This window comes from Talpa europaea (assembly GCF_964194135.1).
Source record: "Talpa europaea genome assembly, chromosome: 1".
NCBI lineage: Eukaryota > Metazoa > Chordata > Mammalia > Eulipotyphla > Talpidae > Talpa > Talpa europaea.
The window spans coordinates 6,412,911-6,551,525 of NC_140073.1; the positions used below are offsets into that span (position 1 = coordinate 6,412,911).

Here is a 138,615-nt window from a genome sequence, read left to right on the forward strand (position 1 = left end):
AGAGGGACCAGCAGTGGGGCTGTGGGGAATGCTGTGGAGGTGGCCCAGTGGAGCAGGCCGGTGGGCAGACCTCGGGCTATACAGATGGTCCAAATTTACCCCCAGGATAGCAGAACACCCTTGAGGCACTCAGAGCTGAAGAGCAAAGTGCTACCTTTGCTTTCCGCAGAGCCGGGAGCGGCACAACAGAGGCAGTGGGGGGCTGCTGGTACTGGTGAGGTGCAAGCAGGTCCTAAAGAACCTGCAGTAAAAACAGCAGCCACAGGCTGTGGGCCTCTTCCATCATGGGGAGGTCCCACAGGACACTCAGGACTTCCCTCGGCTGCCCACAGGGTCCCATCTGCTAGTCGTGTCAAACCAACTACCCAGAACTGGCCGAGGCACTGACACTGGTGGCAGGAATGTCACTTGGCGGGTCATGTCCACTGCCTTATTCTGCTGCCCCCAGCTTGGTCAGCCAGCCAAGGTCGCCCTTGACTTGTGCCTCCCCTCTGCCTGGGGCACCAGACTCTCAGGTTCCTGACAAGATTTGTGTCTCGTCCCTGCCCTCCCAGACCCCACAGAGGAGGCTGGGATGCCACCCCCAGACTCCATGCAGCCTGAAGTTCAATCTTGACCAGCCTCCCCATGTGTATAGGTAAAGTGGATATCTACACCACGCAAGGCCCAGGCTCACACCGTCTCTGCATGGGGAGGTGTTCCCAGTCTCCACTGCCCAGCCCCTGCCAGAACTTCTGGTTCCCCCAGCCCAGGCTGCTGCCCATTACTTCCCACCTTTGCTGAGCCAGAGCTCCCAATTTGGCTCATGACCGAGTCTGGACTGGGCCACATGGGCACGCCACGTGGCTGGGGACCAGCTCATGGTGTGCAACACCAATTGTGTGGGGGGAGGAGAGGAGACCACATTATCGTGGGGGAGAGGTACTATAAATAAATACAGAAATCAAAGTTCAGAAACACCAGGTGACTTTTTCAAAGCTTCTAGAATGTGGACAGACACACAGGGGGGTCATTAGGGAGGTCACAGTAGGCTAGGTCCTTGACCTCCAGGCGCCTACAGTCCTAGGTGGAGACTAGACATTCCACTGGGCATGAGGATTCCAGAGGAAAGCCCTGGAGCACCAAACTGAGCACTGGAAAGGCCGCAGGCTGTGCCGGGTCAGGGACAGAGGTGCAGAGGAGCTCAAAGTCCAGTGGGACGGCCGACAAGCAAAACACAGCCAGGACCCAAGGGATCAGGTCTCCAGGAGCACAGTGTGCATTTGCTCACCCAACAGGAATCCCACGAGGCGGTAAAGCCTGAGTTGCCTGTAAGAAGCGGGCCTTCCATTCCCCACCGAGCACCCAGATTCCAGGTCAGAACGCCTGGCCTCGACCTCCTGGTTAAGTACCCAGACTTTGAGTCTACATTGCCTCACAGACTTTCAGGAAATCATTAGAGAACAAGCTCTGCGAATCATAGTTGCATCATCCAGAAATGTACCTGAATCGGATTCAGTGTCTTTTCCCCCCTGAATTTCTAAATTTCCGAACTCTAACTTCCTGCATTCTTCACTTCACTCAACTTCAGGGGGAACCCCACCATGTTAAAACATCAGCTTCCTGCACAAACATCACTCAACCCCTTCCTCCTAACCCTCATCGAGGGGTGCAGGTCTGTGACCTCTCCTCCTGGTATTCAGCTTTGCAGGAACTGTTCCAGGGCCCACTTTTCCTCACCCCATCTCTTCATATACACCCTCCGGTAACCGGCTTGTTTTTCACCACCATCTCGTGCCTTGTCTTATGTTTTCAGCTTGCGTTTCTGCCGGTGACCATGGCCCGGCCTTGGGTGGGCAAGCCCTTGCCTTTTTCTGGCCTTACAGCTATCTGAAACAACACACGGAGATCTGGAAACTCCTCAGCAAGGTTTGCCCTTGCAGTGCAGAAGAGGCCCACTTGAAAGGTGACCCAACCGCAACAGTCTCTGGAAATAAAGAAGCAACATCTGCTGAGTTCCCTGGAGATAGAAGGCACTGAACAAGGAATCGGTAGGGCACGTTTTGCCTTTCCAGCAAAAACTCCTCTGCAGCCTGGCTGGACCATCCAGGCCCCTTTATTCCTGGTCCAGCCTGGGCAGCCAGCCATGCTAGGAAATGGGGCACTCTCCCTCCCTCCAAGCCACAGCACTGGCGCCTTCAGCTTCCCTTGCCCTGGATGACAAAGCAATTTTCAAGCCCCAGCCCACTCCTGGGCCCAGCAGAGTGCTGAGTCACAGTGGGACAGCAGTTCTGCACAACCGCTCTTCTTCCAGATCAGCCAGATCCCGCCATCAGTCTCTCCTCTGGCCTGCGGCCCCTCCCGCCGCTCCTGACCCTGGGAGGCAGCCTTCTGGGAGGACAGCCAAACTCCCGCCTCCTGGAAGTCACGAGGCAGAGCCAGGGCTGGAGGCGAGGGAGGCCCAGTGCGAGTCAACAAAGGTCCAAAGAGCAGCCCAAGACTTCAGAAGAATCTAGAAGCATGCAGATCGCAGTTCTGATACCCCAAGATCCAGAAGGTGAGGAACTGTTCTAAGAAAACACACATACAAGATTTTCCCTTTCATTCCTCCCAGCTGGCCTCCCCGTGACCGGCTATAGCGCACACTGCCCCGCAGTTTGGCCCTGATGGTCACCGTGGCTGCTTGTGTTTAACAAGCGCAGAGCCAATATTGATTCATGAAACTTGACTTTCAGCAACAGACCAACTTCCTTCTGGTGGGTCCAACTTCATGCTGGCTCTGCCCATCTGGGTGTCCTAGAGACCCTGAAACTCAGCCCATCCAGTCCAAAGCCAGCTGGCCTTCTCCCCGGGGTCTCCCCAAACTGCACGTCCCCCTCTGAGCCTGTTCTCAGGGAGTGGCAGCAGCCCCCCAGCTGTCCAGGCCAGGAAGCCAGGACCACAGCCCATCCCTGCCCTGCACACATAATGGGCCACCTCATCCAGTCTGTTCTGTCTTCTCTCTCTTCTCTGCCCAGGGAGGAGGGCCGTTGCCTCATCTGACAGGCAGCCATCCTCCACATGCAAGCAAGCACCCACTTGTTCGTTCGACAAACACCCAGTCACCAGCACCCTGCAAAATGCTGGGAGCACAAAATGCCTGCTATCTAGAAGCTTATGGGATACAGTAGAGGGGCCGGCAAAAAGGCCCTCCAAGCCCAGTGTGATTTACAGCCACATAATTGTGAACAAGATCACGTGGCGCGGTGGCTGATCGGCACCACTGAACGTGTCCTTCCTGTTTTAAGTATGTTCGGCTCAGTTTTTCTTTTTTAAGTCAGCTTTTTTGGCTTTTGAGAGCCTCAGAAGACGCCCCCCACACTGATCCTAAAAGAGATCCTTACGTTCCTTAGTAACCCCGCAGGCCTCCCCCAGCCCTGCTCTGGGGCTGAGGTTCCTCTGCTCTTCCCTTCAGGGCCAGCTGACCTGGGAGGAGGAGCTGGTGTCACCTTGACCTGAGAGGGGACGCTGGAGGGAGCCGCTCTGCTCACCCCTAGTCTCCACTTCTCCACCTTCCCAGGGCCAGCACCCCCCACTCTGGTGTGCTGGCTCCCTCCTCAGCATGGGCTTGCTCCACTGGCTCTGGCCACCTCCCGGCTGAAGCGCTACAAAAAGCAGCTGCCACCATCTTGAACTGGCAGTGAACCTCACTTTCTAAATATATACAGAAAGAGACAGCAATCACACCCCAATCGGCTTCGGGCATCAGGGCAGCTCCCCTGCGACTCCACCATTGCAATTAGGCGGTTTTCACTCTGCCTACATTATAACCAGCCAAGAGCACAGCCACTGGCTCACGCTCGCTCTCTCCCTCCCATCTTTCTCTGCCTCCCTCCTACCCTCCTCAGTCTCTGTCCTCCAACCCCCTTGCTCCCTCCTTTTCTGGCTCTCTCTGCAGTGCCTTCGGGGGTCTGTGTCTACCTCTAGCTCTGCATGTCTGAGCGTCTCTCTCCTCCAGCTGCTCCCTACCCTTATTAAGGCTCACATTTTCAGTCCTCCTGGAACCCTTCACTAGGGACAGCCATTTTCATCCACAAGAGTAGCCGTTGTATTGATGTCATTTGTTGAGCACATTCTTTCTCCCTAATTTGAAATGCCACGTTTAGCGTCTACTGAGCTCCCCTTTGCAGGTAGGTAGGACTGTTCTGTTGCACGGGCAGTGACTACTGCTTTTGGTATTTTATAGTAACTTTTTTTATACCAAGGAGGACAAATCTACTCTTATAATCCTTAATTCCCCCCAAATGCTTATAAGCTGCTCTACATGCTTATGCTTCCAAATGAACATTAAAATCATGGTCAAATTGCCCCCTGAAATGTTAAGTGCTACAGAAATCGCGCTGAATTTATATTTATTTGGGGAACATTGAGATCTTGAGAAAACTGAGGCTGGCCACCTAGAAATGGTGTTTCTTCCTTTATGCGCGCTTTCTTCCCTGCCCTGCAGTAAACGTGTAACAATTTCTACACTTTCTTCACGTTTTTCTAGTTAACTTTACTCCTGAGGACTTGAAGCTTTTGTTGTCAACTTGAATAAAAACCACCTTTTTCTTTCATTCCATTTTCTAACAAATTACTATTTTTAAGGAAAGCTTTGCATCCGGTGACTCCTGGTAATGTTCTAATAGTTTTTCTGTTGATTCAGTGTAAGGTTTCTAAAAGCAAAACTAAAGTGGTATCTCCCTGGCTAGAGATTCCATAGCATTTCCATGGCACTCTAAGTCCATGGACAGCTAACGTTAACGTTTTAGTAGAGTTCCTTTCATTTTTAAGCATCTTGGATAGGTGTCACCTATGTGTCACTCTGTTTCACTCGGACCTGGCTGAGGACAGTGAACCTGGAAGCCAGCAGGCAGGGGTACAGGGGCGCTGGCTTAGCCCTAGTTCTGCCCTCCACAAATTCTCCCCCACTCAGTGCCTGGGACACTACCGGCCACACACAGTGACCCTGCCCTTCCAGGGCCCTAAAGCCTGCCCTGCATTCAGCCCACCAGCTTCTGCCCAGGGCCCACCCCGGAAGGCGGCTCCCCACACGGAACTTCTACGCTGACGAGGGTCCTCGCAGATGAGCGAGGCCATTTCAAAATGGCTTCGCATCCCCATGTCCAGATCCAAGTTGCTTCTCCTTTCTTTCCTGACCATCCCCGCTCCCTCTGGGCTTCACGTGCCACCTGCTACCTGCCACAGGGATTTTCTCAGGAGCCACCCCACCACTCCCGGAGGGGAAGGCGGTCTCCGCGTCTACAGGAATCCCTGCCGCCCAGTCTCCGTCGTGGCAACTGCACCCGGCGCCATATTTGCTCCCAGCAGCGAGCTGGGGGCGGACTCCCGGGGCCACCCGCCTCCATGCTGCTCCCCCCGAGGAAGGGAGGGCAGCCCAGGCGCCCTCTGACTCATGCGGCCTCCTGGGCCCACGTTTCCACCTAATTGCCAACTTGCAGCACCTGGGGTGTGGTCATCCCCTCGGGGTGCAGTAACTGTTGCTCTAAGCTCTGATTTTTAGGGTGCCCTGGGCCAGGAGCCTCGGGGTGTCCGCTGGGGTTCTCGAGAGCACGTCCACGCCCCCGCAGGGCGCCACAGGAATGGGGGCTCCGAAAGGGGCGTCCCACGCGCCCCAGGTCCTCCTACCAACCCCACCAAAGGCGACAGGGAGCAGAGACGCCCCCATCTGCTACGGGGACGCTCGGCCCGGCCCCCCAGACCACGCTGGCCCCACGAGCCCCAGCGCTCCCAGGGGGGCCCTGCTCCTCCCCCCGCCACTCCCCACCGCCCCCGCCGCCCCGCCCCACGCGGGGGGCGGGGCCGAGCGCGCACCGGAAGGGGCGGGGCCGAGCGCCGGGCCGGCGGCGCGATTGGCCGGGGCGGGCCTGACGCCGGCCGCCGCTATAAGAGCGGGCGCGCGCCGCCTGCGCCACAGCCTTCGCGGAGAGTCGCCGCGGTTTCCTGCTTCAACAGTGCTTGGACGGAACCCGGCGCTCGTCCCCCCCGCCGCCCGGCCGCCGCCGCCCGCTGCTCCCGCCCACAGCGCCGTCCGATCGCCCCCAGCTCGCCGCCGCCATGACGACCGCGTCCACCTCGCAGGTGCGCCAGAACTACCACCAGGACTCGGAGGCCGCCATCAACCGCCAGATCAACCTGGAGCTCTACGCCTCCTACGTCTACCTGTCCATGGTGAGCGCCGTTGGGCCCGCCGGGGCCGGGGCGGGGGCCGGGGCGGGGGGCGGGGCGGGGGCCGGGGCGGGGGGCGGGGCGGGCGCGGGGCGGGCCGGGGCGGGGGTGTAGCCACCCGCCGCGCGCCCGCCTCCGTGCGCCCTTCTGGAAAATGGAGGCGCTTCGAGGTCTCCCAGGACTTTGCTTGCGCAGACATTCTGGGCAGCTCGCCCTTCCCGATCGCCCCCTAGAAAGGCCGCCTCCTGGGCGAGGGCCGCCCCTCCGCTCCCCTTTCTGTTGAGCGAGGTCCTGACCCCCCGAAACCCCGGGTGGCAGCGCTTGGAACCTGGACAGCCCTGCATTTGGGAAGGTGGATCTGAGCGTCTCCATCTCTGCGCCCGACCACGTGACCCGAGGCCCTCCGTTTGCCGGGGAACGGGAGTCCCGCCGTCCAACTCCCAGCCCTCTGAAAGTGGCGGAGCCTGCTGGGTAGTGGTGTCGAATAGCGACCTTGGGGGATGGTGCCGAGTGGCTTATCTGCTGTGGGCCGACCACCCCGGGATGGCTGACTCCACCCTCGGCTCTGCTTATCTCTTTGAAGGCCCACTTGAATTGAAGCCTATCTAGAAATCTCCCCTTCTGCTGTCCCAGAGTTGTCTTAATCGCCTGTCTTTGCCCCTGAGTATTTATCTTGTGTCTACTCCTAAGGGCTGTGGCCCTCTAGTTGAACCCTTAGTTCTTGGATAAAGTCCACTAACTGTTATGGGACAAAGAATTTTCCCATGCAGTATCAGTAGAATCAGGTTAAAAGGTGCAGTGGGAGTATTAGTCTCGTGATTGAATAGATTATCCAAGAATAGATTAATTTGAACAGTCCTGAATTTCCATGGCTGCCATTCCATCTTGGAAACACTTGCAGGCATCTAGTGTCTAACAACGTGGTCAGATGTTTGTTTCTACTGTTTACATCAGTCAGCATTGCCCACAGTTGTCCCCTTGCCTAATGGGTCAATTTTAGAAATCCAGCAGTCTGCTGGAAACTGGCAAGCCCATTTGCTCTTTAGAGCTCGTGTTTTAATGCAGGTTCATCTGGGAAGAAGAGCAGAAATACGCCAGCAACCTCTCTTTAGAGTATCAGATTTGGCACTGGCCATACGTACTCTCCCTCTGCGCCAGTACAGATCCTTAAGACATTCTGTGCAGGAGGCAATTCTCATGGAATTTTTTTTGGTTTCTTATAAAGTTCAAAGGTCCAAGTTTTATTTTTGTAGTTTAGCGTAGCGACTAATTACTGTTGGTTCATTCCAGAAATAATGTGCCCCCAGTCTCCTTAGACACCTGTCGTGTCTTGCCTGCCTTTGGTTCTCCCTAACATAATAACATGTTCGTGTTCCACTTTCAGTCTTACTACTTTGACCGTGATGATGTGGCTTTGAAGAATTTTGCCAAATATTTTCTTCACCAATCTCATGAGGAGAGGGAACATGCTGAGAAACTGATGAAGCTGCAGAACCAACGAGGTGGCCGCATCTTCCTTCAGGACATCAAGGTGAACAAAAGATGCTAGAGCTGTCATGCTGTGTGAGCTAGCCGCCAGTTCTCAGGAACCCGAAATCATACAGACTAGCGGATGCCCTTATAAAATGAGGATATGTCCAGGTTTTGCCTTTTGTGCTTTTTTAGGCCAACCATCTAAGCTAAAGTAGGCAGACAGTAATGGGCAAGGATGCTCCATCAGAAACTTGTCGGGAAAACTGGGCGTCCCCGCTGCAGAAGCACAGTGGTTACTTGTTAGTGCTGGCTGGTTGCCGTGGGTTAGGGCAGAGACTGCAGGTGCATTGCTCAAACCTCTCTCGTTCAGAAACCCGACCGCGATGACTGGGAGAATGGGCTGAATGCAATGGAGTGCGCCTTACACTTGGAAAAGAGCGTGAATCAGTCACTACTGGAGCTGCACAAACTGGCTACTGACAAAAACGACCCCCATGTGAGTATGGACAGCAGGGAGGGGGGTGGAGATAGAGCTATGCCTTCGGGATCGGGATCGCATATCTATAACTTTCTTCCCCTTTCTGTTTTCTAGTTGTGTGACTTCCTGGAGACTCATTACCTGGATGAGCAGGTGAAATCCATCAAAGAACTGGGTGACCATGTAACCAACTTGCGCAAGATGGGGGCCCCCGAATCTGGCATGGCCGAGTATCTCTTTGACAAGCATACCCTGGGAGACAGTGACAAGAGCTAAGCTAAGCCTTAGGCTGGCTACTCATAGCCAGGGGGTGACTTTCCTGGTCACCAAGGCTGTGCATGCATGTTGGGGTTACCTTTACCTTTTCTATAAGTTGTACCAAAACATCTACGTATAGCTTTCATTTGTACCATTCCTTCAAATAAAGCAATTTGGTACCCGTTGTTTTTTTTGCAGTCTTGGTAGAAATACATCTCTGCCATCTTTTTGCTACATTTTTAGGTTCCACAGTTAAACTTGTCAAAATGGGAAACTCCTAGGACGATCTGTATTTATTAATAAACTAGTTTGGGGAAAATACCAAGGTTCTCGGCTATCACAGTCACACAGGACTAACGGACTGCTGGGTCTGTGTAGGTGTTCTGGATACATGCTTCAGTGCTTCCTTGCTAGCTTGCACAGTTTTTATGTATGACAGGCATTTTACAGGCTTCAGTAGTCCTGAAAGTACTGACGTTCATTACCCGTTCAGCTAACCATTTCATTCATGCTGTCAGTCTTCAGCACACAGCTTCAGGGTCGTGACTCACGGCACCCCACGTGGTGCAGGAAGGGCCCGGCCGGTGAAGCGTCCCCCTTGACTAGAGGCTAGGACTCGGCATCATCCCTATGGAGAGTTTGGTAAAGTGTATGACATGAGAGTAGGAACTGCATTTCAGTACTAAAATACTGGCAGCAGGAAGGCAGCGCACTTGAAATAAAAACCAGTGAGGCGGTGAACAGAGACTGCGGGACCGCCCGTGTCCTCCCTGGCTGTGCTAAGGTGTTTTCTTAGACAAGCTTGGAGGTGGTTGGTTCTTGTCAAGACGGGTTGGAACCCTTTTAGTAGTGAATCACAGGGCCGTGGCTTCTGAGAATCTAGAAATAGGAAGTTGACACTCCGGCTCCCTGCACGTGACGAGGGGTGGGGTAGGGTAAACAACTGGGTGGGTGTCCAGAACTGAAAGAAAGGGAAACTTAAGGTTTGCTACAGCTTTGGGGAGGCCCCTAAATAAGCACAAAAAAACAGTTTTCAGAAATCTTGGAGGGGGCTCCCAAAGTAATAATAAGATCCCCCCCAAGCCCTGGCTGGCCTCAGCATCAGTCGATTCCCAGGGTCCAGGCAGCCTCCCACAGTTCAGGCCTGCTGTGCTGGGTGATGATGAGGAAGTGCACAGATGCACTAAATTGCAGCCTAGAGGCCCCACTTCTGTGTCAGGATTTTCTGCCCCTGCTCAAAGTGAGCTGCACCCAGTGCTGACACCCCAGTTAGGTCTGGCCTTAGCCGCCCTTCCAGTGTCATCCCTGTTTGTGCAACCTCAGCTTCCTTCACTGGGTCCCTGGGAACTCTTCCTGGTGATGATGGCAGGTTGTCAGTGGAATGAACCTGGCACCCAGTTTGTCTCCAGGGCCCTGCCCAAGTGGCCAGGTGTGTTCCCCGAGCCAGTGTGGAATACACACACAGGCTGCTCTGGCAGTGACAGCCACCAGAGATGGAAGCACAGCAGGCTCAGGTCTAGGGGGGCTGGGAAGGCCTCCCTCAGGGAGGTGCAGTGATCCCTGTGTGGGTAGAGGACAGACGTGGTTTCCAAGGTCCAAGGGCGATCTCCAGGCCCTTCGAGTACAGTGTGTGTGTTGCTTGTAGATTGTTCCAAATGTGATTCTATGAGATGAAGTTTCGGCGCCTCTGACGTGTTGGTCAGGTTAAACTCCACAGTTTTCCTTTCATGAGAATACAATTCTGGGTGCTCCATGGAGGCCCCAACACTCTCTGGGAGCAACTCAAAACTGTTCTTGTTCCCAGTAGCCACAGGCTGTCCTCTCTGGACTGGGACAGCGCCCTCTATGCCTGGCACCCCATGAAGCCTTGAGGGTGCTGGCTCTTCAGGTGGGAACAGAGGGCTGGGGCTGAGGGGTGTCTGCCGGGTGCTGGGGTACCTTGACTTCCCAGAGTGCGGCAGTCTGGAAGCCATCCTGCCCCTTCATTTTCCAGGCCTGGCTGTCTCCCTGGCCCCAAGCCTTCTGTCCAGCCCTCAGAGGGTGGGCATGCTGGCCCTCACCAAGGATGTCTTTCTTGGGCCCAAGGAGTTTGTCCTGTGGGGTTGGTAGTTGTGGGAGTGCAGCTCTAGAAAGCGGCCGACGACGCTGGTGTGAGGGTGCTCCTGTTCCGGCTGAAACTCCGTATCTCTCTCGTGCATACTAGAAAGAAGTGGGGGACTCAAGAGTTGCGGGGTGGAAAAGGCCCAACTTGACTTCACCCTTACTCCCCTCCTCTTCTCCCTCCCTCTGGTCCAAGGCCAAGAACACACTGTCTTCCTCACAGGGCCCCAGCTCACCTCTTTCCTGACCCATCCTGAACCTCCCCATGACCCCCTCTTGGGTGGGGCCCAGCTCACCTCACTGTTCTGTGGCTCCTCCTTGCCCATATGAACATGCAAACTTCCTAGCCTGGCATTTTAAGACTCCCTCTCCAGCACCCACATCTTTAACACGCCCACTCCTGGCAATCTGAACTCCCCAGGAGTGATCAGGGCAAGTCGGGTGTATGGTTCCCACTGGAAAGCAGCATCCACAAGAAGAGAAAGCCAGGGCCTCCCTGGTGGTGCAAGAGGCTAAGACGCAGCTCTATGAAGCCTTCCACAGCCGCTGCAGCACGAGTTCCATCCCCACGTGGCGGGGCAGACCTCTCCTGACGTCTCGCTGCTCCCCTCAGCAGTGTATTTCAGTCAATCTGCCTGCTCTGCTCCCCACTCTGTCTCTGGTGAATCCTCTCACCCCCACACATCTGGCCTACACCCCAGTTCTTGTATGCATAAATAAATAAATCTTTAAAAAAAGAAAGCCCACCTGCCCCAGAAGGTGGTCATCCCTTGCCCGTGTGCAGACTGTCCCCAAGCTTAGAGGCCCAGCTGGAGGCCACCTCCAGAACGCTGTGGGGACCTCTGCCCTGACAGCGGCCCGTTCCCGGGCATCCGGTACTCTGGACCAGAGTTTAGGCCTCGGCGCGGGCTCCCTCACTAAACTGTGTTCCTCAGAAGCCAGGGCATGCATTACTCTTCTCTGTCCACATGCCCCACCCGCCCTTGCGCCGCACGGGGGCCGTGCAGACCAGCTCCACACACTCTATGGGCCAGGCAGAACCAAAGGCACCTCCAGAAAAGCTTCTGGCCTGAGCAAGCTTCCATCCTTCATTTGCTCACTTTTCCAAAGCCTCGCACGCCAGCAGGAAGTCCAGCTGATGCTAACTATAGCTAATTGACTAATTTTTCGCAGAGGTGAGAGAAAACCATGCTTAATGCTATAGAAGAAAACCTGGATGGCATGACCTGGCTCACACCAAACCTTCTCCAAAGTCCTCTCCATCCAGCATCCTGGGGAGAGAGGGTGTCTGGACAGCCCTGTAGCCCACGCTAGTCGAATCAGGGGAGCCGGATCCACGAAAGTTTGGAGGGTTTGGCTGCTGTGGGTGACCAGAAACTCTCTCTGTAGCACAAAGTCCACTCAGAAGGCACCTGAGATGACCAGCCTCCTGGTGGGCATGCTTGCTGCGCTCCGCCATCGCAGGGATCCCCACTTCTACTACTCATCCAAACACTCTGGCTCATCAGAAAACAGTTCTGGACCAGAATCAGGAGCCAGCTCGACACCCGGTCAAGGACGGCCACTAACTAGATCCCTTCTCTTCTGGGGCTCAGTTTCCAGCCCTGAAAACATGGTGGTTCCTGGAAGCATGAGAGGTTTAGGTGAAGAGCCCTGGTGGCTGCAGGAGTCCTTAAGCAGTACAAGGCCAGGGTCAAGGGCCTTGCCAAGGTGTGGAGGTCAAGGGGTGGAGGTTCATACCTTGCTAGCTCTGTGACCTTGGACTAGGGGACTTACTTCACTTTCCCAGACCTGCAATTAGTCATCTGGAAACTGGACATCACAAAATAGGGCTACTGAGAGAGTAGAAACAGTTATTTATTTTATAAAGTTCTTAGTATACTGCCCGGCACATAGTAAGCCCGCAGTATTAACTAGTGCTACCTGGAGTCCTTTGGCAGCTCCTTGCACGTGGGGTTTTCTTTTTTTTTTTTTTTTTTTTTTTTTTAGAGGCATGTTTTATTTATTTATTTATTTGTTTGTTCTGTTTATACATGCACTGGGTACAGTCAGAAGCGCGGGAGGGTGAGAGAATTCACCAGAGCCAGAGCGGGGAGCAGAGCAGGCAGAAGGACCGAAGTACACTGCTGAGGGGAGCAGCGGGCTGCAGGAGAGGTCTGCGCGCCATGTGGGACCCTCCTCCGGTGGCCGGGGAGCAGCCGGGGATCGAACCGGTGCCGCAGAGGCCGCGGGCAGCTTCACAACCCAGCGCTCAACCGCTGCGCCACTGGGGAGGCCCGCACGTGGGGTTTTCTACCCACCAAAGGAGTTCCCTGGCACTGCCCACCTGATGTTGAAAGTGGAGCCAAAAAAGAAGGATCTTCGAGACTGGGCGGAAGCAGCTGTGTAGCGGGGGTGTGATTCTAGCTCATTCCAGTACATATCCCGCTCCATGGGGAGCAGGTCCTGGTGCATCTCATCCACAGCTGAGAGACACACCTGGTCACTAGGTGACCAGGCAGGACCATGAACTTGCCTGAGGATTCGGAAAGGTCAGTTCCCTCCCTCTGAAGTGGAGAAACTGATGCCTACTTGCAGCCTCAAAAACTGGGTGAGGGCCTCCCCTGGTGGCGCAGCAGTTGAGTGCTGGGTTGTGAGGCTGCCCGCAGCCTCTGCAGCGCCAGTTCGATCCCGGGCCACTGGCGAGGGTCCCACAAAAATAAATAAATAAATAAAAATAAATAAATTAATTAAAAACTCTTAAAAAAAAAACAACTGGGTGAGTTGGGGGGGAGATAATACACTGTGTGGGGTCCCCCTCTCTGGGTCCAGCTTGGGGAGGGTCCACAGGACAGGTTCCCCTCCCCCCATACCTGCAAACTCCTGTCAACAATCCAGTTGGTCTCAAAGTCATCATCATCCTCTCCAAAGGGGCTGATGAGCTGCTCTGCCACCTGGGGACAGGTGAGGCCCTGGAAATCCTCAGGACACCCTTGCAGCTTGCTTCCCACCCCTCAACCTGGACATCTGCCATGTCCACCTCCTCCCGATGCCCTTCCTGCCTGCGCCACAGTGCCAGGCACGTGGGCAGCCACACACATCTGCCTTCCCTTCTGGATGCCCAGGCCGACCCCTCCGACTCTCCAGAGCCAGCCTCTCCCCCAGTTGCCCAGAGCTGTTCTTGGGGTGTCACTCAGCCAAATCCTTCCTTTACCTCACCTCACCGTGCTCCCCTGGAACCGTGTAATTCTATGCACACATTCATCTTTTTACTCATTCACGTCTTCAAACATTCACTTATGCATTATTTCCCCAAGCAACCGAGATAGATGCTGAGGCTATGCTGAGTGCAAGGGTGGACCAAGTGGAGAGACTCCTGGACACTGTCCTCTGAGCTCCCCTGACAAAGCCTGCAGTGATGACGAGCTTTTTTAAGGGTTCAGGAGACATTATGCAAGTCACTGGGGCACCACTGCACAATTGCAAAGCAAAAAGATGGGGGTGACGGGGTCTGGTTTGATCTGGGATGGGAGGTGACTCTGTGTGTGTGTGTGTGTGTCTGTGTGTGTAATATGGACAGGATTCAGGCCCAAGTTCCTGCTGGGCTCACAGAAACCTCTGAGCTCAACAATTAGTTCCTGAGTACCTACTATGTGCTGTTTGGTTGAGCACATGAGAGGGGTCTATCTTGGTAACCAAGACCAAGTTAGACAAGGCCCACAGAAGGTCTTATGGGCTGGAAATCGGAAACGGCAGAGGGGGGCGGGTTTGGAGAGGGGGTTAAACCCTTGTTCCTCACTAGGTCCCAAGGCTCCACCCATGTTGCCCCCACTCCCACACGACCTCATTCCACTCCCCCCCTCTCCTCACCCCTCCAGGGTTCTTAGCCGCCCTCAACTCCTGGCCTCCAGAGTCGGCTCCTATCTTCCCCCCGCCCCCATTTCTGGCACCAGACTCTGCTCCATTCAAGTGGGCCCCCAGGTCTTCATCCAAATCCCACCCAAACCTCAGCACTGAGCTTCTGGCTCCACCCCCTCGGCGCCGGCCCCGCCCACCTGCCTTCACCGGGGCTGGGTGCCTGGGTGCCCGGGAGCGCATGAGGGGCCGCTGCAGCCCGCCCCACCGGTCCTTGCCTTCCACGATGGTCGACATCAGGTTCACGAGGCGATCGGGCCACCGCATGTTCTCATACTGGCTCCACCAGCGGGTCACGTAGAAACCTGGACGAGAGGACGCAGGGTGCTGCGGGCCAGGGCCCAGGCGGAGGCCACAGCCTTGGACTGCGACGTCCAGTCTCTCCACCTGGCTGCCGGGCTGGGGGGTGGGGGTTGCTGTCTAGCCCAGAAGTCCACCGGACCCTTGGGCACGAGGCGCCAGGGCTGTAACGTGATGCCTTGACCACGAGGGTCTTGAGGGTCAAGAGCGGGATGTCCTCCCTGGCGTCTAACTGAAGTCTTTCTGGCTGCAGTCTCCCCAGTTCCCTCGACTACCAAGAAGCATGTGCCTTGCCCCCCTCACTCCTGGTGGTTCGCCCGCCTGGAGCCTGGAGCAGCTGCCCGGACCCCAGCAGGAAGGGGCAGCTCATCCAGAATGAAGGAGATGGGGATGAGCAGGATGTAGCTGTCGCAGTACAGACTTAGCTTCTCAAACATCGCCTGCTGGTCCTCCTTTACCTCAGAGGATGTTTCTGCGGAGGGCGGTTGGGGGTGTGTAGATGGGGGACAGGGCTCACCCTGGCCTGGGCTCAGCCAGGACGGGGCAGGAGTGCGGTGCCTCTGTGCCACCCCACATCTTCCCTGTCCATCTCATGGCCCTGCTTGCACCCCTGCTTGGTGCTGAGCCAGGCCCCACCCTCTGGCAACTCAGAACCCCAACGGGACCTCTTTCCCTGGCTGGAGGAGGCCCCCTCAGGGGTTTTCTTGAGGTGAAGCAAGGTTCCCCCTAGAGGAGTCAGTTTGAGGCTCCAGTGGCCCTTTTCAAGGATCTGAAGGACAGTTGTTTCAAAGTAGATTAAACAAGGGGTGTTTGGGCTTACACCCTAGTTGTTGTATGCATAAGCAAATACAAATAAATCTTTAAAAATAAGTAAACAAGAAGCCATTGTAGAGAGGGGTGACATGGCAGCACACAGAAGGTTTTGGGGGGGCAGTGAAAGTTCTAGACAAACTGTAATGGCAGGCGCATGTCATTGCCCATTTGTCCAAACCCATATAAAGCATAATGTCAAGAGTGAACCCCAATGTCAGCTAACCCTAATGTCACTTAGGGTGATAAAGGTATGTCATGTGGGTTCCACCATTATGACCCCTCTGCTGCGGGATGATGATGGGGGGCGTGTGTATGAGTGGGGGTGGCGGACAGGAGAACTCTCTCTTCCTTCTGCTCAATTTTGCTCTGAACCTAAAACTGCTCTAAAACCTAATTTTCTTTAGAAAGTATACTGGTGCCCCAGAAAATCCATTGTGCCTTGGTATTGAGTGTTATGGCGAACTCCAGAACTGTAGGTGTTTGCTATTTCTCAATCCATTGTAGTCAGTAATGCTTCTTCCACTTAAAATGCTCTATGATTACATCTGTCTTACAGTTTATGTTTAGATAAACATTCTCTATGGGGTGCAGTGGGGGAGTACAGTGTGGGCCGGGGAACATGTGTGGGATTCAGGAAAACAGGCTGGCTGAGTGGGATCAAGGAAGGTTGGGTACCAGGTCCCCTCCCGGGTTGGAGGAAGGAGTGGGTGTCTGAGAACCCCCCCATGACTGTCCTCCCATTCTGCCTCCTTTTCCCTTCTCCCCCACCCCCTGGGCATGGCCATAAGCTAAGCTCAGCCTTACAGGTCTCTGGGACACTGACCCTCTAGTTGCTGGGAGGCCCCCCAAGAGCTCCATGCCCCTCCCAGACTCCAGCCCCATCCATCCACCTATACCTGTAAATGAAAAGGCTGGTGTAGTAACTGGTCAGGAAGATGAGGATCTCTCCATAGAGCAGCTTGTAGATGCTGCCTCGCCAGCACAGCAGCAGGTGGGAGGAGGAGCCCAAGCAGGCATTAGCCACTGTGGTGGAGTAGGTGACGGTCACGGCCAGGCGCTGGGCTGCAGCAGGTGGGCTTGGGGCCTGGTGGACGGACAGGCAGAAAGAAAGACTGATAGGGGTCCGGAGAGAGCAGGGTCCCAGCCTATCTGGGGCTCAGGGGTGACCTTAGCCAGGACAATTTCCACTCTGGGCCTCAGCGCTCCCGTCTGGAACCCCACTGCCTGTGGGAGGTAGGTGGCAGGGACGCGAGGACAGAGACTGCTCACTCAAGCAGGTTGTGCACTCACATCTTTTCGTTTTATTTGACAATTTTTTTCCTCCCCCCACCTACCCTCTTGACCCTTACTCTGGTCCTCCCCCCTCTTAACCTCAGGAACCTCACTTGAGTTATCCCTGCCCCAGTTTATAACTAGTTTGCTTTATCAATTCAGTTGATTCCTTACGTTACTCATGCATGAGAAAATGCCCACGACTTGACTTGATCTTTGTCATTTGCTTTGCTGCTCATCATTCCCTCAAGCGCCTTCCATTTTGCATTAGGTGGCAACAGCTCCTTATGGTGGAACAGCATCCATGGTGGACAGACACCTCTTCTCCATCCAAATCTCTGTTGGTGGGCTCTTAGGTTGTTTCCAAATCCTGCCTATTGTAAATAAAGCCAATAAACACTGTGGAACATGTACTTTTTTGAGTTGATGGCTTCAAATTCATTGGGTAGATGCCCAACAGCGGGATGGCTGGATCATGTGGTATATCCATTTTTAGTTTTTGAAGGTAGGTCCCGACTGCTATGCCCCCCAATTTTAGGACACTGTGCTTGGTCTTCTGGGCTGAGCCCATCTGATTCATAAGCTCCCGAGCTTCTTCAACTACCCTGGAGCAAGAACTGGAAAGGAAGGGCCCTGGTCAGCCTGGTCCACCCTCCTAGCGGCAGGGCCCAGACCCCTCAGCAGAGATAACCAAATAAGGGTGGCCCAGAGTCTTCCCACCTGCAGATCACCCTGCCCGGAGGGTGTTCTTCCTCATCTAACTGTGGGCTCATGCCTACTTCAGGTTACCTTCAGAAGGGGTGTCCCCAACCATGCTACCAGGATGAGTGCCACTCATCCTGGCCTACTGTCCCCTCACCTAGCTTGTATCATGTTCTACTTGAACTTACATTTTGCAGGGTGTCTGCTTGCTTACTGCCTAGTCCTTCCAACGATGGACACTTGTGTTCCTCCACCCCCCCCACACACACACACGCACTTAGGGGTCCACACTGCCCACATGTGAGCTGAGCGGTCACTTGATTCTCCTGCACCGCGGTCCACAAAGGAGCGCTGGTGTTGGTCCCTCCTCCTAATCTGCTCTTAAGCAGCAGCCAGCACAGTCCAGCCAGGGCCCCTCTAATTCCTTCCTCCGGGGCTGAGCCAGGGCTGGGATTTGGGGCAACTCCCTGCCCCCATAGGTCCTGCCAATCTGCCATTTTTCTAGGCTCTAGAATCCGGGGGTGGAGGGACCTGTGCCGCCCGCCAGAGCTCCTGCAGGAGCGCTGTGGGAGCGGCCCACCTGCTCCTGGAGTCTCGGGCCTGGCCGGGCGGGGCTTTGGCCGCGGAAAGAACAGCAGCCACAGCCCAGGTCCTGGCTCCTAGGACTCTGCGCCCCGAGTGTCCCGGGAGACGGCTCCGCTCCTCCCGTCCCTTATCTGAGGAGGGCGGCGTTGACTTTGCGCACCCGGCGCCAGAACGCCACAGCCCCGCTTTCCTCGCGAGCCGCGGAGCAGACCTGATTAGCTCTGATTGGCTGCTGGTGAGCGCATAGGTTATGCGGGCTGTGATTGGCTGGCAGGACCCCGTCAGTAGTTGCTACGGCGCCTTGGGGGCGGGGCCTCGGGCGGCATGACTCAGCATCCCTGGCTGCTGCCTCAGGCTCGCTGCCCCAGGTGCGAAAAGCGGGTGTGGCCGGTCCCCAAGGGCAGATGGCCGGTGTCTCAGCGCAGGGGATGCATCCTGGCCCACCAGTCTACCCGAGGGCTGATCGCGGTGGCGGGTGTCCGCACCTGCTGCCTCCCGGTGGCTCTCGGCCTGCAGTGGCCACGCGGATGGCCCCGGGTGTTGTGCCCAGCCTCGACCAGTGCAGCCGCGGAGGACACACAGACAGCCGCTGCAAGAACATAAAGGAGTTTATTACCGGCTCGAGTCCGGGCCCACGACACGCACCGATGTAATGGTGGAGGTCGGGAGCCCTGAACAGAGGGAACAGGGATCTTATATAGGGTTACAAGCAGATCTCTAAAAATTAAATCATGTTGGCAAACATTCATTGGTTGCACAGGTGCATTTCCTAACAGTGGTGGGTGCACAGTTTCAGTTTTTGAGCTGATTGGTCACATCAAGATGCAGCTCTATTTTATGGCTAGTTTGACCCTATTAGTGGCCTGAATTGCTGGGCTCTGCTGTGGCTAGCCGACTGAGATAAGACCAGAGTGGGGTGGGGGTCGAACTCTGGAATGCAGTCTTTTCCTGGGACAGCAAGACCTGAAATTCTAAAATGGCAGTTACACACAAAATGACAAAGCAATGGCTAAGAATACTTATGCTTGGTTCCACACCGGGCACTTGCTGGCAAATGCAGGCCACTGTCCCGCAGCCACGTTGGGATTGTGGGTGATGTGTGCGCAACATCTTGGCTTTATAATGCTCCACTGGGAAGTGTTCTTTCACCGTGACCTTGGGTCCTTCTCCAAGCACAGTGAACAATTGCGTCTCTTGCTCTAACGAGGGAGTCTCCTGGGTGTTCAGGGACACCTTGAAGGGCGAAGGGCGATTTGCTGCATCCCTGCCACCCTGCTGTGGCAAACAGCCTTCTCGTGGCTGTTCGCCACTGTTTCCTCATCTGTGAAATGGGATCATAAAATGCCACCTCAGGGTGAGAATGATGGCTGGGTAATGTTTCTGCCAACTGGGAACCAGCTGCCCACAGGCCTGCCCCATCATTTTTCCTGGGGATCATCTACAAATCTCTGTGCCCTCCCTCCAGATGCAGTTGTTCTAGATGGAGCCCAGGCCCTGGTATATTTTCAAGTTCCCCAGGCGCGTCCAGTGTACAGTCTAGGGTTGAGAATCACTGCTGTATATTTTCCTCTCTTGAGTTCCCTCTTCTCCACCAATACATAACACTCAAGAGAGCTTTCTGTTCAGCAGATGATTAATAAACATTTTAAAATTAAAATTTAAATATGGGGCCTCCCTGGTGGCACAGGGTTTAAAGTCTCAGAGCTGTGAAGCCATGGCCAGCCACTGCAGCACAGTTCGACCCACAGATCAGGGAGCTGACCCATGGTGCAGCAGACCGCTCCTGTCTTGCCCACTGCTCCCCTCAGCAGTGTATTTCAGTAAATGCACCTATTCTTCTCCTCACGCTGTCTCTGGTGAATCCTCTCACCGCCCGCCCCCACCCCCTCCCCTGCACCTCTGGCCTGCACCCCAGCTTTTGTATGCATAAATAAATAAAATACATCTTTAAAAAATTTTTAAATATGTGCCTGGCACCATGGCAGGGGGCTGGGGGCGGGGGTGGTGGGAAGCTCACTCTTTTCCTTGAAAGAAAATAGGAGGGCCTCCCCTGGTGGCGCAGCAGTTGAGCGCCGCGCTGTGAAGCTGCCCACAGCCTCTGCAGCGCCGGTTCGATTCCGGCCGGCTGGGGAGGGTCCCACATGGCGCGCAGACCTCTCCTGCTGCCCGCTGCTCCCCTCAGCAGTGTGTTTCGTCGGTCTGCCTGTTCTGTTCCTCGCTCTGTCTCTGGTGGAACCTCTCACCCTCCCACACATCTGGCCTGTACCTTGGTTCTTGAATAAATAAATAAATAAATCTTTTAAAAAAAGAAAGAAAGAAAGAAAATAGGAAACACCTGCCTTTGTGAGTCAGGTTACTACTCCCTGTGGTGGCCACTAGAGGGCGACCTTAACCAGCTGCCTCTGGCAGGGAGTGGGGTTGGGGGAACTTGGTCTGCTAGTCAGAGGTGGGGGACTGTGGAGCTAACCCTGGAAGACACCTTCATCTCCTAGACCCTGACCAGCAGCTATAGAGGCAAGACAGGGAGCTGGCAGAAACTGGAGTCCTCCTTCCTTGGCCTGCCCCCCCAGAACTATAGATTCCTTGGCAATATCCCAAAGTCCTATCAAGACCAGCTGTGGGTGATGCCCCACCCCTTCCTCCCATCCCAGATGCCCCAGGATGTCCCCTGAGACACCCGTGGTGAAGCCACTGTGCTAAGACAGACACCCCAGGCACAGGCCCCAACGGTTATGACAATGTCCCCAGCCCCGGCCCCAGACAGGCTTGGTTCCCGCAAATGGAAAGACCCCAACAAGCCCCACTGATCCAAGGGCCCCTGGACTGACTGCCACCAAAGATGGCACCAAGCCAGTCAGAGTTGGCCTTTTCTGTTTTCCATTCCACCAGGCAGTCATTCAACAAACCATTTCCGATGCCAGATACAAGACTCTTCTGATTCCTGCCTCTAGGAATTCAGACTCAAATAAAAACCAGGAAACATTTAAACAACCAACATGAACGGCAAGGCCTAATATCCATGCCAAGTGCACAGAGGCTGGGGAAACTTTTACAGGGAAGGGAGCATTTGAGTTGGGTCTTGAAGCATTAGTGGGAGTCCGTCAGAGCCCACAGGCTAGAAGAGCATTCTGTATCAGAGCATCAGTACGTGAAAAGTCACAGAGACGTGGTTCAGTATGGCATTATTTCTGCATTTTACAGAGGATGGCAAAGCTCAAGGCCTGCCTTGCCCAAGGTCACAGTTATAAGAGGTCAGATCAAAAGCAGAACCTGGGTCTTCTGGATTTAAGAATCCTTTGCCCTTTCTACTACCCACCATCACCTCTCCATGGAGGTCAGCTTCAGATGGGTAGAGGTTTACCAGTTAGGGTAGTGGTCTCTGTCGGGGTTGGAGGGAGGTCCAGGTGTTGGGGGGCACATAAGAATGTGACTGCAACAGAGCCTGTGCTCTCAAGCCCCCCAGCAGAAAGCCATCTCTGAGGGCGGACAGAGCAGAGCTGGGCAGACGGGTGAAGGTTCCAGAGGCAGAATTTTGTGGCCTCTTCATCTCGCATCGCCACAGCAACAGCAGCATCACAGAGGGCCTGCCTCAGCCGGGCAGGAGGGCTTGGCCAGCGACAACGGGCAGGGGCCCTGGGGTGGGCCAGCCAGGCCTGGATGCTGCTTCCAGGCTCTACATAGGGCACCTGCCAGCCCATACCCCTCTCCTGGGCCAGTCACAGAAGAAACAGGGCAGCAGTCAAGAAAGAAAAGGAGGGGACTTGGCCCAGCTGGACCAGGAAGGGAGGGGAACCTTGAGCCTGGAGCCTGAACACAAGACACACCCCAACACCCCCACCCTGGAGGGCAGTACAGACGCAACACACAAAGAGATGAACACATACCTTCTGGCTCCTGCAGAAGGATACGACTGGGAAGACCAGGAGAGGCAGAGGAGGCTGGGATGCCCAGGGCTCCAGCTTCACCCAGCCCAGTCCTGCCAGTGACAACAGAATAGCATGCACCGGGCCAGAACCAGCCCAGCTGGAGACAGAGGATTCACGACCATCTGGGGTAGAGCACGGGGCTCCCCACGCTCCCTGTCCCCATGGACGCTGCCCGTCTGAGGCCAGCCAGGTGAGGCACAAATGCCCCCCACCCCCGCCCCACCCCAGCAGCTCAGAACTGGGGCTGATGGGCAGGTGAGGGCAGGTGAGGAGGACGAGCACTGAGGCCAGGCTCCTCCTTGGCACCAGGCGTGACGCTGCCTGGTGCTGACGCCTTCACCACACGTCAGAGCCTCGGTCCCTCATCTGTCAGGCGGGCGTGGTGTCAGGCAGGCATCCCGGGTGTGCCCGCGTCAGCACACGGCATGCGCAAAACACAGGCGTGCTCAGTGCTATGTTGGGCTCTGTAAGAGGGACAGAAAGGAGAAAGTGGTTTCCCCGGTGCCTTGAGCTCTCCCGGGGTACACTGCGGGCAGTGCTCCGAGCGCTTTTTTTTTTTTTTTAAAGATTTATTTATTTATGCATACAAGAGCCGGGGTACAGGCCTGACATACGGGGGTGGGGAGAGGATTCATCAGAGACAGAGTGGGAGCAAAACAGGCAGACTGACTGAAATACACTGCTGAGGGGAGCAGCGGGCAAGACAGGAGAGGTCTGCTGCGCCATGTGGGTTGCTCCCTGGCCGGCTGGGGATCAAACTCATGCTGCAGCGGCTGCGTGCGAATTGCTTCATAGTGCGGTGCTTAACCCCTTGCGCCACCAGGGAGGCCCTCTGAGCACTTTTTAGAAAGTCTCACCAGCAGAACATCTGGGGAACAGGAAGTACCCCCTGTTACAGGTGGGGCCAAGGCCCAGCACGAAGGTAAGTAACTTGCTCAGGGCTTTGCTTGAACCCAAGGTGGGCTGCTCCAGGGCCCTGGCAGCAAGTACGTGCAGGTGGCCTCCTGGCGCCTACTTAATGAGCAAGAGGCTGCGGTAAGGATGCTGAGGAGCAAAGCGGGTGCTTTGGCGGGGATCCAGTAGCGGGTGGGCAGAGGACCAGGGAGGCTGCTCCAAGAGGCTGTGCATCAGTTTCCAGGGCAGCCTGCCTGCTGCAGGAAGTGGTGGGGGTGGAACACACCCAAGGGCCAGAGAGGACGGCACAAGGCAGCCCAGGTGACCCGTAGCTCTCTTGGGTCTGTTACGTCATGTGGATCACCAAGCGAGGTGCCTTAGGCTGCCTGCAGCTGCGTGGGCAGCCACAGCTCCAGCCCTGCTCCACCCTGGCCTGGCCGCCTGAGGCAGCAAATACAAACACGGGACAGTCAGTTCATTGTGAATCACAGATGGAGCGGGAGTGATCCCCTCTACCAGGTTCCTGGGGAGGGGCAGCCCGTGCTTCTGTATGAGCACCTGGGCTTCGGGAATGGCTCCGTCAGTCCATCCTCCTGCTACCATCTGGGGGCAGTGTCATCGTCATCTGGAAGCTTCTCAGGCACAACCTAGACCCACTCGGTGACAATCCACTGTTTAACCAGGTCCCCGGAAGATCTGAGTGTACAGGAAATTTGGGAGGCTTGCTTCTGATGACCGTTGTGCTGTGTGTTATTGGCATTCTTTTTTTTTTAAGATTTATTTGTTTGTGCGTAGAAGAACTGAGGTGTAGGCCAGAGGTGGGGTGAAGGGTGAGAGGATTCAGCAGAGACAAAGTGGGGAGCCGAGCAGGTGGATCTACTGAAATACACTGCTGAGGGGAGCAGCAGGGAGACAGGAGAGGTCTGCTGCACCCTATGGATCAGCTCCCTGGTTGGGATCAAACCCAGGCCACAGTGGTGATAGCACTGAGACTTAACCCCTAGGCCAGCAGGGAGGCCTCTGGTCTTGACATTCTTACTGAAACCCAGTGGACAGTAGATGTACAGGGTTTACTTCTGGACCCTTATTTCCATCCCTCAGCTATACCTGTCTGTCCTAAGGCAGTAACACATGCTTGGGCTGTGTTGCTTTGTAGAAGTTTCAAATTCTGGAAGTATAATTCTCCAACATTATTCTTTCTTTTTAAGATTCTTTTGGTTTTACCTGGCAAATCCATGTGAGTTCCAGGATCAACTTGCCTGTTTCTGCAAAAAAGGCGGTTGGTATTTTGATGGCGATTGCATTGACTCTGCAGGTCCTGTCACTATCTTATAAGAGCAGTATCCCATTGGCAACATCATAGCAAAATCACAATATTACAGTATCAGTGGACAAAGAAGGGGACCTCCAGAAGTAATGTAGGCCTCCCACATCTTGATTTGACCCAGTGATACTAAATTTGGATTTTTGGCTTCCAGGACAGTGAGAAATTTCTGTTGCTAGAAGTCACCTAGTTTGTGATTTTTTTTTTTTTTACAGTTGCCATATAAAAACAGTACAGAGTTTGGAACTTAGAGTGAGGTGCTGTAACAGATACCTAAAAATGTGGGTATGGCTTTGAAATTGGGTAGTAGGTAGAGACTGTAAAATTTTTAAGACGCATGGATGAAAAAGTCTTGAATAGGCTTTTGATAAAAGAATGACTGTTCAAGGCCCTCAGTGAGGCCTCAGAACAAAATGAGGAAAATGTTACTGGAAACTGAGGAAGAAGAGATCTCTTTTATATAGCAGGCAGAAAATCTAGCTGAATTGTATCCTACAATGTGTAGAAAGCAGAAGTCGTAAGTGTAAGCAGAAGTGTAAATGGCAGATTTTCAGCTGTGGCAATTTCCAAGCAAAATGTTAGAGATGTGTCCCTGTTTCTTCTTGCTGATTATAATAAAATAGGAGAGGAAAAAAAGATATATTGAGAACTGTTACACAAACAGGAACCAGCCCTTGATGGTCTGAGAAATTTGCAGCCTACCAGATAGCAAATAATGCTAATATTAGGTGATTTACTGTCAAAAAGTATACTCTAGAAGGAAGTCCATGACTGTGACTGGACAGCCCTTTGCTAGCATTGAGGACAGTGGGTGGGTGAGTCCTGGAACCATCTCAGCAGAAGCCAGGAGTAGAGATGGAATTATCCAGGAACTATCTGTGGAGGACTCTCTTATTTAGTGACGTGAATCTCTGTAACATAACAGGAAACACAAAGGCTTTCTAGAATGTGATACCAGCCAAAACACTGCCAGCTTGAACTGACCGGGAGAGAGACAAATTGAAAGGAAGGAAAAGAACAATGAACAGAGCTGGATGAATGTTGGAGGCTATTGAACTTCCAATATTCTGCAGGCAGGAAATTGGCTTATAAAACTACTCGGCTTGAAAGACCTACTTACCTTCAAGAAGAATGACTCAAAGGGAAGAGCTTTGGGCCCAGAGGTCAAGTCTCCAACCTAGAAACCAGAGTCACAGTGTCAAAGACTGAAACAGTAAATGGGGTGAGGGTGGGGGTGTTATTCCCAGACCTTGAAAACTAATGGAATGTTCCCTGCTGGATTTTGAGTTGCTAGTGTTTAAATTGTAGTGATCCCTCTCTTTGCCATTTATAACTGTCTCACTATTGTATTTTGGGAGCAGATAGCTTGCTTCTAATTTAAAAGTTCTAGATATGGAGAGAAATTTCCCTCTCATAATGGATCATATATCAAATTTGTCTTCCAACCTTCCTTCAGTTTTTCAATTCTGCTCTTTTTTTTTTTTTATAGAGGCATGCTTTATTTATTTGTTTGCTGGTTTGTTTTTTGTTTTGTTTATACATGCACTGGGTACAGTCAGAAGCGCGGGAGGGCGAGAGAATTCACCAGAGCCAGAGCGGGGAGCAGAGCAGGCAGAAGGACCGAAGTACACTGCTGAGGGGAGCAGCGGGCGGCAGGAGAGGTCTGCGCACCATGTGGGACCCTCCTCTGGTGGCCGGGGAGCAGCCGGGGATCGAACCGGTGCCACAGAGGCCGCGGGCAGCTTCGCAACCCAGCGCTCAACCGCTGCGCCACCGGGGAGGCCCCCTGCTCTTTTTTTTTTTTAAGATTTATTTATTTATGCATACAAGAGCTGGGGTACAGGCCAGAGATGCAGGGGGTGAGAGGATCCACCAGAGACAGAGTGGGGAACAGAACAGGTAGACTGACTGAAATATACTGCTGAAGGGAGCAGCAGGCGAGACAGGAGAGGTCTGCTGCACTACGTGGGTAGCTCCCTGGCTGGCTGGGAATTGATCTCATGCTGCAGAGGCTGCAGATTGCTTCATAGTGCAGTGTTTAACCCCTTGTATCACCAAGGAGTCCCTGCTCATGTTTTCTTAAAAAAAAAAAAAAAGTATAGACAAATATATATCTGACCCTAAAAGACCAATAAATATGTATTATTTCCCAAGAGTCCTCTTTTGTTCTTTGAATATTTGCTTCTATAAAATCATGTTTATTTTATTAATGCAATGCCTTATTTTCTCTCTCTCTGGGGATATTAATGACAGTTTTTTCCCCTTACTTCAAGTTGTTCTTCCCTCTGCTTGCTAAGTTTGATTGCCTTCTTATTAGGGGCTCTCCTTTGCTCTCTAATAGTGCTTGGTTTTCTGGTCATTACTAAGAATGGGAGTTTAAAAATTGATGAGACTTATGTGATCAAATTGTGTTATCAAAGCATATTGCCTTTGATTTCACAAAATGATGTCTCAATTCGGCATTTTTGGAGTAATGCTAGAACGGGAGTCTCTTTTTGGGGGCTGACCAGATGAAGTCTTATAACCTGCTGCCTGGAGCCTCACTAGCTATCTGGCAACCAAGTGAGAGGAGAGGGTTAGTCTTGTATGCAAGCACTTAAATCTCTTAGTCATCTACTCTCCCATTGATCCTCTTTCACTGTCTCCATGGAATACATTTCCAGTTTTATGCTAGAAAGGGGAGGTTTTATGCTAGAAAGGGAAAGGGGCAGTTGCTTAGTGGTGTGAAGTAGGGTATGGGATATAAGGATCTAATCAATTCTTTGCTAGCTTTGATCTAGAACTCCTGTTTTCATCTTTACACTACCAAAGCTAGAGGTCGCTGTTGCTGCTGGCTCCTGATATTTTCCTTTTGTGATCTACTCTTTATAATTGAGAGAGATTTGCTAATAATTCATACCATGCTGACAGATTTGTCTAATTTCCCCCTGTAGCTCTACTGAATTTTTGCTTTAATTAGGTTCTCATATTAAGTATATATAAATTTTACATTGTTATAGCTTTCTAGTGAAGTTAACTTTTATTTTGCCATTTTATTGTTATAGCACAGTGACCCTAATAATACTTTTTTTAAGTTTTTATTTTTTTTATTTTTTATTTTTCTAAAGATCTATCTATTTATACAAGCATTGGGGTATAGGCCAGAGGTGCGGGAGGGTAAGGGAATCCACCAGAGACAGAGCAGGGAGCAGAACAGGCAGAATGACCAAAATACACTGCTGAGGGGAGCAGTGGGCGAGACAGGAGAGGTCTGTCAAGCCATGTGGGAATCTCCCCGGCCGGTGGGAATCGAACCAACACCACGAGGCTGTGGATGGCCTCACAGCGTTGCACTCAACCAACTGTGCCACCGGGGAGGCCCCAAGTTTTTAAAGTTCAGTTATTAATATAGGTATGCCACCTTTCTTTTGTTCTGTGTATTCTTGGTTTAAAATTTCCAGTCTTGGGCCTCCCTGGTGGTGCAGTGGTTGAGCGCTGGGTTGCGAAGCTGCCCGCAGCTTCTGCAGTGCCGGTTCGATCCCAGTTAAATCCCCGGCTGCTCCCCGGCCACCAGAGGAGGGTCCCACATGGTGCGCAGACCTCTCCTGCCGCCCACTGCTCCCCTCAGCAGTGTACTTCGGTCCCTCTGCCTGCTCTGCTCCCCGCTCTGGCTCTGGTGAATTCTCTCACCCTCCCGCGCTTCTGACTGTACCCAGTGCTTGTATAAATAAAAATAAATAAATAAATAAATCTTTAAGAAATAAATAAAAAATAAAAAATAAAATTTCCAGTCTTAATTTTTCCATATCCTTAGGATTGGTTTGTCAGGTGTATACAGTTCAGTGCGGTAAATACATTCACATTATTATGTGACCATCCTCATCATCCGTCTCATCATCTTTCTCTCCAGAACTCTTTTGATCTTCCCAAACTGAAACTCTGTACTATGCAAGTATTGCCTCCCATCTATTCTTTGTTTTATAGTTTTTGAATTGTTCCCTTTTTATTAATTTTTCTTTTTTGCTCTTTTTCTTTTTACTTGTCATTTATTTTTCTTTCTCATCTTCTTTGCTCTTTTGCCTTCTTTTTCATGTTGTCCTTTTCTATTTGTGCCTCTGTGCTTCTTTCTGATGAATTCCTTAGATGTGTTTTCCAAGATGCTAATTCTCTCTTTAGCTGTGTCAAATCTATTTAACCCATTGTTAGGTTTCACTGGTCATTTAAAAACCTGCTTGGTTTTCCTTAATCTCTTATTGCGTATTCATTATAAGTTCATGCATAATCTTTCTATATTGTATACAGGAACTGAATACCTAGAGAACTAGCACATCAAATCTGTTGTGTATCATTCCTGCTGGTGCTCTCTCATAGGCACAAGCCTCCTCTGTGCTAGTGATCTTAAACTGTGAGCTCATTATTTGGTGTCAAGGGGAATCCTTCATACCTAAATTTCTCCCAAAGGGGATTTGCAGCTGCTTCTTCCTGAAACTGGAATGGGCGGGGGAAGGGCATCCACATGGAACTCTTCAGCCTCCTTGGGGATCTTGGCTCAATGTAGTTACCCAACATTCAGCTCTTCCATCTCTTCCTGGCCAAGCTCCAAGCTTCATTCTTACATTCTTTTGTGGGTCAGGAAACAGTTTTTATAGATCTTAGTAGACAACAGCGCCTCCAAGAATCATGAGATTCTGAGCTACGCTTTTTCTGTAGCAAGAAAGTGCTTCATTGCTCAAGTCTACCACATGCACAGGAAAAGAAATTCTCCAGTCCATTTCACACAAATCCATAGGTGCCATCCTTTTGGCATTTAAGTATGATCACATCACACCCCTTTCTTTGTCCCTAACTATAAAGTTTGCATTCCTGACCTGTCATTCCAGGCCCCATGTGATCTGGTCCCTGACTCTCTTGCCAGATTCATCTCTTCTGATAGTCACCCCCTACTCCCAAACCCCTCCCTCAGTACATTTTCCGGACCCCAAGTCTAGGTTAGCTATATACTTTCCCCTCCACAGTGTTGTAATTCAATGTCTGAATGCCCCTCCAACCCCCTCCGCTGAAGGGTGTACTTCATGAGTGCAGAAATGTTCTCTTATCCACCAATGTCTCATTAGCATCTGTACTAGGCACAAGTGCTTATGAAATGTTTGTTGAACGAATGAATGAACACACTTCCTGGGCTTCCAGTGCTTTTCTTATTGATTTTTGTGAATTCTTTATCTATTAAACAGTTTGGACAATTCACCATTTCCTAGGACTATTTCCCCTAGGTTACTTGCCTTTTAATTTTGGTTATTTTTTGCTGCAGGGAGGAACATAGAGGTTTTAAATTTTAATGTAAACAGATCTATTGATTTCTTCTTTTGAGGTCTCTTCAGACACTTCTAAGTTTAGAAAGTCTTTCCCTTTCCGGATATTTGATAAGTGTTCACTTCTATTTTCTATGCATATGGCTGTCAATTTAATCTTCCCAAAGCAGGGCTTTGGCTACGTCACTCTCCTCAAAAATGTTTAACAGTCTCCTTGGAGCCTTTAGAATAAAGTCCAAACTCTCTAACTTGGCTTCCAAGGCCTTACATGATTCAGCCCAAGTCAGCCCAGCCTGCACTTCCTTTGCTGTCCCCCGAACTTAGCCTGAGCTCCAGCTCTGGTGAAAGGTTTGCCTCTCTCTGCATATGCCTGCCTGGTTCCACCTCCAAGCCTTTGCTCCTGGGGTCCCTGAGGTCTGCATGAAATGCCCATCCTCCTTTTCTATGTAAGTCCTGCTTATTCTTCAAGCTCCACTTTCTCTAACAGACCTCACCTTACCCTTACCCCTGAGCATGGGGGAGGGTAAGAACCCGAGCTTGTGCAATCAGACCTGGATTTCAATCTCAATCCCTTTACTTGTTCTCTGTTGCCAAATCTTTAAGCTTTTCAAGTCTCAGTTCCCTTGTCTTTAAGGTGGGAACAGAATGCAGGGAAGGAGGGCATCTGGCGACTGCAAGGGCGAGATAAGTTTGATGGCGAATGTAGGGATTCTAACACGGTCCCATCCCACTTCTGCCACTTTGCAAGGGAATCACCAGTTGTCACACCCTCCCCCCACTGTCACTTTGGCCTCTGATGGCTGCTCTGGAATTCCCTTAGGTCCCTGACTTGCCCTGCTGGAGGAGGTGGGAGCAGGTAAACAGGTTTCACTTCAGGGAACCCAGCCCCGGCCCTCAGGCACCTTGCTGGGACTTCCAGAGCCACCTGGGCCCCAAGGAATCCCTGCTCTTTCTTCAATAGAGCTGCAATGGTTTCACTGCTAGGACACATTTTTCTCCAAAGGGGGGTACTAGCAACCCCTGCCCCTCGCTATCAGCAGCCTCCAAATGATGAAAAGTCAAGTAGAGCAAGGAGAACCCTCTCCATTTTAAGGTGGGTAACTGAGCTCAAACCGTCTCTCATCTACTTGGGTCTGGAACTTGTGCCTTCCCAGTCTTACTTACTGGGGGCTCTGGGAAGCCTGGGTAACTGTGGTGGGGGATCTGGGGGAGCTCGGGCACAGGGATCCTGGTGAGGGGCTCGGTGTCTGTATTCTTTTTGCAAACCTAGAGTTGAGTAGGTTATCTTGCCTGTGTTGTTTTGGGGTAAAGCTAGAGTGCTGACGACTCACTGGCTGGGGTGTATGGTCCCTGGGGCTGGGGTGAGGGTGGGGACAGCCTGGACAGTGACAAGAGCCAGCTTCAGATCAGGGCCTCACAGCCAATGCTGCGTCACCTGGGGGGAGCGCCTGGCCCTGGGGACCCCAGCGCCATATCTGTAAACTGGGTGTGGTGCTAGATGGGGACGTCTCTGTGGGGAGCTTCGTGTTCTCCCCTGCTCTCCCCAGCCCAGACCATCCCAGAGTCCTGACCTCAGGTTGCCCCACCAATTCCAACTCCATTCTGTGGCCTTTGTCATGGTTCCTGCAGTCCAGGCCTGACTCAGGCGTCCCAACACACGGGCCTGGTCAGGCCTGGGCTGGGGCCTCCAGGCCCCGGTCTGACCTCGGACGCCTCTTCCCTGCTCCCTGGAGTCAGCATCCTCCCTTCCCGCCCTCGAAATCTGAGCTGGGGACCCGGGGAGGACTCTGCTGCAAAACATTCCATCTAGTTGTCCAAACACTGCACAGCTGGGGGAGGGAGGGGCAGCCAGTGGCTGACTTTCAGGGGGCCCTTGGGCTGTTGTTTTCCTGGAAATGGCTGAGTCCTCACTCACAGGCCAGCCCCAGCTGCCCTCGAGGGCTGCTCAGGGCAGAGGATAAAGGAAAAACCCCAAAACGCAAACTTCTGCTCTTCCTTGGAAGCCCAGAAGCCTTCAGGTCTCTCTGGCCAGGTGTGAGCCGTGCTCTCGGCCTGCCAGCCAGGCTGGGCGGTGGGAGGGCAGCGGCCTGGTGAGCCGCCTCTCCTCGTGACTGGGCTTGGCAGCAGGGAAGGGCGGGTGGGAATGACACAGATAGCAAGGAGCAAACGGGGGTTACTGGAAAGCCACCCCAGACCTGGCTGCCTCTTGGCCCCAACTCACAAAGACGTGGGGACATCTCCAAGCCTGTTTCCTCATCCACCACAGGAGGACGTTGGGCGTCTTCTGGCTCTGATTTCTCTAAGAAGGCCCAGCTTTGCTCCCCATGCAGTCCCCACGCAGTCTCAGCTGTGAGAAAATGGCCAGCAAGTCACCATTTTTTCTTTACAGTCCCCAGACTCTGACTCAGCTTTCCTCCTGAGGGGCTGGCGGGGCCTGGTGGGAAGAGACCATCTCCCGCACGCTTCACCACCAGGCAGCTGAGCCCCTTTTCCTCTCGTCATGTTGGGGTGATGGGGAGACCCCCCCTTTTCACACATCCTGTTTTTCATTAATTGTTTCCAGGTGGGCCCAGAGGTTGCCCTACAGAGGAAGGTTGGGGCACGGGAGAATTTAGCAGGGGGATCAGTCAGCAGCAAAACAGGAAGGGGGTGGGAGCAGGCCAGGGAACTCCACTGCCAGGAAAGGAAGGCCAGCATCTGGTTTGCATCAGGCTTAGTGAGCCGGAGCCCCAAGTCTGAGTGGGAGTTATTGTTATCCGCAGGGCGGGTGGGGTGTGACTCCCTGAACTGGCAGCAGCTCCCCAGCGGGAACACAGAGGCTGACAGGAAAGAGGAGGGAAGGCAAGGGAGAGAGGACCAGGAAACTCATTCCAGTCTCCACTGTGGCAGCGGCGTCATGATTCTTACCTTCCTTGGTGTTCTCGGAATGGCTCCTCCCATTTTACAGACCAGAGCAGTTAAACGGCTTGCCCAGGGGCACATAGCCAGGACATGACAGAAGCAGCGTACAATTCAGGCCTCATGAGACAGGGCAGAACATTCAGACTGTCCCGGTGGACTGAGGCTGACCAGGTGCCTGGCAGGCAGCACTGAGGATTGGGTAATGAGGGTGGCCAGCCTCTGCCCATGGGGCCAACAGTTCTGGCTGGGGCATTGACAGTTCCGTGGGACACTTGATATGACACAGGAGGACCACATGTCTGTGGGCTCCAGCCTGATCTCCGCAGAGGAAGAAAGCCTTCCACAGGGGAAGACTTCCTGGAGGAGGGGGTATGAGCAAAGAGAAATTCACCAGTGGGGGGGTAAGATAGGGTGGAGACTGCAAAGAGGGGTCAGTGTGAAGAAAGGGGCGTGTCTGCCCTTGGGCATCTCGCCTGGTGCGCCTTAAAGGGTGAGATTCCATTTTATAGTTAGGGAAACTGAGGCACAGGCAGCCTAACATGCCCAAAGGTTCACAGTCTAGAAGTGGGGCTGAATCCAGCCTGAGTCCAGGTCTGTGTTCCTAACTGCTATGCTGAGTTGTTCTTTCTGCTGATGGCTGAACATTTGCAGTCAAATACTCTACCACTGAGCTCTACCCCCGACAGCTGAACATTCGAAGTATGGGGCCAGTCAGGCCCCTGACCCGAGACCACATGGCCAGTTAATGATGGGGCCAGGGCTCCACGGGCTCTTTCCAACTTGGCAGCTGGGTGGGGAGAAGCCAGGCAGCCCCACTGTGGGCTTAGTTGAAGCCTGTGGGCCTTGTGCATATAGAGGAAAGCTCCCAACAGCCTCGAGGTATCTCACCTTCCCTGGCCCAGAGCCCGGGAGGGAGGGCCCAAGTGTCTTCTGCTGCCTGCCAGGCCACAGGAGTTAATAATTATGGGGTTTGAGAAGATAGAGGACTGACTGGGAGGTTCCTCCCTCTCAGGCCAGGCCGCTGCTCCTCAGAGATAGCAAAGGTTAGTGTGAGGCTCGCCTGGGGTGGAGAGAAGTCTCCTGTCACCTGCCTTCTGGCAGTCTCCAGAGGGACCCTCGTCTGACTCATCGGGCATGGACAGCCCTGAAGAGCGCACCGGGTGTCCTGCCCGAGGCACATGTCCAGTGTTCCTGGCCATGAGCTCAGGGACTGTCCGCTACACCCCTTCGTGTCTTGCTCCTGCCCTTGAGGGGAACTTGAGAGAGGAGCCCTGGGCCACAGACAGGTGAGCTAGTGACCAGGGACGTGGAGGGGAGTGGTGGGGGGGTCCTACTGCTCTGCCTGCACCTTGGGGGAGGGGAAGAGAAGGCTGAGTCCAGACAGGGCACTGCCATGGAGCTCTGAGGAATTCCATAAGCCTCCCACAAGGTCAGCGCCAGGGGATGACTGCAACTGTCTTGTCCAGCTCGGTGCTTACACGGAGTCTGAGGCTCAGAGAGGGCAAGACACTCGTTGTTGGGTCACACAGTGAGCTGAGGACAGAGCGAAGGGCAAAATCAGAGCCTGGTTCAACCAGGCTGGCAGTCTCTGGAGCCTCATCTGCCTCTCCCTATGGGTCTGTGGCCCAGGCTGCTAGGCTGAGGTGGTGGTGGGGGGGAGGTTTGGGGAGAGCAGTGGCTGGAGGGGAGGGGCAGAGGACACACCTTTATTTCTTCCTTCCCACCTGTCAGTCAGGCACCTAGTACAAGCCCCTTGTTATCTGACTTTAGCTTCCAGCAAGTCCTCTGGTTTCTGAGCTGTCTTTTTGGAAAATTGGCATAAACCCCACTACTCTTGGCTGTGTGACATCAGGCAGGTTCCTTAACTTCTCTGAGCCATCCGTTTGGCTAAGGAGCAGAGCTCACTGGTCTGCGGGAGAAGCCAGTGAGGGCTGGGAGTCCCAGGTAAAAGGACCTAGATGGTGGGATACTTGGGGTAAGTGAGGTGATGATGTGCCCAGGTAGCACCCCACTCATTCTTCTAGGCCTCATTCATTAACTTCCCCAGCCCACCAGCACTCCCCCCACCTCCAGCTGAGGTCTCGTCCTCCCTTCCTCTGGGGCTGTAGCCCTGGGTTGACAGCCCTTATCTCCCACCAGTCTGGGTTACCAGGCTTGGTCCGTGTCTTATCTCCTGCACAGGCTTGTCAAGACTTGGAAGGCAAGGGCCCCGTCCTAGGCACTTTCTTGGTTCTTCTCTATTTTCCCCTAAATAGTGACAAAAACAAGGGCTAGGAAGACAGCAAACAGTTGCTCAAGACTTATTTGGTGAAGGTTTCAAGTCGACAAACATATAATGACATTTTACTTTGGGCCAGACCCTGGGTTAGGCCGGGCTGGGCTGTGCTGGGCTGGGCTGGGTGGAGAACAGACCGGGAGGAGGGCCTCCCCGGTGGCACAGCAGGTTGAGTCACAGCACTGTGAAGCTGTCCACAGCCTCTGCAGCATGGGTTCGATTCCCAGCGGCCAGGGAGATTCCCACATGCCGCGGCAGACCTCTTCTGGTGCACCTGCTGCTCCCCTCAGCAGTGCCTTCGGTCCGTCTGCCTCTTGTTCCCCACTTTGTCTCTGGTGAATCCTCTCACCCTCCCGTGCCTCTGGCCTATACCCTAGCTATTGTATAAATAAAAAATAAATCTTAAAAAAAAAAAAAAAAGACCAGGAGGAGCTGGTCACCTGGGAAGCCACAGTGGTGGAAGCAATCCCCTGGCAGAGGGAAGGGCCTGGGAGGCCTGGACCGAAACAATTCCAGAAAGTTGGAGGGATGTTGTAGAGGGTTGCCCAGGTTGTTCACTGCACAGGGAAGGGGCCGGTGAAGGGAGTGTTAAGGTATGAAATCTAGCCTGCCCTTCACCCACCAGCCGTGTCTGTACTTGGTGTGGACTGCGCCCACCTAGGAGGAGCACTGTATCTCAAACAAAGAGGACATTCGTGGAGCAAGGTGTGTTCTGGGGAATCCGCGGCCCTGGAAGTGGAGATCCTTGAAAGTACGTCCCCCACTTCCCTCTGTACTGGAGCAGGACAGAGGCTGTGTCTGTGCAGTTTCCCATTGGGTTACCCAGTCCTGATATGGCCCACAGTTTGTGTTCTGAAGGGGTGTTTGAACGAAAGAATGAATGAATGAATGTGTCTCCAAATGAAGATCTGACAAACTCAAACCCGGGATCCAGTCCCAGCTCTGTGGCCTGCAGAGCAGTGCCTGGGGTTCTGGTGGCATGCGGATGTGCTTCTCCCAGCACCCCAGTCCTCTAGATATGGAACGTGGGTGTCCTGGCAGGAGAGAAGAGGGGCTCTGTCCTCCCTGGGTCAAGGCTGAACTTGAGACAATGGTCCGGGCTGAGAATAGGTGACAGAAGCACTAGTGGTCTATGGTTCCCTGTGGGGTGGGTAGTGGGGGTGCATTCCCGGGGAGAGTAGATGGTGGGCAGAGGCAGGGCTGAGTAGGGTGTGTTCAGAGGCAGGGGGCTGCGCCTGTGGGGAGGAGGCTGCAGAGGACACTTGGGTCACAGGTAGACAGGTCTTCCTGGGCATAAGGGACCACCCGTTTGGGGGTGTACCCCTGCTCCCAGCAGGATGTTGTGCATGGCAGCCAGGGAAGGCGTAACGGCGAGGGTCAGGTGGGGTGAGGGTGCCTGCCGGCCTTGCCTGACCACCCGCGAAAGCATCAGGGTGCGGAAAGCCGGGGAGCCGTGGCAGTTCTTGAGCAGGGGTGGCCCGGCTTGGGGAGGCCGGGCGGGTGCGGGCTGCGTGGGGGAGGGGGGCCGGAGGAAGGCCGCGCCCGAGCGGCTCTGGCCGCCGGATGGTGGGGACCCGGCTCCGCCCCCGACTCCGGCCGTCGCGCTGTCCCGGGGCGGGCGACCCGCGCCAGGCTGGGCCCGGCGGGCGCGCGCGAGCTCCCTGCGCCTCGCGGGCGGAGGGGCGGGGGGGCGGGGCAGGGCACGTGTCCTGGGGCCACCCCCTCGGGCACGTGACCCGCCGGCGGCCGGGGCCGGTCAGGTTGGGGGCCCGGCGCGAGCCGGGGCGCGCGGACGGCCCGGCCGAGGGCAGGACGGGCCCGCCGGGGGCGCCCGGACGGGGCGGAGTCGCGGCGGGCGGGCGGGGCCGCGGCGCGGGGCGCGCAGGGAGATCGCGGCGGGGAACCGACGCGCGGGCGCCCAGAGGCGCCGGGATGTGGAGCGGGTAGGTGCGCGCGCGCTCGCGGCCGGGCGTCCGTCGGCCGCCTCGGGGGGGTACGAGGGGTCCCCGCCGGACTTGCACATCGGGAGGTGCTGGCGGCCCAGCTGCCCGCGGCCGAGGGGCGCGCTCTGCGCGGGGGCCGGGCCGGAGCTCTGGAGCGGGGTGCGCGGCGCCGTGGCCCGCCGTCCCGCTGACAGCGCCGAATCGCCTGGCTCGCCCGGAGCGCGAGCGAGATGGGGGGAGGGGGGAAGCCGGAGGAAGAAGGGGTATGCAGCTAGAGGAGGACCCCCCAGGTCGGACGAACCTTGGAAACCAGTGCTTTCGGGTGGGGGCTGGTGTCCGTGGGAGAGCCTCCCCCTGGGGCTCCTGGAGCTGGCGGGTGTGGGATGGGACCTCCCGCAGCCTGGAGGAGAGCGCGGACTCCTCCCGGAGGAGTCGCCCCAGTACTCTGAGGCTCTCTGGCGGCCCCAGTCCTTGGCCCGCCTGGTGGGGACCCGGGGCGCAGGCTTGCCCTGGGTGGACAGGGGCGCAGGCTTCTCCCAAGTTGCACAAACACTTCCTCTCCCCATGGCCTGGAAAGACCGGGTCCTGAAGAGGAGGCCCGAGTGGGAACGGGCCCTGTTCCTGGGCCAGGTGCGTGGTCCCCAAGCCAGGCTCTGTCGCTGCCACTGCCGAGTGAGGGGTGCGGAGGGGGGACGCCCTGGGGAGGCTGGCAGGACGGGGAGTCTTCTGATGCGGACTGGACCACTTTGCCCCCTGGCATCTAGCAAACCTGGAGCCAAGATGGGGTATGGGGGGGCTCATGGAGTTTCCTCCCCGTTGGGGGTGCAAAGAGGATGGGCTCCTAGGAGGGGGAGGCAGGGGAACACAACGGGAGCGCACTGGGGAGTGTGTCTGTGCATCTTCACAATTGCTCTGGGGGACACACACAGCCTCCTGGCCTCGTTCCCAGGGGCCTCTGGAGAAACCAGGTTGTTCCAGTGACCTCCACATGATCCTCCTACTGCTCACTTCTTGTCTGTCCATGCAGGGGTCCCAGGGCCTGGAGTGGGGGCTCCGGAGGGCCTTCGTAAGTGCAGGTGGATAGTGTGAGGGGCAGAATGAGGAGCTGGGTCCCATATCAGAGGCATTTGGGGGTTCCCTGAGCACTGCTTTTTAATGGCTCCCTCTCGCAGATACTGAAGGATCAGGGAGGGACCTGCTGCCAGCACCCACTGTGTGCCCAGTGTCCTAGGAACACAGCCAGACTCCAGCAGCAACTTGGCAGGACCCTGCATCTGAGCCCCCTGCCCAGGTGGCTCTGGCTGAACCTCTCGTGGCCCCTCTTCCTTGGGATCCCTTGAGTGTTAGGTTCTGAAAAACACTTGGGGCAGTCTCCCCAAGCAGGCTGCTGCCCTGTTCACCCCCCAGCATTTCCCACATTCGCAGTCTTGGGTGCCAAGCCTGCTCTGAGGTGATGGGGTGAGGCTTCTGCAGCTAACACTGCTGGGCCATAGTTTAGGTTCTGGGCTAGTGTCTGCCACTAAGTAGCCTCATGACATTAATGTGGCCTCTTAATCTCAGTTTCCCCATCTGACTGATGGGGCCAGCGATACCTATCTCTAGGGAGGGCCAGGCTCTGAGGGACTGCCCAGGAATGAGGTGAGACCACCCTACCCTCCCAGGTATGGGGAGCTGTCTTTACAGCACTCTGGATGCTGGGGAGTGCTGGGGCTGCAGGTAGACCCTGTGATCTTGAGCGACTTACTTCACTGCTCTGGGCCATGGCCAAGACCCTACGGGAGTCAGGTCAGGAGGAAGTGAGAAGAGAGTAAGCAATTCTCTCACCTCCTCCTGGAAGCCCTCAGTGATCTAACTACCCCCCTGCTTCCCCCCTCCCCCGCCCACCTCCCCCCACCCCGCACACACAGGTGCAGCTCTTTCCTGCTATTCCTTAATCAGCACATTGTGTGCAGGGCTCAGACCCTCACCAGAGTCCTGCCAGTCCTAGAAACTTCTCCCAGCAGGCCTTGGAAAGCACAGGGCGGTGGGGGGGTGGGGCAGGGGGTAAGGTGGGGGCAAAATGACATAGGATGTAGTAAAAAGGGGGCTCAGGAATGTAGATACCAGAATCTGCATGGCTCCAGTGGGAGGGGGCCTGGCTCATGAATGGCACTGCCCATGTGGTTTGCGGTTTTAAAGGGTCAGATTTTTTGAGGGCTGAATAGTCAGGTGTTTGGCACGTACAGTGTACCCGTCCTGCCTGGGCAGAGAGTGAGCCTCCCACTCTCTTAGGCCCTGTGTTGGCTCCCAGCAGGGACACCGGCTAGACTCTGCTAGCCGTCAGGCCTGTCTGGGGTGTGGGTGGAGAGGTGGCTCACCCTACCTTCCCTCTGGCTCCATGTTCTCCCACCAGGCACTGCCGCTGCTCCTGCCTCCTCCCACCCCTGGGGTCCAGCTGTGCTGACCCCCTGGCATTCTGTTGCCCTGTAGGACACTATTATCCCGTTCTTATAGAATTTTCCCCCTCTTCTGGGAACACACACCTCCTCAGATCTTCAAGTGGACAGGCTGGCCCTAAGCTCCCTGCCACTCATCCCCCATCCATGCTCAGGCTGCCCCCTCTGACCTGGTGCGACCAGTGGCCACCCCTTTGCATTCTTGAGAGACCCCCTCCCGGTTACTCATCCTCTCCCTGGACACCCCTGTTCTCATTCACCTTCTCTGTGGGTTTTTTTTAATTGTTAACTACTGGAAGTTTTCTTTCTATCCCCCTCCCCAGGCTGTGGTCCTCCCACCCCCGCCCATACAAGCTGCCTGGCTTGCTCAGCAGCCTTGGCTGGACACCCCTCACGGCCCCCAGCACGGCCCCCAACTTCCTCAAACCCCATCTGCATCCTGCCCCACTTCTCTGAAACTGCCATTCACCCCTTTCCTCTGTCAGGACTCGGTGACAGGTCACATGACATGCCGGCGCCTGGATTCTCGTTCTGTTCCCACCCCGCCACTTCCTTGCTGTGCCTTCCGGCCAGGCTGCCGCCCTTCTCTGAGCCTCGGGTGCCTCGCCAGTGAAACCAGCCTAGGGACAGCCTCTCACTAGCCGTCAAGGCGAGGGTCACGTGTGACAACATCTGCGGGTCTGGGGCTGAGCGCTTGGCCTGGCTGCAGGCTGGCCGGGCTGGGCTGCGGGCAGAGCGACACACGCAGCCCCTTTCCTGGGGCTCCCGTGGCCCCTGGACACGTGCTGCTTGGCTATAAGTCTCCGGGCCGGGGCTTCCTGGACTGCCGGGGAGGGCGTGAGTGTGGCTCTAAACTGGACCACTGTGCCCTGGTCCAGACCCAGAGCCGGGTACCAGATCCAGCAAACTGAACCAGCTCCCAGCTCCCGCCTGGAGTGTGGGCCTGGGGCCTAGCAGAGGGAAAGGGGTCGCAGCGGCAGCATGTCCTCCCCACCGCTCCCTCCCCCAGTTTCTGTGCTCCCCTGCTTGTTTGATGGCTCCACCGTGCCCACTGGCCCAGAGACCTCTGACGCGAAGAGGTTGCCTTGGATTGGGCATGGGAGGTTGAGGGCAGAAAGGCCTCATGGCAGGCTGGTCCGCTGGGCTGGTAGTGGTCGGGACCCTCTGAGGGCCACGCAGGACCTTACTTGGGCTTCTGACAGGCCCCCCTGGCCCACAGCGGTGACCAGGGGATATGGGATGCAGCATGCCCTTCTCACCTTGCAGCTCTGTGCACCAGCACGAAGCCCCGCTGGCCCTGGGAGGGCAGCCTGCGGGGTGAGTGTTGCCGTGACTGCACCCCTCCTTGTGTTTCCTGGGGAAGTGACCCGATGGGGCCTTTCCTGGCCTGCCCAGGCTCCAATCTCTGGAACTAGCTGTGTGTGGGGGGTGGGTGTGCTGGCTGCCCCCATCTGCCCTGACCTTGACTCTTACTATGTCCAGCCCCTGAACAGCTCTCTCCCCGGTGATGTCTGCAGCGAGCCCATGCTGACTCTCATTTCTGACAGGGATGAGGGCAAAGAGGGGCTGAGCAGAGGCCTGTGGGCTGGGGGCAGGGTTGCAGCGCAGAACATAAGTGGTCGCCCTTGCTTGCCCAGGCCGTGAGCTCTCGTCTTCCTGGTTATTGGGTGGCTGGTCTGGGAAGCTGAAGTGTGTGGACGATAGGGGGTGCTGACTTGGGCCTGGGGCTCAAGCTGACCTGAGCACCCCTCCCTTCCCGTCACCCCCGATCCAGACGAGGAGCAGGTGGTGGTTAAAGGATGGTCCTGCTGTTCCCACACTCTGCCACTGGGACCCCCAGGGTGGGGGAGGGTATCACAGAGACTGTCTCTGGCTTCCCTGGACCACTGTTTGCTCTGGCTTCAAAATAGGGCCCATCCCCCTGGCAGTGGGCTGAAGTGAGAGCCTATTGGGAAAATATGGGGGTGATCAGCTACACCCCCAACCCGTTACCAGGGACCCAGACCTCGCTGGTGGACAAAGCTCCATGGTGGTGGGAGGGGCTGGTGGCTGGGAGGTGTTGGGGGTGGAGGCATAGTCTTTGCAGTGGAAGAGGCGCAGGGACTAGGTCCTGCCCCAAGTCCTGAGCGATCCCTGTGGGCCACCCACCACCTGGACTGCAGTTCTTGCTCATTCTACTGAATGGGGCACCCCCGAGGTAGATTTTGCTGCCCCTACCAAGGCTGAGTGACGTAGGCCATGTCGTCCCGCTAGGACATGGGGCTGGGCACCATCCTCCATACTCCCAGCTGGGGCACCGCCCCCGGGCCTTTGGTTTCAGCTGCGGGCGCAGCCTGGGCCAGCGTGGCAGTGTGCGGGCCAGACATGGCTGCAGATGGCACATTTTTGACAGGTGCCCAAGTCAGTGACTTCTCACCCCATTCTTTGTGCGCCTCCTGCAGGGTCTCACCCCCATCTCTGGGATAGGAAAGTGGGTTCAGAGAATTCCAGTAATACCCCCCAAGGCTCTCCTATACCCCAGGTCAGTGGTGGGTGTGGACCCTGGGCTGCCTGACCTGGCCCGTGTTCTCAGCACCCCCCCTTTCCCTCTTGGGAGGTGGTTTCTGGGCCTGAGCAGAGCCTGAGACGCCAGCTCAGGCTGGAACCCGGTCAGGTTTCCTGGCCGCAGCCAAGGAGGAGCCTCCCAAGTCCCCCTGGGCCAGCAGCCTTCGATTCTGAGACAGATGCTCCGACACACCCCCTCCCCCGCAGCCGGCCGTGACTGGGGAGCCGGGCAGCCCCTGCCCCGGCACTGCCACCCAGACACTGTAAGACTCTCGGCTCCTGAGCCCACCCCCATCTGGAGGGTGGGGACACACCACCAGTGCTGTGGAGAGTGTTTAAATGACATGACACGGGCAGGGCACAACGTGAGTCCCCAGGGCACACACCCACGCCAGGGCCACCGCGGCCCTGCCACGGCCCAAGCTCCAGGGACACCCCCGGCCAGTGGGAACTGGGAGACAAGGGCATCCGGAAAGATGGCGTATGCACAAGCACGACTCGTGGGCGCACTACGCTCCGCACAGCCCCGCGCCCCGCCAGGACCCACCCAGGCGCCTCCAGGCCACACGCTGGGCCGGTTCCAAAGCCAAAAGGCAATGGGACTGGGCGACTGGCCCCCTGGGGCCACATGAAGGGCTGGGAGTGGACTAAGTGCTGGGGTCCCAGGATGCCCAGTCCTTTTGTGTGACCTGAGGGGAAACTGAGGCCCAGGGAATGCTTGGTGACCCTCTCAGGAGCCAAGGACGGGAGGAGGAGGTGGTCCTCAACCCTTTCCCCTGAGCAGTCCTGTATCCTATGACGCCTGGGCCTGGGCTTTCCCCCTTGAGCCCCCTCCCTTCCACTCCCCCACTGTCATTAGCGGCTTGGCCCAGCCCCCTACCCTCAGCCCAGCTCGGAAGCTGCTGGCTCGGGCTCCGGCTGAGTCAGCCAGGCCAGAGGTGCTGTCTTGGCAAAAATCACTGTGGGGCTCCTGGAATTCTTCCCCCTCCCCCTCGGGCATGTGGAGGGGGTGAGAGCAGGCTGCTGGCCCCTACCCCACACTGCCTCTGGGGTCTTCAGCTTCGGGGAGGGGAGGCCCTGAAGCCCAGACAGCAGCGTTTCCCTGAGGTGGCAAGGGAAGCCTGGGGCGCTGGACTGCTCCCCGCAGGGCCGGGGCAGGAAGTGGGTCTGCCCGCCTTGCTGCTCGCACGCAGACTTCCCGCCTCTGCCCTGCCTGCCCTGGCTGGGTCCTTCCTCTCCGGTCTGCTTAGCCTGGAGTAGAATTGGCCTAAAATTTGCATTAACAAGAAGGCAGTTCCCACTTAAGTGCAGCTGGTGTGTCAAGGTTCTACGCGCGTCTCTGAACCACTCAGTCACCGAGCTGGGGCTGCCAGGTATGTCCCCACTTTATGAAAGTAGAAACTCAGGTTCTCGGCACTGGCTCATCTGGTCATCTGTTGGACAAACAGACTGTCCAACAGCTGTTGTGTGCTGACCACCTACTGTGTGCCAACCACCTCTAGTGTATGCTAACCCCTGTTGTATGCAGACCACCTGCTATGTGCTGACAAGCTGCTGTGTGCTAACCACCGTGTGCCAAGTGCTGTCCTAGGCCTTGGACCAGAGGGGGTGTGTAACAAAGATAAATGGGTGCTGTGCTTATCCCTCATGCTCCTTCATTTTGGGAGAGTTTCTGTGGTGGTGATCCTATTTTACAGATGGGAAGACTGAGGCCCAGAGTGGCAGGTGTGTCCCTGGGCTTAGCTGTCCAGGGCTCAGGACCTCACCCTGTGTCTCCTCTTTGCCTCTCAGCCAGCCCCAACCAGATGAGGGCCATCTGCCGCCCCTCAAGGCTGTCCCCGTCCCCTGGAAGAGTGTGGGTCCCTGTAAAAACCTCAGGGAGACCCCGGGAAGCCTGGCGGAGACGTCTGTTGGGGAGGAGGCCCAAGGTGAGGAGGGCCCTGCAGCCACCCAGCTGAATGTGTCGCGCCTGCGCAGCTCTTCCATGGAGATCCGAGAGAAGGGCTCCGAGTTCCTGAAGGAGGAGCTGCACAGAGCCCAGAAGGTGGGGCTCTGAGGGCAGGGCCTGGGGTGGGAGGGGACCTTGGGGACAAGGGACACCTCGTGGGAGCTGTGGGCTGGCACTGAATGCCCGGGGGTATCATGCCCCTCTCACGGCCATCTGCACACCAGCCTGTGCTGGGCATGCGGGAGAACGGAGAAGAGACCCGCTCTTGGGGCTTCCAAGTGACTTTCACAAGCCCTCGTGGACTCAGCTGAGGTTTCAGCCTCACGCGGCGCTAAATGGAAAATGCACCATAAACTAGGCCATCCCGGGAAATAAGTGGGGGCCCGGGGGCCCCCATCAGGTGCCCAGGGCATGGAGCCCAGGCAGGGGCCAGGCAGCCCCTAGGGCCCCCGTGGGGCTGACAGCCGCCCTCTGCATGACCCCAGGAGCTGAAGCTGAAGGACGAGGAGTGCGAGCGGCTGTCCAAGGTGCGGGAGCAGCTGGAGCGGGAGCTGGAGGAGCTGACGGCCAGCCTGTTCGAGGTTCGGTGCCTGGGGGCAGGCCAGGGAACTCTCTCCTGGTGGCTGTCAGCTCCTCGCCACTCACGCGGCTCCCGCCTCTTCCCAGGAAGCCCATAAGATGGTACGAGAAGCCAACGTGAAGCAGGCGGCGTCAGAAAAGCAGCTGAAGGAGGCTCGGGGCAAGGTGAGCCCCTCCGCCCGCCTGCCCAGCCCGGCGAGCACCTCCCCGATCCTCGGGAGGCTGGAGGCCCGGCGCCAGTGGCCAGGGAGGGTGGGCCAGAGGTGTCTGAGGTGACACCGTTGGAACGCGGCCCCTTGGGCGGGAGAGGCATCCCGGGGACTCCAGCTTGTTTTCCCTGCACCACGAGGACCTTTCAGGGGTGGGAGGATGCCGTGCTCGGAGCAGTTTCCTTTCCCTCCTTTCAACCCCCTTTTCCGGGCAGACACCTCACGCGGGGTGTGTGAGCCCCGGCAAGCAGTGCGAGGGCCGGGCTGTTCCTGGCTGCAGGGGACCCCTCAGGGGAAGCCCAGCCAGCTGCTAAGAGTCCTGGCTCACCAGGTGACCCCAGGCCAGCCAGGTCTCAGAGCCTCAGTTTCCCTGTATATAAAATGGGTGTTTCAGCCCCCACCCGTAAAGTGGGTGTCCTCAGTTCCAGGGGTAACAGGTAAGTTAGGTGCTCAGACCCTGAGCCTGGATGGACTAGGTCCCGCTGGGGAACCTGAAACTGGGGCATCAGCCCTGGGCTGGAGTTGACCGTTGTCCTGCCCCAGCCAGATCGACATGCTGCAGGCAGAGGTGACAGCCTTGAAGACACTGGTCATCACATCCACACCAGCCTCCCCCAACCGCGAGCTGCACCCCCAGCTGCTGAGCCCCACCAAGGCCGTGCCACGCAAGGGCCACTCTCGCCATAAGAGCACCAGCAGCGCCCTCTGCCCTGCTGTGTGCCCTGCCGCGGGGCACCTCCTCACCCCGGACAAGGAGGGCAAAGAGGTGAGGGCGGCGGGTAGGCAGTGGACACAGAAAAGGCAGACAGCGCCCACTGTCAGGCGGGGACCAGGCACGACACTGGCTGTGTGACCTGGAGCTGGTCCTGCCCTCTCCGGGCCCCTGGCTGTGAGGGCTGGAAGGTTCTCTCTGTGAAAGGGATCTGGCACCCACCTCACCCCTCCCAGCAGTCGGTGGAGGTCTCTGCACTGAGGGCCTGCCCCTGGGGGTCTATAGAGACACACACCCTTCAGGCCTAAAGAGACTGCTGCTGGGTTTCTGGGGAGAGGCTGCCCAGACCATGTGGTCACAGCCCTACCCCCAGGACTTAAGGTCTTAGGGTTGTCACCTCTGGACTTGAGGGTCCTCAGCATCCTCTGGCTGAGCTGCCAAGAGTGCATGGCCTTTGGGGTTGTCTCCTCCTCCCGAGGGTGGGCGTGTGGAGCACCTGGACCTAGCTAAGGTCAGTGGGCTGTGATGTCCCTGGGCAAGTGAGGCCCCCCTCAGCACCTTGGTTTCCCCATGTGGTAGATGGGGCTTCCTGGGGTCACAGGAGGAACTGGTGAGACATAGATGCCCGGAGCCCAGCTCAGGGCGGCACAGTGAGTGCCTCGATGCTCAGCTTCTGGGCATCTCTGCCTCCAAGGTGGCCCCAGCTCCTTCCTGCCCTGGTTCCCCAAGCTTCTAGGGAGGAGGGACAGCCAGACCCGTTAGCCCCCTTCTGAGCTTGGAGCTTTCCGACTAAACACTAACCTCTCCTTCCTCCCTCTGTCTCTGCGCCTGCCTGCCCCGGCCTCCTGCCCAGCCCGGGCTGGCCCCCCTCCTCTCCCTGCTCCTCTGTGTGATCCCCAGCAAGGCGGTTCACCTCACCTATGAACCGGCCTGGCCGCTCCCGCCCAGGGAGCCACCCGTGGCCCCCACCTCCGCTACCTCTCTCTCCTTGTCCCGACAGGTAACGGCTGCCCTTCGCTAGCCGCCCCACTCTGCATGTGCGCAGCGAGCTCCTCCCGGGAGCCGGCAGCCCGTGTGCTTCCCCCCGCGCGCATGTGCCTGTGCGTGCTGTGTGCCTGGGGGATCTGCGTGTGCCCGTGGGCACCTGTGTGCACTGCCTGTACTGTGGGCACCTGCAGAGACACTTTTAGACTTTTTTTTCCTCAAGGACATAGTGAGGGTGGTCAGGATGTGCCCTGGACCCAAACCGAATCCAGTGCCACTGACACTCCTGGAACTGACACAGTTCTAGATTCTTTGGTGCCAAGGGAGGAAGGGAGTTCTTTGGGACTCAGTCCCCCGCATCTCCACGCCCGGCTGGGTGGGCGTGCTCCAACGCCTTGTCCCCTGCCTTTTCCCGTACCTGTGCCCTGAGTGGGCTGGCCACTGGGGAGGGCCCACTGGCATGCTGGGGCCTGCCCTGCATCCTCCCTGGCTCCCCACCTCCTTCGGCTCCAGCTGGCTCTACTGTGCCAGCCCCAGTGCTCTGACCACCCGCCCTGCTCGCCCGCTTTCACAGGTAGACACCACCCTGTTTGCAGAATTCCAGGCCTGGCGGGAATCACCCACCCTGGACAAGAGCTCCCCCTTCCTGGGACGGGTGTACCGGGAGGACGTGGGGCCCTGCCTTGACTTCACTATGCAGGAGGTGAGTGGGCTAAGCACCGCCAGCTGGGAGTGCCCGCCTCGGCTGGAGGCCTGCTCCTCACCACCACCCCACCACCCTGGTCTGCCGCAGCTCTCGGCGCTGGTCCGGGCAGCCGTGGAGGACAACACGCTCACCATCGAGCCCGTGGCCTCGCATACACTGCCCACGGTGAAGGTGCCCGCAGTCGAGTGTGGCAGCACCAAGTAAGCTTAAAGCCCCTGAGCCTGTCTGCCCACCTGGGAAAGCCCTGCCTTCCCTGGGCTCCACCAGGGGCTGGCCATGGAGAGGGAGCCTCATGCTTGCCTCCTGGGGTCCTCATATTTGGGGGAAGGGGTGACTTGGAGGCTACAGAGGGTGAGACTTTGCTATACCTTTGGTTCCACCAAGATGGACCAAGTTCTCCTGCCAGTATGGACAAGGGCTGTGGCCCAGCATAGTTAAATTTCTGGAGCTGCCTCCCTGCAAGGCCTAGTCCCGGGCTCCTCTGAAGCTGCACCTGGAGGGAAACCAGGCCCCTCCCGGGCACAGCCCGGCCCTCTGTGCCCTCTTCTGGCGCTGGGTGGGCGTGCTGCAGTGCCCCGTGCCCTGCTTTCCCCAGTACCTGTGCCCTGAGTGGGCTGGCTCGCTCCTGCCGCCACCGCATCCGGCTGGGAGACTCGGAGAGCCACTACTACATCTCGCCGTCCTCCCGGGCCAGGGTGAGTCCATCACTGCAGTGTCTCTGGGGTCCTCGGCAGTGACCCCACGCGAGGCTTCTCACTCTGACCCCTGGCTTTGGGCGGGGACCCCCAGCGCAGCCTGAGGGCTGGCGGGCCCCAGCCTCCCCACTTCTGCCCACAGATCACTGCCGTGTGCAACTTCTTTACCTACATCCGCTACATACAGCAAGGCCTGGTGCGGCAGGACGGTGAGCGCCCCCTGGTGGCCGGTGGAGGGTGGCGCCGGGCGGGGCCATAGACTGCTCTGGCTGAAGGTGCTGAGCAGCTTGGAGAAATGAAGCCGCCCTGGCTCACTTGGAAAGCCCGCCTGAGGGCTCCCGCCTACCTGCCAGCTTTCTCTTGCCAGAAACCTCTTGCAGGCCGCAAGACCTATAGGGAAGGTTCGCTGTCAGTGTCCTGGCATTTGGGCTCTGCAGGATGGGGCCTCCCCTTGAATCCCCACTTTTCCCTGTTGGCCTCTTCATGGTTGCCTGAACAAGTGCTGGCCAGTCACCACCTCACCCTTTGCCCACCTGTTGGCTCCCTCCCCCCATTCTGTGAGGCTCCTCCACCAGACTTTGTTCCCTGACGGGTGTTCTCCAGAACCACTGCGGACTCTGAACTGAGGTCATCTGTCCTGGGGGCCCCGGGGAGCCCTGGGGTCCTGGGCCAGCTGCCCTGCCCAACGCTAGGAGAGGGGGTGGCTAGGCCATCTGCCAGAGGTGACCCTGAGCTGGCACCGAGTGTCCACCTTCTCTCGCCTGCAGCGGAGCCAATGTTCTGGGAGATCACCAGGCTGAGGAAGGAGATGTCGCTGGCCAAACTCGGCTACTTCCCCCAGGAGGCCTAGGGCATGGCCCAGGCCTGGCTGGGGCTCTGAGCCGGAGCCAACACCTGCCCAGGACGGACAGACAGAAAGAAGATGGGGTCATGGAGCCAGCCTGGGGCTTGAAGCTGGACAGCTGGCTTGGCCAGGGAGCAGCACTGAGCCATACCCCAGCGTCCATCCCAGGACGAACAGGACCTCATGAGGTGACTCTTCCCCTGTGGTACTACAGGCCACCGGGAGACTTCCAGGAAGCACCAAAGACCAAGGAATTTGGAGCCGCACTCAGGGGCTCAGCCCTTGGGAGGGGACCCCTGAGGCAGCCAGTATCCCTCCCCTGTCCTGGAGCTGCTGCCTGCAGGTGCCTTGTTGTTGTGGGTCCTCAGAAAGGGACTGTTCTTGGTGGCCAGATCCCCAGGGTATCCCCCACCCCAGTTTCCAAGCCCTGAGCCATCAGCACCCCCTTGTGGCCATTCTACATCCTGTTCCCAGATGACCTCCCCAATGGGCAGCAGGGCTAGGAGGGGCTGGCAGGCCTCCAGGACTGTCGTCCACGCCAACTTCTGTCTGCTTAGAACCACCCAGAACATTCTTAAGATGGATCAGGGTCTCTCCTCCCTTCCTCCCCTGTCTGAGCCCATGCTCCTGGAGGCCCTACCTCCACCACCTCTGGAAGGATTAGGACACTTTTCTCCCACATTAAAACCTGATGGGGCCTCTGGATGCCTGTTCTCAGCCTGTTCTCAGACCATTCAGACATCGGGGGCTCTGGTTGCCAAGCCTCAGACACAGAACCCGGGTGGGGCAGGCAGGACCTGGACCCCTCCTCACCCCTCACACTCACTCGGGACTGGGGTCCAGCCTGGACACATCCCTCACCACGTCTGAGTTCTTCCTTTGAATGGAATGTAACGCGATCTCTATTTAATAAAGGCAGACTTTGCTGGTAGGCTGGGCATCCACGCGCCTTCACTTCTGCGTCCTGGGGCTGGGGCCAAGGCTTGGGCATCTGAAAGAATGAAACCAAATCCTTTCCGTGCCCGCCCTCGTGCTTGGGATTAAGCCCAAATCCCGAAGGGATTGCTGCAGGGAGCACCACCAGGTTCTCCTGAGTGTTCTGTGGGGCTGTGGGTTTGCGGGGGATGACCCTGGCTTCCTCTCCCTGGGGAAAGTGGTCTGCTGTCAGGGAGACGGATGCTGAGGCTGACTCTGCTGCTGCCCCACAGGAACCTTGGGCAGACGCCCTTCTACTCCCTCTGTTTGCGACTAAGGAAAGCCTGGAACTCAGAGCCAAAGCTTGGCAGCTGCCTGGCACATCAGGGTTGATTGGTGATGTCTGCCAGCCACAGGCCTATGGCAGGATTGATTTGTGATGTCTGAGCAGCGCAGGCAAGGACTGGAGGCCCCTGCTCGTCCAGCCCTGGCCTTTCATGTGTTTTTGGCAAGGGTCAGTAGTCAGGTGGAAGAGGTCCTCCTCTGAAGGGTGGGCCAGGGAAGTATTTTGTGATCCCCTCCCCACCTATGAGGGGGTGGACCTTGGCTAGGGGGTGTCCTGCCCACCAGTGAAGGGGGGGCACAGTTTCTGGGTAGCTCTCTCCTGGGCTGGTGGTGCCTCAGGGGACTTCACTATTGGCCAGAACCTTGGGCCACTCAGCTGGTAGATTCGGCAGCTGCGGGCTGCTGGCCAGGACTCCAGGTCAAGGTCCTCCCCCACACCCGCATCACCCTCTCCAGCCAGCAGCCTCTTCGTTCTTGGTCTTTTGACTCCCAGGTTTCTCCTACCAGTGTCCCCACCCCCACCCCATTCCATCTGTGTTTAAGTCCCCCGCCCCAGCCCCCTCAGATACTCACAGGTTAGACCTCCTGTCACAAATGTACCTTCACTCATTTAGCAAATGTGGGGACCCCATGTGCTTGACAGTCCCTGGTGCTGGGAGTGCCTATACTGGAGCTGAGAATCCTGGGTGTGGGGAGACTGGCCCGGGTGTCAGATGGAGAAGGCAGCAAAGCAATGAAGGGTGAAGATGTTCGTAGCCATGTTACAGGGGGGAACCCCAACATCCTCTCCTGAATAACAGTCCCTTTCAGTCCTACTCTGTGTAATCTGTGGTCAGCTGGGGGACAAGGGAGGCTGAAGGTCTGGGCCCTGGAGCTGCCTGTCTCTGCACGGGACACCAGACAGGGGATGCCAGGCAGGGGACACCAGGCAGGGGATGCCAGGTGACGTCTCAGAGGTCAGGCCCTGGTAGGGCCATCGTGAACAGACAAGAGCTGAGGTACCCAGGAGGTATGTGAAGCACCAAGGAACACATGCTGGCCCCTCTGTTGCCCAATAGCAGCTTGTATTTGAGGCCTATATGTCTCCGGGGCAATGTGGGGGCCCCATGTGCTCTACACAGTCCCTGGTGCTGGGGGTGCCTACACTGGAGCTGAGAATCCTGGGGTGGGGAGGGACTGGCCTGAGTGTCAGATGGAGGAGGCTTCCAAGCCCTTTAGCTGAAATTCACTTAATGCTCACAGCAGCCCTCTGAGGTACTATTTTCCCACAGAGGACATGGTGGCCACAGGACAGGAATGAATGAGCCCCAGAGCATCAGGACCCCTTTGGCTAAAGACTCGCCTGTGCCTGGCGCCCCCTGAGATCCTGCCCTGCTTTTCAGAGGGGTGGAGGCTCAGGCAGTCCAGGCCCCTGTGAGTCCAGCTTTGTACCCACACTTTCCATGCCCTCACACTGCCCCACCCCTGCTCTGCAGGCTTGGGCTGGGGGAGAGACGCTCTGTGGAATGTTCTGTGGAACTCTCAGCTCTTCAAGTTGACATCAGCCACACAGCGTTTGTTGCTCTAAGTGAATTTTCTAGATAACTCACTCAGGCCTCTCAGTGCCCTGGCGTGGGGACCGTTTTAACCCTTTTGGGTTAAAGGCAGGCTCACATGCTGGTCACTGAGGCCGAGGCCAACTCCACAGTGGCCTCTTGCACCCCTCAGCTGGGCCACAGCTGACCATCTGCCAGGCCTGATTTACTGTTTTTCCCAGCAAGAAGCACCTCACTGAGCCTCCGTTTTCTCATCTCTAAGTTGGAACAATTGGACTAAATGATGTTTCTAGCACCTCCCTCAGTTTTTTTCATTCAAAAATTTTATTATTTATTACTAGTATATTAGAAAGGCTACACTCAGGAGCAGACAGATGGAAGATGCAGGGACACGGCGTCGGGGGAGGGGTGCAGAGTTTCCCCAGGCACCATGTGGAAATTCTGTGGATCCCACCATTTAGAGGTTTTTTTTTTTAAAATTGTATCATTTTTTGACACTGTATATGACTTAGGGGGTACAGGACCCCACCTGTGAACCACACCACCCCCACCACCAGAGTACCCACAGTCCTCCACGGCAGGCATCTGGTTCCCTCCTCCCTTTAGCCCCCACTCCTACCCCCACCCTCAAGGGGCCTCGGTGCTTGCAGTCAGATTTTTAGGGTTTGTTTGGGTTTAGTTTTGTCCCTTTACTTTGTTTCTTTACATCATTTTTTGTTGATCATGATAAAAACATTAAATGTGCCATCGTAAATGTTTTTAAGTGTAGGTAGTGGTGAGTAGATCCACACTGTTCTGAAACATCTCTGGAACTTTACATCTTGCAAATCTGAAACAATACCCATTAAGCAGTCACGTCCCCCCTCCCTGCTCTGCCCCCCACGCCCTCGACTCTGACCCCCATCCTACTTGACCTATGTGAATTTGACTACGTTTCTCTATATGCATCCTGTGTCTTCCTTTCTGTGAGGTTTTTTCCCTTAGGATCATGTCTGCCAGGTTCACCCCCGTGGTCGCAGGTGTAAGAATTTCCTTCCTCTTTAAGGCTGAATAATATTCCACAGCAGGCATTGACCACACTTTGTTTATCCACTCATTCTTTAAAGAGCATAACCTCTTGGCTATTGTGGGAAAGGCTACTATGAACAGGGAGTGCAAATAGCTCTTTGAGCTTCATGCCAAGAGCTGGGGTGCCAGCTCCACTGGTAGTTCTATTTTAACTCTTAAAGGCACTTCCAAAGCCTCTTCCATAGCAGTCACGCCACTTTATAATCTCAGCAGTGCCCGAGGATTCCAATTCTCCACATTTGTTACTGAAGGGGTTCAGAACAGGTCACCCCAAAGTATGCCATGTTGGCATGAGGATTATTTTGAGCTGAAGGCAACCAAGACCCAGCCGGCTCAAGACAAACTTTGATCTCTCCCTTAATTACCTAAAGAATTTAGAGGGGGGCCTGGTCTAGGAGACCTCACAGCCACAGATAATTTGGATCTGAATGAACTATCTGCAGGGCAGGGCAAACATCTAATTACCAAACTTGCTTTTCCTGGAGGTTGTCCTCTTCCCGGCTGAATCCCACTCTTAAGCTCAGGAGAGTTTGGAAGCTTCTGTGGCCCAACTCGCCCTGAGTCTCCTGTCTTTCTAATTAGAGTTTCTCCTGTTAATCTGTCTTACATTGATTTTTTTTTTTTTATAGACGCATGCTTTTATTTATTTGTTTGCTGGTTTGTTTGTTTGTTTTTTGTTTATACATGCACTGGGTACAGTCAGAAGCGCGGGAGGGTGAGAGAATTCACCAGAGCCAGAGCGGGGAGCAGAGCAGGCAGAAGGACCGAAGTACACTGCTGAGGGGAGCAGCGGGCGGCAGGAGAAGTCTGCGCGCCATGTGGGACCCTCCTCCAGTGGCCGGGGAGCAGCCGGGGATCGAACCGGCGCCTCCGAGGCCGCGGGCAGCTTCGCAACCCAGCGCTCAACCGTTGCGCCACCGGGGAGGCCCTGTCTTACATTGATTTTTGTTGGACCTGGTAAAGGACCTAAAAGACCAGAAGGAACATTTTGCTCCTGACATTACTTTCTTCTGTTCCTTTTTTTTTTTTTTTTTTTTTATAATAGCCACCCTACTGGCTGCGGAGTACTGCCTCGTTGTGGTTTTGCTTTGCCTTTCTCGGATAATTGAGGCTGAGTATCTTCACATGCTCGCTGGCCGTCTGCGTGCTGCCTCATTTTGCTAAGGGCCACTCTAAGGAGCGCCCCCGTGCCACCTACAGATGCCTTTGGGGACAGGCTGGAATCACTCTGCGGCCCCTGCCTCCCAGATCCTACTCTTCCCAGAAAGCTGTGTCCGGGGCCTAACAGCCAGGCTCAGGGTGTGGTGAGCTTGAGCTTGAAAAAAAAAAAAAAAGTCAAATGGGGAAGCTCTGGCTTGAGTCTGCTTTGTGTGCTAGCTGCAGAACAAAGACCCAGGCCGGAACTGCTCTTTCCCAAAGACCTAAATTCACCCCCTGGGCCATGGCTGCACCTATCCCTCCCCTGCCTCCTCCCCAAGTCCCACTGGCTAGCACAAGCAGCTGGTAGCTCCACAGAGGGCGGAGACCAGTGTAGCCTGCTGGGGGCTGTGGCAGCCAGCCTGAGAGAAACCCCATCGGGACTGGGACTGGCTGCACAGGAGTGGTTCGAGGGCTCCCCTCACACACACACAAAAATGGCCCCAGCTGGCCAGCCCTGCCCTTGCCTTTGGGCTAGCTCCCTCCTCCCCCGGCCTAAACCCAACACCCTGGCAGTGGCCCCGTGGCAGCTCAGGAATGTCAAGTGGTGCCTCTCCCTTTCCAAGTGGTCTGAGAGGCCTCCCTGCCCTGGCAGGACTTGGGGACAATGGAGTCCCGAGTGCCCCACAGGCCACGAGGCATAGAGTTGAAGTCCAGAGAGGTAAAGCAACCTGCGGAAGCCAGGGCCTCAGCAATGCCGGAGGCTGCTTCTAAGCTGGGGGCAGACACAGTTCAGGCTTTATAGGAACCAGCTTGTGGTAGCAAGATGGGTCCCCCACAGTCCCCCAGCCAGATGAAGTGGCCGGGGAGGCATGGTCCTGAGCCCTGCTCTTGCTTTCCCTCTTGGGGGGGGTCCTCATGTCTCCATGGGCATCTGGGGTATGTGGAGGATCTCATAACACAGCCCCCTCCACCAACGCTACACACACAGACACATACACACAGACACACACACGCGACAGTGAGCAGGCCAGGGAGCCATGGGCTGGTCACATCTGACCACTCAGGGCTGCTGAAGATGGGGTGAGGGCCTGACCACAGAGGAAGGGCTGGGTTGGGTGCAAGAGGTGGCTTTCCTGCCAGAGGCTACCTCCTCCATACTTGGGCGTAAGTGTGAACACAGCGGGGCGGGCTGTTTGCATGCAACCCTGGCCTTGACCTCCCCTACACCTCCCCCCCACACACACACACAGGAAGGGGGTTCAAGGACGCCTGGGTGGAGGGCTCGGGCAGTCTTTCTGGTCATCAGGCCAAGGCAGGGCTCTGCCACCCAGGGGAACCAGGCACCACTCAGCCCTTCTATGGCCCTGGCCTGCCCGCCCCAACAAACATTAGCCGGAAAGATTTCCTACGAATTGTGAGGTGAAGATAAAAGGTTTGCATCTCAGAGATGATACTTTCAGTGCTCAAAGTGCATGCCCCCAGCCAGCGGTTCAGCATCACCCCAAACTTGTTAGGAATGCAGTTTCTGCCCCCAAATCCAACCTGTGGAATCCCACCCGGGGTGGGGCCCAGCAGGGTGTGACACCTGCTGCATAGCAAAACCTTAGCCTGATTCCGTCCTTGCTGGGTGTGGCCGCCCAACTTTTCCCAACAGATAGTCAGAGAAATGCGCGGTATCTGAAGACCAACCTACACTCTTAAAGGGACTAGACTTTTAAAAATGGGAGCGGGGAGGCGGCCACAAGCCAGCCACCCAGCCTAGCACCCGGGGACCGGCAGCGACCCGCTGCGCCCCTTCCTGCCCACTGGCCACCTGGGCATCCTCACCCCGCAGTCCTTGCAGGCGGGCGGGTGGGAGGCGCCCCGGGCCGCCCCGCGTTGGCGGCCTGGCGGAGCAGACGTCGCGGGCCCATTGTCTGAAAGCTGTTTACAGTCCCGGAGGCAGTGTCCTTTCCGAGGCTGAATGTTCCAGGACGCGGGCTGGCAGCCCATCTTGGCCCACCGTGGCTCCACGCCCCAGGCGCAGACCCGGGGGCCCCCCGAGGGCGCGGAGGGCGCCGGGTTTTGCGTCCCGTCCCGCCCCCGCCCGCCCCCGGGGGAGCCGGGAGCCCGGAGCCGGCCGGCTGACCGTGCCCCGGGGCAGGGCGGGCGCGGTGGCCGCGGCCCATCGGGCAGGGCGGACCCGCCCGACGCTGCCTCCCGGGCGGGCCGCCGCGGCGCAGCCAATGGGGGCGGAGGCGCTGCGCGGGGATTGGCACCGCGCGGGCCGGGCCGGGGGGGGGGGGGGGGGCGGGGGGCGCGGGGCGGGCGCCGTCCGCGCGGCTATAAGGGGGAAAAGTTGCTGCGCGGAGCCGGCGGCGCGCGCTCGTACGGCGGCCGCAGCGGCGGGGCGGGGCGCGGCGCGGCGGCGCGGGGGGAGCCCGGGAAGGCGGCCCTGCTCGCGGCGAGTCGCGCGGGGCGCGGAGGACCCGCCGCCCGGCCTTCTGCGCGCAGCCATGGGCGGCGTCGGGGAGCCCGGGGGGCCCGCGCAGCCCGGGGCGCCGCCGCGCATCCTGCGCTGGGAGCAGATCCGCCCGCACAACCTGCCCGGCGACAAGTGGCTGGTCCTCGAGCGCCGGGTCTACGACATCAGCCGCTGGGCGCAGCGGCACCCCGGGGGCAGCCGCCTCATCGGCCACCACGGCGCCGAGGACGCCACGGTAGGGCAGCCCCGCCGCGGGCGGGGGAGCTGGGCGCGGGCCCGCCCGGCCCCCGCGTCCTTCCCATTTCCTCTGGCCTTTGACTTTCTGGCCGAGTTGGGGCCACTCGACCGGGCCCCGCCGGGGGTCCGGGCGCGGAGGCTGGCGATGCCCGTGGCCTGGAAGCCCCAGCACCTGATGCGGGGCCGGGGCTGATCTGCCCGCGATCCGGGGTGGGGGCGCGCGGGAGGAAGGGGCTCAGAAGTGGGTGTGTCACGAGGAGAGTGGCCGCCTCCCCTGAGGGTCCTCCCTGCCGCTCTGAGGTTTGTCCTCTCGGTCCTGGCCAGGCCAGGGTGCTCGTGCTGAGTGCTGGTGAGTGCCAGGGCTAGGGCGGGTGCCCAGGGGCTGGCAGGGATGTGTCATCAGAGGCCGGGGCCAGGCAGCAGGGTTTGGGCAGGGCTCAGCGGTCTGTGGCTTTCCCACGAGCCCAAGTCAAGGGCTCTGAGGGGCCGAGGCTCACCTCTCCTGGGCTGGCAGTGCACGTGGGAGAACTTCGGGAGCCAGGCTGGGTGGGCCTCCCGCTGAACGGACCCCCCTCAGGCACAGACTGGGCTCCCAGGGCCCCAGCTTTCTCTTCCCAGCCCCCTCCAGACCGGTCTTGGCCAAGGAGGGATGTGGCCTCGTCCAGCCGGACCGTGTGACTGTGCGGGAGCCTCCCGGCCAGTCCCTCAGCCCCCTGGTGTGAACAGCAGGAGTCTGGGTCAGGGTGTTCTGGCCTCAACCATCCAAACTTCAGTTTGGCCTCTCTGGTTACCAGGAAGGTCTTCAAAATTCTAACTGGCTGACTTTAGGCAGCAAAACCGCCTTCTGTCCCGGGAGGGTCAGTGTCCCTGTCGTCACCAGGCCGCCTGGCCTCCACCCACTGCCTTCTTCCATGGGTTGGGCAATCTTCCCAGGACTCTTAGGAACAAAAAGTCTCTCTTACCCACTTCTACCCCAGGAAGCTGAGAGGTTAGGGCCAGAAACCTCCTGAATTCTAGAAATGGACAGAAAGCCTTATGCACAGGTGCGGGGGGAGGGGAGGATGCGTTGAAGCTGACCTGGGGACAGTGAGTGTGTTACCACGTCTGGGCCTGTGTGTGTGCAAGTCGTGTGGCTGTATGTGGGTGCCTGTCTGCCACAGCCCCGCCCCCCTCAGCCTGGCTAAGGCCTGGCCACCCTTGGGGGTCTTATGGGTGGCTGCTCTGGCCTTTTTCATCATCTGACCTGGAGGTCAGGATGGACGCAAGAGGAAGGACATTAGATTTATCGCTTTTTCCTGCTCGGTGCTTAGGCTGAGCAGGGGCTGAGGGGGGCTTCCATGTGGGAACCCATCGTATATTTAGCCAACGGGGTCAGGACTGTGCTTTTTCAACTCAGTGGCCCCAGGGCCGCCGGGCTGTGGTTCCTGGTCAACAAGCGCAGCTACGTGGTGAGTGAGCGTGCCTGCAAACTGCAGAGTGCTGGGAACAGCCGTGGCCAGCCCTGCGCTGCGACCTGTCTGGCTCTCCTGTGTCTTTAGCAGAGGAGCTGCATCAGACCATCTCCTGTCTCCAGGCACCAAACTGGGCTGGTCTGTTCAGGCCAAAGGGACTGTGAGGTAGCCATCGGCAGGGGACCCCAGTGTCTGTCCATGGTGGGGGCCCACAAGGCAGACCAGGGGGGCCTCCTTGGAGGCCTTGGGGTTAAGTCTCAGCGCTACCACCACAAAGGCCTGAGTTTGATCCCCAGCCTGGGAGCTACCCACATGGTGCAGCAGACCTCTCTTGACTTGCCCGCTGCTCCCCTCAGCAGTGTATTTCAGTAGATCTGCCTGTTCTGCTTCCCACTCTGTCTCTGGTGAATTCTCTCACCCCCTGCACCTCTGGCCTACACCCCAGTTCTTATATGCATAAATAAAATAAATTAAAAAATAAACAAACCAGGGATTGGACCTTTGAGGTCCAGCCTGGACCCCAGGCACCCTCCCCAGGGCCTGGGGCACAGGTGGGGGCGGGGCAGTGTCAGGCCTGTGTTCCCGCAGCTACCTCTCACCAGCCCTGGCCGCCCATCAGCTGTTCTCATGTCCAGGCAACAGAAGCCTTCCTGCCAGGAAATTCCCAGAGTTCCTGTGCCATGAAGTCAGCCGGTGGCCATCCTGGGATACAAAGCCGGGTACCCTGGGGAGAATGCTCCGGGCCCTGGGCCAGGTTTGTCTAAGAGACATGCAGCCTGAGCTAAGCGGAGCCAGCCAGGGCGAGGCCAGGCCGCAGCTGGCCACAAGTCCCCCAGGGCTGGGCCTGAGCACCTACTATGTGTCAGGCTCTGGGTTTGCTGCTCGACCTGTAGATTCTCTTTTCACCCTCAAGTTACCCTTCTGAGGCAGGTCCTATTGGTGTTAGCTGCACTCTTAGTGTTAGCAACACTTTAAAGGTGAGACTCTGGGGTTCAGAGAGGCAAAGGGACCCCAGATGAAGTAGCAGGCCTGAGATTTGAATTCACAGCCCACGCTCAGCTGCAGGCTACGTTGCTGCCCAGGTGTTCATTGCATTCATTCCTCAGTCACTGAGTAGCAAACCCATCTGCGGAGAGCAGGGAGCGGCCGCTACGTGCTGGCTGCTGTTCTGACCTCAGAGATAGCGCTGAGAACAGAACAAGCAGGCGGTTCCTTGGCAGAGGGACGGGCTTGGAGGTGGACGCTGCCCTTTCTGTTACGGACTAGCTGGGCTGCCCACGGGGCTGGAGCTGGGGGTGGAGAGAGGGGCAGGCCCTGAGGTCCAGGGGTGGGGGGTGGCTCCCCCGGGGTTCTGTGTCCTTGGGAGCTGCACTTTGTTTTATTCTAAGGGGGCTACGGAGGGTAAAGTAAGGGACACTGCTGTGCACTTAAAGCCTCCCTCATGAGGAGGGGATTGGCAGAGTCTCCCAGCCGAAGGGCAAGGGTCTGAGGGAACTGCACCCCGCTCAGGGAGACCTTTGGGAAGAGGTGCCATTCAGCGGGCCCTGAAGGGCAGGCGTGGCCGGGGCAGAGAGCAGAGGGGCCTAGCCGCAGGCACACAGCGGGAGCAGAGCATTTAGCTGAGGGTGGTCTTCACACCTGAGGCAGGTCATGCTCAGCCTAGTTTACAGATGAGGATGGAGGCTGGATGTGGTGACGGAAAGGGCCCCTCAGTGTCCTCTTCTTGGGCCTGGAGGGTGGGCTGTGAGTCTGAGTGGGAGCTGGGGCGTGACAGGACTGGGAAGATCTGAGGCTCGCGTTCAGAGCTGTGTGCCCGCTGACTCCTGCCTCAGTTTCCTCCTCTGTGAAACGGGAACGCTGACAGTGCTACCCCATCCACCCCCCATGGGGAAGGCCAGGAGAGGACAGAGGACAGAGACAGCGAGCAGGAGCTCCTGGGAAGGGAGGGGGGATTCCTGGGGTGTCTGTCCTTTGAGGCATCCTCCCACCCGCTTCTCCACCAACCACCGAGGCCCCCTTAGGAAAGGCTGAGGCAGGCAGCAAGGACAGATGCAGACCGCCTGCACCCCCCCCCCCCCCCCGCAACCCTACTCCATTCCCTGCGCCACCCCCTTCCAGATCTGGAACATTCCCCATCTCAGGAAAGTAACCAGAACAACAACCCTGCCCCCACTGTGTCTCTGGGATGGCAGGAGGCTGCCAGCTACTCCTGTCTCCAGCCTCGGGCTGGCCTAGATGGGAAGTCCGGCAGGCCTAGCTCCATGCTCCAGCCTCACCCACTCCCCTCCAGGGGCTCTAACCCTGGTGGACTCAGGAGGAGGACAAGTCAGGCCTTTGGGCTCAGCTGAGTCCAGGACCCTTCTAAGTGTTCTACCTGCCCTCACTCAGCCTTCCCAGCAGCCCCGAGAGATGGGCATTGCGGTTTTGCTGTACTGATGAGAAAGTGCACAGAGTGGAGCCGGTGCATCTTGTCTGAGGCTTTGGGCTCCTAAGTGGCGGCACAGATTCCATCCCGGCAGGCAGACTTGGAACCCCCTTCCCCTCCCCCCACCCCTCCACAGCCCTCCATCCCTGGACCCACAGTCCAGGGGCTCCGGGCAGGGCTGGGGGTGGGGCAGGAGCCACTCTAAGTGCCCAGGGCCCAGACAAGGCTGGGAGGAGCTGCCCCGAGGCCCCTCGAGGGTGTGGAGGGCACAGACAAGCCCTGGCTTCCAAGGCTGGCCCTGCCACAACATTCTGAGCAGGCGGCGTCCCCACCATGCACCATGGCTTGGCTCCCATCCATACTCACCCACTGGGAGCCCCTGCTCTGAGCCAGGCTCCTCGGACACCCCTGGGAATGCAGCCTGTCCCTGCTGGCAGCTGCTTGTGTTTGGGGCACCGTTTTTACTCCTTTTGACCCCACTCTGTCCCAAGACCCAGAGAGAGACCTCAAGTGCCCCCTTCCAGCCACGAGGGGCTGGGGCTTTGCGCACAGGCCCCTAGGAGGACATTTCCAAGCATACCAGGAAATGGTGCCCTGCGCCAGCAAGGGGCAGATGACAGGAAAGGTGGCCCCTAGGGCGGAAGGGACATCTTCCCTGGGAAAAGTTAAATCCTGTCATGAAAGGAATCGGAGTCTTTCAAGGAGCCCTTTCTGGAAATCCAGGTTTGGAAAAGGGCTTCTATGCTGGCAAAGAAGGCGAGGGCTGTCCGGCGGGGGAGGGCCGGGAGGGCTCATGGGAAGGCTGACCCACTTGGTTCTATTTCTGTGACCACTGAACAACCAGCTGACCCCGTCCGTCTGTCCGTCTCTCTGCTCGCCCTGCCAGCAGCAGCCCTCCCTGCCCTGCCTGCTGCCTCTGCGTGCTGCCCCAGCCTCCTGTCTGTCTGTCTGACTGTCTGCTCTCCTTTAGGACGCCTTCCACGCTTTCCACCAGGACCTCAATTTCGTGCGCAAATTCCTGCAGCCCCTGTTGATTGGCGAGCTGGCCCCCGAGGAGCCCAGCCAGGATGGATCCCAGAATGTGAGCAGGCCCGGAGGAGGCTCAGCCCCAGTGGGAGGCTGGGGGCAGGGAGGGCACTGCCATAGCAGCTCCTTCCACATTAGCCCATAGGGACGGGGCCAGGCTGGGCCATCCCTTCTTGGGTACAGGCGATATGGATGCCCGCAGGAGGCCAGAGCCCCAGAGTCAGCACTTGCTGGGGATCCCCAGGCGTACCCCCTTCCTGCTCTAAGCCCAGCGCCTCCATGGACAGTGAGGATTTTGATGAGCTGTGCTCTTAAGGTGTCTCCCAACCTGGCTTTCTCTGCTTTTCAGTGCCCCGCACCTTTTGTCAGTGGAGCCTTCGCCACTAGCCAGCTCTCTGCTCACCCAGGCCTGGGACTCTCGTCCCTCCTTCCCCTCAGCCACACCCCTGGGCCTGGCTGGGAGGCGGGACTGAGGCATGGGGGCCGCTAGGCCTCCCTGCCTTGGCTGACCGGCCACCCCGCTGTGGCAGGCCCAGCTAATCGAGGATTTCCGAGCGCTTCGCCAGGCTGCTGAGGACATGAAGCTGTTTGAGGCCGAGCCCTCCTTCTTTGCCCTCCTGCTGGGCCACATCCTGGCCATGGAGGCGCTAGCCTGGCTCCTCATCTACCTCCTCGGCCCTGGCTGGGTGCCCAGCACCCTCGCTGCCCTCGTCCTGGCCATCTCCCAGGTGAGTCCAGCCTGCTTGCAGCCATCTGGACTGCCCGCCAGACCTGGGGCCCAGCACTGGACGCGCTGGACATTTGCTGAATGAACGAACGAACGAATGAATGAACAACCACCGTAAGCCGTGTACCAGGACACTGGGGTATCTGCAGGGCAAGCTGAACTTTCGAGGAGCCCAGGAAGCTCATTCATTAGAGCCTGAATGAGCAGAGGATAGAGGCCACTGTGGGCACAGCTCAGTGACAGGCATGGGGGCCCCGACCCCCCACCCCCACATCAGTTTCCTTACCTGTCAGAAGAGGGCCCACGGGGTGGTGTAAGGTGTGTTCTGCACTCCAGGAGGGCTCACGGGCTCCAGAGCTGGCCTCTCCCGCAGGGCCCAGCTCAGTGGCCTGTCCTGCCCAGGGACCTGACCCGCCTCTCTCCCCAGGCCCAGTGCTGGTGTCTGCAGCACGACCTGGGCCACGCCTCGGTCTTCAGGAAGTCCCGGTGGAACCACGTGGCCCAGCAGTTTGTGATGGGACAGCTGAAGGTGACAGTACAGGGGAGATGGGGGCGGCTGGGACAAGCAGCCAAGGCGCCAGGTTGGGGGTGCAGGAGCAGCGCACACTGCCTGGCCCTGCCTTGAGAGGCCCCTCCCGCCCACAGGGCTTCTCTGCCCACTGGTGGAACTTCCGCCACTTCCAGCACCACGCCAAGCCCAACATCTTCCACAAGGACCCAGATGTGACGGTGGCACCGGTCTTCCTCCTGGGGGAGTCGTCCATCGAGGTGGGTGGGGAGGACGTGGACAAGCTCGGTTTTGTCCCGCAACCAAGGGCGTGGCTGGTAATCATGCCCCCCACCCCCACCATGGCTCCACCCCAGCCCCTGACCAAGCCCCTGACTCCAGCTCCTGGCTGAGCCCATGCCCCAGGGGAGATGGGACAGCTCTCAGCCTTCCTCCATGGCATCTCGGTCATGGCCCCAGATGCAGGCCCCTAGAGCTACCCCAGCTTTGGTAGCCCCTGGCCCTGGGAGGAGGAGGGCTGGAGAGCTGATCTCCCCAGGGGCCGCCTGTCTGCCTGTATCCACAGTATGGCAAGAAGAAACGCAGATACCTGCCCTACAACCACCAGCACCTGTACTTCTTCCTGAGTGAGTGCACCTTTGCTTCCTGGGGGCGGAGCATAGCCCAGGCAACCCAGGATGGCTCCCAACCCCCTCCTGGGAAGGGGCAGACTTTCTAACCCGCACTCTGCTGGGTGTCTCCGAGCTCCTCCCAACCTTCCTGGGGCTCTCCCAGGCCCTGCCTTAGCCAGAGGCAGTCACAGCCCGGCCCAGAGCTTCCTGACCCCAGTCAGAATGCCTTCCTGCTGTCCAGAGCCCTGCGGCATTTGGGCAACTGCTGGGGTGCTAAGGGTAGGATTCAAGGGTGGGGATGCTAAGGCTGGCCGGATCTGCAGCAGAAGGGGCATGGGAAGTGGTGGGGCGAGGGCAGCCTGCGGAGGCTCGGACACCAAGGGGATGAGTGGACATGGACCAGCCTTGTGGGTGATGTGGGGTCATCCGTTGGAGGCAACCAGCACCAAGTGCCATTGGTGTTCCCAGAGGAAGCGCCCTAGTTCCCCAACTCCACTGCCCGGCCTGCCCCAGCTCCGAGCTACTCCTGAGCCCTCTCCTCCTCCTTCCTCCCCCGCAGTTGGCCCGCCTCTGCTAACCCTGGTGAACTTTGAAGTGGAAAATCTGGCATACATGCTGGTGTGCATGCAGTGGACGGTGAGTGTGGCCCCTGCTTGGGCCCAGGCGGGCAGCGTGGAGGCAGGAGGTGGGCTTCGGGGTGGCCCGTCCACAAATGCAGGCAGGGCATGTGTGCATGTGATTGTGTGCTTCCTGTGTGCATGTGGGTGGGGGGAGTGTGTGTGCAGGCACACTGTAGTGTCCCAGGGCACTGGGGTGTCCTTCCTGGGTGGGGGGTTCTACCGGCCAACTCTGCCAGACATTTGTCTCCCAAGCAGGGGTTCCCCCACCTCACGCCCTTACATGAACCCTCACCTCCATGGTCCTCGCCTCCATGGCCTTCCCCATGAGGCCAGCAGGGCCCTGTCTGGGCTCGGGGCCTATCAAGCAGCGACAGCCCCCCTCCACCCCCTCCGCAGGACTTGCTCTGGGCTGCCAGCTTCTACTTGCGGTTCTTCTTGTCCTACATCCCCTTCTATGGTGTTCCCGGGGCGCTGCTGCTCTTCGTGGCTGTCAGGTACGGCCAGACTTGGGATGGCAGGGAGTGGGGAGGTCACATGGAGGCCACAGGGGCCCTGCACACTCAGGCCTCCATTTCTGTCCACAGAGTGCAGGCAGCGCCAGCCCCTGGGTGGGTGGGGAATGAAAGATACATGAGGGACAGGGTCCAGGGCAGTGGGTCTGGGGGTGCAGCCAGTGACTCCGGGGATGTCCACCCTCCTGAGTAGGGCCACTCTGGGCTCAGCCTGGTGATGCCCCCCCACTTGGCTGAGCTCCATAAATGCCAGCGGGAGGGGGGCTGCAGATAAGGAAGTGGCACCCCAGATCTGGTCTGAGTGGGGAGCTGGACATGGTAGCACCTGAGCCTCCCCACAGGGTCCTGGAGAGCCACTGGTTCGTGTGGATCACGCAGATGAACCATATTCCCAAGGAGATTGGCCACGAGAAGCACCGGGACTGGGCCAGCTCTCAGGTGCCGCAGGCGGGGCTCGTCCTGGATGCGGGGTGGTTCCAGGGATGGGCCCCTGCTGGGGCTGCCTGGCCCAGGTCTCATACGGCCTCCCTCACCTGTGCTGCCTGCTCCTGCAGCTGGCAGCCACCTGCAATGTGGAGCCCTCGCTCTTCAACGACTGGTTCAGTGGGCACCTCAACTTCCAGATCGAGCACCAGTGAGTCCAGGGGCCCTAGCCCAGTCTTCCCCCAGGGAGGCCAAAACATGAGCTAGCTCCAGATTCCCTGGGGTGGGTGCTGGGGGGGTGGGGACTCCGTCTGCCCCCCACCTCAGAGGCCAACGCATCCTCTCTCCCCAGCCTCTTCCCCACCATGCCAAGGCACAACTACCGCCGGGTGGCCCCACTGGTCAAGGCCCTGTGTGCCAAGCATGGCCTCAACTACGAGGTGAAGCCCTTCCTCACCGCCCTGGTGGACATCGTTGGGTAAGGGGCCTCCGTCTCGTGGCCCAGCCTGGCCCCGGTCCTCCCCCACCCCAGCACCCCTTCTCTGAACCTGCACGGTCCCTCTCTAAGCTGGCATTCCAGGCCTTGCCAGGCCACAGGCCCTGCCCAGGAACGCAGGCTGAGATCCCTGCTGCTGGGGTCCCAGCGGGGGAAACAGCAAACAGTTCAGATAACAAGAGCATGACAGAAAACGCGAGGGGGCGAGAAGAGCTCTGGCATTAAACAAAACCACAGAACCTAAGGGTGGGGGCAGGAATGGGCACAGGGAGTCCCAGACGGGTCTGTGTTTTAATAGGTGGCAGGGTAGGTGGTACTGAGGTGACGTGAGCAGAGACAGGGAGGAGGAAGGCTGGACACGGAGACCTCTGGGCGAAGAGTGTTCCAGGAAAGTGACCAGCAGTGCAAAGGCCCTGAGGCAGGAGCCTGCTGGTGTGGGCGAGAGCCACCGTACCAAGGAGGGGCACTCAGGACTTGGACTGAGGATAGACTGACTCTGGGGCTGCACCCACGGGCAAGGGCTAAAGCAGAAGGGGCAGCTCGGAGGCTCCTGCAGCCGTTCAGGCAAGGGCTGTTGGGGCTCTGCCCTCCGGGTAGCCTTGACTGGGGAACAGAGGCCTGAGTCCCCAGCCAAAGCTTTTCCACCTCTGTGCCTTGGCACATGCTGTTGCCCTTGTTTGCCCTTCCTTTCATACTGCTGTTTGAACTGCTTCTCCTTCCTAGCCTGGCCCTCTGAGCCCCTGCCACCTGGCACAGCCCCTTAGCGCCCCTGGCATGGGGTTTCCTAGTGATTTCTGCTTCTTCCGCCCAGCAACAGAGCTGGGTCAAAGAGAGATGGGCTTTGCCTGTCCTGCCTCCCCTGCCCCCACCCAGTTCTAGACCCCACTTCAGTTTAGGAACATGTCGCCTTCTGTTGGGAATGGGGATCCCCACTCACACATCATTTGGGGGGGTGGTTAGTAGCCTGTAATTGTGTCCTCCCAGGTCTCTGAAGAAGTCTGGTGATGTCTGGCTAGAAGCTTACCTCCACCAGTGAGGGCCCCCTCCAGGGCCCCCAACCCACCAAGCCGGCCCCAGCAGGCCTCACAGCTCCCCGGGGGACCCTGCCTGCCTTCCTGGTCCTGCTGTCTCCCCCTCGGCCCCTCACCTGCCCGCTCAGCAGCTCTGAGGCCTCTGACCCAGTGGGAGCGTGGCTAAGGGGATGGTACATAAAAATCACACGGTGAGCATGACATGTTTTCCTAGAGTGAAAATCGGGGGAAAACTGTTATTTTTATATAAAAACAAATCAGATGTATCACGGAGTGCTGAACTTGCATGGCGTCTGCTCCAGATTCCCACTGTGGGGTTCAGGCCCTTGGGTCATCAAGGCATTGGGGAGCATGGGGGACGGTGACTTTGGGAGCTCCCTCTGCTTCAGTGGGTCGGGAGCTGAGAGGCGCCCCGGGCTTGGATCGGCCATGGCCTGATCCTTTCCTGTCCCTCACCCCAACCCCGGTCACCAGCCTGTCCCGCCAGCCCACCTCATTCTCCTCTGCGCGTGGACAGGGGCTGGGCCAGCGGTGAGGGCCAGGGCTGAGGCCCAGCGCGCAGGCACCCTGGGAGGGGGAAGCCACCGCGGGCTTGCACCGCCCTCCTCCAGAAGCCCCCATGGGGAGGAGGCTGGGAGCCCCTGGCAGCTGGCCACCTGCCCGTCCATCTGTCCATCGGCACCACATTTAGCCTCACAACAGTGGGTGGAGGGGGGTGGTTCCACCAGACTCCTTGTCAGGGACGAGGAGGGGACGAGGGGTCTCCCCCATGCCCACTGGGCCAGGTGCTTGCCAGCAGTTGCTGCGGCGAATAAGCTGGGTCCCGGGAATGGGCTGTTTCTGTTTCGCGTCTGGGGGCAGCCTCTGGGCTCGTCCTGGCTGCCTAGTGTCAGGGCATCCCCTCACAAAGCCTCAGGCGGCTTCTCCGGGAAATGGGGGCAGTTTTCAGTTTGGGGAAGAGCGCTGAGTTGCCTCGTGGGGCCTCCTGAGGGTGGGAAGGGGGAGCAGAGCTGTGGACCCCTCCACTCCCAGCACCCCCACACATCACCAGCTCCACCCCGAACTGAAGGCATCACTTTATCAAGCCTCCACGGCTCCCAAAACTTGTAATGCTGAGTTAGCATTTCTCGGAGGGCCTTTGCAGAGTGGGGGCCAGGGTCACCCCACCAGCTGCAGGGATTGCCCCCCACTCTGTCAGGTTTCCCCTCGCCCTGGACTGGGCTCCCTTCGGGAGGTGGAAGGGGCACAAATACTGCAATTCTTGTTAAACTCTTCCCCGGGGTCCACTCCATGGAGCGTCCATTTGCACCAGGCGCAAATCCTGCCTCTGCCAGGACTCAGCTGTGTGACCCTGGGGAAGCTACTCAGCCTCTGTGGGGTGCGAAAGATAAAAAGGGGTGTGTGTGTGGATGGCTTAGCACCCCCTACCCCATGCAACAGGGTTCAGAAATTAAAAAATTTCATAACACAACCCAGTGCCCCCAGGCCACCACCTGCCCTCACCTGGAGCCTGCTGCGGCCCCGGTTTCCTCCTGAAAAGGCACTTCCTGCCTTGACCACCAGCTCCCGCCCAGGTCTGTTCCGGATTCAGGGGCCTTGCACAGGCCGTTCCCTCTGCCGCAGTCCCCCTACCTGCGGCCACCTGCGGAAACTTGCTGACCCCAGTGCCAAGCGGGCAAGCCTGGGTCGGGGTGGCCTCAGAATGGTGGCCCCTCCAGGCCTTCCCCCTGGCCTCTGCCTCCTCAGCTGGTAACAGAAGCTGCGCATTTCCCCTGGTGCCTCTGGTTGCTTATCAATCTGTTAACGCCTCAGATTGGGGGCAGCTGCTTCCCCCCCACCCTTGCAGGGGTGGGCCTGCAGCGCCCTCTAGAGGAGCCCGGAGGGTCTGCGCCACTGGGGCTGGCCGCGCTTGTGCTGCCCCTGGTGGTGGCCGAAGGAAGTGCGGCCTCCCGCCCGTAAATCGAAGTCCTTGTCCAGTAACTTGTTTACAGGACGCTTGGGGAGGTCCCCTGCCTTCAGGTAGTCACCCCCTTTGTCCATCTCTCCTTGCTGACTGGAGTCCCCCCCACTGGTGGGTCACCTTTGGCCTTGTCCCATGCTGTCCCCCATGCTAGAGCCCCTGGGGACAGGCCACTGCCCCTCTCCAGCAGTGAGAAAACCAGGGCATTGCAGGGCTCGTGAAAGGAGGAGCCTTGATGGAGCCTCCAAGAACCCCCGCGCCCCTGCTAGCTGGTCTCCAGTCAGGGGGGTGTGCAGCTGGGGTGCTGCGGAGGCACCGTCCTGGGGGCAGTGGCCTTCCATCCCGGCCAGCAGCGACTGTCACCTCTGCTGTGCCCCTTTTCCAGTGGGCAGGGGAGTGTCGTGTCTAGCTGGACACCTGAGCGACTTGCCAGGCCCTGGCACACACCCACGCCACTCACAGAGCTGACACCCTCCTCTGGGAGCAGCCGCCTCGCTGAGTGAGCTTCCAGCTCCTCCACAAGGATGGCCTCCCGCCACTGCCCCCATGGCGCGGCCATGGCTGGGGCACCTGGGAGCAGTCTGACAGGAAGGAGGAGGGGTCTGGGTGAGGAGCAGGGATCCCAGATTGGCCTGGCCCGGAAGCCATCACCGTGTGGCCTCAGGCCAGTCCTTTCCCCCTGGTCTCTGCCTCCTCAGCTGTTATCCACACGGGAGCTTGAGGGACTCGACAGGGTGGGGGTGGGAATCACACCCCCGCAGTTCTGTGTAGGACAAGAATCTCGGGAGCACAGGGATGGGAGTGGTGGCTAGGCAGAAACAGGTCCCAAGCTGCCTTAAGGGTAGTACTTTAGGACAAGGTGCCAGAGACCCAAGTGTCTATGGACTTGGTGCCCTCACAGCCACCCCCCCAGCGTCCCCTCCCAGGATCCTGGTTGTCAGTGATAGATCCTGCACTTCCAGCTGGCAGTGGTGGGGGGGAGGGGGTTTGTTCTGTACTGTTCTGGAAATCAGGGTACAGATGACTCCCAGGAACTTCCAGCCTTGAAGGCCTCTCCTGGGTCTGCTGGGAGATATGGAAGGTATCATCTTTGGCGTCCCACAGCAGGTCCCTTCTTCGTACAAATAGGGGGTGCTACTTCCCTCCTTCTGGAGTCAGACAGACTTGGGGCCCAGGGCCACTTTATATGAACTAGCAGCAACACTGGGCTGTGAGGACGTAGTGAGCTACTCCCTGCACAAGGGGCACAAGATGGAGTGTCAGTCTCCAGGGCTTTCCTCAGCCCCTCCGGAGGCTGGGTTATCTCTGCCCCCAGAGCTCTGGGCGCCAACCGAAACAGGCAGAAGTCAGGGAAGCCAGTGCCACGAGGCCAGCAGTGGGCAGCTATTCCAGGGATGAGGATGCAGGAGACAGGACTGAGGATGTGGGGATGGTGTCCTGGGCCAGCCCCTCCTTGTTGCCCTCCCAACTCCCCAACACCTTCCAGAAAGCCCTGCGTGGCTCCAGGGTCTTTGTCAGTCGGGTCTGCATGAGCAGCTGAGCCCCCAGGAGGACCAAGGCCGGCCGACTATCTGGGTCATTCGCACCATGCACCTGACCAAGTGCATGTCAGGGAAGGGAAAGTCCTCTCGTGAGCAGAGGCAGCAGTGGGCAGGCAGGGTGACCACAGGGAGGGGGAGCACAGAGGACAAGTGCTGCCCTCCTCCCGGTGCCCGGGCCCTTGACCCCCAAAGTCTCGCCTGTATTAACACACAGGAACACAAGGCTGCCCGTCGACCAGATAAGTGAGAATAAAATTACTTCTTTTATTTCCAAAAAATGGAGGGATGGGGAAGCAATGTGATAAAAATTAAGATCAGTCCCCTATGAACCCTTTCTGCCCCTGGGGAGCAGGCTGGCTTGACAGGCCTGTGTTCTAGGCAGGAGGGCTTTGACCTCCTGGCTGGCCAGAGCTGGGGTCTAGAAGCCCCCCGAAAGGTCCCCACTCTGAGCCTGCTCCTGCCCCACCCTCCCCAAAGCTAATCACGGTTAGTGGGTTAGATTTCCAACTGCTTCATCTCAGGGTCCCCCACTTCACTTTTCCGTCCCCTCAGCAGCTGGCCTCCAGCCCAAACTCCTCACCACAGTTCCCACACGCCCCCCTCTCCTCAGGGCCACCTCTTCCCAGACTCTCCCTCTGCCCCAGTGCCACCCCACCAGCAGCAGCCTCAGTGAGTGAGCCCAGCTCAGCCTACTGAGGGGCCTGAGGTGAAAGGCAGTTTGTCACAAGGCCCAGCCCCGTGGCCAAACCCCGCCTCATCAGAATGTATCCTGTAGCAAAAGGTTAAAAAGCCAGTAAAAGATGTAAGAGAGTTAAAGTAAGAAAGCACACGTCCTCACCAGCCCCCCAGACACGTGTGTGTTGGTGGGGAGGCTGCAATGGAAGCCCCAGGCCCCCGTACCCTCCTGCAGCCTGAAGGGCCTGCACCGCCAGGGCCTGACTGCCACGGCTAGAAGGGTCTTGTCGCTCCAGATTAGGTCTCCCATTGGGACAGACATCTGAAGGGGTGGGGTGTCCAGGCAGCACCTCCAGGCCAGGAAACCCCCAACCTGGCCTTGGCCTCTGCTGGTATTGTGCTGAGTCCTCAGTGTCATCGGACCCAAGGTCACAGGCTCTGGAGTTGGTAGGACCATGGCTGGAACCGCTGAACCCTGAGCCAGAGTGCCCCCGGGGGTGAGAAAGGCATTTCCCTAGACCCCAAGGTCTGAGCCAAGGAAGATGGGAGCTGGGGCCAGACCTGGAGGGTCAGGGAGGCGCCTTGCCCGGTAAGGACCCTACCCCACAGGCCTCGAGAGAGCCTGAGGGAGGAAGGGGGGAGTGTGAGGCCTGGTGGTGGGCTGGGTCTGCAGACCACTGGCCTTGGGGGCAGGAGGTGGGGAGAAGGCTGAGCTGGCAGAGGGCAGGCCCCATGAGGGAAGGGCACTGGAGGGAAAAGTGAAGTGGAAACGGAGGGGAAAACCAGAGAAAGACCGAAACCGAGGCCTGTGAGCTGGTGTGTACCCCAGCCCCACAAACACCCCTCAGAATAAAACCCCACCCGCCCGTTGGTCATCACCCCTACCTGCCCTCCCTCCCCCATGGGCACCCCAAGGGCTGCAGCTTCATTTGTGGAGGTAGGCGTCCAGCCACAGGTCCCCAGACTTCTTCAGGGACCTGGGAAGAAGGGGGATGGAGTCAGGGACCAGGGGGGTGGGACCAGGGAGCCCCAGGGAGTGGGCAGGCTGCAGAGGCCGTGACAGGGTCTCAGCTGTGACCCGGGGGTGCCACAGCCACTGGGGCCCACAGGGCAGTAGCTTAGGGTTCCCCAGGGAACTCCCTGTGGCAGGACAAGGGAAGGTCCTCTCTAGCCCAAGGCAGAAGCAGGACATCCTGGCAAGAAGGTGGCCCGTGGGCCAGGCCTGGTCACTTTGGACACCACCACGGTCACCAACTCCACTGTGGTGGCCCCACCATGTCCTCTGGTCCCCACCCCGGCCCAGCACCCGGGGGTCCCTCCTCACTTGAGGATGTCCTGCAGGGCCCGCAACAGCGGCTTCTCCTGGTAGTCGATGCCATGCTTGGCGCACAGGGACTTCACCAGCGGAGCGATCTTGTGGAAGTTGTGCCGGGGCATGGTGGGGAAGAGGCTGGGGGGAGGGCACGTGTGAGGATGCCCGCATGTGCCGGCTGGTGTGGCCAAGCACCCTGCCCACAGCCCTCCCTGGTGCCCTCTGGGGCTGCTGGCATGTGGGGGTTTGGGGCAAATGCAGGGGGGTTCATGAACAGGACCATGTGTGTGCTCTGGGAGTTGGATTCTGTCCAGGCTGCTGTCTGACCTAGCTGGGGACTCAGTTTCTCTGTCAATGAAGGCTCAGGCCCCTGCAGCTGCGCTCACCGCATCAGGGGAGCAAAGGGAAAGTGCCCTGAAGCGAGAGCTGGGCACCGCGAGGCAGCAGGCAGTGGTCGCCAGGCCAGGGCACCAACTGGCCTAGGGGAGGAACAGCGGGGAGCCCACTCCCCGTGGTGGGCTGGCTGCAAACTGAGCTCTCAGACTGGGGGAGGTGGGTCAGGGGGGAGAAGGAGGTAGCCCCAGGCTGCTTCTGCCCAGAAGGGGCTATGCCACCTCCCTGCCCGCATGCTGACACTCACTGGTGCTCGATCTGGAAATTGAGGTGTCCGCTGAACCAGTCGTTGAAGAAGGACTGCTCCACATTGCAGGTGGCTGCCAGCTGGGGGGAGGGGGGATGGTGGTGGTGGTGAGTAGCCAGGAGCAGAGGGAATGTTCCCGTGGCCCAGCTTTACCCAGGGTCTCAGGGCCACCCCGCTGTGTCACGCTCTCCTGCTGGAGTCCTTAGTCCACCCAGGTGCCCCACTAGCTCCTAAAGATCCCCACCCCTTGCTTGTTTGGCCAGCAAACAGACCCCAGCAGCCCCAGGACAGCCCGGCCAGAGCCAGGGTCCCTGGGCAGTCAGGCTCTGGGTGCCCAGGATGGGGCTAGAGAGGTTCGGCCCTGACTGCCCTCACCTGGCTGCTGAACCAGTCGCGGTAGGGCTCACGGTCGATCTCCATCACGATGTGATTCATCTGCGTGACCCACACGAACCAGTGGCTCTCCAGGAACCTGGCAGAGGGCACAGCTCAGCGCTGGCGTCCCAGGGCTTGTGGTCCTGGGGGGCACCCGTGGAGGTCACCACCCCACATGCCCAGGGCAGGTGTGGGGTGGGGGGGTAAGCTGTGCCCCTGCTGCGGTGCCAGGACGTGAGGCCCAGCAAGAAGTGGCCCCTGAACCTCTTGACCTGGGGCCTCACGTCAAGGACCCCCACGATGCCAGCACTCAGGACACATGATTAACCAGCAAAACTCAGGCACCTGATGAAGTTGAGGAAAAGGATGGCTCCCAGGACACCATAGAAAGGGGTGTAGGTGATGAAGAAACGGGTATAGTAGCTGATGGCCCAGGCCAAGTCCTGCAAAGAGAAACACGGTGAGACGTGGCACTGCCCTGCCCTCCCTGGCACAGCATCCTGACCGCCAGGGCAGATGATATCTCACCTCTCTGCTAAGCAAAACTGTCCAAGAAACCCCGTCAGGCTCTAGGAAGCTGGGCACCAGGCCCGCCCCGGATTTGATGCCTGTTTGCACAATTGTCCGTTTCTAGAGAAATGCTGAGTGTTTTAGCAGCGGGAAGGGGGGCTGTGTGCTCTCGGAAAGAAGCAAGATGGGGGCCAGGATGGGCTCCCTGTCCACCTCCAAGTCCTACCTCTGCTGTTCTGCTGCTTCCCTTCACCTGCAAACACTGAAACCAGAGGCCCTGCCCGCAAGGATGATTACAATTTTATTGTCAGTGACGCATGGCTCCTGCCTGTATAAACTAACCCGAGCCTGCGCTTGCTGGAACAGCTCTCACAGGATCAAGTCCGTTGTACAAGGTTCAAATCCTCAGTCTGACTAATAAATTCCTTGAGCATCATAGAGACTTTTATTTCAGCCAACAGTAGAAAAGGGGGGGCAGTTGTGGACAGGGAGAGCCTGGGGGGCCAGCAGTGGGGGCCTGATGGGGGGTGGAGAGAAGCAACTAGTACAGTTGTACTAATGGGAGTTGTGCTTATTGACATATTTTATGTGTAGAGGGGTACACGGCCCCTGGTTTCAGGGTTCCAGGTGAAGGGAAGCAGTCAGACCAGCAGAGACGACTCACAGACAGACAGGGGGTTGGCAGTGGTGTCAGATTGAGGGGCTTCCCACTGGGTGAGGCCTGGAGATCCCCATGTGGCAATGGGCATGCTGCCAGAGCAGTGGAAACCCCCCCTCCTCCCAGCTCTTAGAGCGTATCAACCTTAAGAGCTCTTGGGGTTTATCTCAGGGTTTCTCAGACTCCACATTCACCTATGTGGCTGGCTCATTCTTCGTAGCGGGGGCTGTGTTCCGCATGGAAGAATGTTCACCAACCTCTCCGGCCGGATAGATGCCAGCACACTCTATCTCCCCCGATTTGTGCCAATCAAAAATACCACCAGATATTGCCAACTGGCCATCAGAGCCACTCCTGTAGAGCCACTGCCCCGGTTCCAGCTGCAGAAGCACGTGTGGGCCTGCCTCTGCCCCACGTGGGCATGGACCCGAGCGAGGGGCTTCTCGGCCTTAGCTCCCCCAGTACCAAGCCCGGAGCACACCACCCCTGTTTTACAGATGCAGCCAAGGATGGAGGCTGGCTCCTCCCACCCAGCCCCAGCCCTACACTCCCCTGCAAGGGACAAGGGCAGGGACCCGAGCTCCCCACCGCCAGGTGGGCCCTGAACCTCAGGGGCCTTTCCAATTTCCCTGGCTCTGCCATGATGGTGTTCGGTTGCCCAGGCTGAGTCTCTTTCCTGCTCTCTCTGTTGCTTTGTTCCCTGGGGGGAAAAGTGTGTTGCAAAAAATGATTAAATATCCATGCCAGGGGTCATCTGTCGGCAAAGCCTCCGCCGACCCAGCACAGCAGGGCTCAAGTTCCGTTTTAGCTGTGGCCTCCCGGGGGACCGGGTAAGCCCCAGGGGCCACAGCAGGCTGACAGGGGCAGGAGATCTGGGGTCAAATTCCCAGTACCTACCTAAACCAGAAGCTTCCTACAGCCCGCACCTGCTCAGCGCTCAGAGTCCCAAGGCCTCATGCAGAGGGCAGCGCTGAGCTGTTCCCAGAAGCTGGAGTCCTGACAAAGAGCTCTTTGGAGAAAACTCAGTTTACCTACTAAGTCCTAGTGCAGGTACACCCAGGCCCACGAGGGGAGGGCCTTCTCCCTGTCACCCCAACATCCCGGCCCAGCCCGGGCCTCTGAGCTGAACTGCTCAGCAGAATGCTGAGGAGGAGGCTCTGTCCAGCATTGCAACTGCGGCTTGGAAGACTTGGCCTTCTCATGCTGAAAACGTGAAAATACTTTGAAGCCCTTAACATGTAACCCAGACACAAGCTACTGTCATGGAGGGACTGGTGGCTGCACTTGAGGGACAAGTCCAGGACGTAGTATCAGAATGCCCTGGTCCTGGTGCCTACCCCACCCACTGCATCTCGGTGGGCAAGACGCCAACTCTCCGTCTCAGCGTCATCATCAGTTTACCTACTAAGTGACTATCCCGGGAGCAGGCTCTGCCGGAGGTGACCGATTGCTGCATGCAGGCCACTCCCTCGGGCAGCTTCCTCTTGTGCAGTCACACGTGGTCAGAAGGCCAGGGAGCGTGCACCGGGCTGTAGAGACCCCTGGGGTCCCTTTCTCTCTCTCTCTCTCTCTCTGGAGGCAGGATCTATCAGGCCCAGCGCCACAGACTAGACAGTGTCCCTAAAATGCTATGCTGAAGTCCTAACCCCTAAGTCCATGTCAGAACGCAGGGTGGATGCAGAAGTCCTGAGCTGGGACAACGTCCTCGGGGTGCGCCCTAACCCACGTGACCATGTCCTATGAAAAGGGAAATTTGGATGCAGGCAGACAATGAGGAAAGATGATGTGCAGAGACACGGGAGGCCAAAGCCACCCACAGCCAGGAGCGAGGCCAGCACCCCCTCCACACACATATCCCCGCACCCCCAGCTGCAGCACGGGCATCTGGTCTTCCAGCCTGCAGAACCGGGGCCAAGGTAACGCTGTCAGTTGACAGTTGTGGCATCAGCTAGTGCTCCTTGGTGGCAAGTCTTAGCAAACACACCTGGTTCCTCAGCCATGCCCAGCCACTCTCCACTTACCACCACAATGTGGCATGACCCGGTTCTCGGGGTCTCAAGGGTAGCAGGGGTATACAGGGAGGGCGAGAGCCGAAGTGGAGCCGTGGCAGGGTGGGCGGCCATTTTTGGCTCAGTTGCCTTCAGGAACTTTCTGAGGAGGCTCTGCAAAGGCAGTGGCTCCCCACTGGGCTCCCAGCCATGTGCTGAGCAACAGCTTTAAGACATGGCCTCTCTGCCCCTGCCTGCTCAGAGATGTCCCTTCCTGGGAGAGCCAAGGTGTCACCCCAGGAGGAGACCAGGTTCCCGCAGGCCCCACGGAAGCACCTGGGCTGCAGTGCAGGCCCCACACGTCCATTGGCCCAGGCCCCTCTCCCTGCACCCGGCAGCGGTGCCCCCACTCACCACCCAGTCCTTGCGGACGATCATGGTCATGATGATCTGGTACTGGAAGTACAAGGGGATGAGCAGCGGCGGCCCAACTGCGGGAAGAGCAGAGGTACTCAGGGCTCCAGGCTGGCAGCTCGGGGGGCTGGGGCACTGAGGATGGGCAGAGAAACTGGGGTCCCAGTGGCCAAGGAGCGGGGTGGAATCCGTGGGGACAGCACGCAGCAGCACCCCACCACACCCTGGGTCAGCATCTGGTTGCCTTGGGCCTGTGTCCTGTTGGCACCGTGGGCTGGGGATGGCACAGGGTAGCTGCAGTGGCCCCTTCCCTAGCAGACTCAGAGTCACTTTTTGGGTCTGAAAGAGCACGTGGTGGGAGGAGGGACAGGAGGGACAGCTCTAGAGCGAGCTGGGGTCTAGGGTGTGGCTGAAGGGCCCCTGAACACTCACTCAGGAAGAAGTACTCGTGCTGGTGGTTGTAGGGCAGGTATTTCAGCTTCTTCTTGCCGTACTGAGGAGAGAGCAGAGATCGTGAGGGCCTGGTGCCCCTCAGGCCTCCGCACCCTTCCTGGCCTCTCCTCCAGCCATCAGGGCCTCTGTCCCTCTCCTGCCCATCCACACCCTGGGTCCCCTGAGGCTGGGCCCCTCAGGCCTCTGAGCCCCCACCACTCTGGCTAACAGGAGGCAACATTCTGGAGCCCTGGCTGAGTGTCCGCCTGAGCTGCCTGCCGCACAGGCCTAGTAGCCCAGGATGCTGGTGTTTCTGAAGGGGCTGAGCATGGTAGGCCTTCAGTCACTGTCCAAAGCCACATGCTAAGTGGGCCCAGCTGGGATATGAGTCCCCAAAAGCCGACCCAGGCGACAGGCTCTCCATAACTGGTTGAGTGAACACACAGGTGAAAGACTCACAAGGCATGGGACAGCAGGGGCTTGCCCTGGGGAGCTCAGCCACCAGGCTGGGAGCACCTCCCTCCACGGATGCTCCGGCAATCCCCAAGAGCTAATTACCCCTGGGCCACACCTGGTCACCACATCCCACCCAAGGCACCAGTTCCCTCCCATGGAGTCTGAGCCCCCCGCAGCCTGGTGCCAGGGCTAAAGTGAGTATCCTCACTATACATGCCAACTGGCTGAGCATGCCAACGGGGGACCCATGGCCCCTCAGGATCCCCGGAGTCCTTTCATTCCTGGGCCCAGCTGGGGACCTGCCCACCCTGAGCCTCAGGGACTAAGACCAAAGGACGCTGCTCAGAGCAGCCCCTGTACCTGCTTGAGATGCTGGGAGCATGTGGGGCCCAGGCTGGGATGGCTCGCCAATGAGAACATGGGCCTAAATGCCAGGTGCTACCCCCAGGGCCCACTCCTACTAAAGGGGCACTCAGGAGACCAAAGCCTGTTCCGGATGGAAAAATCCTGTGTCGTCTAGGCCAACTGACCCATTCCTCAGGTGAGTGCACGAGGGCCACCATCATGGGGGAGGGCACGGAGACTCCTGGGAGGCCCCGGGGAGCACAGCCCGTCTGGTCCCAAGGTCGTGCACGTTGGCACCCTGGCCAACGCCCAGCTGAACCCACCAGAATGAGCCCCGCTGTTCTGTGTGGCTCCTGTGCCTTGGCAGGGACTCCTTCATCCCCACAGTGCATCCACTCAAGGCTGAGGCTGACCCGGTGGTCCCAGCTGGGGAGGCTCCCAGTGGAGGGAGGAGGGAGAAGGGCCACTTCAGGGGTTCCAGCAGCCAGTCCAGGGATGCACAGAGGCAGGGTTCCCTTGGTCCTGCTCGAACCTCCTCCCAGGAGCCGGAGACCGGCCCACAGGCTCAGCCTCGGTCTGCAGGCTTCTCTGGCCCCGGACAGGAACCTCGCCCACACATCTCTGCCCCACCTGCCTGGGCTGCCCTCAGAGCTCACCCCCTACTTCAGGTTTGGGCAGTCAGAGAGGCCATACCCCCAGGGGGAACTATGGGGAGACGCTTAGGGAGGGATCCCTCGGAAGGACAGGGGGGCAGCCTTCGGAGACTTTAAACAGGGGCATGTTCCCCGCCGAAGCTAACAGCCAGGCCAGGGCGGGCAGCACTGCTGGCCTGGCTTTCCGGAGCTCCACAGCCCTCTGCCCCTCGGGATGACTCTCCAGGGCTCAGCCTCTGCTCAAACCACAAGGCTAGTTTGGTTTACAGGCCAAGGTGGTGCCGGGGGCTGTGCAGGGAACTTTAATCTTTGGAACAAAATGTCTTGAGGAACAAGGGCCTTCCTTGTCTGAACAGAGTTGGGGGAGGGAACTGTCACTGCGCCCAGCCCCCACCACTGGTAACCTACAAACACACAGAGCAGTGAGGGCCTGACCAGGCCTGAGCAGCGAGGCCAGATTCCAGACCAGGGGCCCCAAGGGCATGGCTGTTCCTAGGGGTCACTGGTTTAGTCCAGTGGCCTTGGGCTTGAAGGGCTGCCTGGAGCGGGCAGCTGGGGTCAGCTGAGGACAACCACGGAGGCAGGGGGCATGGCCAGATGGGTGAGAAGCAAGGTCCCAGGCAGGGACGCAGAACAGTCGCGGCGTCTGAGGGCTCAGTGGTGCCAACATCACCTCTGTTTAACTGTCCTGCAAGTGCCAGTGAAGCCATAAAACCCAAACCAGAAATGAAGCCCATCGTAGCAGAGAGCGCCCAAAACTGAAGAATCACAGACACAGGACAACAGTCAAATATCAACAACTTTCCTGACTACTGAAGAAACCTCCACCATAATGACAAAATATCAACAATGTAGGATTAAATCGAAAAAGAAACCCCCACAGGACACAGAAAGAAAAATCTAAAGCCTTTCCAAGAGCCATCAAAGGAGCTGGAGTAAGCGGAGAGAGTCGCCTTATTTCTGGCCAGAAAGGCTGCACATACAGAGGTCACGTCCTTCTGGAAGGGAAAGTCAGCTGCCACCAGCTTCCAGTGTGTGCTGAGGACGGACCCACGAGATCCCCGAGGACAGAGGGGCGGAGACCAGAAGTTGGGGTTCAGGTGAGCTCATCCTGTCACATCACCTCATCCAAAAGCCAGCTGGCAAAAGTGAACCCCTGAAACGCTAATAACAACATGTACCAAGAATTTTCTAAGCATGAAGGATATGAATCTCTGTTTATCTGAGATAAGAGCCCTGGCCTTTGGCTCCGGGGGCCACCGTGACACGTGTCCTGGCAGGGGACCAGGGTCCACTGACACCAGAGGCCCCAGGGTGGCATGGCCCTGCCGATGCCTGGGGTCAGCTCAACTAGGGCTCCAGGAACCACTGGCCTTGCCCCCAGCGTGCAAGAGGCGGACCTCACCACGCATCTGTCTTGGCCATGTCTCTCAGATGCTGTTGGCAACTGGACAACCAGAACCCTGAAACCTCCCGCCCCCTGCCCTGAAGCCGGCCCTCGGGAGAGCCTGGAGAGGCGGAGAGGGAGAGGCTTCACTGGCCGCCCCGAGAAGAAAGGCGCCTTCCTGCCAGAGGAGCCAGTGAGACTGGTTCTGTTGTGAGGGGCCCAGGGACATCTGTCAAGGCGCCAACGGCTCTTCAACCCAGAGCCTCAGCAAGGCGAGCCTTTGTCCTCACATAGCAAGGCCCAAGTGCGTCAGTTCTACTCTCTAGACACGGCTAAGGGAACCTAACTGAGCCCTACGAGAGAAATGCCCACAAGTGCCTTGGTAGAGAATCCCGCCCGGCCAAGGGGGGCAATGCTTCCAAAGGAGTGGATTTTGGCAATTTCCTCATAATTGAGAATGTCCCAGAAAACCCGTTTCTGCTCATGTTTCTCTCTTGGAGAGACACAAAACGGGAGTAAGGGGGCACCGACACCCTCCTCTCCTTGTTTGGTCCTGGATGCCAGCGCTGCTGGGAATTCACGGGGCTGTGTGACCCCGTGTATGCACTTGCGTGGCAGATGCTGACCCGGCCCCTCCTCTGCGCCAGCCCGCGATTCTGAGGCTCTGCATAGAGGCAGCAGGGGGCCCCTGGCTTGGGTTTACATCACCCACACACTTCCAAAAAGCAAAGCATTTATAGACTGTTTCTGGGACCCCCGATAGGTAGGGCCTACCTGTTACACACGGGGGCTCGGGCCCCCAGAGATGGAGGGGGCTACCAGTACTGACTCTTGATTTTTTGGGACTGTGTTCAATGAGGAAATTCTTTGACTGCGTTGGGTGTGCTTTTATTAAATTAAGACTGAGGCACACCGAGTGGTCAGAGTTATAAAATAGTGTGGGTCATGCAGGGGCACCCCTGGTGGAGCCTGGCAGACTGGACTCTCAGAAAGAGGCCCAAGGGTGGGGGCGAGGGGCAAAGTGCAGAAGAGACGTAAGTTTCCATTAAAAAATCGCCACCAGATATGAGCATGTCTATACCACACTGAAAATATCCGGAAGAATTTCAGCACATGGTCAACTATGGGCGTGGTATCTGGGGCAAAGAGGAGCTGATGGAGATAACAGGAGACTCCCTTTTTATTTTTATTTATTTGCTTTGTTTGGTGTGGTTTTGTTTGATTTGAACTTATTTAACTTTGTCTGTTTCTTCACTATTTAAATGCTTAGAACAGGGGCCTCCCTGGTGGCCTAGGGGTTAAGGCTGAGCACTATCACTGCTGCAGCCTGAGTTCGATCCCCGCCCAGGGAGCTGACCCGCAGAGCGCAGCAGACCTCTCCTGTCTCCCCGCTGCTCCCCTTAGTAGTGTATTTCAGTCAATCCACCTGTTCTGCTGCCCACTCAGTCTCTGGTGAATCCTCTCACCCCCACCCTCATACCTCTACACTCCAGTTCTTCTATGCAAAAATAAATAAGTGCTTACAACAGGTGTTTTCTCAACAAAAGAAATAAAGGAAGTATAAAAACAAGGTGGACTGTTAGCAGGATCAGATGGTATAAGACCTGGCCTCATGCTTGCCTGGAAGCTAAAGCAGCAGAAACGTGCCCACCCCCTCAGCCCCTCTGGGTCCACTTCGGAACAGTAGCCTGGCCAACAGGAGGAGGGAGAGACCTAAAACTCTGATAAGGACTCATGTCCATTATTTACATGGGGGAGAAAAAAAATATATAAATACACATATATTTACATGGAGGCCAGACTCCGCCCATGTCAGCACCCTCTCCCCAGCCCCCCACCCCATACCTCAATGGGCTGCCACTCGCCCAGGACAAACACATGCAGCATGTTCACATCTGGATCCTTCTGGAAGATGTTGGGCTTGGCGTGATGCTGGAAGTGGCGGTGGTTCCACCAGTTGGCGGAGGCACCCTGTGCAGGGGGCGGAGGGGAACAGGAGTGAGCAAGGCAGTCCTCAGGGGACTATTCCCGGGACCCCCGATAGGCGGAGCCTACCTGTTACACACAGAGGCTCGGGCCCCCAGAGATGGAGGGGGTGGGGGGGGGGCTACGAGTACTGACTCCAGAGAGCGCTGGTGGCCCCTGTGGCCCAGACCCCGGAAAGAAGTGCATCACCCCATCCCTCCAAGCCCGCGGCCCTAGAAGTGGGGGTGAGGGGCTCCTGGCAAGCACTTCAGCAAGTGTAGGGTAGTCCCTGCATTTTGCGGGGGTGTGAGGAGGGAGTGTGAGGACTCTTCCAGAAGCCAAAGGGAGGACCCTCGGCTGGGTCAGAGGCCCAGGACCTCGCCAGGCCAGAACCTGCAGCAAGGGCCCCTGCGTGTCCCCAGCTCTGACAGAACAAACCCATGGACCATATTGTCAAAATCCACCTTCGGCTCATCTCACTTTCACATGAAAAGAACCAAGTGATGATCCTAGATCATTTTTCATCCACTTAAAAAGAAATAAAATATTATGTTTAAACTTAGAACTGTGATGTAATACACTGACTTCTCCATTTTTAACTGTTTTTCAACCACTTTAGAGTTCTGGAGGTAAAAAAAAGTCAACCGCTAGAAAAAGAAATACAAATAGGCAAAGTTTTTTCCTTTGGCCTCAGATTGTAATAGACTAGCATGGTCCCGATCTTTACCTAAAATTTTCGTATTTTGTTCAATGTTGTTATTTTTTACTTTGTTTTGGTTTTTTAAAAAAGACTGTATTGAAAAGGTATTTATCTACTGACTCTTTCTGGTGTCCCACTGAATTCTGCACACAGGCGAGTGCTTAGCTCACCTCACCCTAATCCCAGGGCCCTGAAATGAGGCTCTGGAAAGGCTAGACTTCCCGATCTCCCCCTCCAGAAGCAGTCTAGCAGGCACAGGGCCTCAGTTTGCGCTTTGTCCGTGTGCCTGCCGAGCAATAATAGGGCTTAAGGCAGATGGGTGACAGCTCTGAACTGCCTTTGTAAAAGGTCATCCCCTGCGGAAATGTCCGCTGGGCGTGACGCAGGCATGTCGGGACTCGAGCTCACACCCAGAACTTACAGCTGCGCCAAGAAGCGGCCCCAGCCCGCCAAGGGCCCCAGCACTGTCAGCTGTCCTCCCCAGCTCGGTTCACAGACTTGAGGTGCGGGACACTTAGGGACCTCCCTGAATGAGGCCCTTTGTGCCCAGCAAAGAGGCCAGAGGAACAGATGGACCTACAGATCCTCCTCACATTGGGGCACCCCTGGGTGAGCTGCGCATCCCCGTTACTGGCCTGCAAACAGCACAAAGGACTCGGTCAACAGGGCCCGGCCAGCCTGGAGGAGCCTATGACCCCCTCCAGCCTGTGACCGTCTCCCCAGAGTACCCTGATGTCCCAGATTGCATCAGCACACGCTCCCCGTGGAGGCCAGCCCTCATTCCGGCCTCGTCCATCTGACGCAGGAGCTGTGCGCCAAGGCCCTTCTGTCAGGCGGGCCAGGCCTGCTTGGCCCCCACCCAGCATCTGGAAACAGGACACAGCCCATCTTTGTCAAGTGCGTGGGGGAACATGGATTGGGAATAAAATGTTACTTTCTGACACTGGAGGGTTTTATCCAACAGAGAAGAGCATAAAATGAAACAAGGCGCTCTGCTCTGTGCACCCTCAGCCCCCAAATTCTGGAAGGATACCAGGTTCTCAGAGCCTTCAGACTAAGGGCCAGGCTAACCGCTTGCTGTGCAATGGTTACTTGCATGAGGGCCACTCACCCTCAGCCCCAGAGCCTGTAAGCCAAGGGCTGATGTCGTCGGGCAGCAGGGAAGTAAGTGTAACCCAGATGTAATGCTCTTCCCAAGCCAGGTTGGGGCGAGATGGAAATTTCTAGATCCTTGCCTTTCTTAGGAAGCAGTTGGACACTGTGGGGGAAAAACTGGGGTGGAGGGTGATCTGCTACAGAGAGTTGGCGAGAACCGGTTTCCAGAACTGAGGAGATAATGCCTATCGGAACAGCACAAGGTCCCTGGCAAGGGCAATCTGTCTCTGCACAAACTTGCTGAGCTTTGTGTGTGGTCAGCCTCCCCATCCACTGGGGGTGAGTGCAGAACCTTCAGGGTTTAAACCAGGTTCATCCAGTGGCTCAACGGATCCTTATCCTGTCTGAAGTTCCCTCCCTGAAGACTGATGGGGGGTGGCCTCCCTGGTGGTGCAAGGGGTTCAGTCTCAGCGCTATCAAGCTATCCGTAGCCACTGTAGCACAAGTTCGATCCTCGGCCAGGGAGCTGACCCGCAGGGCGCAGCAGACCTCTCCTGTCCCCCCGCTGCTCCCCTCAGCAGTGTATTTCAGTGAATCCACCTGTTCTGCTCCCCGCTCTGTCTCTGGTGAATCCTCTAATGCCCTGCACCTCTGGCCTGCACACCAGCTCTTTTATTTGTAAATAAGTAAAAATAAATCTTTTAAAAAAAAGACTGACAGGGTGGCAACACCTGCTCCTCACACCCCTGCACTTCTGAAGCTGCTGCTTCAGAGGGACTCACTGCTGCTGAGGGACTCACAGCCCTGGACGGCTACTATTAAGATAAGGGCACCAATGACACCCACTGGGAAGGTCAACTGAGCAAGTTGCTGCTCTGAGTCTTGCTTTGTGCTTTCTGGCCCCCACGGGGAAAAAAGAATGGGATGTGCGTTTGAGTTCACGGGAGAAAGCACAACAGTCAAGGGCACTATTCATTTCCCAGCCCAAAGATAAGCATTCACACAGGGAGCAAACAATGAACTCAGCTGAATCAAAAGGATGCACCTGTATCAGAGGCAGCACGCAGTTCCGGGCCTAATGAGGTACGTCAGGCAGGTTGGCCCACCCAGCAGGAAGGCCCAGCATCCATGCAGACCTGCCTCATCACCCTGTGGCCTCCAATACTGACTGCAGTGGGGACCTGCCTCCTAGGCATGTGGGGCAGCGCCTGTCCAGCACTCATCACAGAGGCCCGGGATACCCCGGCTGCTGAGGCCCAGGCTACCCCAGCTGCTGACAGCGCCTTACCTTCAAATGGCCGATGATGAACTTGTGGACGATGTGGTTCCACGCAGACTTCTCATAGACAGAGAGGTGGCCGTAATCGTGCTGCAGCCAGCCGGCTTGGGCCTGGGGAGAGGGTCACAGAGGTTCCACCACGCCAGGGTCACAGAGTGTGCCAGGCCTCTGCGGGCTGGGGGAGTTGGGCGGGGCTCCCAGGGACAGCAAGGTTGTCCCTCACCTGAGAGGTAGCGAGGACAAATCCCGTGATGAGGGTTGGGATCCAGCCATTGCCAAAGTAAGAGACGATGAACCAGGCGAGGCTCTCCATGACGATGATGTGGGCCAGGTGGAGCAGGAAGAACAGGTGGTTGGTCTTGAAGAGGTTCATGTCCTCAGCCGTCTTCCTCAGGGCCCGGAAGTCTTCGGTGATCTGCGACTGTTGAGCACAGGGAAGGGGTTGACCGCCCCGTCGCTCTGGGGGGACCGACATCCTTTCAACACCCACCGCACAGCCCTGGAAGCTGTAGCCGGAGGAAGCCGGCCGCCCCACCTGGCCAGGCCTGGCTCAGCCTGGGAAGGGTGTTAACTCTGCCAACTAAGTGGCGAAGGAAGGCGCCCACTCCAAAGCTTGCAGGTGGACGCATGTGCAGAGCAGTGTGCTTCGGTTACATAAATAGCAGACGCCGCCGATGCTGGGCAAGGAACAGCTAGCAAAATTCGATCTGTCCACAAGGTGGAATGAAATATAATTCAGTCTTAAAAGGAAGTTCCGACACGCGCTACAACATGAACCAGCCCTGAAGACATTATGTTAAGTGAGATAAGCCAGAGACAAAGAGCAGATGGTGTGTGTGTGGCCGCACGTTTCTGGGGTGCCAGAAACAGGCAGGTCCATGGGTGGAAAGCAGAATGGTGTTGCCCAGGAGATGGGGGAGGAGGGAATCGTGCCAGTGGGGATCAAGTTTCAGGCCAGGGTGATGAAAAGCTCAGGAGGCAGCTGGCTCGTGGTGCTTAGTGTCAGTGTACTCAAAGCCACGGGACTGTATGCCCAAAAATGGTCAAGACAGTGAATTTTATGTTATGTGGATTCTAACACTCACAAAAGGATTTGCATTTTCCACCACAGACACTGCTCCACTGGTCTTGGCATCCCATCAGACACAAAACCTATTCCCCCAAAGCTCACTTAGGCAAGAGGACTAGGTGGGCACTGGGCACAGGAGGGCTCTGAGGGATGAGCTTGCCTGGGAGGGTAGCTGGGCGGCAGGGGCCAGGAGCAGGCGCGGAAGGCGTGGACAGGGGCCTAAAGGAATCAGCTGGGACATAAACAGGGTGCTTGAAGGGCAGAGAGGGTGGTGGATGGGTGGCGGAAGCCGGGGTCTGGGAGCCTGGGTGATAAATGGTGAAGAACCAACCTTCTAAGCAGCAGTGAAAGTGGGGAAACCAAGAGGGAACTAGAGAAGCAAGGTCAGAAAGAGGGGCGGCCCACCAGAGAAGGCAGGGAGATGAAGCTGTCTGCCTGGAAGGGGGCCAGAGGGTGGAAGATGGAGCCCGAGGTGAGCTCCAGCGAGGGGTGAAGGCACTATCTGGAGGGCGGTGCAGAGGGGAGGGCAGGCAGGCCTTCTAGGGCACACAGACTTGACGTGGGGCTCCTAGAAGAGCAAATACAATAGCGTGGGGGTGACAAAAAGCAAAGTGTCCAGCCTCTGAGGCAGGCCCCAGAGATGAAGAGACTGGGAACTCATTACCTTCATTTCCAGAAGATGGGGGGCCAGCCCAGGCTGGCACTAAGAGAAGGATATTCTCCCAGGTCAGCAGGGGCTTGGAGTCCTTGCTGACCCCCCCCGTGATAAGCAGTGGCTCCCCTGACTGGGGTAGAACTCCCTTGCTCTGGGGGCTGCAACCCTGCCTTCCTTCCTGGGCCCCGAGGTCCCACTCACGTTCTTGCCGCGGTCCTGGCTGGGCTCCTCGGGGGCCAGCTCTCCAATCAGCAGGGGCTTCATGAACTTGCGCACGAAGTCAAGGTCACGGTGGAAAGCTTGGAAGGCGTCCTGGGGAGCAGGGTGGGTGGTGAGGGCAGGGTGCACCAGCAGAAACTGGGTCCCGCTTGGACACCAAAGAGCACCACTCGGCACCCATTGCTCCCTTGGGTCTCTCCCTGGGCAGATGCCTCAGTGCCCATCTCACAGCCCGGCCACCGAGCTCCTGAGGCATTGACAGATGTGCTCTGCGAGGGCAATGGCTGGGCAGGGCCAAGGAAGGACACTGAGTCTCGCGGGCTCCACTGAGTGCCTGGGCACCGGCCGGGAAGGAAATGTGCCTGGGGGGTCCTCTTACACCAAAGACAAATGCAAAATTAGGTACAGGCATTTCTGACTGTGAAAAAAGGCCCAGTGATGGGACCACAGCAAGGAATATTAACTTTCTTCAATATGACAAAAATGGGGGATCTTAGAGGATATCCCTGTTCTTGGAAGGAGGTGAAGACATCAGGTTGTCACCATAAAACTTATTTCCATGTGACTGAGCGAAGGAAACTCCCACATGCATGGGGAGGCAGAAATGTGGTGACACGTTTAGATGTTCACTTTTTTTAGATGTTCACGTTTCTGTATGAAAAGTTCAAAGTTTTTTTAAATGTAGGGGGAAATGCTGACAACTCCTGAATAAAAATGTTTCCCCCTCCCTGACCCCAGTATCTCAGTGGTCACTGCCAGGAGGCCTTGCCGCCAGGTGCGAAGGAAATTCTCACGCGTGCGCGGGGAGGCAGAAATGTGGAAGGACCCCGGCGCTGCCACTTATAACCTGGGGTCGCCTTCCCGTGCACGTTTCTTTATCTGTGAAATAGGGGTTTGAAGCTCCCTGGAGGTAACACACAGCACCCTGGCTCCCTCCACCACCCTCCTGCCCCGGTGCAGGGAGCTGAGGTGGCCCAGAGCCCTTGGAAGGGCGGGGGGGGGGGGTCGCGGGGGCAGTTCAGGGCAGGATCTTTCTGTGTGAGGTGTCTCCTCCTGGGCAGAGGCTTGGAGGGGGCGGTCGAGCCGGGCAATAGCTGGGTGCACCCTCAGAATATCGTGTTTTACCTCAATGAAAAGTAGACAAATCGTTTCGTTATCAGACACAGCAGTTGTGCCTCAGGAAACTACTTTATCAAGGACTTTCCATTCCTTTCTCCAAAGTCATGGCCTGAGGTGATGCCCTGGCTGTGGAAGGCGGCTCTGCCCACCCACTCTACCACCCGCGGGAGCTCTGGGCCTCTCCCAGGCGCTGCGGCGGGTGGGGCAGCTGGCTTAGAGTGGGCAGAGCCGGGCAGCCCTGGAGCCCCGGCCTCCTCCCCGCCTCTGCTCTGAAAACACTTGCTAGTCCTCTCTCTGCTCCTTCCCTTTCTGTTCAGCTCAGGGGACACAGACTTTCTGAAAAACTCTGGGCCATTTTCCTCCACTCAAAGTGTTGCTTTGTGAGTCTGTTCCACCGGCTGACCCTTTCCTGCCTCTCCTTCTTCCATGTGTCACGGATGACAAGAATCTGCTTGCAAAAGACTCACAATTGCTGCTAAGTTATGTAAGTTTCTGGCAGGTGCAAGGTAGGCCAGTTAGGCCATGGGTCAAGAGAAAATAGGGCCAATCCAAACATTGATTTTGGAAGAAATGGAACCAGGCTCTCTCCTCATCAACAGGGAGAAGCCACTTTCCAGAAAGAAGGCCCAGACACAGGTGAAGAGAAAGCAGTGGCAAGCCATTGAGAGAGCAGAACAGAATCAGCCCCTCAGTGGAGTAGATGCATGTTGGGGGGCAGGAAGTTGGGGCTGCAGAAGAGAAGGCAGGACACCCAGATCCCCACACGGAAGCCTGCAAGTCATACTTCCTGCTTCTGCCAGAGCCCAGCACCATCTAGCTCCTGCCAGGGACATCTTCCCAGCCCCACTCTGGAGAGAGCCACCAGCTCCTCCCCCACATTGAGCATGCGGGACCCTTAGTTTGTTTCTGGCCAGGCCAGCCTTCTCTGCAGAGCAAGGCAAGGCACTAACCCAGCTTCACACACAGGGTACCCGGCCCAGGGCTTGGGGAGGAGCAAACTTGGGGTGTACGATGCTGTGGACCACAGCCCAAGAGGTTGGTCACGGTGGCACAACTTGCTAGAGGTGGGGATGCAGAGGAGGGACCTCGAGCTCTGCACTGGAGACGCAACTTCCTTTCCACAGCCTTTCCACAGCGGAGGTGCAGGCCAGCCAGGAAGCCCCAGGGCTGTGACCCTCCAAGGGAAGGAAGCAACGGAGGCTGGCAGGGCAGAGCTCCCGCTGGCCAAGGGGCTTGAGGCACTAACGCCCCCACTTCTGCTGCCAGGCACATGTACTGCCCCGGGGTGGCGAGGGCAGGCTGCATGGGGAGGCCCTGCAGGGGCAGCCTGGGCGTGAGGCGCAAGTCTCGGAATAAGCGACATACCCAGGGGTACTGGGGCCGGGCAGTAGACACTAAGAGGGGTGCCCTCCAGGCACAAGGGGAACAGAAGGGAGGACATGCCCAGTGGACCCCTTCCCTTTTGCAAAAATAGGGTCATTCAAGTTCCTCTCCAAGCTCCTTCTTTTCCTACTCATTGAACTTCCCGCTGAGTGCACACAAGGCTAGGGACACGCGTAATGACCCTCGTGACTGTAGAACGTTCAGAGGCTTCAAAAACGCGCTCACACACCTTCCCATTCCATAGCCCTGCACGCTGAAGTTCAAGGTACGTGTTGCCTAAGGATTCATGAAGCTGGGACTCGAGCCAGGTCCTCTGCCTCTAGACAGCCCTGGCGGGTGGAAGACAGAGACAATCTCATCTTCAATGTGTTGCCCTTTCACAAGAACAGCAAAGAGGCAGTTGAGAGGGAATTCTGGCCTCCTCTTGCCTCCAAGGGGTTGGAAGAGGAGGCAGTGCAGAGAGGGCAGGGGCTGGGAGCAGAGGGCAGGGACAGGAGTGAGGGCAGAGGGGGCGCAGGGGGTTTCTGGGCAGAGGTCCACAGTCAAGCCCCAGCTTGAGAGAGAGCCGGGAAGCAAAGCCACAGATGCGGTCACTGTCTGTGAATTTTTCACCTTTGTGCCCAGAGTCCAGCTCCGAGCCACGGAGCTACTGAATAAATGTTTGTTCAATGAATCATTGCTAAAAATTAAGAATCTCAAGTCGGGGGAGGTCTGCAGGGGTGAGCTCTGCCTGGACAAGAGCAAGCACCCTGCACCCCAGTGAGGTGCCTTCTGTCCACAGCAAGACCAGAGAGCGCCAGAGGCCCAGAGGGAAAGCGATCAGAGGTGGACTTGGGGAGGTAGAGAGAAGGGCAGGAGTGAAGGCAGGTGGTCATGCGGTGGGTCTCAGATATGGGAGATCCCAACTGAGGTCCCAGCACTGCCACCTCAAGAAGGATGTAAGAGATACGGACAGGCAGATCATTGGATAAATGAAACCATCTGCGCGAATGTGCTCTGTGCAGGGCAAACATTAGCCACTTTTTTTTGACAGGCAAGGTCAAGTTCTCCCTTGGTGGGGGGATTTGAGGACCATCCTCTATACAGGATGAGGTCAAGAGCTGCAGGGGCCTCCTTTCAACCTCGAATGGGCCCTGCTTGTGGGAGCGCTGGCCAGCTAACAGACCACTTCTATCTGCCTGGCCCAAGCCTGTGCCTGGGGAATCAAGAGTTCCCAGGGGACCCACAGCCAGGACAGCAAAAGCGCACCCAGAACAGGACAGGTGGGGACCTCCAGGGGGAAGGAGTTGTCACATCCCCAGGGCCTGGCCCCTCTGCACCTGGCCAGAGTACTCCACCCCACCAGACTTTTTTCTCCACTTCAGCTCACTGCCACACAGAGTCCCTTCCTTCCCACTGGGGTCAAGGGGTTCAAACTACACCTTAAAAAAAGTCAAGGATCTCAGGGGGGCTCCCTGGTGGTGCAAGGGGTTAAGCACTGCACTAAGAAGCAATTCCTCAGCCTCTGCAGCTTGCAGCCTCTGCAGCTTGAGTTCGATCCACAGCCTGCCAGGGAGATTCCCACGTGGCGCAGCAGACCTGGCCTGTTGCGCCTGCTGCTCCCCCCAGCAGTGTGTTTCAGTCAGTCTGTCTGTTCTCTTCCCCGCTCTGTCTCTGGTGAATCCTCTCACCCCCCACATCTCTGGCCTGTACCCCAGCTCTTGTATGCATAAATAAATAAATCTTTAAAAAAAAAAAAAAAGTCAAGGATCTCAGACAGAGGCTGGAGCCAGGTGATAGGCACTGGTTTTGCTACTCCTAAGATAGGCCCTGGCTCCCCAACGCCCCCCCACCTTGAGAAGTGCCGGATGCGTGTAGGGCATTCCTGGCAGGATTTAGAAACAGAGGACCATTGAGCTAGACGTCCCAGAGTAACCTCGGGTGCAGCTGGACCTGTTGCCACGCCAGCCGAGCCTCGCTCAGTCCTCCCTGCTCCAGGCCCCTCTCGCCCGAGGCTCTGCAAACCCCCCGCTCCTTCCACCGACTCCCCCGTCCAGTCTCCAGGCAGGAGGACCCTCGGGGTGGGCCCCGGCCGTCCAGGAGAGCGTGGGCGCTGGAGCCACCGGGCGGGCTCTCGGGGGCGGCCATCGCGGGCTTCTCAGACCAGAATCCCGGCGCCCGCGGCCCCCGCCCGGGCGGCGCGCCGAGCCCCACACCTGGCTCCTCTCCCGCGCCTTCCCCGCGCTCGGGGCGGCCATCTTCTACGCCCAAACCCCGGGGCCCGAGCGCCCCCTTCGGGGAGTCCCCGGCGGCGAGGGAGCCCCGCGGCAGGCGCGGACGCGCGGGTCCCGGGGCGCGCGGCTGGCCCGGCCGCCCCGGCGCACGGGCTCCGGGAGGGGCCGCGCGCGGCGGACACTTTCCCGCGCTCCTGGCCGCCGCGAGCCGCGCGCCGCGCGGGCGGGTGCCGGGCCCGGGGCGCGGCTCCCGACGGCCGCCCGCAGCCGGGGGCGCCCGGCCTTACCGTGGCGTCCTCCCCCGCGTAGTGCCCGATGACGCGGTGGCCCCCGGGGTGCCGGCTGGCCCACTGCGTGATGTTGTAGACCTTGCGGTCCACGACGAGCCACTTGTCGGTGCGCAGGTTGTGCTTCTGGATCTCCTCCCAGCGGAAGGTGGGCACCGGCGCCTCGCGCTCGGCGGCGCCCTCGCCCTGGTTCCCGCCCCTGCCCATGCTGCGGCCTCCCCGCGCCGCTGCTGTGCCGCCCCGCGCGCCGCGCCGCCGGCTTTTGTCTTCCCCTACTCCGCCTCCCGCCGCGCCCCCTCCCCCAGCCCGCGCCTCCGCCCGGGCGCCGCGGCCTCGCCCCGCGCAGCCCCGGCCGCCGAGTGCCCCCCGGCGGCCCCTGCCCGCCCCGCCCGCGGCCGCCGTGGACTTTCGCCTCCAGCGAAACTCCCGGGGCGCTCAGGGCCCCGACGCCCCCTCCGCGCGCCCCCCCGGGCCCCCCCGCCCGGGGCTCCGCATCCTCCCGCGCTCCCGGCCGCCCGGGTTTCCACAGTGATCAGCAGAGCGCCTGCACCAATCGGGGCGCGTCGCCCCGCCTGCCATTGGCCCAGGAGGATCTTTCGAAGGCCAGCGGGCTGGAGCGGCGGTCCCGGCCCCCCCCGCCCGCCGCGCGCCGCCGAGCTCCGCGCCGGGGCGGGCGACGTGGCCGCTCCCTCCCTCCCTCCCCGCGCGCTCCCCCGCCCCCCCGCGCCGGCCCGGGGCTCCCGAGGCGATCCCCGAGGAGCGCGGGCGGGGAGGGGCCGGGGGGAGGCGGGGTCGGCCGGGGGCTCCGCGCGCCCCGGGGCCTGCGGCGCGCGCTCGGCGATCCCGGGCTGTGCACCTGATGCTGGCACAAAGCGGGCTCGGCGGCGGGGCTCGGCGGGCCGGAGGGCTGCGGGCCGCGCCAGGCTCCCCTCCCACCCCGCGACCCCCACCCCGCGGCCCACGCGCTGCGCCCCGGGGCCGGCTTGGCCGGGGGACGCCCTTCCCCAGCCCGCTGGATCGAGACTCCGGGATCGCCACATTGTCTGCCTCTCCACGCCGGCGCCCGCCTGCAGCCTTCCTGGAGAAATTAGCCTTTCTCGTGCTCGTCCGGGGCTCCGAGCCTTGGAGTCGCACGGTCCTAGGACCGAATTGCGGGACCGCCGCTTCCTTTCTAGGCAGGGTGGTGGGGGGAGGTGGGGGCGCGACCACGAACCCGACGGGCCCTGCCCGAACTCAGGGAGCTCCCGGAAGCGTTAAGGACGCGCACCATGCAGGGGGCTGTGATGGTGGACAGACTCTGGGAAATAAAGCTGGGGTACCAAAGGGATGGCTGGAGGGGTGGTTCTCCTAGGTATGGGTGCAGCGGCAGACCCCCAGCCCTAGCTGGATGGAGCAGCAGAGCATCCCTGTCCCCAGGGGAAGGGCCCACCCCCCAACTCTGGGATGGGGGGTGCCTTTGGGCATCCTCAACCCTGTGAGCTAAACAGGCCTCTTACAGCAATATCTGACACGGGGAGACTGAGGTTTAAGAAACATGAGTAAGCCAAAGGGGCTTGGTTAGCTAGGCGCAGCTGTGCCCTTTCCACACACCACCTGTCTCTCTCCTAATGAGATCTGTGGAAAGGAGCCATTGTAGGAACTTACTGGGGAGCAACCTGATATTGGTGCAGGACAGAGAGGTGGGGAGCAGGAGGGGGGGGGGCGGGGAGGCACAAGAAGCCCCTTTCATGCCAGCCACCTTTCTGGTGTTGCCATCATGCTGGTCTCAGTCCTTCATTCACACCACGAACTTCAGGCAGGAAGAGAGTTGGCCCTCCAGGGCGGAAGAGCGAGCTTGGGAGCAGACATCCCAGCCAAAAAGATAAGGGAGAAGGACCCGGCACCTCAGGAGTGAGTCTATGCTGCCTTTTATATCTGTTGACAGTTTACCGAACCCTTGGGCAAGACTGTTTATTGTTCCAACGGTGGATCAGCACATAGATACCTTTAATGAAATATTTCCAGAGGTCTGGAACTCCGAGAAAGAGGGAGTTCTGACAGAGAGTCCCAGGGACTATCTCACAGGGTGGTCTCAGAGGCTGAGAACAGGGCGCGTGTGAAGGCCCGAGGCTCTAAAAGTCAGCAGGAATATTTGGGATGGGCAAGAAGTGGGATCCAGCCAGGGTTTGGGGTTCCTAGCAACTCCTAAAACAGCAACAGCACTAGCCAGAGTAGCCCCTGGAAAACATCTGCTGAAGTCATGCGTGAATGAATGAATGCATGAATACATGAATGTGTGGTGAGGAGTGGCTCTGGAGAGGCCCGCTACAGAAAGGGTTCAAACTGGGGGAACTCTTGGGTGCTTGGGTAAGGATGGAAGGTTCTGTCCTGGAGCAGGAGAAATTGGTTCATCGAAGTGTGCCGTGACCAGACCTGTGCTGGAGAAAGAGAACTCCAGGGCAGGGGTTCCTAGGGATGTAGGGGAGAGAGCCTGGAAGCAGCAGCATCAGTTCAGAGGCAAGTGCAGGGCACCAGGAGAGAGAGGAGGGGCCTGGCCCTCAGCAGAAGCTGCCTCATCCCATCTGACCTCTTTCCACTCTATTATTTATGGCCCTTGCACTTTTTTTTTTTTTTAAGATTTATTTATTTATTTATACAGGCACTGGGTACAGTCAGAAGCGCGGGAGGGTGAGAGAATTCACCAGAGCCAGAGCGGGGAACAGAGCAGGCAGAAGCGAAGTACACTGCTGAGGGGAGCAGCGGGCGGCAGGAGGGGTCTGCGCGCCATGTGGGACCCTCCTCCGGTGGCCAGGGAGCAGCCGGGGATTGAACCAGCGCTGCAGAGGCTGCGGGCAGCTTCGCAACCCAGCGCTCAACGGCTGTGCCACCGGGGAGGCCCCCCTTGCACTTCTTTAATGATTTTCTTAAAGAAAACCCACTGTCCTCTGGCCTGTACCCCAGATCTTGTATGCATAAATAAATCTTTATTTAAAAAAAAAAAAAAAGAAAACCCCACTGTATCCAGCTGACTCCAAAGTCACTTAGGAAAAGGGTAATCACCAGGAGGGACGAGGTTCCTCTGGCTTCCAGTGACCCACAGAATCCCACCCCTTGCCCCTAGCGGTACAAGGACCACAATTCCCTAGGCATCTTGCCAGGAGCTCCTTACGACCATTTAAACCAGGGACAAAGAGATCAGCCAGGGTGGATTGGCGCCCAGGGCCGCTCACCCAGCCAAGTGGGTGAAAGGCTGGGCAGAGTGGGGAGGTGCCTGGGGAGATGGCGTGGGAGGGATGCACCCCTACCACCCACCCCCCAGGATGGGTGCAGAGCCTTTCCACCTTGGCCCCATAAGGAACTGGTATCTGCTGAGCCTGGGGCCTTGGAAGCCAAGAGGCTGGTTAAAAAGAGGGAAAGCAAAAGTGGAAGAGGCCTGAATGCAACAGCCGCGAGGGCAATGAGATGAAATATGATTCTGACAGCACCTGGCGGGCAAAGGACTAGCTGGCCTTTCACTTCCTTTCCTGGACTGACAAACACAGCCCTATCACTCCTGCTCTTTAGCAACCTTCAGCCGCTTTTCTCCCAAGCCCTGGCCCCAGTCTCTCCCAGCCCCTACGGTCACATCTATGAATGGACAAGCAGCTCTTTCTGGTCTGTCTCCCATTCACTTCCCAGATCACGCCAATCTTTGTTTCTAATAGCGGCAATAACAAACCCTCCCCTGGGCTATCAGTTTAAGCGTGCAAAGGACTTGCCAAGAGTCGACAAAGCGCTGGGTACAGTGCCCAGCACAGAGTAGGCAATCAGTAGACGGTGGTTCTTACCTGCCCATCCACGACCTCACACCAAGGTAGGTTCATCACTCCCTCTCTGCAGGCGACGCGGCCACCCAGGAGACAATGGGCCTGGACCCTCAACCAGCAGAGAGACTGAGTCCTGTGAGGCAAACCCCTCACCCTGTTCCCACGGAGCCTTCTGGGACCCTCTCAGGAAGGTCACCAAGTCCAATCGCCCTTTCTTGGATCTGAGAGGCAGCCGGCAGGCTGGCATCCCTTTCCTCTTGCAGTGCCATGCTCCCTTGGCTCTTCAGCAGGTCACCATTCCGAGTCTGCTGCCGGCCACCCCCTTCTGGTCTCCTCCACGTGTTTCTCTTCCTCTTCTGCCTCCCTGACTGTTTCTGGGCTCGCTCTACATGTGCTCCTCAGGTACCACCTTTGGGATGGCTTGGCCTCCTGTGCACGCAGGTCTGAATGTCCTACTGCCCTTCCAACTCGACGCAGCCTTGTCTCCAAGCAAACAACACGTCTCAGCAGAAGTGTGCTGGGTGCCCTGGGTCTACCCAGCATCACTGCTTCCAGCGCAAAACTGAATTTGTCCCCTTCGCTGGCCAAGACTCAGCCCCTTCTTTCTCTGCTTCATTTCTGTTAATGGCACCGCTCTCCTTCCCACCTCCAGCTCGGAATTCCAGAGCGTCTTGTCCCTCTCTTCTTTTGCCCCCTACCCTTGCAGGCCCCTCTGATCCACAGCTCCCACTCCAACAGCGACAGCGTTTCCCATCTGCCACTTTTGTTCTGCGCCAGAGGCTCCTGCGTTCAGGCTTGCACCCTGCCGTGGTGTCCTTTGCTCAGCCCGGCTCTCACCAAGACTGCTTCTGCCCTGGCTTCTCATCGCCTAGTCAATTAGGAGGGATGGGGGAGCAGGGGAGGACGGAAGCCACATAAATATCAGCTGTATTCCCTGAAGACTTTGGCCTTGCCTGGAGCCCCACCCAAACAGCTAAAAAATATACAGGATGTCACCACAGGATGATGGCGGGAGGGAGAATGCCTTGTTTTTGCACCAAGTCATGGTAAGAACGTTCCATGTAGTTCTGATGATGACGCCTATGGGGCTGATGCCTGACTGCAAATGGACGCCGGCGGTGAGCGAGCAGGCCGAAGGGACAGGAGGCAGTGAAGGTGGGCCCGGGCCATCAGGCTTGCTCACTAACCCTGGAATACTACATAAGAGGGCCCTCCTGGAGAGCTGAGGAGGACACCAGCCTACCACACACAGAAAAAGCTTTCCTTTCCCTGGTGGGAAAAGCCCGTGTGAATGAACAGCGGGTGTTCACCCCAGAATCCCCGGGGGAGCCCAGGCTGGCTTTGATTCTCACATCGTATGAGATCTTCACATAATTTGCAGTCCTCTCAAGGAAGGACAGAGGCATGACAGGCCACAGCCAGACCCCAGAGAATTCTGGGACCTGGAAGCCCAGCTTCTAGTACAGCTCTAACCTCCCGCAGCTGGTCACCTTGACCACCAGGTGACTTGATTTCTCTGACTCAGTGTCCTCATCTGTACAGGAGAGGTAATGGAGATAAAATCAGACACAAACAAGAGCTAAAAGCATTGGCCAGCCTATGAAGTAACGTGCCCCGGGGAGAGGCTAGTCGCTGCTGCTGTTGCTGCTGCAATTTACCAGGACTTTGGTGCCACTACCAGTGTCTGCAAACCTTTGGCTGTCAGTACTGACAGAGCGTTTACTGTGCTCTAAGACTATGTGAACGCCTTTAAATCCATTATTGTAATCCTCTTAACTAGCCTGCGAGGATCCCTAAGGACACTCAGGGTCAGAGAGGTTAAGTAGCTGGCCCGAGGACTCACTGCTCACAGGCAGAGGTGGAGCGTGTCTGATTCTGCAGCACATCCTTCCCACCAGAGTAGTGGCTACGTGGTTAACGATGAAACCACTCAAGCACGAGCAGTTCCAGTTGGTGCCCGAGTGAGCAAGACAGCATGCGGCGGTGGGCCGAGACGTCCGCCCCCGGACCAGAAGCCAGAGCTGTAGCAGAGACCTTAGGTTCTGCTTCCAAACTCGTCCTGGTCAAGTGCATTGCTTGTTTCCTGATGTCATAGATTGTAGAGCAGGAGGACCTCGTCTTACCCGCAAGATAGCGAAGTCCCAGCGAGGACAAGGGATTCACCAATTAGTGGCACAGCAAGGACAAGAGAATCAGGTTTTCTGACTCAAAGGTCAGTTCTCTTTCATCTGTGACCTCGTTATCGACAACAAGCAAGACAGACACGCGTGGCGCGACTGGGCGAACAGCACGGAACACGCGCCTGCGTTTGCGCCTGATGTTGGCGGAATCGGAGCGCTTCAGAGGGTCAGAGCCTGGACGCTGGAAGAGTCTCCTGCCCCTGCCCTTTCCCGGGTCCTCTCCTCTCTCCCCTGAGTGTCTGTGAAGAGACCAGGGTTGGGAGACACCAATCTGCTTGGGGTTGGGACTTGCGGGGCCTGGGCAGGAGAGTCTCCCGCCCCGGACCCCAGCCTGCGGCTCATCCTGCAGCCGTGCCCAAGCTTGGGGAGACTCAAAGGAGGGAATGTACATCACCTATTGCCTCAGAGGCTCCCGCTCTCAGGCAGTGCAAGGTGGGGGAAATTAAAGCTCGGTGAGGTTAAGTAAGAGTCATAACTGAGATCTAATGATCAGGGGTAATTCCAAAGTGCAAGCTCTTTCCAAACTTGCGTTACTTAAGGCAATTCATTTAACCCTTTGGTGCCTCTTTCCCATTTATGACATAAAGGCCTACACATCTTTCCTGCCTCCAAGTGTTGCTGCGACACTAGGATGATATAAAGGCCAGAAAAGCACTTGTAAGTCGTGACCCACAAATTGTGTACTTTTACCTCCATCTATGGGGTTGAAGTTGGAAGCAACTTAGCACCTAGTAGACTCCTCCGGCTGCCTGCGGAGCCAGGATCAGCATTTACGCCCATGTCTAAATGCCCCCCCCCACTCCGGCGAGGGCCTTGGCGACCACGGGCCCTTCAGCAATGGGCAGAGCTGGGCAGAATGTGGTTTCTGTGCTTCCCTGGATCTCCCCCCAACTCCTGCGGCTGCACACTGTGGGGAGTCCAGTTTGTGCTGGAGCAACTCTGTGCAGCCCAGGAAGGGTTGGGGAAGTCCTGGCAGGACAGAGAACCCTGGGCAGCTCCAGGAGCAGAGCTGAAACCCAGGAGTGCAGCCTTGGGGCTGCAGCAGAGCCCTGGGGAGCACGCAGCCTAGGGCGACAGGGTGGCGGGGAATGCCAACACTAGGGGTGCAGGGTGCTTGGTAATTATCTGGCCTGACCATTAAGACAGGGAAACGGAGGCCTAGAAATTGGTTTGTCAAAAATTGTGCAGCAGTCAAGAAACTGAGAGATGTCCAACTTCTCATCACTGGACCATCTAGGCATCTGGCTCCGCCCTCTGAAATCTTGGATAAAATATAGAAGGGTCACTAAAAGGCAGCAGCCACCAATGGCCTCAGCTGGGCACAGCTGTCCCTCCTGCCCCCAGGAGAGAGGACACCCTGCCCGGCACCACCGTCATGTAACGTCCTGGGCCAACTCTCTCAGGCCAAGCAAGGGACAGCCGGATGACAGGGGTGGTGTAGTGAGAAGAGCCACAAATGGGGGCAGAAGAGACCCAAGTTCATCGTCTTGCGGCCCCTCTCGGTGTTCACCTTCCTTCAAATCTGCGAGTCTGCTTTCTGCTAAGGCAGTAGGTTGCTCCCCGGTGGGGGCACTGCCTCCACTGTGGCAGCGACCAGCCCATCCCCGGCAGCAGCAGCGTTGTGAGTCAGCTGGGAGTTGTGTGTGCACCAGCACAGCTAAGGGCCTCCGTGCCCCTAGGAGAGGGCCTGGTGCCTCTCCTGACTCCTGCCCTAGGTGCAGGCCTGGGTGTGGCCCAGGGAGAAGCTCCTCATCCTCGTCTTGGCTCTAAGCCCCAGATTCAAACCCCCAGGAGATCGGGCAGGTCAGCCAGGTCAGCTCCACCTCGGCATTATCTCCACAGTTCGGAAGTATGTCCCCTCCCACTGCCCTACTCCTGTCTTTCCACTCAGGGTGCTGCACCCTTGTCACGGGGCACCCTCCTAGAACTGGAGATAGGAAACGAAGCAAGTCGTCCCCCTCTTGGGTCTTGGGATTCTCCAGTAGGGGGAGGGGACTTTGAACGATCTGGAAGATTCCCCAGAGCTCTGTCAAATGTCTCACTGGATACCCCGGGAGGAAGACACTCGGGTTGTTGTTGCATGCCTACGGGCTTAGGGAACGGCTCCCCTGGATTGGCTTCGGAGTCAAAAGTCACCAGAGCCAGGATCCGATGACCTCGAGGCTGTGTCTGGCCAGGACAAAAGGAGAGACTTTGAGCTCGGCCCCTGGTTAGCTCGGTCAAACAACCACACGCTATTTTCCTTTCTTTAATCCTGAGGTCAAAGACCTCGCAGGCTGTGTGCGGGACGTGGCGGGCGTGCAGGCGCCCCTGGGGCTCCCCGCACTGGAGGTGGTCAAGGACCAGCTTTAAAAAAAACCCCATCCCTCTCAGCGGAGTCCTGCCCAAAAACAGAAAAATGTGAATCACGAGCAAAATGTAAGCAAAAACAAGGGGAAAAAGAATCACAATATCCAAGGCCAGGATTCCTTCTGAGGGGAGTCAGGAGGCACACAACTCAAACTGCTGTGAACATTTCTTTGTTTTTTTAAAGATTTATTTATTTATACATACAAGAACCAGGGTACAGGCCAGATATGCTGAAGGGTGAGAGGATTCACCAGAGACAGAGTGGGGAGCAGAACAGGCAGACTGACGAAATACACTGCTGAGGGGAGGACCATCTGCGCCACCAGAGGCCCTGCTGTGAACATGTCTAAAGGCTCCCCCTCCACTCCAGCCAGGGTCTTGGCGACCAGACCAGCCGCCTGGGAAGGGCCAGCTCGCTTGCTCGCTGTGTGTGCAGGCGCTGCTGGGGGCGGGGCTTGGGGGGTTCCTGACTCTTCTGAGGAACCCAGAGACAGGCCCTGGAGCCGCCCCCAGGGACTGGCTTCTGGTGAAACCCTCCCAGTCCCCACTTTTGCCCGGCTGCGAAGATGCACAGGTGACGACACCAGGGCTGCCCACTCGCAATTATGTCCCAACGTCTGACTACGGAAGGCCTGACCGCAGGCCAGGGAGGGTCTAGGACCAGCTCTGTGATGAAGCGCTCGCGGCACGTGTCCCCCTCTGCAAAAAAAGGGAAAGTCATCGTTTTTCTTGCCTCCCTTCCAGAGTTGTTGAGAAGATCAAATGAAGGAGTGACCCTGACAGAAACTCTTTCCTCTCCCTCCCTCCCTCCCTCTCCCCCTCCCTCCCTTCCTTCCATCTGTCCTGAAATACCAATCCTGTGCCCCAAGGACTCTCCGAGGCATTGACTCCACGGTGCTAGCCCAGACAGTTGGGGTCCCTGTCTCGGGAGGAGTTTACAGGACGGAGCAGCGCTGCCCACAAGCACTTTCTGGGATGAGGGAAATACAGCAGGGACGGGTCACGTGTGGCTACTGAAATAGTGCGGCTGAGCATCTGAACCTTTCATTTTACCTCATGTAAATTTATATTAAAGTGACCACCTGGGGCTGGAGGGTGCAGGTCTGGACAAATAGAGGTAAGGAACGCATCAAAAATAAATGAATAGGGCTTCCCCGGTGGCACAGCCAGTTGAGGGCCGCGCTGTGAAGCTGTCCGTAGCTTCTGCAGTGCTGGTTTGATTCCCGGCCGGCCAGGGAGAGTCCCACATGGCGCAGCAGACCTCTCCTGTCAGGCCCGCTGCTCCCCTCAGCAGTGTATTTTCAGTCAATCTGCCTGTTCTGCTCCCCGCTCTGTCTCTGGTGAATCCTCTCACCCTCCTGCTCCTCTGGCCTGTACCCCAGCTATTGTATAAAAAATAAAAAAATAAATCTAAAAATAAATGAATAATTGCTCAAAAAGTTAAACATAGAATTACCCTACGACCCAGCAATTCCCTCCTGGGTATGTACCCCCACAAGAGCTGAGAACAGATATTCAAAGAAACACTTGCACATGGATCTTCATAGTAGCAAAATGTCCATGAATGGAAAAAGAACGCAGTGAAGGCCAAGGCCGGGACATTCTGCCATAAAGGAGTCAAGTACCGATATGCACCCTTTCAAGAGAAAGAGGCTAAAACCAGCGGCCACACACGGTGTGATTCGTTGATATGAAATGGCCAGAACTGGACAGTCATGAGACAGAAGGCAGACTCGTGGCTGCCAGGGGTTGGGGGGTTGGGGGAGGGGATGTGTGGGGGTACTGCTTGACACTGATGGAGTTTCTTCTTGGGGCGATAAAAAGGTTTTGGAACTTGACAGAGAAGGGGGTCGTACAGCACAATCAATGTTCTGAATGATGTTAAATTGCGTATTTTAAAATAGTTAATTGTGGGTTATGTGAATATCACCTCAATAGGAATAAACAAATCTAAATGAGTACATATTGTATTGCTTTATAAAGTCAAACACAGGGGCCTCCCCTGTGGCGCAGCGGTTGAGCACTGGGTTGCAAAGCCGCCCGCAACCTCTGCTGCGCCAGTTCGATCCCTGGCTGCTCCCCGGCCACCAGAGGAGGGTCCCACATGGCGCCAGACCTCTCCTGCCGCCCGCTGCTCCCCTCAGCAGTGTACTTCGGTCCTTCTGCCTGCTCTGCTCCCTGCTCTGGCTCTGGTGAATTCTCTCACCCTCCCGCGCTTCTGACTGTACCCAGTGCTTGTATGTATGTATGTATAAATCAATCAATCAATAAATCTTTAAACCAAAAAAAAAAAAATAAAGTCAAACACAGGAAGCAGTAGCAGGAGTATTGGGGAGCAGGGGCGGGACCCTGGTTGTCCAAGCTGAGGTCTGAGTTGGAGGAAGGGTTTCCTTGGGCGAGGGGGTGGCAGGAGGGCCTGAGGGGCAAGAGCCAGGAGCTGGGCGGCAGCCAGGCTAGCGGGGACCACAGGCTGCTCTGGTCCCGGCTCATGTGGCAATATGGCCATGTTAAGGGGCCTCCTAGGTGGCTATCAGTCCACAGGGGAGCGTCTTAAGCCCACCGCCAGCCCAGCTGGCAGATACACCTAGGAAAGGTCAAGTTTCAAATATTGACCCCTGCCCTTCCCAAACAAAACCCTGAAGCTTTATGCAGCTCTTTGCTGTAGGGTACGGGCCGGCGGGCTTCCTTCCACCGAGCTCTTGCTCCTCTTCCCCTCACTGCCTCTACCTGAGTGTCCCCTCAGGAGGCAGGCAGACTGACTGAAATACACTGCTGAGGGGAGCAGTGGGTGAGACAGGAGAGGTCTGCTGCGCCATGTGGGTAGCTCCCTGGCTGGCTGGGGATCGAACTCGTGCTGCAGAGGCTGCGGACAGCTTCATAGGTTGAGTCTTAACCCCTTGTGCCACCAGGGAGGCCCCCGGGGAATCCTTTGAAAAGCTGTGACTCAGCTCAGCTCACCTCCTGATGGCCCCATGGAGGGTCAAGTAAGCTGTGGCCTCAGAATCTACTAGAATGGGTGTCCAGGTTGCTAGTTCGTGTGCTGGCTGACGGCGAGACCAGTCCTCTGGCAGCAGCAGCAGAGGAGGGGCGAATGCATGGGCGGTTTGGACATAACACTATTGCGAGTCCTGCCCACTTTCTTTATTTTCAGCGCTGCCCTGTGCTCTGTGCAGAGGGTCAGCAGGAGCCAAAGCCCAGGAGGACAGGCAGGGGAGCCAGGGCATGATGAGCAGACCTGCTGGCTGCAAACCAAGATGAGGGCAGAGGTGTGCCCTGCTTTTTGGGTGGTGCCTCCTTCTCCATAAGCGACTTCCACCGGCCTCTCACTTGTCCTCGGCCGCCGCTTCCTCCTCATTTTACAAGAGGAGCCCCAGAGAGTGACTGGGTTCAAGGTCATCCAGTAAGGACAGTTGTGGCCACTAGACTCCCCAGCTCCCTTTCTCCCATTGCCTGTTCCCTAGTGCTTCCTGCAGACCCCCCAAAGGGAAGTCCTTCTTACTCCAAGATCACTGCCCACTAACACTGGGGTAGAGACGGGGAGAAATGATCATCTTCAGTTCAGGAAGTTTCCTAAATGAACAAGGCTGCCCTTGGCCTTGAAAAATCAAGACACCGAAGCCAACTGGGTGCAAATGCTTCCTGAGCTGCTCCTTCCTAGCCAGCAGCCTGGGGGGCTGGGCCTGCTTCTGGCCCCCAACTGATTCACGCCTGCCACGCGGGGTCTGAACCAGCATCTGAACACATGCTTGACCATGTGAAGGGTCCCAGGGCCTTGGGAGAGCTGGACCCTTGTCCGTAGCTCCTCCTGCTGAGCTGCAGATGGAGCAAATAAATGGGTTCCCGAGGTTGCTAGGTCCAGGAGGACAGCAACGTGGCACCAGTGAAACAGCCTGAGATAACCCAGCTTAGCCTGACCCCTTGGAGTGGACCCTGCAGCTGGGCCTTGGTCCCTGCCCTTGCCTGGCACAGAAAGTGCCAACATGGAAAGTGCCTCCTGTCCTGGCTGTTTGCCTGTCTATTCCCTCCATTTGCCTGTGGCACTAAATGGATCAGAGGTGAAAGGTCATGGACTTTTTCAGATGAGCAGCTACAGATGCCCCAGACACAGAGCCCGACTCCTCTGTTGTGGCGTCCATGGCCACCAGGAGAGAATGGTCACCCTTTCCCTGGGCCTGACCTATGCTGTCCCTCAGCCAGACTGGAGCTCATCGATGGGGAGGTTTGCAGCACCCAGAGGTGCTCACATTCATTTCCCTAATGATCTGAACTCAGTCCCTTTCCTCTGTGACTCTCCTGGTCCTCATCTGAGTCACGAGGCTCCCAAGGCTCCCTTTGAGTCCTCCAGCTCGGCCTTCCAGGACAGTCAGCATGGGCCCTCCGCCAGGCTTGGAAGTATGTTGACATTGTACACCTCCAGGAACGCCCCCTAGCAAGAACACCTGGCATTCGAACCTCTGCTTTTTCTGGGCAGGAACACCAGGGTAGGGGAGCAGACGGGTTACCCATAGCCTAGGGGATCCAAACCAGGTGGACTTGGTCAGTGTCATATGAGAGGGTGTGGGTATCTGGGTTCAAGGCCCAGGCTCCTCCCCACTCCAACCCCACCCCGCCCTCCACAAATCACACACACACACTGATCTCCTGAGGCTTAATGATTAGCACAGGCAGGGGGTCGGAGGCCCTGGGTCCACATGCCAGGGGCAGCAGGCCAGCAATGTACATCTTCACAGGAGCTTTTGCTGCTCTTCCAGTGCAAGCAACTCCCCCTCCATGATCTCATTTAATCTGCCCATCACAATTGTGTAGGAAGTGTTATTATGTCCATTCTGATCACCGGAAGAAATTGAGATGCGGAGAGATATGGACTAAGCAGCCCGAGTGACCCAGCTAGAGCTTGTAGGCCGGGGTCTCCGCTCAGCTCCTCTGCCTCCTCTCGGTGCTCCTTGCCCATCCCTGGGACAGATAGCACCGGTCCTGCACCCGCGCCAGCCTGGCCGCTTCCCCGCATGCCATTTCAGAGCACAGGAGCGTCAGCAAACAAAAAGAAACCCTTCCTCTCATCCTCTGGTTCAATGACCAGCCACCTGGCTGCCGACTGTCCTCAGGCCCCAGCTTTGATCTTTATCCCTGGGGACTGCCACGGCCAGGTGAGTCCCGCCGTGGGCAGCCTTCCATCTTTGGCTGCCAGCCCCCTTGGACAAACAACCCCAGGTCTCTTGATTGCCAGTTGGCCCCTCTTCCTGGACACACTCTCGGTCAGTTATTCTTGGCCTTGGCCTGTGCTGCCCACACTCATCACACACTGGGAACTCACTAGCTCCAGGGCCCGGAAGGGGATGTGTGGCCCATGCTGACCCCTCACCCACTCCTCTGATGACATCTGTGCTTAGGCTGCGCCTCAGTCTAGAAAGAAGGGTGATAGCAGGGCCTGGGGAGGGACTGATTCTGGCTGGATCACCCTTATCCAGTCCGTGGCCAATCATTTCCTCATTCAGACAATGAACAATGCAATATTTTATATTGCAATATTTTATATTTATAGAGCCAGAGCAACCATTTCTGGTGGGCAGTTAGTAGGTGATTCTCAAACACCTCTGGGTGAACAGGTCCTTGGACCCATGATCAAACTGGGGTTCCAGAAGGGGTGGATGCAGTCTCCTTCCAGGAAGTCCTGAGAGTTGTTTTCTGCTTCCTCCTGCTGCTTTTTCATGAACCCAGGGCCAAGCTAGAGGCAGGGGAATGAGCTGAGTGCCATCAGTCTTTTGAACTGTTTCCAATGGCTTCCAATGATGCTCTGATGCTAAAACACACTCCTTAGGTTTTGGGGCTGCTGACTGTCTCCAGCGTCCTAGGCCAAGCCCAGGCCACAGTGTGGCGCTGAGCCTGTAAGGCCATCTCCCTCTGCTTCCTCCGGGATCGCTCAGGCCTGCTTTCTGACTCTGATTTGCTGGTCTCGGTGGTGCCACGGCTGAAGACCTCAGGAGCTCCGCTGCTGCTGTGTCCGTGGCTGCTGATTTGTTCGTTGGCTTCCTGCTAATCAGGGCTAATTCCCAAAAACTCAAAGTCCTCCTCTAGGCAGGCACAGGCTCTGGCCTGAGCTGAGCGGGCCTGTCTGCCGCTCTGAGGGTGCTAACTTACACCCTAAGTCACACGTGAGCTGCAGGGTCAAGTCACAGGGCACATAAGTGACCTAGAAGGTCAGGGAAATGTCCACCTTGGAAAGAGACCCCAGCCTCACTGGGATGCCCTGAAGGACTGGTCCCAAGCAGCAGCAGCTCCTTCTCTCTGCCTTCAGCCCCTGAACCTCCATCTCACTGTATAAAGTGCCAGGGGAAAAACCCAGAAGGGGAAGATGGGGCCTGGGACATGGAAGGTACATGAAGGTGAATGAGCAGGGCCATGGCAGAGGGTTTGGGAGGAGGTGCGCTCCCCGGTAACAGTGGGGAGCTCTGCAGGGAATGGCGAGGGGGTTTTCACAGTTTACTGCATGTGTTTCTGCTGTGGCTGCAGCTTCAGAATGAACCTGAGTTATCTCACACCCGTGAGAATGGCCTGTGTCGAGAAGCCGGAAACAGGCGTTGGAGAGGGTGTGGAGGAAAAGGCCCCGCGCGCCGCTGGAGGGACTGCAGACAGCCCAGCTCCTACAGGAGCTGTATGGACGCTGCTCAAAAGATTAAAAATAGATCTGCCCTATTATCCAGCAATCCATGCCTGATCCAGTAATCCACACCTGGGCACCTGCTTGAAGAATGCAAAACCACTAATTTGAAGGGGTACACACACTCCACACTCACTGCGGCACTGTCACAACCACCGTGCTGTGGAAGCAACCTACATGCCCAACAACAGATAAGTGATTAAGAAGGTATAGTATAGGACCTCCCTGGTGGCACAGCAGTTGAGCGCTGGGTTGCGAAGCTGCCCACAGCCTCTGCAGCACCAGTTCGATTCCCAGCTTCCCACATGGCTCGTAGACCTCTCCTGCTGCCCGCTGCTCCCCTCACCAGTGTATTTTGTCGGTCCGCCTGTTCTGTTCCCAGCTCTGGCTCTGGTGAATTCTCTCACCCTCCCACGCTTCTGACTATACCCAGTGCTTGTATAAATAAATAAATAAATCTTTAAAAAAAAAAAGAAAGAAAAAGAAGGTGCAGTATAGATACCATGGAACATAATCAAGTATAAAAAAAGATAAAATCTTGCCCTTTGCAACAATGTGGATGGAGCTGGAGGCCAGATGCTAAGCGGAATAAGTCACATGGAGAAAGACAAACACCAGGTGATTTCACTCATATGTGGAAATTGAGAGCTAACACTTGAATTCTGGCTGCAGAACTGAGGCTCCTGGAAAGGGAGGGGGGTATTGGCAAAGGGGGACGGGGGGCGGGTGGCAGTGGAGCAGTGTGGAGGGTTATTGGGGCTTTGGTGCTGGACGTGGTGCGAGAACATACATGTAGAGGTGTGACCCAACCCCTGAGACATGTTGTAAATCAATGTTACCTCAATAAACATAATTTTTTAATTTAAATTTTATTTTTATATTCCCCATGCAATTACAACCCCCTTATTTTGACCCCCCAAAATTGTTGGATACTAAGGAAAAATGAAATCAAACGAACTCGAGTTCTCTCTGTATTGCAAGTGGTAATTGCATTCACGGCAGTCATGGTCCCCGGGGCTCCGCTGGCAGGGACTGACGCTGGGGCAGAGGCGGGAGAGCTTTGCCCAAGATTGCAAGGCAGCTGCACGGCAGGCAGGCTGGGGCTGGTCATCAGGCCCTCTGCCCATGTCTTGCTCTTTGGAATTTGTTTTGTACAGGACCTGCCCTGCAGTTACAGTGGGGTGTTGGTGGTTGCTGATAATGTTTTCCCTACGGAGGTTTTCTTGGGGGAGGGCCAGGACCTCTTCCAGCACACCCAAATTATCCAGCTCAGACAGACATAGCAAAACACCAAAGGCTAGGGGACTTCAACTGCAGACATATGTTTTCTCGGGTTCCGCACCAGTGGATTCTAAGATGGGGCACCAGGGCAGCAGTGTTCTGGTGAGATCGCTCTTCATGGCTTGCAGATGGGGCCACCTTCTCTGGGAGCTGTGTGGCCGAGAGAAGGAGAGCAAGTTCTCTGCGGTCTCTTCTCAGGGCACTAATCCTACACCCGAATCCAGAAACTCTGTGCAACATGGGTTTTGAGGTCTTGTTTCCAAGAAGCAGAACACTGCCACCAGAAGACTCAGCAAAAGAACCACTGTAGGGCCTCCCTAGTGGCGCAGGGGTTAAAGTCTCAGCACTATGAAGCTATTGGCAGTCACTGTGGCACGAGTTTGATCCCCAGCCAGGGAGCTGACCCACATGGAGCAGCAGACCTCTCCTGACTCGCCCACTGCTTCCCCTCAGCAGTGTATTTCAACAGATCCGCCTGTTCTGCTCCTCACTCTATTTCTGGTGAACCCTCTCATCCGCACCTCTGGCCTCCACCCCAGCTCTTGTATGCATAAATAAATACATCTTAAAAAAAAAAGTCAAACATGGTATGAAGTATTAGAAGTAAAGGCTGAGGTTGTGAAATATGCTTGAACAGAAGTGTCCAGGGCTTCTCTGCAATGACAGGCAGAGGGCAGGCCCTCAGGGCTGAGTTTGAGCCCCCAGAGGCACCCTGGGAGAAACCTGGAACACGGGGTGTGGGCTTTGACACGTCCCCAAGACCAGCAGCCACAGTTCCGGGGTTTCAATTCTTGAGAAAGAGTCCTCTCCAGATATTTCGAAACTGAATGGGAAGTAGATATGATCCCCGACTTGAAACTTGGAGAGGTGAAGCAACGAACCCAGGCTCATGGAGGGAAGTGACAACGCTGGCTTTAGACACGGCCCCTGTCTGACCCGAAAGTCCAGGCATGCTTTTCCTCCATGCCTCAAAGCCCTTGAGAAAAGACTATTTTTCCTACCCACACTGGCACCGAAAAATCTTATACAAAAAAGGGACTCTCTCTGGGGCTTGGGTGGGGGAACAGGAGCGACTGCTTATTGGGCATGGGGTTTCCTTTTAGAGTGATGGGAAAAATGTTCTTGGAACTAAATAGAGCTTGCAAGCTCTAGTCCATTTACCACATTGTACAATTTAAAGTGAGTAATTTGATGTTATATCAATTGGGTGTCAATTAGAAAAAGAGATAAAAAGGGGCCTTCCTGGCAGCCCAGAGGTTAAAGACAGCACTATCAAGCGATCACCAGCCACAGCAGCACAAGTTTGATCCCCGGCCAGGGAGCTACCCACATGGCACAGCAGACCTCTCCTGACTCACCCGCTGCTCCCCTCAGCAGTGTATTTCAGTGGATCTGCCTGTTCTGCTCCCCACTCTGTCTCTGGTGAATCTTCTCATCCCCCGTACCTCTGGCCTACACCCCAGCTCTTGTATGCATAAATAAATAAATCTTAATAAAAAAAAAAGAAAAAGAGATAAAGAAAACGAAGACTTCTTCTTGTGACTCCCTTCTCTGCTTTATCAAATCGCTGGTGCCCTTGCTGAGACTGCAGGGGATTTAGGTTGCTAGTACAGATAAACCTGCTAATTTTCTGTAATTTCCATCTCTAGAAGCTTCTGCTATGTCACTCTGAAACCTCGGCCCTTAGTCTTGGTGCTCTAGGGCCGCTGGTGTGGCCTAATCTTACACTGCTGGCCGGACCTGTGCCACCGATGAGACGGAAACCCCAAATCATAAGACTCCTCTGCACAGGTTTATTTTAATTCTTTTTATTTTAAAATAGTGTATGTTTACATGACTGAATTCCATGAATTTTATTCATGCAAGTCAGAGAACCAGATTCCACTGTGTTATTACAAAAGGTCACAGACGAATCAGCTCCCAGGTTTCAGTGCGGGGACTTACTCCGGGACAGACTGTGTTATAGGGCAGCCCCGATACAAAACGGGGTGCCTGACTGTGGGTCCTCACCCGCGCGCTTAAAAGGACTTATCAATGTTCTACTGCAGGCACACATGAAAGGTTAATAAAGGTTTATTGACAAGGGAAGGGTAAATGAGGAAATGTACAGCTCAGGGAGAAAAGTGGGAGACAAAGTTTTAAATGCGTCCTACCCGATCCACCGATCTGGAATCCCAAATGGCGCTCTGAGAGCTGGCCGTAAGCCAGGAGCTGTGAAGCCAGGAGGCGAGCGAGAGCGAGCCACACCAAGGCCCACATGTTTGGTTTTTATATCCAACCTGGCTGCCCAACTCCACCCTCAGGTCCCAGCCACCTTCCCTTGGTGGTGATGGGATTTGTCTTTCCCAGTGTCTTGATGGCTTTAGTCTGGAGTGGGGGTGGAGCCCACAAAGCCTGTATGGGATTAGCTCAGGACATCATTTCCCCCTAACAACTGCAGCAGAGGCCCTGCAGCCAGGGGTTACTAAGATGCCATTCTCTGCTCTTTGTACTGGGTCTCGTTCCTGGAAACCCACACGTTCTTTCTGGAATGAGAGAGTGAACAGGTGACAGCGGGGGAGAAGAGCCATGTGCAGGGGGCAGGCTGCAGCTTCCAAGCAGGATGGGGACGCAGAGTGTCCACCCCACACTCTGTCACGTGGGAACTTAGGAGGTGCTGCTCAGAGCACCTCGAGGAACCTCTCCGAAGCTCTGCTGAGTGATGACCAGGACACGCATGCAGGGGCTACCTGGGGCCAGGGCAAGCCCTCTCAGAAAGCTGTAGGCTAGACTACTGGAGTGCATGCAGTGTGGGTTGGGAGAGGGCCAGGCAGCCAGCCTGGAAAAGCCCCAGTACACAGGGCCACGCCTTTGAGGTGGGAATGAGCCAGCCCTAGCTTAAGGCTGCGATGGACACACCCCAGTAAAGCTTAAGAACAAGTGTCAAAAGGATCAAACTGATCCCAAGTAACCAACCCCATTCCAGAAGGAAGCCAGAACACAGCACAGCAGATCCTCCGTCAATGCCAACTCACCATGTTATGACACGGGGGCCCCTGTGTACATGAAGGCCTTCGTGGGCAGGCCCCCGATAGACACGGCGGCCGAGGTCTGTCCAGAGGCCACACGTTATGGAGGCTCTGGACGCACCTAACTCCTTTACCCTTCGTGGACACCTAATGAAGGCAGCTGTAAAGTGTCCATTTTCAAAGTGAGGTCATTGGGGCTTAGAAAGGTGACTACGCTCAGTACCTGTTTCTCAAGGCCCTCTGGGCACCAGGCTGTTCGAGGTCCTAGGCGGTGAACGAGGCTAGAGCTCGGCACTGGCGGACATTTAACAAGCCAGCAGATGAACACACTCGTCAGTGGGGACTGCACTATAGGGAGGAGCTAAGCTGGGTGGTGGGGGGAGGAGGCAGGACTCAGGTGGGTGCTACTTTGTACCCATGGAAAGGCCTAAAACCTGGCATTGAGATCCAAAGGCACAGGATACAAGCCCCCTCCCAAATAAAGGCCGTAAACAGCAAGTCATCTTTCAGGAAGGGGATCAGTGCTAATTCTGTGGGAACTGCAAAGGAAATTCTTGAACCAAAAGCTCATAGGTTACTCGGGTACAGGTACTTCCATTCCAAGAGAATTATACCAGTGAGTCACTGGTGAGTCAACTTGGACAAAAGAAACAATTAAACCCAAACTTGACTCTGTTCTGTTCTCCCCTGTACGTTACAGATCCTCCAGTTTATTTTCCTACCATCTGAGAACTTGTCAAGTTGTTTGACTAAATCTGTCTTAACCACCTAAAAGAGAAACCTTTATGTTTTGATAGCTATCAAGAAGCCTTTACGTATTTGTAGAAAGCCATCCAACAATATGTCACCACTTAGGGATGAAAGAGGAAAAAAATACGTGTACAGGTTCGTACGTACATACACTCGCACTCACAAACACGGGCCGTGGGAGACTACCCTTCTCGTTCTTACACGCGTGCTCTTTTGCGATGTGACCACTGCTCTTTTGGGGCCGTGGAGGCTATTTCTCTGCCTCTCAAATCTAGACATGCTCTTGGTGACATGCTCTGCTTTGGCCAGTGTCTCATTAGCCAATATGATAAAGGCAGAGAATTGCAGGGGAGTTGGCACAGGAGTAGTAGGCACTCTCTCTTGTTGCTGGGAACACCACTGGCATGTCATCACCTGAGTGAGGCTGCTGCATGAGGCAAGGGTGTTTCTGTCATGCCACTGACAGTGAACCAGCTTCCAGATGTTACCTGAACACTCTCGAGTCCCAGCAGCCAGCCAAGCGCCAGGCTAAGTTACCAAGGCCATTTTAGACCCTCCCCCAGACCAGGCAAGTTCAGACAAGAACTGCCCAGCAGTCTCCAGATTCGGAGCTTTACAAGTGCTTGTTGCTTAAAGCCACTGCGTTTGGAGTGGCTTGTCACACAGCAAAGCCCATATATACCCTCAAAGTCTTTCCCTTGGTAGCAGCGGTTACCTGGGGATGTTGGCAGGCAGGTCAGGGGCAGGGATGAGAGGGAACATTTTTACTTCCTTCCCTTTTTGGATTTTGAACTATATGAATGTATGGTTTATGTTCTTAAAGACTAAACACAGTTGTAGAATGTCACATCATGAAGTGTGACTGTGGAGAAGAGAGCTTCAGTGAGTTGTACTTCTTGTCACTGGAAAAGTAACTGAACTGAAGAACATACTGGGCTTTTTGTTGTTTTCCTTTCTCAAATAGATCCACGGCCTTTGTCCTCAGGCGCAACAGCCTAAATGTACTCTCTGGTGCTGGAGACACAGGCCAGTCTCTTGTTCCTCTGTGGCGGCTTCACCCAAGTGCTGGAAGCGCTAAAGCTCTGGCACCGTGGAGTAGTCCCGCTGCTGCAATGTGCCTCGTCCTGCCCGGGGAGGCAGCCTGTAAGCGCGGGACGAAGCTATCCTGAGTGCGTGTGATGAAAGTTGAATTGAATTTGAGGAAAAAAGAGGAATTTGCTGCCTCAGGAAATTCAAGAAGAGGTGGAATCATCACAGGGAGGGCGGGATGGAGGGCACCAGGGAGCGAGGCGCTCCAGGAGGCCAGGTCTCCATCTCCCTTTCTCTTTGACATCACCTCATTCTCTCTCCTCGCACACAGGGTTCTGGAGGCTAGACTGCTGGCTGATGTCTAGGTCTTGGGGCTTCCTGCCTGCAAACGTACTGGCGTCTTGTCCCTGGAGGTGGAAGATCACACGCAGGACGAGGATCTCTGCCTTGCAGCCCTGCTCAGATTGGTTCTCAGGCCTGGGTGAATTCCCGACGGCCAGCTCTACTGCCATGACAGAGCCCAGATAATCCACGTTGGGGGCGTGGGGGGTGCAGGAGTCATTTTTGGGATAGGAGCATGTTGCTTCCAGAAGACAAGAGAGTGCCAGGCGGGAAACGAGAATCTGAAGGCAGAAGCAATACGGACTTCGGAAGCAAGACAGGCCTGGATCTGTGGCCTGTGCAGATGGCATCCCAGCCTTAACTTTGTCATTCAGAACACCTAGCCTGTGAGTAGTTTTAAGGATTAGCAGTAACGTGCCTAGCACACATGGCAGGGGCTTCTGGGCTAGTAGTTATTCCTCACTGTTTGGCTTAGGGCCAGCACTGAAGCCTCCTTCTTATGCACCAAACTAATTGTGTATAAAGTCTTGGGACATTCAGGTTAGAAGAGGCTTGGGGGCATCATGCAGTCAGCCCAAGTGTGAGTCTACGGACCGAACCAGCTATGATAGCGTTCATAGCCCTTTGTGGAAAAATCAGAAAAATACAGGAAAATGTAGAGTTTTCATAAAACTAAAGGCACAACATTTGAAAAATTGTCTTTTATTTTAAAATTACACCTTAATTGTTTATGCTAAAGGTTTTTTTTAAATCATGTAATGGTAACAGTAGATGGCAGAGTTTTTATTTTTATTTTTGTTTAAGATTTATTTTTATTTATTTATGCATACAGGAATTGGAGTGCAGGCCAGAGGTGTGGGGGGGTGAGAGGATTCACCAGAGACAGAGTGGGGAGCAGAACAGGCGCATCTACTGAAATACACTGCTGAGGAGAGCAGCGGGGGATACAGGAGATGTCTGCTGCGCCATGTGGGTCAGCTCCCTGGCAGGATCGAATTCAGGCCACAATGGCCTGATAGTGCTGTGTCTTTAACCCCTGCGCCTTCAGGGAGGCCCCGCCAGAGTTTTTAAAAAATATGTTTGAAAACGTAAAGTTGACAACCCTACCCTGACCCCTATTTTTAATGTACCCCTCCATGGAAATTCCAAACGCACAAAACCACCAAGCTAACCCAACTCTTCATTTTCAAATAAAAAGTAGATCAAACCCTAGGGTGTTCACATGATTTGCCCAAAGTCCTAGAGTCAAAAAGTACATATTCCGGATAACCCCAAACGCCCCCTAGACAGCCTCCCCCATCACCATCAACTCAGCCAGTGGTACATGTGCTGCCACTGATTAACCTCTATTGACACACCTTTCCCTTCCAAGGTCCATAGTTTACATGAGGGTCCACTCTTAGCTTTACAGATGTATAGTCTGTGGGTTCTGACAACTGTATAATGGCGTATCTAGCAGCGTTACACACAGTGATCTCACTGCCCTGAATCCCTCTGCGTTCCACAGTTCATCCTCCCTCCCCGAAAGCCTTGGCAACTACGGTCTTGCTACTCCCCACCCACCCCAGTTTTGCTTTCCCAGAATGTCAAATAACTGGAATTATATACTGTGCTATGAACTGAATATGAGTATCTGTCTCCCCTCCATAGGCTTAGATCAAATCCCGGTTGTGATAGTGTCGGGAGATGGATGGAGCCTCTGGGAGGTGATTAGGTTGTGAGGGGGGTGTCCTCATTAATAGGAAGAAGCCCCACAGAGATCCCTCAATCCTTTTGCCACATGAGATTAAACACTAAATCATTATCTAGGCCGCATCATACCGGACACCCAATGGCCATTGTCTTGATCTTGGACTTGCAGCTCCGGCCCTGAGAAGTAAACTTCGGTGGTTTAAAAGCTACCCAGTCTCTGGATTTTCTGTGACAGCAGGCCCAAGGATTAAGACACGGCATTTTTCAGATTGACTGCTTTTACTTAGCAAGGTGCATTTACGATACCTCCATGTTTTTTTTGTAGCTTGATAGATAGCCTATTTCTTTTTTTTTTTTTTTAAAGATTTGTTTATTTATTTATTTATACAAGCACTGGGTACAGTCAGAAGCGCGGGAGGGTGAGAGAATTCACCAGAGCCAGAGCAGGGAACAGAACAGGCAGACTGACGAAGTACACTGCTGAGGGGAGCAGCGGGCGGCAGGAGAGGTCTGCGCGCCATGTGGGACCCTCCTCCGGTGGCCAGGGAGCAGCTGGGGATCGAACTGGCGCTGCAGAGGCTGCGGGCAACTTCGCAACCCAGCGCTCAACCGCTGCGCCACCAGGGAGGCCCAAGATAGCCTATTTCTTTTCAGTGCTTAAAAATAGCATGTGGGGACCTCCCCGGTGGCGCAGGCAGCTGAGCGCAGCGCTGTGAGGCTGTCTGCAGCCTCTGCAGCAAGGGTTCGATCCCCACATGGTGCAGCAGACCTCTCCTGTCTCGTCCACTGCTCCCCTCAGCAGTGTATTTCAGTGGATCTGCCTGTTCTGTCGCCACTCTGTCTCTGGTGAATCCTCTCACCCTCCTGCACATCTGGCCTGTACCCCAGTTCTTGTATGCATGAATAAATAAATCTTTAAAAAAAATAGCGCGTGGTCTGATATACCATGGTTTGTCCGCTCACCTGCCAGAGGATGTCTCAGTTGCTTCCACGGCTTGGTGATTATGACTAATGCTAAACATTGGTTTTAACACTGTAAACGTTGGTTGCAATTTTTTGTGTGGACAAAAAGTAAGAGTATGTTTAACTTTGGGAAAAACTGCCAAACTGTCCTTCAAAGTGACTGTGCTATTTTGCATTCCCACCAGCAATGACTGAGACTTCCCATTGCGCCACATCCTTGCCAGCATTTGGCATCCTGAGTTTTGGAGTTCTGCCATCCTCATATGGGTGGAGTGGCATCTTGTCATCACTCCAATCCTCTACCTGTGAGTTGAGCGTCTTTTCATATGCTTACTTGCCGTCTGTCTGTCTCCTTTGGTGAGGTGTCTGTTTAAGTGGTTTGTACACCTTTGAGTTGTTTGATTTCCCCCAGTTTTATTAAGACATGTATTTGACATAAAATATTGGACATATAATATTGTAGTTTAAGGTGTTCACTATGTATATATCGTGAACTAATTTCCACAATACTATTAGTTAACAACTCCATTCCTCAGTTACCTTGGGTGTGAATGAGAGAACATTTTAGGTCTCTTAGCAACTTTCAAATATACAATGCAGTCCCGCTAACTGTAGTCACCAGGCTATATCACACCTCCAGGAATTATCCATGGTTTGGATGGATGTAGTATCAGGGTTTTCTCTCTGTAATGCAAGTGCCTGACTAAGCTTAGATACCAGGCATCCACTTCAAAGGGGGCTGGCTTTGTGTAGGGAGCAACAGCGCCCCACCCACAGAGGTGCAAGGTCAGGAAGGGAGACAAAGAACCAGGCTTCCTCCCCCCACAGAGCTGCCCCTGTGTTAGAGATTTGGCTGATTTCAGTTACTGGCCATTTAGGCTATGATTTCCCCCCCCCCCCCCCCCCCCCGCACTGGGTACAGTCAGAAGCACGGGAGGGTGAGAGAATTCACCAGAGCCAGAGCAGGGAGCAGAGCAGGCAGAAGGACTGAAGCACACTGCTGAGGGGAGCAGGCAGCAGGAGAGGTCTGCGCGACATGTGGGACCCTCCTCCGGTGGTCAGGGAGCAGCCGGGGATTGAACCGGCGCCTCAGAGGCCGCGGGCAGCTTCGTAACCCAGCGCTCAACCGCTGCGCCACTGGGGAGGCCCTAATCTTATGTTTTAAATTGACCAGTAAAGAGCAAGCCTGAAACGCACTAAGTCCCCACCTTCAACCCCGGTAAAAGCAGAGCCCCAGGCCTGAGTATGCTCCCTTTCTTCCTGCTTGGGCCCTTGCTGTGTGGCCCCAGGGGAGGGGGGGGGTGACACTTCCAAGTCCTGTAAGTCACAAACCTACACTTTTTCAAAGTTTCTTGATGGTTATTGCTGAAAGGCATCTTGCAATATGAGAAGACACGGTCAATAATAAGACAGTGAGTTCAGGGTGTTAAAAAAGAAAATGACTGGTCTCCCTGGTGGCGCAGCGGGTTGAGGGCCATGCTGTAAAGCCATCCTCAGCCTCTGAAATGCAGGTTCGATTCCCGGCCAGCCAGGGAGCTACCCACATGGCGCAGCAGACCTCTCCTGCCTCACCCGCTGCTCCCCTTAGCAGTGTATCTCGGTCTGTCTGCCTGTTCTGTTCCCTGCTCTGTCTCTGGTGAATTCTCTCACCCTCCCGTGCTTCTGGCCTGTACCCCAGTTCTTGTATAAATAGATAAATCTTAATAAATAAAAAAAGAAGAAAATGACAGGCCCAAAGTAGAGGTGCTTATGCTAAATTCATTGATAGCAAACCTAACTGCTGTCTAAGCCCCCTGCAGCTTCACCCGAGGAATGTAGTCCTAACTGGTCAGTATGGAATTTTCTGATCAGCACCAGTGAGGTCATATTTTTCACTTCCCAAAGGAAAATGAGGAAATCTCATGCAAGATCCTTATCCATTCCCCATGGTAGTTTACCTATGCCTGAAATCATGCCTTCTCATCTTGCCACTTTTCTGCCTATAAAAACCTTTCCTTTGAATATCTTTTTGCAACACCTTTCAGGAATCATTTAACAAAGTCAATTAGATCTTTAAAATTAACATAAGGCCTCCCTGGTGGTGCAAGAGGTTGAGACACAACCTAAGAAGCTATCTGCAGCCACTGCAGCATGAGTTCGATCCCCAGCCAGGGAGCTGACCCACATGGTGCAGCAGACCTCTCCTGTCTGGCCCGCTGCTCCCCTCAGCAGTGTATTTCAGTCGATCTGCCTGTTCAGCTCCCCACTCTGTCTCTGATGAATCCTCTCACCCCCTACACCTCTGACCTGTACCCCAGTTCTTGTATGCATGAGTAAATAAATATTAAAAAAAATTAACACAGTTGAATTTTTTGTAAATTCTTTTTTTTTTTTTTAATAGAGGCATGCTTATTTATTTATTTATTTGTTTTGTTTATACATGCACTGGGTACAGCCAGAAGCACGGGAGGGTGAGAGAATTCACCAGAGCCAGAGCAGGGAGCAGAGCAGGCAGAAGGACCGAAGCACACTGCTGAGGGGAGCAGCGGGCGGCAGGAGAGGTCTGCGCGCCATGTGGGACCCTCCTCCGGTGGCCGGGGAGCAGCCTGGGGATCGAACCGGCGCCGCAGACGCTGCGGGCAGCTTCGCAACCCAGCGCTCAACCGCTGCGCCACTGGGGAGGCCCAACACAGTTGAATTTTTATCATTGAGTAAGGGCTAAGTGTTAAGGAGAGACACAGGTTTAGGGTGACCAGAGGACCTACAGGTTTGCTTGGAGTTCGGTGAAAAGGGACCAAGGAGCGGGATGGTAAAAATGGTCCCCGGAGTAAGTACCGAAGGCATGGGCACCAGAGATTCAGCAGCCTCAAGAATATCAAAGATCAGGGGCCAACCTGGTGGTGCAAGGGATTGTGCACCGCACTGTGAAGCAATCCGCAGCCTCTGCAGCACGAGTTCCAATCCCCGGCCGTCCAGGGAGAAACCCACATGGCGAGGCAGACCTCTCATGTCTCCCCTGCTGCTTCCCTCAGCAGTGTGTTTCAGTCAGTCTGCATGCTCTGTTCCCCACTCTGTCTCTGGTGGATCCTCTCACCCCCTGCGTCTCTGGCCTGTACCCCAGCTCTTGGATGCATAAATAAATCTGAAAAAAAAAAAAAAAACAACAACGACAAAAAAACAAACCAACCCAGAATATGAAAGTAGGTCTGGAGCACAGGGACAGCCAAGGGATGGGGAAATGGAGGGGAGCATTTCAGGGTCCAGCAGCACAGCTCACAAAGGCCTTGTGAGTTACACTGAGGAGGGAGAAGCCTGACTGGCTATAGGGGGTATTTCTGGGCACTTTATTGTAATCACGGTCAGTGAAGATACTCTATGTTTTGAATCCCTTTATAACTAGTGACATATGGCCCAGGACATACTCTGTCTTGAAAAATATTCAAAGTACTCTTGAAAAGATGTGGATTCAGTAGTTACTGGATTCAGTGTTTGATATATTAGTCAATAAATTTGGTTGATGGGGCCTCACCGGTGGCGCAGCGGTTGAGTGCTGGGCTGCGAAGCTGCCTGCAGCCTCTGAGCGCAGGTTCAATCCCCAGCTACTGGCGAGGGTCCCACATGGCCCACAGACCTCTCCTGCTGCGCCCACTGCTCCTCTCAGCAGTGTATTTTGGTCCTTCTGCCTGTTCTGCTCCCTGCTCTGGCTCTGGTGAATTCTCTCACCCTCCTGTGCTTCTGACTGTACCTAGTGCTTGTATAAATTAAATAAATAAATAAATAAATCAATAGATAAATAAATCAATCTTTAAAAAATATATAAATAGAAGAAAACAAGATGTTAAAATCATGAGGGAGCAGCTGTAGGCAGAATGCGAGGGAGAGGGTGGTAGTCAGGGAAGAAGTAATTGAAAAAAAGAAGTTTCAATTGAAAACAGAAGTGAGGAGCAGGGAATGGTGTTTCAGGCAGAAGGAATAGCAAATACGCAGACGCTGTCCTTCGGGAAAGGCCAGCTGCTTTCTGGAGGAGAAAGATGATATTTCTGGAGAAGGACTGGCAGGACTTGGAAATAAATTAACTGGGGGGTGAGGTGACTCATGGAGAGCAAGGTAGCAAGAAGGACTCCTGGGTCTTTGACTCGTCCCATCCTCCCACTTAGTGAACAGAACAGTCGTATCAACCAGAAAGACACTAAAGGGGAAAAGGTTGGGAAACGAGAGGAGAAGGATAAAGGTGCTTCTGATGGCGAGAACCCGCTGGACGTGGCATCAGGTACGAGAGAAGAGTGGTCTGCACTAACATGTGACGGTCATGGGAAAAGAAGCCCAAGGGAAAGTAAATTTAATCTTTAGAGTTTTGCAATTGAAAATGATTCAGCTGCTAACTAGACTTACTGTGATTATTTCACAATACATACAACTATTAAATCACTATACTGTACACCTGAGACTAAAATAATGTTACATGTCACTCATCACAAAAAGAAAATGAGCAATGGGTTAGACATTATTTCGAAAACTAAATTAGCATTGAAAAGATCACCAGGACAGGTCAGTGGATTAAGAAGACATGGTATGTACACACAGTGGAGTATCACTCAGTGATAAAAACAAACTCTTGCCATTTGCAGCAACATGGATGCAACTGGAAGGGATGTTATGAGAAATATAGCAGGAGACAGACAAGTATCTCATGGTTTCACTGCTATGTGGAATCTAAAGAAACAATACCACAGGCCTCCCTGGTGGCGCAAAGGTGAAGGCGCAACCTATGAAACTATCCGCAGCCTCTGCAGCACGAGTTCAATTCCTGGCCAGTCAGGGAGCTGACCCACATGGTGCAGCAGACCTCTCCTGTCTCGCCCGCTGCTCCCCTCAGCAGTGTATTTCAGTAGATCTACCTGTTCTGTTCCCCACTCTGTCTCTGGTGAATCCTCTCATCCCCCGCACTTCTGGCCTGTACCCCAGCTCTTCTATGCATAAATAAATAAATCTTTAAAAAAAAACAAAAAATCCCACGAGATGATCCAAACCAATCCAGTAACAAACCTCACAAATCTGGCTGTAGAGTTGAGGATCCCAAAGGGGGAGGGGCACGGGGGAGAGCTGAGTAGGGGGGAGCCCAATGGACTATGGCACCTTGATAGTGGGTGGGGGGTGGTGACATACATCTCAGGGGTGTGTTCCTCTACCTGAATCACTTACAGTGCTGTGAACTAAAGTTATTGGGATTCAAAAAAAATAAAAAAGATCTTGCCCTGACACTGGGCCTTTGTCTCAAAATGCAGCACACATTCCGGAGCCCAAGGCCTGGTGAGAATGAGGAAGCACTTAACTTAGCAGGAATGTGTGGAAGCAGCAGAGCTGCTGTGTGGAGCCCTCCCCAGCTAGGCCTCCCCTACAGGGGAGAATCACTTGGCCACATTTTTCACAAACACTCCTCAGTCCTTAAAAAAAAAAAAAAAAAAGATGGTTTAGCTGCCATGGTAGCTGGCGAAGGGGTCTCTTTTCCAGGGCCCCATATTTAGCTGTCTGGATTGGGGCTTTGGTTCGGGTCCAGTAAGTAAGTGACATATTATTAGCACACTCCTGCTATACAGTGAACGCTCAATTACTCACAGCTACTATTAACATTAGAAGAAAGGACCCCAGGGCCTACCTGGTGGCACAAGGGGTTAAGACACAATGCAACCTATGAGGCAATCCGCAGCCACTGCAGCTCGAGTTTGATCCCAGGCCAGGGAGTGGCCCACATTGCACAGCAGACCTCTCCTGCCTCCCCGCTGCTCCCGTCAGCACTGTATTTCGTCAGTCTGCCTGTTCTGTTCCCCGCTCTGTCTCTGGTAAATCCTCTCACCCTCCCCCGCCTCTGGCCTGTACCCCAGTTCTTGTATAAAAATAAATAAACCTTTAAATAAAAAAAAAAAAATAAAAGCTGGTTAATCCACAGCATACCACATACTTCGAAACTGTTTTTTTTTTTTTTTTAAAGATTATTTATTTTACACAAGAACCGGGGTACAGGCCAGATTTGTGGGAGGGTGAGAGGAGTCACCAGAGCCAGAGCGGGGAACAGAACAGGCAGACTAATGAAATACACTGCTGAGGGGAGCAGCAGGCGCGACAGGAGAGGTCTGCGGCGCCATGTGGGACCCTCACCGGCAGGCCGGAATCGAACTGGTGCTGCAGAGGCTGCGGACAGCTTCACAGCCCAGCGCTCAACCGCCTGCGCCACCAGGGGAGGCCCTTGAAACTGATTTTGATGTTCCAAGACCTGAAGGGCTGTCACTGAGGCAAGGCTAAGCACACCCATCTTCCTCCCACGTTTGTTGACTCTGTCAGTCTGTCCACTTAGAGGGAAAGATTTCTCTTTCTTTCTTTCTTTCTTTCTTTCTTTCTTTCTTTCTTTCTTTCTTTCTTTCTTTCTTTCTTTCTTTCTTTCTTTCTTTCTTTCTCTCTTTCTCTCTTTCTCTCTTTCTCTCTTTCTCTCTTTCTCTCTTTCTCTCTTTCTCTCTTTCTCTCTTTCTCTCTTTCTCTCTTTCTCTCTTTCTCTCTTTCTCTCTCTCTCTCTCTCTCTCTCTCTCTCTCTCTCTTTCTTTCTCTCTCTCTTTCTTTTTTTTTTTTTTAAAAGATGTATTTATTTATGCACACAAGAACTGGGGTACAGGCCAGAGTTGGGGGGGGGCGGAGAGGATTCACCAGAGACAGAGGGGGGTAACAGAACAGGCAGAATGACTGAAATACACTGTTGAGGGGAGCAGAGGGCGAGACAGGAGAGGTCTGCTGCGCCATGTGGGGAGCTCCCTAGCAGGGGATCGAACTCATGCTGCAGTGGCTGTGGATAGCTTCATAGAATGAGTCTTAACTCCTTTCGCCACCAGGGAGGCCCTTAGAGGGACAGATTTCTGATCCCTGTCAAAACATCAAAACCTGAAGAGGCATCTCAGGTCATGTCAAAGGCCTTCAGCAGTTCTGTTATTTAAAAACCTGCTGATTAGAATACACATTAGGGTATGACATTAATTTCTGTTTCCTTAGTAAACTTAGCCCGAATAATTAGGAGCATCCACAAGTCTCAATCTGGAATTGAGCCTGTGGTTCACGTCCTGATTCAGGGTCAGCAAAACACTCAAGGAAAAGCTCAGTTGCCCCCACTCAGTCCTGGAAATGTGTTTTACCTTTTTATCATCTGTACCAGCATTTGTATTAGAAGGAGGAGGGTAGGAGAGGCACTGGGCCACCTGCCTAATGTCCCGCTAACCAGACTTAATTCCGGTTGAAACAAACTTTCATTAGTTCAACAAGTTTATTGATTCCAAACGAACCCCAATGAGGTAGAACTACCAGATCCAGAGTCCCCACCCTACAATCCTTTTAGGGAGGTGTGCCAAATACATCACCCAACTCTAAGGACACTGGCCAGTCAAGAAAATCCATGCAAATTCATGTTGCACAAACCACTGAAATGCTGAGCATTAGCAGGAGGAGCCGCTGGGATCAGCCACCTTCCAGTGGACTCAAGCTGGGCATGATCTATAGGCCCCTGGACTTTGTATCCCCAGCGCCCATCAAAGTAACTGACAAGGAGCAGACACTCTACCAGCATGGACTGAAACATCCAATGGGTTTAGGTAGAGTGAGTCAAAGTCATTTTTTTTAATAATCTTTTTTTTTTTAATGATTGGCCCCTCCCATGCATCCAGAAAGAATCATCATTGTCTTTCTAGTCTCTTCCCTCCTCCTTGATGCCTCTCCCCTCAGCCATTAAAATCACCTCACATTGCATTTAACGTCTGCTGGATATTCCTTTGGTGCGCAATTAGGTTGTGGCCTTTTTTTTGTTTTGTTTTTTGGCTATTATAAATACTGCCTCTATGAATACTTCTAATGTTTTTCCAAAAAAGATTTCCTTAGACTCTATCCCTAAACATTGGGAACATTTTTAATGTTTTAAATAAAGTAGCCAAACTATTTTTCCAGAATGATTAATCAACGTACCTTCCCACTAGTGTGTAAGAGCACCTTCGTCTCTCCTGTCCATCTGTGACTCTGCAGGTGCCTCTCTTTTTCACCTTTTCCGAATAAACCTGTCTTTTCAAAATGTAAAAGAAAAAAAGGCAATTTCCCTCCAGGAATAATGGTTTAAGCAAGGTCTTTCCCCACTCCCTCAGAGATACTAAATATTACAGAAAAAAAAACCCAAAACTTAAGACTATTAAATGGGCCTCTCTGGTAGCGCAAGGGGTTAAGCACAGCACTAGGAAGCTATGGGCAGCCACTGCAGCACAAGTTTGATCCCCGGCCAGGGAGGTATCCCCAAGGCACAGCAGACCTCTCCTGTCTCACCTGCTGCTCCCCTCAGCAATGTTATTTCAGTGGATCCGTCTGTCCTGTTCCCCACTCTGTCTTTGGTGAACATCTCAGCCCCCGCACCTCTGGCCTATACCCCAGTTCTTGTATGCATAAATAAATCTTTAAAAAAAAAAAGACTATTAAACTATGTAATGTTCTCCTGGCACATACTCTTCTGTGATTTAATACCCATGGATTTCTTATATAAGTGTACTTAGTGAGTACAGACTTCTTTGGGTTCTGCCGTTTTCAACCCTGTCCTTTCTACCCATCAACATATTTCACATCTTGATCATTTCTAAACAAACACCAGTTAGTTCAACAAGTTTATTGATTCCAACCAGAACCTCATTTAGGTAGAACTAACAGTCCTTGCCCCAGATTACAGTCCTTTTAGGGAGGTGGGCCAAACACATCACCAAACTCTATGCACATGAGAACTAGGGTATAAGCCAGAGGTGCCGGGGTGAGAGGACTTACCAGACGGAGTGGGGACCAGAACAGGCCTAGAAAATACATGCAAATTCATGTTGTACAAACCACTGAAGCACTGAGAATCAGCAGGAGGTTCATTGTGCTAATATACCCCAGAGACCTTGACCAAGTCCGATTGTCTGGGCTTATATAGTAATTTCCAGTTTTTGCTATTACATTTGCTATCACCTTTGCACAGCCTCCCACCTACTCTTGGCTCCTCACTCCCAAGAGTGGAATGATCTGATCGGAATGCAAGTCATTTCATGGCTCTCATTACCTATCACCAGGTTATTGGGTAAGATTTTCTTTAAAACAAGAGGATTAGCACACAGAAGGGCAGCTTCTGGACCACATCGTAGACAAGGCCCAGGACACCTGAGCTTTCCCATGAGAACCTGGGAATCCCTTCACCATTCGGAACCTTCATTTTCTTATCTACAAGGTGAGTGTTCGGATGGAAATGAATTGTGATCCCTTTCCACCAGAAATCCAGCCACATTTCCCCTGCTCTGTCCTGTAGCTCTTCTGATTCCTGAGGGCTCCGTCACTACCTCCGCGCAGGGGTTGCAGCTCCTGTGCATCTCCTCGGCAGTGGAGAGCCTAAATACTTGTGTGGTTGGCAGAGTTGACAGAGCCTAGGGCTGTGGAGCAACCTAGGAGTTCAGATTCCAACTGAGCAGTTGAAATCTCAGCCCTCCCACTTAGCAGCGGTGTGACCACCTCCCGGTGGTTTCTCCATCTGGAAGCGAGGTTCCTATGAGCGCCTACCTACTAGTGTTGAGTTTAGGCTCTGCCGGACGCCAAGGACATGGCCTGGACACGAAGATAGTGTTTTTGAAAATGTTTGCTGAATAAGTAAAACTTGGCACATAAACTTGGGGTGTCTTGACACTGCAACAGTGTCTTGACTGGTGACCAAACCTTGGGGGATGCCATCCCCATCCCTCACAGCCCAGAGATTTCAGTCCCAAGTCTCTAGACTATCAGGCCTCCCCTTAGGGGCGGGCAGAGAGGCCTGAGCTTGAAGCTGCAGGCTCCCTCCTAGCCTAGGGCCTCCCAGACGCCAGGAGATGCACAGTTCACTTTAAAAACCAAAATAAAAACAGAAAAGGCCAGTAGGATCACAACAATTGGGCACTTTTAATATTCTGTTGAGCAAAGTGAGGCATGAACACCGGCCCCTCACCCCAATAAATGCTGATGCTGCTGTTCACTAAGTAGCTGCCAAGGGTTCTCCGCTGTTCTCGGGCTGCACATCCCCCATGCCGAGACCGCCCCGCGCTCGGTGGGCACCCCAGCACCTCCCCCAGAATGGTAATTCCGGGGAGCAGGCTCCGCGAGGGAAGCGGGACCCCACGCCGCGCTCTGGGGCCCGCGAGGGGCCCTCTCCGGGCGGGGGACGGGGGGCGGGGGGCGGGGGGCGGGGGTTCGCTCCCGCGCCACGCGGCTGGGCCAATGGGAGCGCGCGCGGCGGGGCCCGGCGGTCCGCGCCGCGGCGGCTGAAAACCCGGCGCGCGGGCTGCGGGCTCCGGGCACGCGCCGCCGACCTGCCCCGGAGGCCGCGAGCCCGAGCGCGCGCCCGAGCGCCCTGCCCGGCCGGTGCGCGGAGCCGCCGGGCCCCATGGCCCCCGGGACCCCGGCCCCGCGGCCCGCCCCGGGCCCGCGCCACTTCACCTGGGCCGAGGTGGCGCAGCACTCGGGGCGCGAGGGGGAGCGCTGGCTCGTGGTCGAGCGGAAGGTTTACGACATCAGCGAGTTCGCGCGCCGGCACCCGGGGGGCTCGCGGGTCCTCAGCCACTACGCCGGGCAGGACGCCTCGGTGAGCGCGGCGGGCGGGCGGGCGGGCGGGCGGGGCCGGGCGGCCGGGGAGTCTGCACCCCGGCCCCCGCGCTTTCGGGGGAGGCCGGCCGGCGCCCGAGCAAACCTGTTGCCCGCGACTGCGCGCGCCGCGGCACGAGGCGGCCGCGGGAAATGGAGCCGGGCGTGGGATGGAGCCCGCGTCGTGCAGACACAAAGGGTCGCGCCGCCCGTGCGGGCCTCGGGTCTGGAGCCCGCGCCCGCGCCCGGGCGTGGAAGGAGACGGAGGAGACCCGACGCCGGCGCGGCCCGGCCAGGGCAGAGCCGCGACCTGCCTCGATGGCGGCGGGGGGAAGGGAGCGCCGCGCCGCGGGCTGGACGGCCGCGAGCAGGGGCGCGCGGGGCCCTCCCGGGGGCAGCCGCGGCGCGGCGGGCCCCGGTGACCAGGGCAGGGCAGGGCAGGGCAGGGCAGGGCAGGGCAGGGCAGGGGCGGCCGGCCCGGGGGCCGCGGGCACTGCGGGGGGCGGCGCGCTGGCGGCGGGGCCCGTGCACACGCTCGGGGCTCGGAGCCGCCGGCCTTTGTTGGGCGGGACCTGTCTGCGCGCCTGGGCTGCGGCCGAGCCGGGCCTCCGCGGGCGGCCAGCGCGCCCCTGCCCGCGCCGTTGCTCGTCTTTCCAGACCTGCGCTGGGGGCTGAGCGTCGGGCGCCTCCCTGCTGGATGCGAGAACCGGGGTGGCCTTTAGGGACTCCAAGGCTGGGGCGAGTCTCCTCCCCCCGCCCCCCTCCGCCGAGTCCCCTCCCTCCCGCCCTCCCCCGCGAGGCCCCTCCCCCTACGACCTCCCCGTCGCGTGACCCGTCCCGTACCCCACTCCCCGCCCTCGCCATCCCGGGGCGCGCTTCGGGCCGTCGGGGGCCCGTCCTGGCGCAGCGGGGCGGACGCCCCGGGAAGGGGACCCTGCCCGCCACCGCACGCGGCCGCCTGGAGGTTGAGGCCGGCGCCAGTGCGGGTCACCCGGAGTGACCCCCGGGGAGCCGGCGCATGCGCGGGCCGGGTGGGCGCCCAGACCGGGGCTTCCTACCGGGTAGTTGGGGGCCCGGGATGGCCGCAGCGGGGACAGCGATTGGTTGGGGTGTGTGGTGCCACCGGCCGTCGGCCCCGCCCTGGCTCCCGCCTCCGGGCGCTGCCAGCAGGGCCAGGGGGCTGACCTGGGGACTGGAATCTCCCGGGCCACCCGGATCCTGGAACCAAAACTAGGGCCCTGGGGCAGGCGGGGATCTGAGAGCTGGGAACAGTGGAGCCCCAGCCACAGCAGCCAGCGACCAGGGGAGGGGGAGCAAAGTAAAAATCCCCGTTTCCACGCAGGGAGTCTCCCTCATCACGCTGTGGTGAGCGCTGCCCCAGAGGCGCTTGTTACAAGTCCCACAGAAGACCTTAGTTTCATGCCCCCCCACTTTCTGGTTGTTTCTAACCTAGACTAAATTCACGCGTGAAAGGGGTCCCTAGACACAAGAAAGGGCCGCCCAGGCAGGTCTTCCCTGGTCTCCCCACCACCACTTTCTATCCCTCCGTGGGGAGCCCGTAGAATCGCAGTGCTGGGTGATCCTGGAAAAGGAATGAGTGAGCCCCCTCAAAGGGTGACTGGCTGGAGGGGGGCGGGGTCTTGCTTGGACTTGGGCGCAGCCCCCTTGCTGGCAGGACTGGGGGGGGGACTGGATCTGGGGGCTACCTTGGAGGTGAGCCCTCCTTCTGGGGAGCGGGGGCGCCACTGCTTCCTTGCTCAGCCTCTGCCTTCTGCTCTTGCAGGACCCCTTCGAGGCATTCCACATCGACAAGGGCCTGGTGAGGAAGTACATGAACTCGCTCCTGATCGGAGAGCTGTCTCCTGAGCAGCCCAGCTTCGAGCCCACCAAGAATGTGAGAGCCACTTTGCTGTTTGGTGACCCTGTGGTTGTTGAGGGGCGGAGCAGAGCCTAGATATGAGCCCAGGTGACACAGACAGTGGTTCTTGGGAGGCCTGAGGTCCCCTGCTTCTTGCGCAGGTCACTGGTCGCAGAGCCTGGGAGCCTGTAGATCTCACTAGGCCGCTGCTACCACCGCCGGCAGCAGCGGCGTGACACCTCGCCAAACACCCCCGTGGCTCTCACGTACCTGCAGATGCTTTCACAGCGTGGCCAGGACCACAGGGCTGCACAGGGTGGCGCAGGGACATGGATCACCGCACCCACGTGTTCTTAGGCAGAGTCCCATGGCACCTCCTCCGGTCACCCTTCCGTGGTGTTATGCTGTCCTCACCTAGGGCTTCCCACAGCATCCCTGGAGGTTGCTGCTGGGCCTGCGTCTCCGGCAGTGTTGGGCGGCAGCTGGGCAGAATGGCAGCCTTCTCCCCCCTCCATTCTTGCGCAGAAAGAGCTGATCGATGAGTTCCGGGAGCTGCGGGCCACGGTGGAGCGCATGGGTCTCATGCAGGCCAACCACATCTTCTTCCTGCTGTACCTGCTGCACATCCTGCTGATGGATGTCGCCGCCTGGCTCACTCTCTGGTTCTTTGGGACGTCCTTTGTGCCCTTCATCGTCTGCGCCGTGCTGCTGAGCACAGTTCAGGTGAGAGCCCTGGGCTTGCGGCCACCGTGGCCAACTCAGCATCCCTGGCTAAAGTTCTCTGAACCCTTCGGGCCAGGGAGTCCTGGTCTCTGCTCGGGGCAGAGCTGGGTACACCTGCGAGTTAGCGCAGAAAGAGCACACATCCCACTGTCTGTCCCATGCCACAGGCTTCTCAGTAAAGCCTGGCTTACTCCCCACCTCACACTGCCCAACATGCTATTAATGGGGTACACCTGACTGTCAGAAACTGTTGCCAAGCCTGCTGCTCGCCTTGGAGTTCGTCTCTGTCCCTTTCTGTAGTTTGGGTGTTCATTCGGTCAGAAGTCACAGGACTAGGTGGATGCAGGAAGTGGGAGAGGCTGAAGGACCTGATGAGTCAGTGAGAGGGACACTGGGCTGTGGGCCGTGGGCCGCACCCAGCACTGACCTTCTCCCCAGGCCCAGGCTGGCTGGCTGCAGCATGACTTTGGACACCTATCTGTCTTCAGGACCTCAACGTGGAACCACCTACTGCATCATTTTGTGATTGGGCACCTGAAGGTCTGTGGGATGGGGTTGGGGGCTCTGGAGCACCCATCGGAGTCGGGCTGCCTGGGGCAGCGGGGACACTGCGCCATCATACTCATGGCCCGCTTCTCCGCAGGGGGCCCCGGCCAGCTGGTGGAACCACATGCACTTCCAGCACCATGCCAAGCCCAACTGCTTTCGCAAAGACCCAGACATCAACATGCACCCCTTCTTCTTTGCCTTAGGCAAGATCCTCTCTGTGGAGGTAAGCAGAGGCGTCAGTGGCAGGGCCTTTTAGAATGGGAAGTGCTCGCCCTGCTGCCAGGGTCTGACAGCCTAGCTGGAGGGCTGTTTGAAGTTTCGAAGCACTGGGCGGTAAACACGCTGCCCAGGACAGAATCACCTATCCTCCCTTGTGGTCAGATTTCCTGAAAATCCCTGCTCATCCTCAAAGCTGATGGATGACCCTCCTCGGGGGTGCCTTCTGGACACACCTACCCCAGTCAGGCACCCCCTGGGCTTTGTATTGCTATTTTTTTTTTTTTAAGATTTATTTATTTATACAAGCACTGGGTACAGTCAGAAACACGGGAAGGTGAGAGAATTCACCAGAGCCAGAGCGGGGAACAGAACAGGCAGACTGACGAAATACACTGCTGAGGGGAGCAGTGGGCACAGCAGGAGAAGTCTACGTGCCATGTGGGGCCCTTGCCAGACAGCCAGGGATCTAACCAGCGCTGTAGAGGTTGCAGGCAGCCTCGCAGCCCAGCGCTCAACCGCTGCGCCACCGGGGAGGCCCGGCTTTGTATTGCTCTTTGTTAGATTTTGAGAGCCTACCAGTCAGGGTCTTCTCCATCGAGAGTAGGATCATCTTACTCTTCTCTGATGCCCAGTGTCTAGAACATTTGTTCACTGACCCCACCTACCTGACCCCAGTCAGCCTTCCAGGGCGTGGGCATTAGGTTGAGTTCTTGTAATGCAGCTGCTAAGGGGAGATGGTCTGGGATGGAGCTCTGGAGTCCTGCCAGGACCCCCTCCACCACTAAGTGACATTGCAGCATGCCACGGAGTTGTCCTTCAACACATTTCTGTTCTAGGCCTAAGTTGAAGGTGGCTTGGCTCTCCTCTCTCCTGTGAGAGGCGCTCTATGGACGGCTTTGGCAGCACAGACTATTCTGCCACCAGGAGCCCCTGGGCTGAGATGAGCAGCCTACCTTCTATCTTATTCTGGTTTGCGCCACAGTGTTCTGATCCTGGCGCCCAGCCCCGCCCACTCGGCTGGCTGCTTCTGGTGTGGGGATCTGGGGAGCACTCTGTCAAACTTAGATAGTGTCTAAATTTAAGAGAACTTTCTCTACTGCTTTTATTGCTTCTTGGTGCTAGGGGTTTCTGGAAAGTTCTCTCTACAGACTTTTAAAAATAGAGAATTATCTGGAACCAAAATAGCTGTCTCCTGGTTGCCTACTCATGAGGCTGAGTGTAGGCTGGCCTGTTAGTAAATGCCCAGGCTGCAGGCTATAGGCCTTGGATCAGCCCAGCAGGTACAGCTTACCAGCACTGATCCCTGTGCTGATCCACTGTGTCCGCCCCAGGGCCTTTCCACTCACGTGGAGGACAGGGGGTGCAGACACTTCACCCTAAATCCTGGCCTCCACAGGAGTCAAAACACCTTAGGGTCCAGCTACTAGGATCCTGATGGCGTTTGCTTGCTGTTCAAGGAGGCAGCAGTGGACAGGGCTCCTTGGGAACAGTTCCAGAGTCCTGCTGCCCACCTCCCAAACAAGGCAGATGCTCTTCCGCTTTTCCTGTTCATGTGTGGGATGGGGTAATTTCACCCCCACATATGAATCATCAGCAAGCCTTGTTAGTACTGCCTCCAGATATGCCAAATCCATGGCCATCTCCAGCCTTATGCAGCTCCCCGCAACTCTACCTGACCCCGCCTCCAGCTCAGTGAGCCTTTCGATTATGCCACACCAGGCAAAAGCCCTGCATGCCTACCCCCTGCCCCCCGCCCTGGGCACAAGTCCAGCTCCTCAGTGTCCTGACCTGGGCTCCCTAAGGCCCATCTAGTTTTCTGGCCTTTCAGCTGTTCTCCCCACTGCTGGTTCATCCCAGGTACGCGCCTTCTTCCTGGCCCTTGAGCACCCCAAGTCCTTGTACTGGCAGTTCCCTCTGCCTTAAGGGCTCTTCCCCTGAATTTACACCTTGCTGGCTCCCTCTCCTCATTCAGTTCTCAGATGTCAGTAGCTCAAGGAGGCCCAACCGACCACCCTCACAAAATGCTGCATCGGTCGCTCTGTCTTGTTTTCCTGGTTTTGATCTTAATTACCTTGGGCCCTGCTTACAAATTTATCATAAGCTCAGTAGGGATGGGAGCTCTTTATTACCTCTGTATTCTCAGCACCGACGACAGTGTCTGACACATAGGCGGTGCTCAGAGTACTTGTTGAATGACTCGAGTTAATACAGAAAGAACGCTCAGTCCAGCAATGCCCTGCACAGCAGGGGGACACTTGAGAGAAGGGTGGGTGGCGCTCTGCTCTGCACTGAGTCCCTGTGCCGAGGTCGGTCATCTGATCAACAGCACTTGTTGGGGCAGAGGTGGGAGAGCCATCAAGGGCAACAGGAGAGCTTTGTTGTCATGTTCCTGGAAACCCATGCCAGGGGCTTCTGGGCTGGTTGGATGACCGGCAGGCAGGCCCAGCCTGGCTTAGAGCCATGAGGCTTACAAAATAACCACTACCATGGGGAAAAACCTTGCCAAAACCTTCAGATTGCATAGTTATTTTTCACGTACTTTCTACAAATAGATGCCAAACTTTGCCTAGCTTTCAAGGGATTTTATAAAGCTCGTGTTGAAGTCAAAGAGACCAAGAAGATTTTGATGGGAAAGAGAAAGGCCTGGATGGATGTACAGGAACGGTTTTCCTGTGTCAAAGTGAAAATGTCTATGGAGACTCTGATGTCACACAAGTGCCAGATGGAAGGAAGGGGGACCTGGTGATGCGGATGCCTTTGAGTGAACAAAGGAGACCTGAGGACCAGGGGACGTGGGTGCCTCTGTGGACCTGGGGCCATGGAGCTGCATGTCACGATGCAAAGGCACACAGCAGCCTGGGCTGCACCTACCAAGCCCAGAGGTCAGGCTGGGCCTGCAGAAGCCTTCCAGTATGCCTGGGAGGCTTCCGCCCTCACCCTCCCAGAAAGGGGCCTAAACTCCAGAACAGGGAAAAGCCAAAGTCAAGGGCGAGGACAATGGGTGACTGATCTGTGTTTGTGTCTCTTCACAGCTCGGGAAACAGAAGAAGAGGTACATGCCTTACAACCACCAGCACAAATACTTCTTCCTGAGTGAGTGTCTGCGACTAGCACCCTCCAGGGCACTGCCTTGGGAGGGGCGCAGAAGCAACTCCCAGTGCTTTACTCCCCCCTGGGGGCTCTCTGCCGTCTCCACTGAGCTGTCACAGGCTAATGTTTGCTCAGAGGTCACGGTGCCAGGGCCAACTAGTTTTTGCAGCTCTATCCTGGTATCCTGCTGCTTCCAGTGGACTGGGAAGCTGCGGTGATGTGCCCATGGGGCGGGGGTGGGGAAATGGCAGAGGGGGCAGCTCCAGGCTGGAGGCCATCTCTCCAGCACTGACCAGCCTTTTAGTACCTGGTGCTGCTCACACCACCTCATCTCCCTGCCTCCTAGTCGGGCCCCCAGCCTTGCTGCCGCTCTACTTCCAGTGGTATATTTTCTACTTTGTCATCCAGCGGAAGAAGTGGGTGGTGAGTATGCATGGCCCAGGACTCCCTGTCCCTTTGTCTCCTGCACCCTGAGGGAGGGGGAAGGGCATCTCCAGGAGAAATGGCAAAGATTTATTTGAGAACCAGGCGCAGCTCTTCCCTACCCTGATGCCCACACCTGATTTCATAAAGCTGGCATCTCCTGACATAATGCCCAGGGCTGGGCTGGGGACCAGGCAAGTAGAGAAAGAGGCAGCAGCTCCTCTCAGGAAACTTCTAATAAAGCAGGATGTGGTTGATATCAGAGAAGAGCTACAGGTAGAAAGTTCTAGGGTTCCAGAAAGGGCCTGGCTGGATAAGAGGCATGAGAAAAGGCCACGTGAAGCCACTCTAGTTGCACAGGACTGAAGTGGGGCAGGTGAGCATGGCCCTCGAGCAGAGAAACTGGGATGTGAGGGTGCTCAGCCACTGGATGTGTTGGGAAGGACTAAAGTGTCCTCAAGTGCACCTCAAGTGTCCTCAAGTAGGGTGCAGAAAAACAACTGGAGAGTTGATCGGGTGCTGGGACTGACTGGGTCTTGAACTGGGCAGGTTGAAGGATTTCGGTAGCTTGGGTGCGGGGGGGGGGGTGGTACAGACAGCAGGGAGACCCCGAGGGGACCTATAGAGGAAGAGCAAGGTGGCTTGGGGGTGGCAGGAAGGACAGCTGAATGGAGAAGCCAGTGGTGGCTGAGTGTCCCAGTCGGGAGGGCCCAGGAGGACACCCCTTGCAAGGAATAGCCGAGTGGGAGCGGAGGTGCCCGAGCCGCCAACGCACACCGCCTCTCGCCACAGGACTTGGCCTGGATGATCTCCTTCTACGCCCGCATCTCCCTCACTTATGTGCCGCTGCTGGGGCTGAAGGGCTTCCTGGGCCTTTTCTTCCTGGTCAGGTTGTATCTAATGGGGCACAGGGAAAGCCAGCTGTTAGATCTGGGGACTGTGTTTTGGGGAGCAGGGGGTGTATCAGATGTCGGCTTAGGAGGGCGCAGGGGGAGGGGGTCTGAGAACTCTGGACTCTGCAGATACTATTTCTCTCCATGTGCTGTGTGTACCCACCAGGTTTCTGGAGAGCAATTGGTTTGTGTGGGTGACACAGATGAACCACATCCCCATGCACATTGATCACGACCAGAACAGAGACTGGGTCTCCACCCAGGTAAGGGACGGTCGCTCGGTCACTCTGGACGTCACACCACTCATCACAAGCTGCAGGCGCCGGGTCGGGGTGGGGCGGACAGTGCTAAAAGCCCCACTCAGCTGTGTATCCACTTGAAGCTTCTCTGCCTCTGCCGTGGGGAGAAGGGAGTGGGGCCCCCAGCATCCCTCCTCAGCCAGTTTACCTGGAGAAGGCTAGGCGGGCCTTTCTCTCCGTCCCCAGCGCCTGCTCTCCCCTGACCCTGTCTTCCAGCTCCAGGCCACCTGCAACGTCCACAAGTCCCCCTTCAACGACTGGTTCAGTGGACATCTCAACTTCCAGATTGAGCACCAGTGAGTGGGGAGACCTGGGAGGGTGCACATGTGGGGGACAGGTGGGAGCCAAGGAGTAGGAGCCACTAACTGCCCCTGTCCTCCCGAAGTCTGTTCCCCACGATGCCGCGGCACAATTACCATAAGGTGGCTCCCCTGGTACAGTCCCTGTGCGCCAAGTACGGCATCACGTACCAGTCCAAGCCTCTGCTCTCCGCCTTTGCCGACATTGTCCAGTGAGTACCGGGCCTGGGAAGAGGCGAAACGTGGAGGGAGCGACGGGAGGGCCTGCTCAGTGGTCTGGAATGGAGGTCCCCAAGGCCAAGGGTGGCCACTGCTGGTCTGTGGCGAGCTCAGGCCTTTGCTCCCAGGCGGTGCCCACCCACTTCCTCAGAAGCCTGGGGAGGACAGCCTTCATGTGGAAGGGGCCTGGCCGCGGAGAAGGGCCTCCATCCCTCTGGAAGAGCCTTTCTCGCTACTGCACTTCTGGGGCTCAGCTTTCTCACTGCCTGTCCTCCTCTTGCCCCCGCAGCTCCCTGAAGGAGTCGGGGCAGCTCTGGCTGGATGCCTACCTGCACCAGTAACAGCCGCGCAGCCGAGAGAGGAGCCTCTGGAGCCAAGGCAGCGGGGAGCCGGAGGGGCAGCACCACTACACTTCTAATATTGGGGGAGACCAATCCAACTCCTCCCCCTTCTCTTCCTGGTACAGAACTCAGATCCTGAAGGGGTGCGGAACATGCACACCCCCTGGAAGAAGGGATACAACTGTGGGCAGGGCCGTGAGAGGTCCCTGCTTCTTCCAGGTTGGCAGATGCAGATGGCTGGTGAGGAGAGGAAGCCAGGAGGTGTGTGAGAACAGGGAGTTAGGGAAAGATTTAGCACTAAACCTGCCCCAGGGTAGGGGTGAGCCAGCCTCACGGGTCCACCCCTCAGTGCCTACTCCACCCTTGCACACCAGCTTCAGACTTCAGAGGTTCACAGGCTGGAGGGAGATGAAGCAGCTTAGCCTTTTGTGCAAGATTTAGGAAGACAGCATTAGTGCTTAGAATCCTGAGCCTCTCCGTCCAGAGGGCCAGGGGAACATCAGGTCCTAGTCTTGACGAAACAAGTCACTGATTAAAATCCCTTAAGTTTTTGAGTCACTTCTGACACCACCCGCGCGCCCAGGAAGGGGAGGCCGCTCCTTGCTCTACAAGTAGGTGGGACAACTCAGTCCTCTCCCTGGAAACATGACCCCCGGTGGTGTCCACTGCTTCCCTGCCTATGATTGCAAGTTTAATAAAATAGCCATCAGTGAGCACAAGGGACTGCATGGAACACAGGTGCCTCGGCCACAAAGCCTGTAAAGGAGAGGGGAGATCGTCACAGCTGGAACCACCGCGGTACCGCATTACTGCTGAGCGGGAGCGGTGGGTCCTGCTCAGACCAACTGTAGATCTAAGCCAGAAACAGGAAGATCAAAATAGAGAAGCTTATGATGGCCACTGCTCTCTGCAGGCACCCTGTGTCTTTCTCTGCGGGAAATCAGGTAGGAATTTCAGATAATCTCCTATGGTCTAATATGGAAATACAGTTTTTTAATTCTGGTTTTTATAAAGTAAAACAGCTTAACCTCCCTCTAGAGAGCAGAAATAGGCATGTGCCCCAGGAATCGTTCCTGGTCCCAGGGCCTGTCCTCAGCACCCACGCTTCCCTCCCTACGCCCACAGACTTTCCGCCCCAGGGAAGAGATTATTCCTGCACCTGCTCAGCAGCATCTGCTTTAGGCATTATTAACATTTTGGACACTGGGACAACTGCAAACTTCAAGAAGGAAAAAGCAGCAGAGCCTTGTGCAAGTTCATCTTTTGTTTCAGGAGAGAATGGCAGACAGGGAGATGGTCTAGGGGTTGTTCAGGGGCCAGAGGCACCGCCTGTGGAAAGGCTCATGATTACTTCCAGGTTTGTCAAAATACAGGCAGGTTAAGAAAGAGGTGGAGACCTGGCTGTGAGTTGGGATCTCAAACTAGAAACTGAATGGAGTTCCACTGTCATTGGCTTCCTCCCTCCAGAATAGGTGCGGACCTTTCTCCATCCCTGTTCCCTGCAGTGTCGCCAGCTGTCAAGCCATCTGGCTTAGGACCCAGGCTGCCCAATCTGAGCAAACCCAGCAAGGCTTACTGAGCCAAGTCCAAACTTCTGGGAACTTCCTCAAAGCATCTCAACCACTGTGGCCTTCTCGCTTCAGCCTAGACCAGCGTGGTCCCACATGGCCAAGGGACAGACCAGTGACGAAAGGCTCAGACTGTTTGTAACAGTCAGATGAGTGGTCTCAGCCAATCAGATGGCAGATGAGGACAGGATTAGTGGGCAGGGCACCTTTTCTTACAGGTCGTGGCAGGAGTAACATTTTTAAAAACGCCAACTTGTACGTTTATCTTTGTTCCCTTTATCTTCCTGTGACTTTCCTGGAGGCAATTTCTTTAATTAGGTCCAATATCAGTATCCTCTGTGTGTGTGCCAGTCCTGTTACATCCCAGTGAAGTACAATTGAGAAATAAAGTTAATTCTGACCAAATAAAGGCTGTTAACCCGTGATCCTCCTTGTCACTCCCGCGTGGGCCGACAGGGCCTCCACAGGCTGCTGTGCCCTGTCTACTCGCGTGGCTCTAACTGCTTTCTGAACATGAGTCCCTGGAGATGGACTCCCCTTTGCATAACCCTTTTGGACAAAGGGAGGAGTATCGGGACCCTCAGGAAAACATCTAGGCAAGGGGGAAGTACAGCAAGAAAAGCAAAGCCGACGCCCACACATTCATACGCTTCCCACGTGCCTCCTTTCCTCCTGCCATGAGGCAACATCCTCACTCTGAATCCTACATGGTGAGTCAGTCTGACTCATTTCTACTCCCAACATGACCAGTCCCCAAACTTTTCCTTTTTGCTTAAATCTCTCAGAGCTGGCCTGCAAAGCAATCCTTTAATCTCCATCCTACTAGAACGGCTCTCTTTGCTGTGCAAATTAGACCATGCAGTATAAAAATTTGCAGCAGCATAGATTTTCCCTGAAGTGTCAGTGGGAAATAAACTTCCAGAATTTCAAATAATAAAAACCACTCTACTTGCTTGACTGCAAGGTACTAGCTGGACTGCAGGGAGGTGACAGCTAAGAAGGTTCCCTGGGCCCAACTGTGATTCCCACAGGCTTAGCTGCACAGGACTTGGATCAGGAAATGGAGTTTCCAGTAAGCATTTGGGGTTTCTTTTCTTTTTAAAGATTTATTTATTTATACAAGCACTGGGTAAAGTCAGAAGCGCGGGAGGGTAAGAGAATTCAACAGAGCCAGAGAGGGGAGCAGAACAGGCAGACAGACGAAACACTGCTGATGGGAGCAGTGGCATGGCAGGAGAGGTCTGTCACGCCATGTGGGCCCCTCGCCGGTGGCCGAGGATCGAACCGGCGCTGCAGAGGCCGTGGGCAGCTTCGCAGCCCAGCTCTCAACCGATGCGCCCCCAGGGGAGGCCCCTAGTAAGCATTTGACTTGTTCACTTTGGGAACACTGATTTCATCCATCACCAGCTGCAGGAGACAGGGCAGTGAACATAACTAAGAAGCCTACCTTCAGGCTAGAACTTTCTATCCCTACTAGTTATGAGGGTGTCCCTGGGGAGACTATCCCCTCCCTGTTTCAACGAGAAGAGCTCTTGTATCTGAGGCTCCACATAAGATTTCACTTGAAAAACAGATCGCTCCATTTAAAAATTTGAAAACCACAAGTCTTTAGCCTTGAGGCTTAATCTGTCAAAATGCTAACTTAAATTTCAGTAGCTTAAGTGTCCTTGTTAAAAACCTCCAATGCGTAGTATAGGAATGCTAAGAAGTTAGAAACACCAAGTAGCCCTACCTCCCCATCCCAGTTTTATCAGGAGCATCAAACTTGCAACACAACAACATTCCATCTCAAGCAGCAGCTGAGTCTGATGTTACAAAGGAACAAGGGAATGATTTTTGAATGGCAGCTCTCACAATTTACAAACGGGTCAGTGCTTGGATGCTATGGAGCAGCTGACCTAAACTATGAGGTGTTCTTCAAGGAGTCGTCTTTCTCTCACACAATTGGTAGAAAAGTAGAGTTTCACTAAATGTATTAAAACTTCCTTCCCGGCCAGATACTAAGCTTTGTGCCCCAGCTGCCCTGGCCATTCCATGGGGCATGGCGCCCTCTTGTGGCCACCCTCAACCCACCTGTTTCTAGGCTACAATTTTAGCATGCCATCTAGGAGCAAAAGGAACGCTACCTTCTGCCCGAAGGCTGGGCGCTCGGCATGTTTACAACTTCTAAAAGAACACAACGTTCTGGTTACTCTGATAATTTTATTGACTTTTTTTCTCATAACTTTGAAATAAAAACATCACACCAAAAGTAGCATTTTATCCCAAAGTCTCAATTCAGTTGGATGGTCTCAGAGAAGCCATGAGAAAAACTGCCACCTCGCCCCACTGAATAACCACTA

General features: G+C 56.4%; 5 protein-coding genes across 7 annotated transcripts; 4 read left to right on the forward strand and 1 right to left on the reverse strand.

Annotated features, from left to right (window-relative positions):
* The first annotated feature begins 5,946 nt into the window (after positions 1–5,946).
* On the forward strand, positions 5,947–8,564 carry FTH1 (ferritin heavy chain 1). The gene is made up of 4 exons (XM_084255098.1): positions 5,947–6,189; positions 7,571–7,717; positions 8,030–8,155; positions 8,252–8,564. The coding sequence occupies exons 1-4, from the start codon at positions 6,076–6,078 to the stop codon at positions 8,411–8,413; spliced, it is 549 nt and encodes a 182-aa protein (XP_084111224.1). The 5' UTR covers positions 5,947–6,075; the 3' UTR covers positions 8,414–8,564.
* A 24,964-nt stretch (positions 8,565–33,528) lies between these two features.
* On the forward strand, positions 33,529–48,274 carry RAB3IL1 (RAB3A interacting protein like 1; the record flags this gene model as incomplete). Of its 3 annotated transcripts, none has more annotated exons than XM_084235933.1 (10): positions 33,529–33,680; positions 43,383–43,635; positions 44,025–44,120; positions 44,206–44,283; positions 44,875–45,093; positions 46,598–46,726; positions 46,817–46,929; positions 47,325–47,424; positions 47,567–47,633; positions 48,192–48,274. In XM_084235933.1, 10 exons carry the CDS (start codon positions 33,529–33,531, stop codon positions 48,272–48,274), a joined length of 1,290 nt encoding a protein of 429 aa, XP_084092059.1. The 3 variants fall into 3 exon arrangements, with proteins under 3 accessions (XP_084092059.1, XP_084092060.1, XP_084092061.1); XM_084235935.1 differs by lacking the exon at positions 33,529–33,680 and adding an exon at positions 45,893–46,039 and having other exon boundaries at positions 43,494–43,635; XM_084235934.1 differs by lacking the exon at positions 44,875–45,093.
* A 7,492-nt stretch (positions 48,275–55,766) lies between these two features.
* FADS3 (fatty acid desaturase 3) lies at positions 55,767–66,049 on the forward strand (the record flags this gene model as incomplete). The annotated part of the gene is made up of 12 exons (XM_084252769.1): positions 55,767–55,970; positions 60,819–60,929; positions 61,405–61,602; positions 62,029–62,130; positions 62,247–62,369; positions 62,675–62,735; positions 63,280–63,356; positions 63,737–63,834; positions 64,194–64,290; positions 64,407–64,486; positions 64,628–64,753; positions 65,756–66,049. 12 exons carry the CDS (start codon positions 55,767–55,769, stop codon positions 65,805–65,807), a joined length of 1,329 nt encoding a protein of 442 aa, XP_084108895.1. The 3' UTR covers positions 65,808–66,049.
* Positions 66,050–70,903: 4,854 nt separating this feature from the next.
* FADS2 (fatty acid desaturase 2) lies at positions 70,904–91,339 on the reverse strand (the record flags this gene model as incomplete). The annotated part of the gene is made up of 12 exons (XM_084252780.1): positions 70,904–70,955; positions 71,303–71,428; positions 71,931–72,010; positions 72,306–72,402; positions 72,651–72,748; positions 75,876–75,952; positions 76,308–76,368; positions 80,994–81,119; positions 84,197–84,298; positions 84,411–84,608; positions 86,113–86,223; positions 91,133–91,339. The coding sequence occupies 12 exons, from the start codon at positions 91,337–91,339 to the stop codon at positions 70,904–70,906; spliced, it is 1,335 nt and encodes a 444-aa protein (XP_084108906.1).
* Positions 91,340–125,429: 34,090 nt separating this feature from the next.
* On the forward strand, positions 125,430–134,705 carry FADS1 (fatty acid desaturase 1; the record flags this gene model as incomplete). Its single annotated transcript, XM_084252758.1, is given in 13 exon segments — positions 125,430–125,471; positions 125,473–125,793; positions 127,576–127,686; positions 128,176–128,373; positions 128,812–128,913; positions 129,017–129,145; positions 132,174–132,234; positions 132,578–132,654; positions 133,447–133,544; positions 133,714–133,810; positions 134,063–134,142; positions 134,232–134,357; positions 134,654–134,705. Coding segments are annotated over 13 exon segments (1,494 nt in total).
* Between the last annotated feature and the right edge of the window lie 3,910 nt (positions 134,706–138,615).

What these genes read in the sequence shown, in the direction of transcription:
- FTH1 (XM_084255098.1), top strand. Translation starts at nt 6,076, where the DNA reads ATGACGACCGCGTCCACCTCGCAGGTGCGCCAGAACTACCACCAGGAC. An exon ending in CCTACGTCTACCTGTCCATG is followed by an intron (nt 6,190 to 7,570) that starts GTGAGCGCCGTT and finishes TTCCACTTTCAG; the next exon opens with TCTTACTACTTTGACCGTGA. An exon ending in CTGACAAAAACGACCCCCAT is followed by an intron (nt 8,156 to 8,251) that starts GTGAGTATGGAC and finishes TCTGTTTTCTAG; the next exon opens with TTGTGTGACTTCCTGGAGAC.